This window comes from Vidua chalybeata, chromosome 7 (genome assembly GCF_026979565.1).
Source record: "Vidua chalybeata isolate OUT-0048 chromosome 7, bVidCha1 merged haplotype, whole genome shotgun sequence".
In the NCBI taxonomy this organism is placed as follows: domain Eukaryota; kingdom Metazoa; phylum Chordata; class Aves; order Passeriformes; family Viduidae; genus Vidua; species Vidua chalybeata.
The window spans coordinates 15,123,955-15,268,133 of record NC_071536.1 but is presented as its reverse complement, the minus strand read 5'-3'; the positions used below and the strand labels follow the sequence as shown (position 1 = coordinate 15,268,133).

Sequence of the window (144,179 nt, the reverse complement as noted above, 5' to 3'; positions counted from 1 at the left end):
GGCACACAGCCATTTGAGGCAAGTTGCCAAGTCTGTAGCTTCAATTAACCTTCATCTATCCCCCCAAACTTGGAACACTATCAGAAAGCTATTATGTTCAAGCCTTACTCATGTGGTGAGCACTTAGACACTGAAGTTGAAATCAATAGCACTGGTGGATACATGACTGCTCATGTATTCAGGTTTGCACAAGCAGACTTGACTTTGTAGCAATCTCATCCAGTCTGAAGCAGGGAGACCCAGAAAATTACAAATACATGGCTGTTTCGGGATTTTGGCACAGAGACCAAGTCCATTGTCCCTCATGTAGCATCTGTCCTTTACTGACCTATTTAGTCTCAGATAGGAGCCACCAAAGGTGGGTAAAGGGAAAGGAGCACAGCAAGATTTGGATATCCCATTAAATCTTTGAAGTAACCACTGATTCCTGTAATAGCTCTATGTTCACCAGACATACTGTGCAAATGGGTTGCTCTCCCTGGAGATTGGAACAGAGACTCTATGCATCCCAGATGTTCCTAAGCAGTTTACTTACCCTCCCCTGTGTGTATTTAATTCTCAAGATGGATGGAGATAGAGCAGAAATGGGAAATGAAATAAAAAGTCAGTTTTGGCTCTAAAGTGAAAATGTTACTTATGCTCACATGGAAAATGTAAAGCTTCAATAAAAGCAGATAAACACAGTTTTTATGTGGGGGCAGACAAAGGGCTAAATGCCCAGCTGGTACAAACTGGCATAGCTTCACACTGAAGTTGATTAAGCATAGTGCAGCTTGTGCCAGCTGAAGATCTGGCTTACAGTTACTGCTCAGTATCCCTATTGTGTGTGTGAAATCTGATCTGTTTAGGACAGAATATGGCAACCAGTGATGGACATATCCTGTGCAAAGGCTACAAGAACCTCGTAAGATTTAGCCTGATAGCTTACACAATTTTTAAACCTCATGAATGCCATTAGAAATTTCTATAAATTGAGAGAAAGTACTACTACACAGAGCCTGAAGTCTGGGGGAGGGGGGGTGGGTGTGTGAAGAGCTTCCTACCAATAGAAAAAAGGGAAATCAAATTTAATAGATGTACATGTTTCTATATAGAGTGAAAAATATTTAATCTGTGGCACTTTTACTCAAATATTTTACATCTGTGGTCTACAGGATCTATACTCTGAAGCAAATCAGACCTTTCAGCTGAGACAAGCAGCAATTCACACAGCCTTTATGTTTGTGCACCTACCCTAATGAGGGGGTAGCACCTCAGGCTGCTCCTGGGGCATGCCAGGACCCAGATGCCAAGCTTGGGAAGACTCTAGCAGCAACATCTGGCTTTGTGGAGAGGTCTAAAGGCAGTTGTGCTAACAGATCTGGAATAGCCTCTGGGTCTGGGCTCACTCATGCTCTCCTAGGACACATTTTCCTTCTGCTTACCTTTGTTTTGTCAAATGTGTGGGGTTCTCATTTATTACACATTAGAGTAATATGAATCTGCTTTCTATCTGATCAGCAAGGATGTTTCCTGTGCAGTACTTCTTATTTTCCCACAAATCCTTGCCTCAATAACTGCTGCCTATGTAAAACTCTTGCCACTTGATTTTTGCCTCTTTCATTTTATCAAAAAATACTTTGCAAGATCTAATTGCTGACTGAAAACTTGTAACATGAATTTTTCATCTCATTTTTAAACAAAAAAAATGTATTTTGACAAATCAGTTTGCTAAAGTTGAAAAACAGCAGGGTTACTAGTATCTTTCAATTACACTTATATATTCTGCACACATAGAGGTAGAATTAAGCAATACTGATGGTGTACTAGAATTTGCTCAAATTGCTCCTGTTACTACCAAAATACCAACAAAAGGACATTAGGCTATGAAAGCTGCTACTATAGTATTGCTACTACATTACATTAGAGGTAAATCCTTTCATGCTAATCTTATGCCTTTAAGACTTTGCTGTGCATTTTATATGCTATACAAAGCTTATGAAAAGACAGATCCTCACATCATAATTATAGAATGAAAAAGTTAAGGACTTCTGAATTCATGGTTAACATTGTTCCTATAATTGCTTAACAGGTACGTATATGACCCACGGAAAAAAAATATTCCAAGGGCAGGAAGTCTGTTGCATATATACTTGTGTGCTTCCAAAAATTGTGAGTTTTCTTTGTATCCTTTAATTTACAACAAAAATTTAATGAAAACAGCAAAACATTTTAAAATTATGTCAATTAGGCTTAAATGGATCATGGCTTAGGAACTAACTAGGTAAGCTAAATAATATCTTGCAAATAGGGCACTAGCTTTTGGCCCTGAGCTAGCAAGAAATATGTCATCGCACATCTAACATTCACTAATATTTAATAAATTAATGTTTACAGTATGCAATTTTTTCCACAGGCAGAGTACAAAAAGAGATATCATGGGATGGCATATGTTAGGTGTAACGTTCTGTGCACTGCTAAAGGTATTCAACAAATTTTAATGCAAGCTGAAATTTGCTTTTATAAACCTCTACAAAGCAAACAAAGAAATATACCATAGAAAAATAATGCTACAAGCATTGTAGGTGTCTAATGGCAAAAAATTATTTTCCCTTTTTCTTGTGGAAATTAAATAACTGTGATAGTTATAATTATGTGGAACTAAGGAGACCTTATTCTTCATGGATTAAAAAAAAAATTCAAGAAAGCATAAATCCAGAAAACATAATCCAAGGGAATCAAAAAGGACATGTGGATTAATATGGAGAAGAATTAATTGGAGCATTAAATGTTAAAGAAACCATGAAATGGATAAACAAGAGATCTCTAACTTAACATCTTTTTTAGGGATTTATGTGCAGCTCTGCTTAGCTACAGGCCAATTCTTGGGCTCAGGCTCAGTTTGTCTTGAATTTAGAGTGAATCTTACGGTAAATTTAAGTACCCATACTAGGGTTATATCACATGTGAAGTGTCAGAGAGCCAGAGCTGGGGATAGAGATGGTGCAGTGACAGCCATTGCCATGATATTGTGCTGTATTTGAAACTGTCTCATGGAAACTGAGTTGACCGTGACAACCTCATTTATCCAGGTTTGTGATTGAGCTAATTAATAATCTGGGGTTATCACTAAAAATAAGTCAGAAAAGAATGAGAAAGAGTTGCTGTTAGTCTGGAGGCCATATTTACACACACAAATAGGAAACTTGGGAAGATATTTACTAATAACCTAATTAGTACAAACCCTCAGCTATTGTTTCCTTCTATCTCAAGGAGGAATGCAGTCTGCTGTTCACCATCTCCTAGTACATCATATACTAAGCTTTTCTGCTTTTTGCATGCATCTGTAGGTGGGTAGATGACTGAGAGCAGCCATTCCTTCTAGATGGAGCTAACTTCATAGGGAAATGAAATGCAGAAAAGAATTTTGGTACCAAAAAAAATTGTAAGTATGTCTAACTGATTTTTCTTTAATGTCCAAACACAGCTGAATTATACCAGGATGAGTGATTAACTATGGTTAAGAGGTGATGTCACAAAATTTTAGCACATAGGAAAAACTACACTTACTCGATGAGAAGGAATTTATAACTGACTGTTACAGTCTTGCCTGTCCTTTGCTACACAAAAAGCACCAAAATAACTCCAAAAGAGTAAGAATAATGATCAAAGCTTCACCCTGAAGGAGATTTCACACCAGTTTCCCTTGACAAGGGATAGCTTATCCTCATAAGAAAAAACCTTGCCTCTCTTCCAGGAAAAACAATGAAAGCCATTAATTTAATTCCCCTTCTGTGACATATTGAAGAAGCATGGCACTAACCCCAGAGGGTGTGGGGGGCCACCCCTAGGGAGATAAGAAGAGACAGCCACACGACCTTATGGATCAGCTAAGATAGTTAAATCTGCTTCTTGTCATAAGTGTCGACATCTAGGTGATATTACACAGAGCTTTATGAAATAAAATCACCTCACTCACTGTTCTCCATATTGTTTTTCTTAAATAATGTGCTCCAGTGACAGAAATTTGTCCAAATCTCTTCACAGAGTGGTGCCTTTGTGCTTTGCCACAAGCCCTGACAAAGCAAGTAGCAATGTTTTCTTTATAGCAAATCCAGATACAAACACACGTACATTATCTGGTCCACAGCTACTCTTCTCCTTCTTCAGAGATCATGTACCTAGCTCTATCATAAGTGGTGAGGGTACGTAGGGAATCCAGAAAATCCTTAGTGATAATAAGTGTCTCACATTTTTGAGAGACTCACATTTTTCAGTGGACTCTGAATTTTTTCATAGGGCACACAACGAAGTCATACTTCAATTTTCAGTACATCTGTATTGTTTAATTTCACTTCAAGAACAGCAAAGGTCATAGTAATGTATATTCTAATCCTTGTCTATAGTTATTCTGCTCATCTCATTCCTCTGATATTCCTCCAAAGAGCAGAATGTAGCCTGTTCTTTTTAAATTAAAGGAGTCTCACAAGACTATTGAAGACATGAGCAAAGCCTGTCCACCTTTGCAAATATATCCAACATTTTCATCTTAGGTACAGCTCCAATTTACATGACTGGAGCTAGCAGCGAGGCATTCATGACTACAAAATGACTGCTCAGGGCATCAAAATCCAGGCGATTTGGAGAAATTTTCACAGAATCTTTCTTTTTTCCTGGGCACACATTTTCCTGAAGGTTTATAGAGGTTTCAGATTTTATAATTTCTACTCTTCCATCAAATAAAATAGTTGAGTTTGTTCTATAATATTTAGAGTAGAACTTTCTTTTTTAATCAATGCATACTACAAATTAACTTAGTCCATTGACAGACATACAGCATTTGATAACAAATCCCTTATTTACAGTGCTACATCTGTTAACAAGTGTGGTCTCATTGATGCATCCAGCTCTTTAGGACTGTTTTGTTACATAAATACTCTCCAAACTGAAAAGTATTATGAAATGTTGTATCATGCTCATCTTTTCTAAATTAACATTCTTCAGTATGCCTCTTTGGTTAATGCAAAGAAGGCACGGATTATAGTCTTTTCCATTGGGCATAACAAGGGGAATAATCTGTCATAAGATACTAGTTTGGAATGTATCTGGCAGATTTATGGCTATGACTTTGGAAAATGCTGGGTTCGAGAAGTAATTTCGAGCATTCTTTTCAATTAAAGCAACTTGGCTGCTCTGGGGAATTTCCTCTTGTTGGCACCAATATTGACTGTATAAAGTACAGGGAGCTTGGAGCAAATACTTGGATGTGCAAAAATGAGCTTTCACAAAGGCCATATAAAATAAGCCCCTGTCACTTTATAAGTAACAGCATCTGATCTGCTATTTATTAAATATGCTAGATCCAGGGGAACTTTACTTAAAACATCCTTGTAGAAGGGTAAGAGCTGTTGCATGGCTCTGCTCTGCCATAACCATGAGGTTGATTTACACAGCCTCTGTCCCTGCCACAATTTATTCTAACTTGATGGCCAAGAAGATTAGTACTGAGACAGCAATAACAGAGCTATCATTGCTGAATGCTTTTTCCCTTGGGCATTCCAGGCTGAGTAGTTGAGGAAACTTGAAGTGAAAAGCTGACTTCATAACTTTCTAATTTCTTTGATCCGGGTCAAGAAGGGAATCAGAGTAAGAACAACAGAAAGAGTATATCAGACAGTGATCCTCTTAAACAGAAACAATCTTTTAAGCCCACCCTGGGGCTGGCCTGCAGAACCAAAAGAAGCTAAACATGCTGGAATACTTAAGAAAATGACTCAATTTTAAAATGTGTGATTGATACCTGAAATTGTTGGTGAATTATACAAAGAAAACTATTTCATAGCTCTAACTCTACTGGAAAGGAAAACCTTCCTCTGTTGGGAATTATCTAAATTAACCTTGTTGTTTCTTTAAATACTTTCATATCATTTATAGAGACTTGACTGTCATAATAGGTTACTCTAAGGTTTGTGGACAATAGACAGATGCTTACCACTGTAGTTCTCTCTGAGGTTAACAGGACTCTGCATGGTTAAATATCACTCATTGCCTTGACAGTACATAATACCCTTAATTCTTTACACACAGATCAAATGTTAGTATTGGAGAACATCTGTTTCTGCTCATATATTATAGAAAAAAACCCCAAAGATTAAAAACTGGTAGCAGAGTTGAGAAATTTTCTATCAGAACTAAGCAATCATAATGTTAGCAATCCCTTCTTTCCTGGGTTGCCTGGGCTTTATATTTTTTTAGTATTCCATTACTGATTTATTCGTTTATTCTAACTTTAAATTAAGCAGCAACAGATACTCTTGTTAATACTGAATAAATATATTTTCCAGTTGAACTGTTTGAAACTGGAACAGGAAAAAAAGATATTTGAAGGTCCATCCATTCAGTTCAATTTAGGAGTGTCAGGCTATTTCATTCTATCATGGGCATTAAGAAAACAGCAGCAATAAGAAGAGAACCACATCACTCAGTGGCACAAAAGCTCCCATGTGTCTACTAAGTAAAATGGCTATAGCAGGTACATGGTGATTTCTGTTCCAAGACTTCTGTTCCACGTCACACCCTTTGCAGCCACACATTTGACAAGGGCTTGCCTCACGATTCAAAGGAGCACAATGCTCCAACAACCAACACACCCACATCCACCCAGACTTCAAGGTATGGTATTCCAGCCTCTGGCTCTGCACAGGCTTGGAGTTTGAGGAGGTGTGCCCAGGCAAACTATTTTTCCATGATTTACTGATTTCTAAGCTGGATGGTCAGGAAAAGCCACCAATGGCCTTATTAAACCACTTATTAAACCCCCTAGCATGGTCATTAAAGGGGACAGGTGGGAATCTCTGGAGCCAGAGCCTAAGGATGAGGTGACCCCATTAAGTGGGCCTTTGGCTGTCCCTGCAGGTCACCCAGCTCTGTGGGCTTCCAGCCTTCCCACTCTGAAAGGCAGCAGCTCTGCAGTGGCCAAAGTCCCCAGGGCAAAGGGGGATGAGCCTCTCTCTGGCTTTGCTACATGACCAGGCAAGGGTTCACAAATCCAAGGAAATCACAAATCCTTTTTTATTTCCCCTGTGAAAATTGTAATGAATATTAAAAATTTCAGTCCATTTGACCAAACTAAAATTGCATGTCTCAACAGAAAAGGATTCTCATGGGAAATTTCTGCCCAGATACAGTAACTTCTGCTCATGACTGAGAGAGATTTTCTTTCTAGCTTTTTCATGTATCAAGCTTTTTTCAACATATATATCACCGATACTGATTTACTAAATAAAGGTTTTTTTGACAGTAGCCTAGACTTTTTTAAATTCAATGGGAAAAACTCTAGGGTCTTGTCTCTACCATTTATCTGGATTTTTTTTAACAGTTTAAAATCACATAATTACATTATATGCATTCTATTTGTCACAAATGGTGGCAATTTAATACAGTAGCTCTGCAGTTTGCATATTTTTATAAATACTTAACAAGTAACTTTACAAAAATGTTCATGGTTGTTTCTTCTCTTTAATGCTTCCTTGTTGCAACATTGTTCAGTAATATAATAAAATTGTTTTTATAGCAAGCAAGACATTAAACATTTTATAAGAGGTTTTATTTGGTGAGTTAGCCAGGTATGACCTCCTAGATAAAAATTCATCTGCAGATGAAATACCTTCCTTTATGTCCTTCATTCCTTTTTCCAACTACTGCTACTGAACCACCATATTATACTGATGTTAAGAAAAGAATTCTAGAGATAATGGAGAAATTACTGTATCAGCCTCAACGTTTTCTCTTCTTCTTTTTCTGTATCTGCTTCCTATTCAGAACAGGAGTCATGCTTAGAGCAGACATCATCTGGACCTTTCTCATGTAGAGTTCATGAAGGTTATCATGTAGATAACTCCAATTACTGTAATAATGCCTCAAATTTTTGCTTAGAAAATGTCTTATCTTCAGAGAGAAAATAAACCAGTGTAGGAAACAGGGAATAAATAAGCTGTGTTCTTTTCTTCTAGTTCAAAACCAAAGTGGTTTGCACAGTTTCAGATTTATTCCACATATTCATGAAAGCTGTTGCCTCCCTATATTTTAGAGAGAGCTGGTGGTACTGAAGCTTTTATCTTAAACTACTTCCACCTGGCTTCATTTCTAACCCATGGGTACATGACTTGATCAAACCTTTGGGTTAGAAACTTGTTCCTGTGCTTTCAGCCCATTCAACTTCATTTTAATTTCTGTTGATAGCAACCAATATCTAACAACAATGCTGACACAACCTCCATCTGAATACACCAAAAAATACTATGTACCAGCAATCCTGAACTTCTTCCTTTGCCCCATTCTCCCACCCATTTTGTTGTGTCCTTCAGAAATCAGCCCACTTTACCACTTAAATAAAATAATCTCTTTGATCTTCACTTGAAATCAGATATAACTTTGATATATAAGCATTGCTTCTGCTCAGTAGTCTTTAAAGAATTTTAAGTCTTCTTTATTGTCAGTTGTAACTAAAGTCTCTCAGTTATATCCAAGCCCCTTCACAAAATTTTATCCATTGCCAAAGTATATAGGGATGAAAATGCTCAGTCTTCCAAATCCCAGGCCTTATGGAAAAGTGGCCTGGAATGGCTTTTCCCTCAATCTTTTCAAAAAGCACTCAGCTATGAACTCTGTAGGGCAGCAGAGTTTAGATTCTCTCAGGGGATAGTTTAGGCAAGTCAGAAGACAGTAGGAACAAAAAGCCACTAATGGGAAATAGGAAGAATTGGTAAAAATTAATCTGAAAAAAAAGACATTCCATCCCTTCTACTCCATTCCCTTAAAAAATGTCACCAAAGCTGGAAATAGAATTCTCTTAATTTGTTTGAATTGTAAGTTTGTAAAGAAGAGGGAAATTATGTTTTATTGTTTGAAAACAGCAAATTCTGTTGCATGAATATTGCTGTATTGAAATGGGAGTTTTAAGTTTGAGTGCTTCACAACTTTCCCAGCTTTGTACAGGCTGAGCTGCTGGTTTGCTTGTACCTTCCTTAATGCTTTTTATACTATTTAGTATAAGGCCTTTGCAAGACAGAAGCCTTTTTTCTTGAACATCCCTGGAAACATAAGCTAGCTAGTATCTGTGCTTATTTGAGCATACAGATGAAGTCAAACTACATGTTTGAAGCAGACCAAATAGAAATAGTTTATTTTAGCTGCTGTGCCACGCCATTGCCCTCTGAGATGGTTAAAGTACTTGGCAAACTCATGTTACAAAAATTCTAGTTAATAAGAAATTAGCTCAAGAATCTAAAATCCTAGCAGTGAGCAAGCTTTATTTTTCCATAAGCCCCACAGCAAAATTGCTCTTGCTTTAATCACTTTCAGAAAGACCAAAAGAAACATGAATATTTTGACATTATATCCTCCTGATGGACCTGGTTTTGCTGAAGTTTAGAAATCAATTCAGTAAATGCCTAGCTTTGGTTGCTTCAAATATACTCTGCATAATAAGAGATAAGAAAAGTGTTTTATTGTACAAACAGAAGATAGAGATAAGAGACTAAGCTTAGATACAGAGTTAAGATACTGAGTCTTTTCATGTTTCCTGTATGCATGCTATTTATTGTAGTTGATAAAACAATCCAAAATGCCTTGCCTTCCTGGTGTTGCTGTTTTATGCTACATTCTATGAGAATGAGTAAATTACAACATTTTTCAGTTAGTAAAGAAAACCATAAAATTGCAGTGAAGAGAAAAATATGCATCATAGAACATAATAAAGAGGAAATCCGCTTTGTTTTCTATTTTATGCTTTACTTTCAGCTCAAGAACATCCTAATCTGCACTGAAAGACCACAAAACTGAGGACTGTTTTAGTACAGATGAATGCCTTAATAAAAATACCATTTAAAGCAGAAATGGTGCTTTTTCTTTCAGAGGAATCTTCCCAGATTCATTCTGCTTAAAAAGTGCATGAAATTTACACTAGGGTAGAAAAATCAGTAAACCCCCACCATATGCTATCCTGATAACTGAGATGCAGCAGTGTATGACAGCTCTCATTTGCAAGAAGATAGGAGAAACACCATTTCTGTGAGGTTGCAGTTGAGACTTCTAGTGTTGAAAGCTGTACCTCTATGAAGAAAACTGATTCTACATGAATATCAGAGCATGCTTAACCTTGGATGGTCACCTGGGAACAGGGTCCACAAAAGCAGCATCTAAGTAACCCATCCAGCCACTATTTCTCTAACACAAGATGATCAAAATGATTAAGCAAAGGTTTGTCATGGAAGCACTCTTTAAGCCAAGGATGGCTGTAGAAGATCTGAGTGTGATTCAAAATGTGAACGAGCAAACTTGTGTAATATGGAAAAAAGGACAAACAGCATCACTAGCTGTTGGCTGAAGGCTGGATTCAGTACCCATAATAATTAAAGCATGTTAACAAATAATTTATGCTACCCTACGTCTCTCAGATCCTATGATTTTCATTCTGAATTTCTGAAACTTCACACTTAAAAGATGTCAGATAATTTGAACAGCTCTCCAGTGTACCTTGGCTCCTGAAAACAAAAACCTGTAGGAGACAAAAACTGGAACATGAAACTCACAAGAAAAGCACACATGAAAATATTATACATCTGGCATTTTTGGATTAACACCGTCACCAAAGAATGTTTTATTGTACACACATCTAGAGTTGCTCATGTTGTCAGAAGCACATTCTTGACTTCCTATCTATGACTTATTTGCAATACAGAAATGAATGGCTGAAAATGAGAATTGAAACCTTGTCATCTTTTCCCTTCTAGCAGAATTAGATGAACATTCAAAAATAACCCTGTTTACTACATGTCATTTTTCCTGTTAGAACTGAACAACAAACCAACAATGATTTTACAAAATTTGCTATTCATCACTGCTCACTGACACTTGTCCAAACAAATTACTGCCTATGGATTATCTGAAATTTAAGGCTATTATTTGCACATAATTATATGTGATAGATCACTCAAATCACATGTTATTTAGCTGTTAATTAGTTGATCTCTGTTCCATAAAAGTGAGTGTACCTGAAAATTTACCTTTAGAAAATTTACCTTTAGAATCCCTAAGTCATCCAATTCCTGGGGCTGGGGTTGGAGTTTGTGTTTTTTGGGGTTTTTTTTTTGTTTGTTTGGTTTGGTTTGGTTTTTTTTTTGTTTGGTTTGGTTTGTTTTGGGTTTTTGTTTTTTGGGTTTTTTTTTTTTTTTGGTTGAGTTTTTTGGTTTTGGTTTTGTTGGTTTTTTTTTTTTCTTTGTTTGTTTGTTTTTATTTTGTGCTGAGGGTATAATCTGACTAACTAGAGACATCTTTCCTGGTAATTTATGGAGACATCAGATTTGAAAGCTCATTCTGGTCTGAGTAAGCTGCCTAACAAATTTTTCATTTCCTTTTTCCTTGACATACAAGTCTCATGTAATAGGAGAGACATGCTTGATGTCATTCATATAGACTGTTCACAGATCCTGCTCTCACTTTGATTACCTATATGTGCACACTTGTCTCACTCTATCCCTCCTCAATGGCACACCATTTCAGACACCTGTTTCATCCTTGCCTTGAAACATTTGCCCTTTGTATTATCTTGAAGAGTCATACCTAATTTTGCTCTTAGTTTGCTCACTTTAGAACTCATTATATACCTGTCCTGAACCAGAAAACCTACATGTTGTGATTACCAGTTCAGTGGGTGTAGCCCAGTGGTGGTTACTTTACTAGTGGCTACCAGTTCCAAAGGCTGTAGCCCAGAGTCCTGCTGGAACCCTGGGAATCCCAAACAACATCCATACTCCTCTCCTCCTGCCAATGAAAACTTGGACAGGAGACAGGAAACCTAGACAAATGTTAGCTTCATGATTCCTTTTGCAACAAAGATCTCCAAACATAATTTTACTGATGAGTGGTTGCAACTTTTTCAGTACCTATTTATGTTTTCTTTTCACGACCTAATTATTTTTTCTTTTCAGCAATTATCTCGAGGATGAATTTTAGCTTCAGATCTACTGCATGGATCTGAAAGAGTTATACATGATTTGTACTTGGAGTTCCTCACAGTTGTCGGACATTATATTTATGTTAAAGTTACTATAAGCAGTCTGTTTCATCTGGCATTTCATCCTGGTCTCTGACTTTCTATTCAGGCAAAACATTCACTTCAGTCAATGATACTTTTGTGGAAGAACTAAAAGTGTGAGCCCAAGACTTCCTTCCACCATGTTACAATGGTGTATCTATATTTCAGACAGAAACTAAACACAGTTTTCTTTCTTTCTGATATGAAGAAAATAGAAGAAAGTTTGTAGTTTCCTTAATGTGAAATTGTGCAGACCAAATACTAGTAATACTTTAAGAAAATATGTGATTTATATCTTTTATATGGGGGGGTCAGTATGATATTGCAAGTATTTCTAATAAGATTTAAGTTAAAACTGTCCTGACACAAAGATTTCAATGTATTTCCTTAACTAAGCATTTTCTTTAGCATTCTCTATCTCCAATAGTTCTTCTTTGTTAAAGAAAAGATTCAGTGGCTACATGCTGTGGACAGTTGTTCTGATTTTTTGAAGTAGTTTCTAATGCTTTATGATTATTACATTTGTATGGGACAGTGATTATAGCACAAGAGATTACTGAAATACAAGTATTTTTAGACATTGGGGAGCTGTACATAGTTCCTGACTGCATCTGTTAAGATCCTGTAAAAACCGAGCCAGATGCTGCGTGGTATGCAAACACTCTGAGTTGCAGAGATCATGTGTGCAAAGACTACAAAAATACTCTCTAAAAAGTAACTGTGATTATGATCAACATGACAGGCAGCTAAGACTGAATTCTGTCCATTTAAATTGCATAATCCACACAAGTTTATTGGAAAACTTCAGCTGTCACTGAAACTGGTCCTACTTGTGGCAAAATTGCTCTCAAACACTTCATGTCAGCAATGACTGCTAACAGAGGCAAGTGGAGGGAAATATTTTAGAAACATAAAAATAAATACCTGCTGCTCAAGGAGTGATTGAAAATAATACACCATACCAGATTCTCAGCAGGTGTAAATCAGTTTAACTCCAGTGTACCTCTCTCAGGCACACACCATTTAGCTTTGAGACATGGAATAAAAGTCTGCAGTCTCCCTAACAAACGGCATTGCTGCATGTTACAGCTTTTAATATATGATCTGCATAATTTACTATGGTGTATTTCTCTACAAGTCACGGCTCACTGTAAGCTCAGCTGGCTGTTACAGCCTTAGATGGCAAACACTCACTCCTACACATGCATCTATTGAAGTCAGACCCTGTGCTCAACTGATTGGATCCAGAGCTGCAATTCTGATCTAAATACCAGAACTATACATGACACTTCCTTTGTGTTTATAGACCTGCTTCAGATATCACCCCAGACTTAAACTAACCTTTCTCTACTTGTAAGTAGCACAGTGCATGCTGCATTCTCTCTTTACAGCTACAACAGCCCTTGTTGAAATACAGTTTGCCATGTTTAAAATGTAATTTTAAAAGATGCATCGGCATAAGTTTTAACCCTTTTAAAAGATAGTGATTTTCCCTTTCATAGGTGTATGTGTGTGTATACAACTGTATCTATAGCTACATCTGTATCTACATTCTACATCTTCCTGTATTTAAAGTGGAGGCCACCAAGGATAAATATTGAGCACATTACTCTTTAATATTTTCATAAATTATCTGGGTGATGGGATCAAGTGTACCCTGATGAAATTTTCTGATACCAAACTGATGAGGGAAGTAGACATTTCAGAAGAGAGAGTCATGCTGCAGGAAGGCCAGAATAGGCTGGAAGGGTGGGCTAAAAATAACCGTAAAGGTCTTGAACCTGGTAAAGCATAATGCAGGAGCACAGCACAGGCTGGGATCTCCCTGGGGGGCAGCTCTGTGAAAGGGACCTGAGGATCCTGGTGGACAAGCAGGTCAGTGGGAGTGAACAGTGCTGCTGCTGCAGCAAAGAAAGCCAGCAGGAAGGACACTGGGCTGCATCAAAAAGGACATCACCAGCAGAGAGAAAGAAGTCATTATCCCACTCAGTATCCCAGCATTATCTTCCACCTGAAGGTGCTACTTCCTGGTCACACTTGGAATACTGAGTTCAGTTTTGGTCCCTGACACACCAAAAAGAAGAAAAAAAAAAACCAAAAACCATCAACAGGCTGAAGAGGATGCAGAGAAGGGTCACAGAGATGATCCAAGGACTGGGAAGCCTGCTATATGAGGAAGTACCACAAGAGCTGAGCTTGTTCAGCTTTGGAGAAAGCTGAGAAAGGGGAGACCTTATCACCGTGTTCCCATATTTAAAGGATGGATGGATGGATGGATGGATGGATGGATGGATGGATGGATGGATGGATACAAAGATGAAAATTCCCCTATCACAAGGACTCATATGGAAAAGACAAGTAGTAATGCTTACAAGTTGATCCTGGAGAGATTCCAATTGGACACGAGGAAAATTTTTCACAGTGAGAACAACCAGCCATTGGAATAGTCTCGCCAGTGAAGTGATGGATTCCCAAACACTGCACAGTTTTAAGATTCAGCTGCACAGGGTGCTGAGCCATCTTGTCTAGACTGTGCTTTTGCCAAGAATGGTTGGGCCAGATGATCCTTGAAGTCCCTTCAAATCTGGTATTCTAAGATTCTATGAATCTTTGACTCATTACAGTTATAGACTCCAAACAATTAATGATTGCAAATGTAACATTTTTGTTTCCAGATTACTTTTTTCCTCTGAAATTTGAATGCCAATATTTCTTTTTGCTTTACCTTTTGTAGAAATTAATATGCAAAATAAGGAAAAGCAAAATCCCTCGTGAAAAATTACCTATTGCTTATACTTAACAGCTAGCAGACATGAACCATGATTAAGAGAAGAAAATTACAATAAATCAAACTTCAGGGAACATTAACATTTGCACTGAGATTTCCATCAGTCAACTTGTTCCATTTAAACACGAAGACATTTGAAAAGCTACAGTTCTCTTCTTTTGAGGAAAGCAAGCCCCTACTACCATTAACTTTTGGAATTGGTCTACCCTTCTCTGAAGAATAAACCTGAAATCCAGCAGTCATTGCAGCTGCTAATGGTTTAAAAAGCACTTTCTATAGAAACTTTAAAAAATACTTAACATGTTATGGCTACATCAAGCTGAGTGACTGTGAACACTGGACCCCAGTATCTGTTTTGGGGCAGAATTGTACTACTGACTGACACATGTGACTAAACAGAGCTATTTGATTTCACAGTCCGCACAAACTGTGTCTAATAGCATTTTCAAGAGCTAAACCATGAAAGGAGAAGAAGCAGCCAACACAAGATGAATACTCAAAAAGCTTCTAAAAATGAGATGACACAAATCTGTGTTTAATTTCAAAACAAGTAGACATTTCTGGCCTTGAAAAGCAAAGATAAATAAAAGAAAGGATCTAGACAAGAAGAAAGAAAAGCATTGCACGTGACTCAGTTGGTTCAGAAGGTTATTAGTGTAATCACTAAGAGATATGCCCAAGTCAAGCTTTCCAAAATATAAAAGTTTGGTTGATTTTTAGGTTTGCTCATGTATTATTCACTGTCTCAAGCAATAACTTTGAAAATTACTAAGTGGTAAAATGGTCAAAATTATCTGAAACAGATTTCTTTTTAAACTGATGGCTGCCTTTTTAACTCTATATTTTCATAAGTTTTATGTTTGTAAAGACCTTTAAACTCGACTTTGAAAGATTTACAATCACTGGGACATGAGGAAGGCTGTTCATTGACTTGTGCTCATAGTATCTGCAATAGCAGAAACAAAATTTGTTCAGAAAGAGATGTACAATATTCTACTTCCTTCTACTTCTGAAGAAAAAGCATCTTTTCACAAAACAGAAGGTTTATAACACTGATACTACGCAATAAAGACAATATAACACACTGAATCATTTCAAAATACAAATATTTTGGGAAAATTCATCTAACTAGAGAACCCATTTTTCATACATTGTATCAAGTATTTACATAATCCTATTTTAAATAAATATGCCAGAATTTTTGTAAGGGTTTTAATTAGAAGATTAATTTTCATTAGCCAGAAAACCTAAAAAACAATAAAAAAAATCACACTGCAAAGCACATTAATCTGATTTTATCTAATGATCATACTTTAGTGTTCACGCAGTCCCAGATGAATACACAGATTGTGGCCTGGTTGAAAACAATGGAAAAAACTCCATTAGCTATTAAAAGAGTTAGAATTTCAAACCCAGTCTAAGCTTGAATAGTGAATAGTAGGGAAAAAACCTTCATTAAGTGAAATGCCAAACAGCTGTAACAGCTACTGAAGGTCACAGAGACATGGCCCATTGCTGAAGATGTTCAGCTTCTGGTAGCTCTAGATCTGAGTGTTTCTCTGTGAAACACACAATTCTGTCTTAGCTACACAAAGTACATATTCAGCATCTTATTTTTATCCATCTGTGATGACACTTAAATTCTGGTTTATTTTTCTCCAAACTGCCTTCTGTGATCTCAGTAAGCAGAATTTTATTTTTAGATCAGTAACACTCTTTTTTCAAAACAGATATTATGTCTTATTACCACACAGGCGTGTCTGTGGTACAAACTGTATGCTCATTTATGGTCAGTTTTGCACATGAAATAATCCTGACTTAGAGAATAAAGAGAGAACAGTGATTCAGATATGTCACAAGAAAGAAGAAGGCTAAGTTATTTTTGCTGTTTTCTTATGTGGTAGGTTAATACCAACATAATTTTTCATATAAAAATAAAAGTGCTATCACATAGGATTTATAATGATGTTTAAATATAGGTATGGGGTTTTATAAGTAATCCTTTCACTTGCTCTAAAATCATGACCATAAAAAGATAACTGTACTCTGCCTAAAAGAAGAAAACTTTTTGTTCTTAAAATTATGGTGCATTTTCATATCTCTGAGCATTATGTCATAAATACAGTGCTGTAGATTCTCCACTCACCTTATCTCAAACTGATAAAATTCACACATAGAAGACAAGATCCTCACTTGTTTTTAAATTCTGCAACCCTCTGTACAGTCCCAGGAAGGACTGTCATGGGGAAAACGTAGTAGGAAAGGGCTACCAGAGGTGAGATCACAAGATATAATACTGAGATTGTAGCAGCTGTAAACCCCAGTGAGATATTTGTATAACCAAGAGCTGGAACCTTTGCTTATACCTTGATTAAGTCTTCGTTTCTCATGACTCTCATGGAACACTGCAAAAAAAAAGCATTTTTTTAAAAAAGCACTAAATCATGTTTTATGTAAAAGAGCTAAATAGAGAATATAGTTGTGATATGATATAAATTAATTTAAATATACCTTGAAAATTGTCCTGAATATTGGTTATACCTCAAAATTTATAGCTCCAGTCTATTTACCTTGAAAGCAATTATTGTGTAATTGGAAAAGGCCTGGAACTTTGTGTTGGGTTGCCTTTGTCTGGCTGCCAGAGAGCCACTTAGCTTCTCTCACTGTCCCACTCAAAGAGGATAAGAGCAGGAAGTATGATGAAAAAGCTTTTGGGTCAAGGTAAAGCCAGGGAAATCACAAGTCACTGGCATCAGGAAAAGATTGATCAAGTTGTGGGAAAATAATTTCATGCCAGTTTTAATAGATTTGGAGCCAAATTAAAACACCACCTTCCCCAACACCAACACTTCTGTCACCCACTCAATTTCACTCTTTCATTCTGAGGTCCCCTATATCCCCCAGCCATGTCCAAGAGGTGCAGAGGGGATGGGGAGTGTGAGGTTACTATGAGTACATGACAGTCCCTTCCTGCCTCTCCCTCCTTCTCACATTTTTTCCCAGCTCCAGTGTAGATCCTGTCCACAGGCTGCAAGCTCCTGTCCATGGGTTGGAGTTCCTCTCCATGGGTCTCAGTTCTTATCAGGAGAAGCTGCTGCAGTGTAGCCTCCTCAGGGCCACAGTGGCTGTCATGAGAACCTGCTCCAGCCTGGGTGCAATTCCCATCACTTGCTACAATGTGTGCTCTACGGGGCCATGGCTCCTGTCAGGGGAACCAGCTCCAGCATGGGCTGTCCATGGCCACAGTTCTTGTCAGGAAAACTCTGCACCAGTCTGCTCTCCAGGGCCACAGCTGCTTTCAGGAAAGCTTGCTACAGAATGGGCTCTCCACAGTCAGTAGCTCCTCCAGGCCATATCCACATATTCACTGGACAAGGATGAGGTCCCGGAGGAGCCACGGCCTGGGTACCTTTAATGGCGTCTCGTCTTTGCAGGCCACAGGAGTCTCTGCTCTGGCACCTGTGGTGCCTTTCCCACTCCTGCCCTACCCCTGGTGCTTGCAGGGTTGTCCCTCACTCTTTTCCTGTCACACCTCACCACCTGAGCAGCACTTTGTCCTTTGTCAGGGACTGCCAGAGGCGTCCTCAGCATGGCTGCCTGGCGCAGCCCTCAGGAGCTACTGAGGGAACCGGCTGGAACCGGCCGGAACCGGCTGGAACCGGCTGGAACCGGCCAGAACCAGCCTCTCCCACAGGGTGCCTGCAGCTGCCCTGGTGCCCGCGGCCTGCCAGGGACGCCCTAAGAGACCTGCCAGCAATCCCTCAAGGCTCAAGGCACAACACCTTCCCTGCCAGGCGTCATGGATTCGGCCGAGCCTCTTCGGCCTTGGGACAAGATGGGGAAGAACACAGGGAACGTGTGGCGGACATGGCCAAGCCCTGACGTGCCCGGCGCAGCAGCTGAGGGAAAAGAAATACAGCTGTGGACCAGCTCCCAGATAGAGCTGGAAACTGGTACAACTTCAGGCACTGAGTCTCTAACAAAGAGCTCATGTATGAGCTGAACTTTCAGTTCACTAAAATTCAGAGCCATGCTACAGCTGAGCACACACCTGCATGGTCCTCCAGGACATGAGTGATTGTCTCACTGGAGTTATCAAACAGCCAGTTTCACCGTGCTTTCCACTCCTTTATAAATGTGTATGCAGAGAGTAACTGCTCCGTGTGTCTGTACAGATCTCCCCACAAAGACATAGACCAGCAAGCGTAGTTGGATGCAAATTACCACTTTTGTGCAAGACACACACATGGCCTTTCTTTGACTTTTGGAAGTACGGCTTCATTAAAAGGAAATAAAATTATAGATCTTATTCCTTCCTTAGGAAATCAATGGCATCTTTGAATTGTAATATGTTGTTTTTATGGGAAGACTCCTGTACTGAAATTTGTTAAGGTATCTTATTTATTGTGTTGCTGTAACACACAATTGTTTTGGGATTGGTGTATTTTAGCCACAAGAGCTGAATATCAATATTCTTTGAAGAAAAAATGCACTCAGGGTATTCTCTTCTCAGACCAGATATACTGTGGTGCACTTGCTCAGTTATAATAAGCACTTACTGAAAATGTTTTTCAGACATGATCCCAATGCATCTAGAATGTGTAAATTTTTAGAATAATGGAAAGGAAAAGCATGAGTATACTATGAATTCTCAGGTTTATTTTGCAACAGAAGACATAGCCCATAGAATATAATATTAAAATACAAATGTACATGGTTTATACATGAATACTGGGCAATAAGTCTATAGATTTTACAAGTGCACAAAAGGCCATATACATTTCAAATACATCCAGCTATAATTAAAACATTTCAGAAATAAACTGAGAATTAGGACATGTGAAAATCTAACCTAAAAAAGAAAATATTAAAGCTACTACATGCAGTATTCTAAAACAGAGCAAGGACAACTCAGAGAAACTTTGTCAAGTAGAACAGCATCTCATTGGTTCATTTCATTACAAGTTTTCTAGCAACAACATGTAACATGGTTTATAGTGTCCATTATATATACAGAGAAAAAAAACCAGCCAAACAAACAGGCAAATAGACACAGCCTACTCTGTCAAAATAACAGGAACAACTAAGGTTACCTGTAAGTGGATGAACTCTTGGTAGTATATCCTCTACATACTTTGTTGTCTGCCTAGTCTCAATGCTACTACATTTTCCTTTAATGCAAGTGTAACTTGAAAAAAAGTTCTCTTTCAAATTTCATGACAATGATACAGATTAAGTTTTGCTCCTCCAAGCCAACAAAAATTCTTAATGCTTAAATTGTCAGGGTCTAAACTTGTATTGGACCTGATAACTATGAAATCACAGATACACAACTGGCAAATGACTACTTACGAATGTAATGCCAGTACCAAGGGCATTTTAAGTTGACATTTTAACAACCAGAGCTCTGATAGCTTTCCAGATAATTTTTGCTTTCCCTAATTTTTAAAAAGGTTAATAAATTCATGAAGACACAGTATGGAGAATGGATGGGGTTTGGGTTTTGAACTCATACTAAGAGTATCCATGAAAGGAGTACAAGAAAAATATTAATATACATACATGAGAAACATAACAATCTAGAAAAATCTTTTATTTTCATCTCTTCTGAAGAATTCCAAAAGTGTCATGTTGTTCATACGACTATAAAAAATCACTCAGTTTTCACTGCCTTCTACCATAATTCCTTCTTATCATATTGCTGTACTGGATCATATACAGGACTTCATGCTAGCATCAAAGAAATGAAAATTGAAATATTTTTAATATACTCTCTCAGGAAGCAGAATCAGACATAATAATTACCATCCTTCATAAAGGTGACCTGGAGTCCATATTCAGAGTTATGATCTCATTGTGATGTTGTGTGATGAAGCACAGTATCACATCTTGAAAAATGTATGTTATGGTATACTGAAGAAAAGACTGAAATTGGAATGGCATTTCCTCCAGATGTTTCCTTTCAACAGTTCTCTTCCAACAACTGTTTCAGTTTGGGTTTTTGGTGGATTATTTTCAAGAAATAAGGAGGTCTTGTGAGGTATTTTTCCTATCTGAAATATTAGCTGTTGTCACTGCTGGAAGAATATGGTCTACACACATCCACCCTTTCTAATTTGAGGGCTGTTTTCATAGTGCTTAGTTTTTCTATGGAGCCAAAGGCTTTCGGCCTCAGCATCATTTGACTCAGTTTCTAAACTCTTAATTGCCCAATTTGCACCAATCATTGACCATGCACATTTTTTGTTAGAAATTATTTTTTAAAAATTTAAAAATAAATGAGAGAGACAACAAAGAACCTTACATTCCTCTCAAAATATTAATTAAAGTGTTCTTATGGAAACCTTTGTAAAATAAAAACAATTCAGGCAGTCCTGTGCAACATAACACAGTCATTGTATTGATACATGCACATACTTAAACACTGATGCAAATTGAAACTAACATTAATGGTAAGCGCTCCATAAATTCATACCTGAGTACAGAACTGATCCTTCTTTTCAGCAAAACTAATATCTACTTGTCTAAATAACCAAGCTTGTGCTTTTACTTTGTGCTCCAGTTTATCTTGCTTAGCAGATGTAACAGACCAATGTCTAACTTAAAATTGCTTTGCAGCTAAGAAATAAATCTACGCAAAGTTTTTTCAGATTCTGTTCCATTTCCATTGCATCCAATCTCATCAGCAGACATGTGGAACCTATGGAAACACAATATCAGTAAGTGGTCGGAATTTTTTCAGTGTAGAGATAAATGTGTTGAAATGTTGATTAATTATGGAAAATTAATCATGAAAAAGTGTTCATTTAAATAAATTATTAATTTTGAAAAAATAAAATTACTTTTTATGTTGAAATTCTCTGAACATACATATTTCCTTTTTATCTCAAAGAAATCAGATCTAACTAAAATATTTGTTTTTAAAAGTGATAATAATGAAAAAAAATGCTACAACTGTGCTGAACCAGACTTTTACAAAGAAAGACACAGAAATGGTGCATGAAAACACTCTTTGTTTGAATTGCAGATGGGAAAGTTTCAAAAGTTCAGCAATTCCTTTGGGATGGGAAAAGAAGTTACTGCCCAATTCTGCTCAGAACCAGTTATTTTGTTGTGTCTGATCTTGCAACTCAAGAATCGGACAAAATTTTAAGAAATAAAAAAGGATATGCAATGCATCAATCACACATATACATATAATGATTAATTTCCAGTCCTACCTATCTGTAAATCAAAATGCAGCTATTAGTTAAACTGTTATTAACTATAATTATCTTTTGTTTGCTTCTTCTAGTCAGGTTGCCATAGTCATTTTCTGTATGACACTATTATATGTTTAAATACCGGAAAGCTCTTTTGGCAGATCAGTCTTTACTTCAGCAGCGCAATTTTTCAAGGGAAGAAAAAACTTCTTTAAAGTATTTCCTAAAAGGACATCATATGAGTGTAAATATATTATAAGCTGATTAAATTAAAAGATTGTTTCTCTTTAACTGATTCTAAATGAAATTCAGATCTCTAAAGAGAACATAAGCAAAATTATACAATTAAGAACCTTGCTAACATTTGCTTCTTTTTGGTGCCTCAGACATCTGTGCTTAATTATATTTGTCACTGGACAATGCAACCTCTTCATGAGAGCTCACATGTATCTTACAGCAGAGGGAAGATGAAGTTTCTTGAAAACAGCCTTAGAGGTAAGAGTGTATTTGCCTTCTATAATTTCTCAGATGACAGCATATGAATAATAGATTCTGTGGCCCACTGCCATTGTTGGGGGGTGGTGGAGGAGAAACTTACATAAAAAGAAGATGTAGTTATGGTCTGACCAAAACCCTAGATTTTCCATGTTTCAGTAAATCAGAAATGTTTAGAAACTTCAAATTTGAAATAACACTATTTAAGTACTTAGATAATTTAAAAATTAAACTTTCATGTCTTTCTAATTAGGAACAGGATCTCAACCACTGATTGTTTTTATTTCTAATTCAGAGTAGATTTGGAGACACTCTTCCATAAGCAGCAGTAGGCTTACATGGCACACAGGAGACCAGGGACAGACACAGCTGAAAGCAGCCATATCCATGAAGATTTTTAGCAACATGTGCTTTCATGTATTTATAACACAGCAAAAGCAGTCATGTGATCAGTTACCCAACACCAGCCTATACACAGGACTTAATTTAATACAAATGCCTTCCAGCTTAGGGAATCAAAAAGTATGTGTTCCAAAGAAAGCTGACAGACATTCAAAATCAGTATGTTCTTCCTTCAGTAATTTTCTTACCCTTCTTCTCACCAGCACCGGTGAAAAGAAAGGAAAGAAACTGCTTCATTTTAAGTTAGATGTGTAGGTTTGAACTTTGTTGCTACTTCTAGAAAGCTAAGGCTGTTACCTGAGAAAGCTCCTAAAGCTGCAGCATCAGTACAAACCATCCTATACATACAACCAATACAACTGGCCAGCTACAAATGTGATCTAGGTTTGGGGGTTTTTGCTGAGTTATTTTTAACTCAGATCACTTCTCTGATGTGTTTCACTGCTCAGACACTGAACAGTATCAGTGTAAAAGGGGTACTGTATGATTCCAGAACAAGCAGCAAGAGATGAGGACAGTCAGATGAAATGCACACATCTGCTGTAAAAAATGTTGCCAAACTGCAGACTAATACAATTAACAAATCATCCCACTGGCTCCTCTGAAATTGCCTTAGATGGTAAACCAAATTCAAGCACAAGAGCAAGTCACTGTGATATTTTGCTTCTATTGTTATTAACCCACAGAGGACTGTGGGAGATGTGCTGTTACGAATGAATAGCAGCAAGATGTTTTGGGGAGAACTTTTTTTATTATTTCAGGATATAAACTGATACATAACTGATATTTAAATACAGGTACTTGGCTTCCAGTGTTGGTTCCACCTTTTCTGCAAATTCTCTTAATCCCTAATAAAACTCAAGTTCTCTCTCCATTACTCCATATTATCAGTTGCATTTATTCTGATCTCTGCCTAGTATCTGAATGGTACTGAAACCTACAAATATTTCTCAAAATATGGATTTCTGACTCTCCAGCAATTTATATTCCACTGATTTCATTGATGCCTGAGGGATCATGATCACATCCACTCTAGCAGAGTCTAGGAGACAACACACACATTTCTTTCTGACAGGTGATGTAGAGCTCTCAATTTCATATCATAGCTGATAAGCAGCTATGTATGCAGTAATTGAATCCCACAACTTTACAATCTACCTTTTCCTGTCAGCTAGGAACACAGCCACCATCTCAACATGGTTCCTGCATCGTGGTGCTACAACCATGTTACAATTTTTCACCAATTAAACCACAATTTAGCATTTCAGTTTTGAATCATGTTTGTTTTGCTGCTTTGAAAATGAGGATGAAAACTTCTTGAGTAGTAGAAATGCAGATTCACAGCTGCTGTTGATTGTTTTAACTCCTTTGATGTCAGTAATTGGAAGGAAGATAAATAGCAGCTGAGGAGCTGTTTGCCTCCTTTGCACGAAACAACCACTGCTCCATATCAGTGTCATCCAGAGAAGCCCTCTGATGGCTCTAGAGATGAGGAATCAAAAGAAGATACACTGCTGACTGGCTGTCAGATCTTCCACTGTGCTGATCTCATTCCAGAAACTACACATCTGTATGTGGTCAGGATGACAAGATGTTTCACTCTGCATTGCCTCAGTGCCCCTAGTTGCTCAGCATTTTGCAGAAATGTGAAACTTTCCACATTTCCACTAACTTAGTGGAAATGAAAGGGGGGTATTTTCCCAAGCTTAAAATCCATGTTCTAAATTTCCATTACGGAAATCTCACGTTATTTCTAATGTGTATAATATTCAATAGTTGCAATCATACTGGATTTTATTCCAGATGCAGTAGGTAATCTTTGTAACTAAAACTTTCTTTTAGAAGTTCTTCTATTCTTGTTTTTCAGATTCAAAATACCATTATACATAGGTTATCCATATACAGGAATTATTATAGCAACACGGAAGCCCTGGTATTCAAAGGATTTCAGTAAGGCAAGGTCTGCAGATAGAAATAAAAGCCTTGATTTCAGGATGAACACAACTCAGTATGAGCTAAATCAAGAGTCAGCAACTGATTGCTGACACACAGAAAAGCTCCTCACTAAGATCAAGGGAGCCCTTACAAAGTCTGCCAAATACCAGATCTCTTGCATAATGCTCAGTTTCCTTTGTTCCTTTGCTGAGGAGGCATGGCTGCTAACTTTGTCAGCAACTTAAGAAATGAACAGGAATGTGAAAAAGTTACTCTAAAATGTAAAAGAAGCGATGGGGGGTTGTTTTGACTACATCACACGTGAAAGGAAGGCGCCATCAACAGTGAGCAGTCTTGTGCAACATGGCTAGGCCAGGCTCACTGTGCTCTGCTTCTGCGGCACTGGTTTCAGGAACCAAACACCCTCCCACTGGGGGACAGCAGGCAAGACTCCCTCAGCACAGCGGCTGTGGGAAGGACTTTCAACACAGGGGTACTGGGTTTCTTCTTAAATCTAAAAGGAAAACTCAAATCTTCCCCACACTTCCTTTCTCGGAACACGGTCCTGCGCTTGAGCTGCCCGCCCGCTGCTCGGCGGGAGATTTTAGGATAAGTTTCCAGTATCTCCTTCCCCCTTTGCCGGCCCGGCCGGGCAAGTGTGTCGAGGCGAAGAGAGGGGGACGCGGCTCTCTCTGCTCCGCCGGTGTCGGGATGGCCGCGTCCCACGGGGGCACTGCCCGGGGACACTGGGGCCATGTCCCTTCCGCAGCGTCCCCAGGGGCGCGGACGGGGCGGGGAGAAACCCGACCCCCGCCGCCTGGGCAGGGAGAGGGGCTGCGGCCGCGCGGGAGGAGGTGGCGGCGTGGCCGTGTGAGTCCCCCGTTCGCGGGGACACCCCCAGCCAGGGCTGCGGGGAGGGTGACCCAGAGCGGGGCAGGGCGGGGCGGGGCGGGGCGCGGCCCTGCCCTCTCGCTGAGCGGAGAGGCGGGAAGCCGGCGTCGCTGCGCTCCCGGTCGGCCGGAGGCATGCGGAGCTGCGGGAGGGCGCGGGGCGCTGCGGGCTGGGCCGCCCCGCTGCTCCTGCTTTGGCAGTGCCTGCCGACGGCGCGGCCCTACAACCTGGACACGCAGCACGCGCTGCTCTTCAGCGGGAGCAACGGGACCTTCTTCGGGTACTCGGTTCTCCTGCACCGCCACGGCGAGGAGCGATGGTGAGTCCCCGGCCCGGCCGCCCCCGCGGGGGCCCGTCGCGCCTTGTCCTGGACACGGCTCCTCACGCTGCCGTCTCTGCCCCGCAGGCTGGTGGTGGGCGCGCCCCGGGCCAGCTGGCCCGCCAACGAGTCCGTGGTCAACCCCGGGGCCATATTCCGGTGCCGGATCGGGGAGAGCTCCAGCGGAGGGTGCGAGCAGCTCCAGCTGGGTGAGTCGGCGGCGGGACGTGGGCGGGGAAACCCCTGGCGCGGGGCGGCGGCCGCGGACGGACGGTCGGTGCCCTCCGCCGTGCGCGCACCGCGGCTCCGCTCCGCTGCCTTGCGGGATGTGCTGGGCCCTTCCGGCTCAAACTGCAGAGTGCTCCGCTTCTCGCCAAAGGGCGAGATCAGCGCTATTGCCCAAGGACTGTAGCGGCGGCATCAAGAGAGATAACACGCACCAAAACTTGATTTCGGGAAGTTAGGTGTGACAGATGTCGTTCCCGCAGCCGTTTCGCACGTTTCAGCCTCCGAGTCAAAAGCCCCATGAGAGTTTCGGTCTGAGCCTACTCTGTGGAGAAGAGCTGGTGCAGCTTTCAGGACAGTGGGTGAATGTAATAAGCTCAGGGATGGGAGGGTGGAAGTATGTGCCTAAATCATGTATTCTCCTGCAAAGCCTTCTCTTTGTAGAAGCCACCCTGAAGTAACTCTGAACCACAGCTGTCTTGCTGATGGATTCTCCCTGCTTGCAGATTTATTGGAGTTGCAGGGAAACAGTTATTTTTTGACTGAATCAGTTTTTATGGATCCTGCATTTAACTTCTCTCTATCTTCACAGTCTCCATACTTGGGAGATGTAACTGGCTGAACTTAACTTTCAAGCGTTTGATACTTGTTAAAAAGGGGAAGGCTTTGCACTGGGCTGCCATGAACATGTGTGAATTGCTTTGGGTTCTCTTCCTGTCCCACTTGCATACAGTACTGTTCATGCTATTCATATGCTATGGAGAGAATCCTCCTCAACTTGTACTCTGCCACCCTCTGACCAAGAGTATCCCATCCGTTATGAGCACGCCGCCCAGTAAGAAGCAGCGCGGGAAAAGGGCTATCAAAATATTTGAAAGCAATAGTGCACCATGAACTGGTGGCTGTCAGGGTGGAGCTCAGCATTCTGTGACCAAAAAAAATACTAAAACAATTATTTCTCTAAATGTCTGTGCATAAAACTTAGAACTGACAGGTTCTATCCTTTTTTTTTTTTTTTTTTTGCTACAAATCAGTATAAGGGTTTCATTTTGTAACTGGTATACAAAAACCTGAGGTACTTCAGTGGTGTTTTACATGTAGTCCTATAAGAAAAAGACAAGCAGTTGCTGCTAGAAAGAATGGAAATTAAATTTATATCAGCCCAAGTAGCTTTTTGGGGTTTTGTTGATTAATTTCATTCCAGTACTATATCTGTTAAAAAGTTATATATAACAAAGAGCTTTTTTTTTTTTTTGGACTGCCTGTTTCTTGTGAGGAGGCTTGCAAAAAGTCTTAAGAGGTCAACTAAAGTGGTGAAGTAACATATGCTAAGAGTCAATAAATCCCTGTTCCTGGATTGGTGGTAAAAATAGTCCTTTACTGTGTGAGGGAAGAAAAGGAAGGATTGAAATTTTCAGGTTCTTTGAAACCTACAAACATCTGCAGTGCCTCTCAGTTTGCTCATTTAGCCAATGGCGAAACAAAATCTCTAAAGAAATATTATGATGGGTTTTTCTTCAATAGCTTAAGGGATTCTAAGTGAAATGAGGCAACAGGTATATGAAAAAGTTTATGTGGTTCCAAAGGCTTAGCTTAACATGGCCTCTATTCCCAGGATTAAAGGCTGCAGGTTACACAACATACTTTTTAAAACAATAGTTATACCATATGAGATTTTTGCAAGCTAGGTTTCCATTACTGCTAGATGACATCTTTGCATCACTAAGGTTTGTCTGTAGTATTTCTGAAGTTAAACAGAAGCTGAAAAGAAGTGCTGTATTGAAAAACAGGTCATTGAGGTCAGCGAAGAAGCCAAAGGCAGCTGTGATACATGGGATGTGAATGAAGTGGCATAGTATCTGAGGTCAGAGAAATATGCAGGGGAACTTGGAATTACAAAGCTGAACTTAATTATCTCTCGTCTAACTCATTCAAGTTTGGGTTCTGATCTCATAGAATAGGGAATTTCCTTAGAAAAATGTGCGGCAGTATATTGCATTGCTGAACAGGCACAATGAGAAATAAGTGTTTCTATCTTGTTCTTAAATAGTTGAATTCACATTTTCTTCTGGTAAAAACAGCTTTGAGGTGGTAAGTTTCCAATTATAAGTCATAATATAAGAAAAAGTAGAGGTGCTATCAGGCAATAGAAATGGCTTTCCAAATGTTGGGGTTCTGTATTAAATGGGTGTGAATTACTTAGAGATACAAATATGTTAAAATAGTTTATCGCTCCTTTTCACTAAAGTAGCCTTGAAACTGCCATAACTAATTAATGAAGGATTCATGAACAATTAGGAAGCCTCTGATCACACAAAACTGCTGTTGTGTTTTTATGTGTCACAAGCTCCTATCTGCTTCCTCAGTAGTAAAAGAGCTGCTGGGAGCAGTCTTATGCTGCAGTCATCACAGTATCTGGGATAACTCATCCAGACATACTTTAAAGAATGTTAATGTTCTTCAAGATGTTGCAGGCCCTGGGCTGGTTTAAGAGCTGAAAAGAGCAATGAGATACACTAGCAGGTCTTTGTTTTCCTAGCCCCTCATTGGCACTTTTAAATCTCTCTCTGATAGATGAATAGAAGAGTTTTCAGTCTCTTTTTGAATTCTAGTACTTCTGTTTAAGGTGTCAAGTGCTCTAGACTGCAGATTTATTTGTATTTGGAGTATTTTTAAATAATGGCTTATGTTAGATGCAGAGGCTTGTAATCAATCTTCAGGCACAAGTACAAAATACAGTGCTTCAGGTTGAAGCACTAAGTGTCCATCTTCTAGTCTTGAGTTTCAAATCCTTGCTCACATCAGTTTGGGGTACTCAAGGATTAATGCAGAGGAATTTACACTAAGTTCTTTATATGTTTTGACCTACTGAATTTTGGACATATAAAATGTTACAGAAATTCTTCAGTAGCACTGCTGTTGGATTTGAAACTGATTGACTGGTTAAGGTATATAGGAAATAATTTGTGCAATTTGCCATCCAGTCTAAAGAAAAAATTAGTTTTAGCTACAAATGAATGCAATAAATTCAGTGCGTACTGTTTAACATAAGGCCAGAAAACTCTGCCTGCAGTTTCAGTCTTGCTCCCTTCCTTTAAGTCTCTGCTACAATTAACCTGTGAACAAATTGCCCTCTAGCTCCCCCAGCTGAATCATTACAATGGAAAAGTGAACAGTTAATGGTTTTCCCCAAAGGCAAAGCTGTGTCTGTTCAACTTTGATTTCAGTAACTTTGAGTTTTGGTAGTGTGGCTTTTTAATATTGCTTGCATTGCTCACACCTTGCAAGTGACCTCTTTCAAATAGCCATACTATTCCAAGGAACATGGGATCTTCTGGACATAGGTCTGTTACAGAAGGATGGAAACAGGTATCATTTAAAATGTTTGGGGTTGAACTCATTTGAGATAGGAATAAAACCTATCACATCTGTGAAAACAGAAAATACTTCCTGGGTGAGTAAAAATAGACTCTGAGGCCCTGACACCTAGGAGCAGGATGTCAGAAGGCTTATTGCGTTTGCAGCAGACTTCATCATTTTCATCAGTTAGCAACAGGACCAGAGGAGTTATGGGAGGATAAAATGGGTGATGAGAGGCTGTTGGGGATGGAAAACACTGGAGGAAGTTATATAAAAATGGTTTCTCAGATGACATTTCAAACATCTGTATTATGATCCTTAAGGACAAAACCAGAAGTGGCTTTATAAGTTATGACCGTATTTGTCTGCAGTTGCATTGTTTCTGTGGATGTGTTCAGAGGGGATTATAGCAGAAGTGGATCTTCCAGCTGTGTAATATACACAGGCATGGGCAATTACTTATTTCTCAGTGACTTTATGATAGCACGTGCTCCTTTTCCCTGAGGCAACCAAGCTGCCATGTCCTCTTGAGCTTATGCAGTGCTGCTCTGTTGCTTGTGTAGAATACTGCATTTTGTCATTTGATAAAGCTTTTATAATGTCATACCCTGTCAGGGACTCATCAGGGTGTCTGGGATGTCAAGTTCTTGCTTCTCTCTCCCAAAAAAGTCTGTACTTTTAAGGTGGTTGAATACTTGCCAGTCAGAGAAAAAGAGGAAACATAAGGCAGCATGTCAGCAGAGGGCCAGAATAATCCTGAATCAATAGGTACTGGAGCAAAGGAAAAGGGGAATGCAGTCCAGTGAGTGTTGAGGAGTGGTGGTGCTTTTTCTTGTTACAAACCTCTGAAAGAGGCACAGGAAGGAAACACTGGGACAGGCTGAACTTACTTATCTCTCACATCATCATTGTCTGGTTTTATTTGATTTACTGATAAAAAGTCTCAGTCTCTTGGGGTCTAAATTTATTGCCCTGGTCTTCTCTACTTCTTCCATTTTCTGCAAATCCACATAAAAGCAAGTCCCAGGTAAGTCACTGTTAGAAGAGGATGGAACACATTGCTAGAAGGGATTTACCAGAAGTGCCTTGTGCGATTTAAAGGAGGACTAATTTTTACACATGGGAGTGTAATGGAGTTTTCTTTTCTGAGGAGATTTCAATCAGATTAATGTGCTCTATAATTCATGTAAACCATGGAAATGTTTCCCTTAGGAAGTGAGAAGTTTTCCATTACATAACTCCAAAATTCAGGTCTGAATCTAAATTCCACACTTGTTTCTGAAAAGCAGTATATATTCAGTACTTGGAAGTTCACTTCTCTGACATTGGCCAATAGGATAATCTATGTATTCATTTAAACTCTCTAATGCATTGGACAGTAATAAATGCCAGTTCTGCCCTCAGCACAGGTGTTTTTTTTTGGTGAGTTAATTTTTGCAGGGTTTTTGGTGTGGCGAGGGGTGAGAAGATGTGGGGTGTGATTTACGGGGCTTTTTTGCATGCAAACAGTATCCCATCAGCATTAGTACTCTGTGGTCTGTACTGACATCCTCTTCTGGGTAACTAAACTAACCCTTAAACCTCAAACATTTTGTGCTCACCTGTAGCTGTATTCAATCTAAGAAAGTTTTTTAAATTATGCAAAAGAGTTTCTTCAAATGACCTAATGTGCTTCCTTATTTTATAAGACCTTTTTTTCATAAACTATCATGCTGATGCATAGAAAATACCATTTAAACAATTTGATTAATGCTTATTCATACAAACATCTTAAAAATTAAAAACTTCCTTTATATAACTTAGAATAAATGGGTAGCTTCTTCTTACTGTGGGGATCACTGCTGCTTTCCAGAAGAAAGAAAATGTTTGCTAACTTGGCAATACTGTAGCTTTCTGGGCTGTGGGGCAGAGTTAGAAGACATTTCAGTGTGTTTTCTCAAGGTTTTAAAAAAGAACTCTACTTAAGAACTAACACTAAGAGCTGCTAATGAATAATTGCAACAGTAAAAGAAGCATGCAGGACATGCATAGGTAATCCCCAGTAGAGGTGGCAGTTATACAACCTTTATTTGATATCCATTTGCAGTAGAGATTGTTTTAGGATCTGCTACCAATAGACACATAGTTGGAGAGATGTTTGCTTTTGCTAGACTTTAGGTGGCACTCACAGGTATTAGTTGTGTTTCTTACGAACATTTACACTGAAAAGCATTTACAGGGACAGCCCTTCACCAGAATTGAGTAATGATGGAGAAGCCCATCCTCACTGCTGGCCTATCACACTCAGAGCCAGTATATTCCCTTTGGCTACCCACAAGCATACCTTTGCTCAAGAAGGAAGTAAAAAGTCTACATGACCTGTGTGAGACAGAGGTCAGATCCACCACACCCAAATTGCTGCATATTCCCCCCAGAGTTCTTGGGTGCTCCTCTTGCCCACCACATTGTTCTTCACCTTGTCCCTCTGTTCAGAGCATTGGTCTTTGTCTCCTAGGCCATCCCAGTGGCGAGCGCTGTGGGAAGACGTGTTTGGAAGAGCGGGATAATCAGTGGCTGGGTGTCAGCTTGTCAAGGCAACCAAAGGAGGGCGGATCTATTGTTGTATGTATTAACCACTGCACCTGTGTGTCAGACTGCAGCCAGTTTTCTTAGGCTTCCATGTCAAATGCTGTGTTTGCTTTATATCCATAGGCTTGTGGACATAGATGGAAAAATGTGTTTTACGCCAAAAATGAGCACAAACTGCCACATGGTATTTGTTTTGCCATCCCTCCTGATTTTCGAACTGAGCTGAGCAGAAGAATATGCCCATGCTATATAGGTAAGCAAAAGGCTTGAGTCCTTTTGTAGGGAAGGGTGAGCTACAAAATTGAATGGTGCAGAGTTTGTGAAAAGCCTGTGATGTTCTGCGTAGGTGTTCTGCAGCCAAAGGTTTGGAGGCTGAGTGCTGATATGAGCCCAGTTTGTGATGCAAAGATCTTTCACTTCAAAGAAAACCTGCTTTCAAAAGGCAAAAAATATAATTGGAACAGGGCATCAGAGTAGTTTTTTCTCAGACTGCATTGCTGAAAGATATGTGCTCCTCAAAACCAGGCCAGTAGAGGACATCCTTCCTTCCTTTACTGTTGTCACTGCTCTCAAGAGTCTCACAGCAGCCGAAATACCTGCAAGTGATTGTTGCCATCTGCTCCTTAGCCTTTGATACAAAGGTAATACAGTGCATGTCCTTGTCCCTTACTTGCCTTCTGCCAAGGCTGCTCTGTGGCATGAGACCTTCAGGGGTTCTTCCTCAGAGAACTTCAGGAGCAGAATAAGAGTCAAGACCTGAATCTATCAAATGATTCCATTCACGCTTTGCCATTCTTATCTGCCACCCAGGAGAATGATCCCATGTCCCTGTGCCTTGCCAATGCAAGGATCAGCTGACAATCTGATCTTTCTGGGCAGACAGAATAATGCTATCAAATGTCCCACTGCTGGCTTTGGAGACTGTTACAAGGGGTGGTGGAATCATGGTTTTTATCTTTGGAGACTTTAAGTGTACAAATCTATGTATGGAATGAAGGGAGCCCTGATGGCAGGCAGTCAGCAAAGAACTGCAGGAAAACACAGCTGGGACTGTGTTGGATTGCGAGGATGAAAGCAATATGTCTAAGACTGCTATAACACAAACCCTTCATGGCACCAGTGGAGCACAGGGCAAGTTCAATCAAGATACATTAAGCCTGTCAGAGTATGCCTGAAGGATAGAGTGGAAGAGTATCCAGATGTGGTGCTCAAACTATTTGGCTGTTTCATTCATGGAACAATTTTGAAAGTATAGCCTTTAAAGTCACAATATTTCTAAGGCAGGTGTGATCAAGTGATACATAGTATTTTGAGTTTGTTACAATACTGTATTGCACCTAAGGGCTATATAGTCGAAAACAGTGTTTTTAGTTTTCTTACAGAACTGAAAACCAACTTTTTGGGGGAGGTGTTTTTTGGTTTTTTTGGATTTTTTTTCCTAAGTTGTCTCAGCTTCTGTTGAAAGCCTGATGACAAAACTCTGGAACTACATGCTTCTCATCCTTTTTAATATTTCTTGCCCATTCTCAGATCATGCACGAAAGTTTGGAGAAAGCCATGGGTCATGTCAGGCTGGAATGTCTAGTTTTTACATTAAGGTGTGTATTAAAAATACCAAAAGTCAGTCTGTTTATATACTTACTTTTATGTATAATATCTAAAAGTGGCTATGTAAATGCAAACATCAACACTGTATTTTATTGTGGGAGGGAAAAATCACTTTTTAATTTATTTTTAATTTAATCTTGCTATGACTTGCATGAAAATTCCCAAGTAAGACTTTAATTTTTATTCCCAAGAATACTTTTACTTCTTACTAAATCCAAAGTTATTTTTCATCTGGAAAAAGGGCATGGATATAGCAGAGGATGAAATTTTATTATTCTCTTTAATCTGTTTGATGTAACATTTATATTGCTTACCTTTTTGCTTTACAGAGTAATATTCTATATTATTTAATCTCCTTTCCACCCTCAGATTGTAATTTCTAAAAAACTCTTTTGAGAAGAGAATATCCTAATTCTTGCTGTATTTTGTTGGGACAGTTCAAAGCTTTTAATAATGGTATTTTTATGAAGTCTGGAGAATATTGTCTGTAATTTAGTGGTAAAACCCAGTGCTGAGCCAGATGCATTTCCAGTAGCATTTCATACAATTCACGGGAGATCTAAAGAAGAGCATTTTACTTGTTTTGCTTATTTTTGTGAATATTTCAATGTGAATAACATAGCCGTGTTTTACTTTTCTTTTAGGACTTAATTATAATGGGAGCCCCTGGATCATTCTATTGGACTGGTTCTGTTTTTGTGTACAATACAACTGCAAATACAATCCACTATTACACAGATGAAAAAAAAAACCTAGTGAGATCCGGCAGTTATCTAGGTATTTATAAAGTATTTAACACTTTACTAAAATATAAGCTAAATTGCTGGTCTTGGGGGGAATGCACAGTGTTTTTCATTGTTTTCACTATTAACCCCAGAAGCAGCAGTTCTAAAGATGCGTTCTGATTATTCAATTACGGGGCTTCCTCTCTATTCTTTTTATGAGGAAACTTCTCGACAGTGGATTTCTATTCTTATCATCTCACCACTGACTTTTAACCATTTCTTGATTTAGAAGGTAGGGATCATTCTGATTAGCAATGGTTTTCATTTCACTCAAGTCTGAAATGCTGCCAAGAGCTTTCATGGAAAAAGACAGTGGTTTTGCATATAACAGAAATACGAAAAGATTTTTACAGTGAATGCTGCAAGCAAGCAATTCTTAACTGTATTGTCAATAAGGGGAAGTATGCTATGACCTTTAGAAACAAACTTTCCTCCAATGGTTTTTTTTTTTTTCTTTTTTATTCCAAACATATCTTAGTCTGGATATATGAGAAGGCAAACGTCATGTATGAATGTCTGTAACCAAGGCCATGAAGTTCTACTCATGTACCTATATCCAAGTAACTAGCTGAATTTACTGCTACAGTTTGGAAAGGTTTATGCCAAAAAAACAACAGCAGCTTCAGTGTTCTCACTACACTGAGAACAGCTCATCTGTCCTTTCTGAACTCCTAAACAAGAATATTTTTGCTTGTGACCATTGGTTTTTGCATTTTCCCATTCAACGTTCCGGTTCACGTGGATAAACATTTCCTGTTTCTGATTCCACTCCTCTGACAATAGGAAGTTGGCATATGTTATGAAATAGCTATTGTGAAACACACTGAACTGAGACTTCAGAATTGAGTTCTGGGCCTGCAAAGGCCACAGTGACTCTGTGGGAAAGTCAAGCAGAAGAGAGACTGGCTGGTAGAAGGGGATCAGACACCAAGATCCCTAGGGTCAACCAGCAGAACTTCTAACCTTTCACGGGACAAAATAAGAGCTTCAGAGAATGGAAAGCTCCAGCTCTCCAATAGTAATCAGCAGAAAAAGTACTGCACCTGTCTAGGGGAAAAAAGTTCATTCCAGATTTCTGCTTCTACAAGTATAAGAATGAGAATTTCTGTAATGAATGAGTCAAATCATTGAGAGCCAGAAGCCATATCCAGGCAAATGGGTAAAAACCTTCATAAGGACTGTGTTGGGGAGAGGTTAGGGAAGGCCTTTCCACACATATGTGGTCTTTCTTAGTTGCCTTGGCCATCCAGGAGCTGAAATCAGCTGGAGTTGGCTTAACTCTAGTGATCTGGTGCATGTTGGCTCAGCAGAGCCACGTGTCTTCTAAACTTGCCCTTCTACAGGAAAGTGAAGAAGGGCACCATTAACTCATCTGTATGTCTTTACAGTAGTAGCTGTGATAAACCTGGAATTTTGCAATTTCATGCTACTTTAACCTCTGCTCCTTTCCCTCATAATGTGGTTGAAACCCCAAAGTATGGTTGAAAAGATTTTAAAGTATCTTCCTTCTCTCCCTCAGCATCTGTCCCATCTTTGTAATTATTGAAGACAAAAATCTGTTCATGGTTAATTCTACTACCAAATTATTTTTTGAGAAGTCTGAGCTTGTTGCTCCCTTAAGTAATGAATAAAATTATCCCTACCAAGTGGTGGAAGTATATTGTGACCAGAGTGTAATTCAAGCATGTGAATGCTTGAATACTCTCTTCTTCCAGTGGTAGGGAGCAAGACATTGGCATCTTTATTTATGTTTTTCATTAAACTTCTAAAGAATAATAATGAAGAAACTAGAGACTACAGGAAGTGCAGTAGTATTGTAGCATTTTCCATAAGTTAGAAGAAACAAAGGTGTTAATGTACCAGACAACTGAAAGAAAGAAGAAAATTGGATATTTGTAATACATAACAGTAGGTAATATTTTCTTGACTACTTCAGAGTCTCTTGGAGAGTAATAACTGACTTCTATAAAAGGAATTTTCAAAGTTATTCAGTCTTTCAAATCAGCTGGCCCTGATGGAAAAAGTAACCGTAGTCACTTAAACTGCCTTTAAGAAATCATAAAATAGAAGACAGTTCCTTTTAGAAATCTGAGGAAGGCAAGTAACATTTCAGAAAATGAAAAACTGTAGTGATGGTAAAAAGGAGAAAACTGTGGAGTTGGAAATAAAATTTCATTTCTCTATGCCTTTAAATTTAAAGGGTCAATTATGTGATTTCCCCTTCCCCTGCCAAATATTTTAATACCATTAAAGAAAAATGAGGATTTTATGTGATTGCTAATTCTTAAGGACTTCTAAAAAAAAAGTCAAGCATACACAAAAATTACAGTAAAGTTTACACTTTAGTAAAAATTAACTAGAAAGTAAATGTCAGAGGAGGTAAATTAAGGTTCATCCTTAATTTTTTGTTGAGTAAACAAAAACTAGGTGTTGACCTTCAAGTGATAAATTGCTCTGTTCATCTCTTTTAGCTTAAAATATGAAAAGAAAAAGGTGGCTTAGTGAGAACTTGAATTCTAGGTAGTTACCTTCACAGACAAAAGAGTCAAAGCTTGTTCTCATCTATCCAAGATGCTTTTTCTATTTTCTCTGCATGCTGTGAACATCGGCAGTCATTCAGCAAATGCAAGAGTAGTGGAATATGTTCTCTGTCTTCCCTGTTTCAAGTGAGCTGTAATGTATTCTGGAAAGAGTAAGGATGACTTGTGCAGCTACAGGTTAAGGTTTAGCCTTTGTTTTGCAATTCTGTGTCTGGATGTCTGCATCAAAATATGGTCCTGTTTATGATCTCTCTCCACATACAGAAATGCTTTGTGATGTAGATTTATTTACAAAAGCTGATGTAATGTTTTCTTGTTTCATAATAAGGCTTTTGCAACTTGTTCCTGACATTTTCATGTGTGTGTCCATGGTGCTCTGTGTATGTATGTGCACATAGAAGTAGCACTACATTTAATTTTTCTTCAATCCAGTTATAATAGTCGAAGAGTAACAATTGAATCAATTATTTCCACATTCCAGTGCATGTACTTGGATAATTTTCAGTTGTATTAATAGTATGGACTCACTGAACAATTGCAGAATATGCATTAATGGAAGGTGTTTGCAATTTATTTTACTGTCTTTTGAAGTATGGCAGATAATTGAGTTCTTGGGAAGAAATGAGTGTTTCTGACACTTTTTCCTGCCTGATGGAACTTACTGTCTGTAGTAAGTTTTTATTCTGTTTTCACTGCTAACTTGCATGAGGTCTGAATGTCAGACTCATGATAATTTATGGTGTTGACTGTTTTTATAATGTGTGCTCCCATTCTTTCTTTGTTACATAGCATTTCCAGTATTGAATAGTGCATTTCTGATTTGCAGGATATTCTGTTGGAGCTGGACATTTTCTGACACCATCCAGTACAGAAGTAATTGGAGGGGCTCCCCAACAGGAGCAGACTGGTAAAGTAAGGAATTGTCTAGAATACTGACTTAAAGACTATAATCTCACAAAAACACATGATCTTCCAATTTAGATTAATATATTAAAGACAAGTATCAGATATGATTTCTCATGGGGGAAAAGTTGAATAAGGAATTAGAGTAGGCACTCTGGATAATATTGATGTGAACTATGATGTTCAAGAAAGGTGCAGGTAGGTGCAGGAGATAGCTGTACTTTGTGATGTTGTGCATTGTTTTGCTGATTCTTCAGCACATGCTGTAGAGAAAGCACTGGAAAGTGTTTCAGATTACAGTTTGCTGAACTCTGCTTGTATTTTCCTTTTAGGCATATATTTTTAGCAATGAGGCGCAACTAAATATTCTATTTGAACTAAGAGGTAAAAAGGTAAATCTATCATATTACTTTTCTGCACCTTATAACTCCTAGCACATCTTCATCAAAATTCAAAAAGAATGATGATTTCTTGTCTGCACACAGCTTGGTTCTTACTTTGGAGCTGCAGTTTGTGCTGTGGACCTGAATTCAGATGGCTTCTCAGACTTACTAGTTGGTGCTCCAATGCAAAGTACCATCAGAGAAGAGGGAAGAGTTTATGTCTATATTAATTCAGGTTCTGTAAGTATTTTCTCTTAAAAACACACGGCAACACAGCCGTTCTGGTTTAACAGGCTAAGAAGAAGAGTTTTCCTCTCTTCTTATCCCATGTTTCCAGATATGGAAAAAGCAGCAGTAGAGCTGTGATGACTGCCCCAGCAGGAGTGCACAGCACACCCCCAAAGGCTGTGGAGTTGGCTGTAGCACAGTTACTCCCACCAGTGTTGGAACTGAAGAGACAGGGTTCATCTCCTAGGAGCCGTAGGTGGTGACAGTCTGCCACTGCAGCCCCTTTCCAAGCTCTTCTCCACTACTGTGCTTTCCACTGAACTGCCATCTGAAGAGCAACTTAGCAAGCCCTTCAGAAACGAACGAGGAATGAAAAATTTGCATGCAGTTACTGGTACCAGTCAGGAAAGAGACTGGTACTCCTCAGTTTTGCAAATGACGTGACTGGGCAGATTCATGCATTAGAATAGCTTCTTTTTATTCTTTCTAAGGTTCAGAAGTGAAAGGGTAATCACTTTACTATTCTTACGCTAAATATCCTAAAATGTATTTGAAAATGCTTGCTTGTACAAGAAGTTTGGTGGGGTTATATATTGGTATCCAAGGCAGTTTGAACATTTTGAGTGATATTCCATTAACGTGCCATTGACTGTTTTCCTTCAGGAAGCAAAGATGGTAGAGCTGAACGTAGAGCTCAGTGGGAGCGACTCGTATGCAGCAAGGTTTGGAGAGTCCATAGCCAATCTAGGAGACATAGATAATGATGGCTTTGAAGGTAAGAATACAAAGAAAATCTGTTTGGTTTAATTCTCTCTGATCAGTGGAATGTCATGATAAACAGGAGGATTATGGAAGTCTGAGAATTCTTTTGGTTTTTATTTTCTGACTTCAAATACAGCTGCTTCACAGTCATTGACAGTCATTGACATTTAATACCAAGGGACTAGGTTCTGTCTAATAAAGAGCATGAGCATAAATGATAGCATAATCTGTAACTTTTGGTCCTGGACCTCAAATGGAATAATTAATCCTGTGTTAAATATCTGAGATGAAGGTTGGGGAACAATTTGGCAATTTTGTAACAATCATAAACAAAAAAAAAATTGAGTCAAAATCTGCTTCTTTGTTACCAGTAAATACTAAATACATGGGGATTTTGAAAACAACCTTCATGTTGGGAGACTGCTGTGGTAATATTGAAATAAAAAGTGGATGTAATATGGAGAGTGGCAGTAGGAAAAAAAATGTAAGAAAAAGGCTGGAAGCAAAATATAAAGAGAAATTGGGTAATACAAAGCATTTTTCTGTAGTAATTAAAAAGCAGAGCAGAGCCAACTTCTTCAATGATCTAAACCATCAGTATCAGCCCTGTAAAGATAATGGTGTGTGTGTTGGTGTAGAATCTGACCTCAAGAACGTGTGTGTAATTTTAATGGGCACAACTTGACTGTCCCATTTCATCTCACCAGTAGAGAGATGTATAATGAGCTTTATGTGGTTTAGTCACCACAGTATGGATTGAGTCAATGTGAATTCAATCAAGAGAATTGCTCTGTAAAACCAAAGAGTCAAAGGCTTTGTGTTTCTTGTGATTTTGACCAGTGCAGCATAAAGTATTTCTGATTTGCAGATAATTCAGTTTTTGCTTATTTGTAAATGCAAGTTCCCAGTTACTAATAGTGACTGTCAAGATGGTGTAAATAATCTCCCCATCCCTCCCTTCACTGTTTGGTTAACAGCCTCTGGCTATTTGGGAGTTTTTTGTAAGGGCTGTTGAGGGTGGATTGGTGAGTAGGTACATTAATTCAGTTTGTTAGGAGTTGCCACACCCCTCTGGGATTAGGTCATCTAGGCATGAAACATATCCCTTTGTACCAACCAGCTACTTTCATTTCCTTGTTAAATGCCTTTCCAAGCATATTATTAACTGTTATGGACGTTTAATAGAAAAATAAATGGTTCATTTTGAGCACTGTAACAAGAGTATTTGTGTTTCAGTGATTTAATCCATGTGGGAAGAGCAGGAAAATCACCACTGTTTGACAAATATAAGGCTTGTTTCTTCCTCATTTTTTAAAGACCATGATAATTTTGCCTTCTTTCATGGTAACCTTTTAACCTCTTAAGAGTCGAAATTAGCATTGCTAGAAATAGACTTTGTCTTTAACAAAATGGCAGTGTTTGACTTGCTTTTCACACATAGTAATTAAGGTAGAATCAGATTACTGAGCTGGTCTGTATTGTTTCATTTGCTTTATATCTGTGTTCAACACTGCCTTTGAATTCAGGCAAGTAAATCTGGTCTGGCATTGCATGCACCAAGATTTGCATTTCTTCAGCTGTTCAGTGGTCATATTTCCTAGTCAACGATCATTGCTGAATTGTTTTTCCACAGATGTGGCAATTGGAGCTCCGCACGAAGATAATCTAAAAGGGGCTATTTATATATACAATGGCAGGAAAGATGGAATAACACCATCATTTTCACAGGTATGCTTTTTCAGTACAAAATACCCAATCCAGAAAAACCCCAAGTTTAAATCTGAGAGGGTTTTCCCTTCATTTAACAGTCTGACCATCTGAAGTACATTAAAAGACTTCAGAAAATTTTTACATGGTCTGTGATTTCCAGTCATAATATAACCTATAAGAGAGAAAAAAATTGTTTTGGGAGCTTTAAAATGGTTTATGGGATTTTAATTCAGCAGCAGGATTGTTCTGCTAACATTTTTCATTGGAAATTGTAACTCAGACATTAGCTTTGCAAGAATAATTTTCTCTTTTACATTTTTCTCCTCAGAGGATACAAGGACAAGAAGTCAGTAATTCTTTAAGCATGTTTGGACAATCCATATCAAGTGGCATTGATGTAGATGACAATGGTTATCAAGGTAAATTAAGCAATTTTGTTTATTTTTAATTTTTAAAGGAACAGAAATTCATAGGAAACAACCGTACTGTGCTGCTTGATACTTTTAACAGAAGCAGAATCTGTTATTGAGATGACATGTCACATCTCATATTTTGGGAAGAAAAAAGAAGAGGTAAAGCTGAGGCCAGGCAGTCAGTTTTCACGGTCATCTAACTATTATTTAAGAACTGAGAACAATGTAATAGTGAGATCATAGTGCACAAGGGGAAGAGAAATGTGATTTATATTTTTAAAGCAGATGTCTCATCTACAAATGTCACAATGAGCTGCTTTGGGCACTGGAAGCATGTTTGTTGTCCAGGCTAGTATGCTCATCTAAATATATTGCTGGCCTTCCCAGAGTCTGGATTTTTGACACAAGTCATGGGCTCCTTGACTCTCAATCTGAGTGAACAATACTTTAACCTCATTTAGGGCTCGTGGCACTGAGCTAAGACCATTGTGGAGTTCTTGTGGCCATGACCAAGCAGTGCTAACTTGGTGCCAAGTATATATTAATTGCTTTATACATACCATCAAAGCATTTTGACATTTTGCAGATAAGTCTTAGGTCAGGTATGTCTGTCCTGCTCTTGGGGATTCAAAAGTACAAAGTTGCCATGTTGTGTGTTCTGGCTGCTCTGTCCAGGATATGTTATCCAGGTTAATTTGTAATGCTGGCCTAAAAGGTAGGTTACAAGTAGTCTGCTCACAGGTCAGCTGTTGCTTAATAATCTGGCAGTCACATTCTCAGGCCCTTATATCATTTAGTCATCTTACAATTCACTTTTGCTACCTCATTGGAGAGGTATATATACTGTCTGTATTTCTTCCCTTCTTGCATGAATAGATTTCATTTCATTTGGAATAAAGGAAATACTTTTCTCTGTCTATGTATAATTTCATACATATAATAGACATAAGCAAATCAGTTATCTATATAAAAAACAGTATGTATGTGCATGTATAGCAATAGTGAATATCTGGATGAAGAAGCAGGCAAGTATCACCCAATTAGCTGAGTTGTCCTTCAGTATCAACCACTTAAATACAGAACGGAAATCAAATCATCACATTATCAATATCTGGAAGTCCAACAAATTAGCATGCAGCATTTATGGACAGTGCACAAGTATTTGAGGAACTGTCTTTGAATACTAATATATTCTTTCTATTAAATAAAGGACAAATGGTGTCTTAGTAGTCACCAGAAGGTGAATATGCTATAAAATGTTTGTACCTAGGAAGTAATTCCTGTTGACAAATTATGCTTATTGATACATTCTTTTTGTACAGATGTAGCAGTTGGTGCATTTTTCTCTGATTCTGCTGTGGTGCTCAGGTGAGATTGCCATGTTTCAGTACTTTTGAAGACTATTCAATTTAACTCTATTTTTTAGTGGAATTTATTAAAACTCAGCAGTTTAATTTAACCTCGTTATACTCTCGATATCTTCAGCTTCAGTCTAGAAGGCTTTACAAATTAAACATTTAAGTAAACATGTTGAAAAAATGAAAATATAATTTTGTAACTTTTTGACGTAAAAAAGCATGTGCATACAACTATTTGAAACTATCTGAAAAATGCAGATAACTTTAAAATTATAATTCTAAAACATAAAAATAGATTGTCAGGGATGGTTAGTTTTTGCAGATTCTGTAAGCTTTATCTGGACATTATTTGTGTTACTCTTTTCTATTCTTAGAACAAAACCAGTGATAATTGTTGAAGCCTCTTTAAAACATTCTAATTCAATAAATACAACTAATTTGGACTGCATGGAAAATGAGCAGCCTGCCACCTGTATGAATTTGAAGTTATGCTTTACCTATAGAGGACGAGAGGTACCTGGTTATATTGGTAAGCTACTGGAAAAATAATCCACTATATGTATTCATTTCAAATGCAGCTATTTACAGAATAATGCTACTGGTATTTAATGGACCATTAATCTGACTTCAGTATAAAATGAAAAGCTGAAAACATGGATATCTTTTTTATATCATTATTACCCTATAACATCAAGCCATTACACTTCTGTTCAATTTGGAATTACAGCACATCCCTGCTAGAACTGCTGGAGTTACTTGGAGAGACAGCAGCATTAAAAGGGTGATATTTAGATGTCTTCTAACAGCAGTCTTCTCAGGCATGGACCAAACCACATGGGACTGCTGGAGGATGCTGCCTTCCACTGAGCAATAGAGAGAAAACATTCCTTCACAAACCAGCTCAAGCAGCTGCTCATACCATTGTGGGGCATTCTGTGAAAGAGAGGGAGACCCACCAAAGTTAATGAAAAATAAATCTTGTACTGTATTTTATATAATGCATATTTTGGTTTTTGCAAAAAACTGGTATTGCTAGAAGTGTTATCTGTCAGAGGGAATATCATGGTGAATTAATTTAACATATCTTATTGTCTAAATTTGATTGTATTGCCTGAGTGCTTTTAACCTACTTGTCATGTGCTATTTGTAAACTACAAACAGCCCTGCAAATACATGGTATATAAAATTAAATAGCTCAACTCTTCTGTGTGAGAACAGACAATAACCTTTGGGAGCATGTTACAGAGAACACATGCAGTGATGAACTGTAAAGTTATAAGTCTTTTGATCTTTATCAAATCTTTTGAAACTCATATTCATTTTGAAAGATGAGCAGTCAGACTGGGTCACCCTTGCTGGACTTGTACATAAGACTTTTTAATTTAAAAAAAGTACTAGTAGAAATTGTAGATAACCTAACCCTTGGCAAAAATTTAGAAATAATAGATCTGTAATGCTCTGAAACTTGCTCACAACTTGTTATCATAGCAATTCATGCTTACTTAAATAGAAAAAAACTGAAGTTAAACGATATTTGTCAGTGTTAATTGACTTAAGTGTTTGTTCTAAGTTACTGTCAGCCCTCTAGCTGAAGTGGGTTTTCTATAAATAGATTTTTGGTAGAAAATATAAACACAACCTGAAAAACTAGCCCTGATATAAATGCATGTATCAGGGAACAGCCATGAAGCAATCAATTTTCAGGGTACTGGAAGTTTTTCTTAGTATGGATTTATGTCAGAGTTTTTAAGCAGAGCATTTTAAAATGGATGTTACTGAATATACTTATGGAAGTGACTCAGAAATTGTAATTTCTACCATAAATTCATTAAGATTGCAACACTTAAAGATTTTATAACCTTTATTTTCCCTGGGTTTTATTTTGTAGTGTTGCTTTATAATCTGAGTGTTGATGTGAACAGAAAAGAGGATACACAAGCAAGATTTTATTTTTCCTCCAATGGAACATATGACACAATCTCAGGAAAAGTAAAGATTTACAGCAATATTACTGCCTGCAAAGATCATCCAGCATTTATGAGGGTAATGTAGTTTTCAGTATGTATTGTTTTGTAAATCCTTTGTTCTCCTTTGAAAAGTAGACCTACTACAAAAGAACCTGTTCTGTTTACAATTGCATCACATAATTTTGGAAGTAAAATCTTTGTATTCAGAACTAATATATTTTAATTCTGATGCTTTCTCAGCTTTCTCTGAGGAAGTCAGTAGGTCTGCCATCTCTTATATTGGTGAGATGTATAATAATAATAATAACCACAGTGATTAAGTTGGACCTTGAGCATTCTTGAAACTTCCGCATCATTTTTATGGATGACAGATCATATATAGATTGAGATTGGTTTGGAGCAACCATGAAGATATAACATTCATATTCTGCTGAACATTTCTGATGGAACTTTCTTATGTACTCCTTAATGCAAAGTCTTAAAACGTGTAACTTTTATGTTTTGTCATCTGTAACTATTTCAAAGAACAGTGTATGGTCTTGGTCCTGTTTTTATTGTGAGTACATAAGGTAGACTCAGCTAAAAAGGAAAGAACCCATTCCTGATTCATAGGAAGTGAAATGAAGACGATTGCTGGAAAAGTCTGTAGTTCAAGGTTTATAGTGTGATGTGCTTTGTGAATTTGCTGCAAGGAGCCAAAGGCTAGCAGGGTGTGAAGAAGAGCATTGCTTGGGCTTGCTTGATTTTTTCCCTTCAAGGAATGCAGCACTCACCCATAATTTGAAGGTGGAAATGGGGTAGGAAAAGTACTCATTAGAGTTCCATTAATGAGTTCAGAGCTGAACAATATTAAGAATGTGCACTGTGCTGAAGAAGGGATCTCTGTGCTTACAAAGGTGAAGCCTGTGCGGATATGTCTTTCTCCTGGACCAGATTAGTGTGAATGTGGTCACATTCTCCCTCTGTGATGGTGCAGAGACAATTTTGCTGTAGCTAAATCTGCTGACAGAAGTGCTTCAGAGGAGAAGCCACTGAGGCAGAAGTTGTGCCAGGGCAATGGACACAGCAGGAGGCTGTTGGAGACCTGCAGGGTGTCGGCCAGGGAGCCTGTACCAACACCAGGAATAGATGGCACCAGCTGCTGGGTTGGCTGCTGGTTTCTGCAGAAGTAGAGTTTGATCCAACAGCCACCATCCTTTGAAACTGAGCATGGTACTGACCCAGAAGTAAGTTAGTAAGAATCTATCAGTAAGATCTTAACTACAAAAGTAGTCTCAAAGTGGTCTTGCCCTGGAGGAATGGAATGTCGTATTCATGTGTGACAATCCCTCTGAAAGATGAATGTCTTGAAAGTGGAATAAAACCTGTAATCAGGACAAGGGTATATTATTTTTAAGGCCATTCAATTAACAAGAAAAAATTAATCACTTTTATTCTATCAAACATCTTAGAAGCTTGTCGTCCAAAACAAAAATTTTGTAAAAACTTGGAAGTCCTAAACCACAACAAACAATATAAATCAGTGGACACAAAGGAACCACATTTTATTAAACTCACAAAAAATAGACTTTTCTCCTGTTAGAGCTTTTCTAGGAAGGAAGAGACGTAGTATTTAGATGTAAGGGGAAATAAGGGCAATAAAATAGTGGACTAGTTTGCCTAGTGTTTTCTTTGAAATCCTCAAGGCAGCAATTCTGTGACCTTTTGAAACAAATATCTATCAAGGTGACTGATGCAGTCGATCCTGCACAAAGGCTGGAAAATAAATTTTATTTTCTACAGCTACAAAAAAATCCTGCAGGGAAATATTCTTCAATGTATTTTTCTTCTTCCTTGGTTTCCCTTACTTTTTGTGTGTGACATGATTAGAAGCCAATTCTTCATCATAAAGCTTCAGGGTAGAAAGGAAAGCTTATGTTACCTACTGGAAAATTTCCCAGATGCATCTCAACTGATAGTTGCACCTAAGTGAGTGTTGCTTACAGGAGCAATGGCAAATTGCCACTTACTTTCTAATAATTTTGTAAACTAACGGAGATGTGATTGACAGCTGACCTTGTACAGATTGCTGTACCAGCATTAGCAGATATTTGTGTAGGAGGAAGGAATTGATTTGCCTCATCACTTCCTATAGTCCATCATTAGGGTTATTTTTCCTCCATCGAATTAAATTTTCTTTTCAATTCTTAATTAGTAGTATTATAAGCATCTCCTTCCACCCACTGAGGTTTTTGTACTTCTATGAAGTTCCTGAAGTTAAGTGTGAATGTCTGTCAAGTACAGTCTTTGCAAGAGACAATATAAATTTTATATTTTGAGTAAAGGCTAATTAATAGCTAATTAGTATAATGGAAGTTATATAAAGCAGATGCAGAGAAGACCTTGTGGAAAATTATTACAAATTAGATAATATGTGATTTGGCCAACACAAGCTTGCAGATAAGAATTAAAATAGTGGCCATGTGGAAGGACAATCAGCGTCTGTCTATCCCCTACACTTAGGGAGTAATTTAATCAGGTTTGTTACTGTTGATGCTTCAAGCTGTTTAGTTTTCAAAGAAGGTAGTTTGGGCTATGATCTGAACATTCCTACGCAGATAAGGCTTCATGTACAAAATAGTCATTTATTGAGGAGTTCAATCTTTTTAATGCAGAATGGGAAATAAAGGGACAGAAAAATAAAATGCAGTCACGACTTGATTTAGTTGTACTGTGGGAGAACTCCTTTTGATTTCATATGTAACTACCCATTGGGTTTGTCTGGCCTCATCCCACTGGTTAACTTTCTTCATTTTAGCCAACTTTGCCTATTTTTCTACTTGGGCAGTGCAGCCTTTCCTAGGTGTGTGAGGCAGGATTATGGACAGATGTAAGCTCACTATTCAGTGAGATTTCTCCTCATAGAAGAATCATCCATTCTGAAATGGCTGATGCTGTCATTGAGCATATTATGCCTTTATGCATTTCTGATTGCCTCCTTCAGCAACAAAGATATCTGGAATTAGTTTACATGTGAAAAATAAATTTTTCTGGTTTAGTGAGTTCTGGGCAACCGTGTAACTTTAAAACATAAGCATACATGTTTTGTCTTATATGATTAACTCATTAGGTTTCCAATTTTCATAGAAAGATGTAAGGGATATCTTGACTCCTGTACATGTTGAAGCAAGTTATCATCTGGGGCATCATATTCTACAGAAAAGAAATGTTCAAGAATTTCCACCACTTCAGCCTGTTCTTCAGCGCAGGAAAGAAAAAGATGTTATAAAAAGCAAGGTTAGTGTATGAGTTCTCTTTTTTCCCAATGCAGTGAGTAAATATTCATGTTTTAATCTCCAGCTAAAAAGCTTCACTGATTCATAGTGTGTGAAAGAATGCATTTTCCAGACCTACACCTAGGGATTGTGTCTTGATATTAATTAATAAACCAGAATGCTAAAAAAATGCCTTGGTTTTTACTAAAAAAAATTTTTTACAGAACTTTTATACAATCTGTATTATGATATAAAAATTAAAAAGGTATGTGCGGAGAACTTGCCAGCATAAATAGTACTATGTATCTCAGAACCCATACATGAAAATCACTGTTTGAAATATCCATTCAACTACACTATGAAAGTGTATGAGTCACTTTCCAATATCAAATTGTACTTTAAAAATAATTCTGTGTTAAATACATAATATCATGTTGGTACTAATCTTGAAGTGTTGATATTGCTGAAATATTAGTTCCGTAAAGGTACTGCAGGTTTTCAAATACAAAGTCTGTGAGGGGAAAGAAAGAGTATATTTATCCTTTAGTAACTATGAAATTTACCTTTTTTCCAAAAGAATCCCAACTTGTTAAGAGACTTTGACTTGAGTGAAAGTCAGAATGTGCTGAATTTTTAACTTTTCACAATGGTAAGCTCCCCAGAAAAGTGGTCAGAGCATCAAGCCTGAGTTCCAGAAGTGTTTGGACAATGCTCTCAGGCACAGGCTGTGACTCTTGGGGATGTCCTGTGCAGGGCCAGGAGCTGGACTCGGTGATCCTGATGGGTCCCTTCCAACTCAGCTTTCTCTGTGGTTTGTGTAGCTGAGGTACAGTTGGCCATCAGAACTCCTGAGATATGTAAAAGCTTTATTTTAAATGGCATGCTTTGACTTCTCATTTTCATTCCAAATTTTGTTTCAGAAACCTCAGAGTTATAGAGAAAGAAAGAGGGTGATGTTGAATACAGTGACATAAATGTGCTCTGTAACATACTGATAACTAAGGCACAGACACCTGCAAATCATGGTGTCTCTGCTCTCATCAAACCTATCTAACAGTAGGCTAAGGGCTGTTTAATTAAACTCTTGCAAAAATTAATGTGCTGTATTACAGGAGAGACTGTACAGACATCAGTTCTGGATCTTCTAAAACATTCTGCACTCCTGATGTACTGCTGTAAAAATTGTCTGAACATACACCCACAGGTTTTACTGTGACAGACTGAGTCTGGAAAGCCTCTTCACTGTTACTCTGGATGCAGAAAATGTGTTTGGAAAATGGAAAATCGTAGCCTGATAGCTCTTACTGCTACCATACAATTCTATTAGACACTTCCTGGTGCTTAGTTACTAGGCGATGGGTTTCTTTCTCTGGAAATACTGTTACTCACTATTGGAAGCATAAGATACTGAAGTGCCTTTTCCTTTTATTTGGCTTTTACAGTTTATTTTTGCAAGATTTTGCTCCCAAGAAAATTGTTCAGCTGACTTGAGAGTTTCTGGAAAAGTTGTTTTTCCAAAGTAAGTAGAATGTAGCTTTCAATTTTTTTTTACAAGATTTAGTAAGATTTTATTTAAATTATTTCTTAATCTTTTGTTTATAAATAACAGTAATTTGCAAATTCTCAGGACTCCCTGAGAAAAAAATAAGAAGTAAGGCTGTGCTTAATTGAAGACTATTTATAAATCATAAATCTTCCATGAAATGTAACAGAAATCTATATGATTGAAGAACTGTTATTGCATAATTAGAAGATTTTACAGCTCATAAAATACATCTTAAAAAAACCATAGATTTGTGTTCTACCCTTCATATATAACTGGGATAAGATAACACTCCACAATGCATACTCAATATGCAGACATCATAACTAAAATTGTAAAATTGACAAGCTATTGTTTTTCCCTGCTGCTCTTTATGGATATAATTTACTTGCACTGTATGAAGTCTCAATTAGCAGTATAAAACTGAAGATATAATATTCTTAAATAGAAGAGCCACTTAACTGTTTTAAGTTGTATTTTATCAACACAACCTTTTTCTTTATTGACTATTATATTTCAAAGCAAGAAATACAGGTGAAAAAGAGGACATGTACCTATTTTGAATCTCAGCTATTTAGATATTTTACATGAAACTTGGATTTTCTTGTGTCATTCGTCACTTTTAAAGTTGATTCTACTTAAATCAAAATACTAGGTTGAAGAACCTAAAATGTCATCAAAAGATGATGACAGTCATGTAATGCAGATTAATCACACCTGTGTGATCCTGAGCAGAAACTTTGTCATCTTCATAGATTTCAGAGTAAGATGAATATCTTTTTGCCACTTTGACATGTGGCCTGTAGCATGAGTCTTAAGCCCTTTCATTTTCTTAGGCTGGATGGTTATTTTATTTAAAGACTCATAAACTTTTCAGAAAGAATGGTTGTGCAGCATTTTCATTTGTGACATTAGAAATGCAGTTTTGTAAGCACTTCCAAGCTCTAAGAAAGAAAAACAGATTACAACATACATGACATTTACACTGCAAATCTGCTACTGGTGCCTATGACATTAGGCACCAGTAGCAGATTTGCAGTGTAAATAAATAGTCTAAATATCTTGATAAAGTGTGAAGTATCACCTTAAATTACCTTGTGCCCCTAGAATCTCGATTAAAAACTAGATAGCTGTGAAGTGATAATTTATTTTGTCTTGACAGAATGCATTCATTATCCTTGAAGAGCAAAACAAACACCTTTGGTTTTAAAAGAATGAAATCAAATAGGGATGGCAATGTAATGCTTTATTTACTGAGTAACAAGTCTTCATGTATACACTATCATGTTTTGTTTAAATTGCTTAGATTTTGGCCTGCTCTGTAAGTTTCTAGTCTGCATCATGCATTTTTTAATGAAGAATGAAATAAGATTACCAGGGAAAAGCTCTAGTTCAGCTCTGTTGTTGTCCCAGATGTGCACCTGGTGCTTTTGTGTACTTGTGTGTTAAGCTGGGAGGCATCTTTGTGACAGCATATTGTTAATGAGCTTGGCTTTAACATGGGTAAGAGGAGTGAGTGGTGGGTATATAAGTGCTAAAACAACGCTCCAATTTAACCTAAACTTGACAAGCTACCAAAATGTTAACATTGTGTTTTTCTTTAATTTGCTTTTGTCTTGGAACCTATCTGCTTATGCAGTGCTTTTGCCTTCTGTTGCTTTTGTAAGTGCCAGCTTCTTTCCCAAAGGTGTTCAGTGACTAATGCTTTGGTTTCAAGCCAGAATTTCTGATAAATGTCTATTTCTAGGCACCCTTTCTACAAGACTTAATTAAACTTTAATGTCAAGCTGAAGTTTACTTTTATCCCCCGACAGGGTGTCTGTACTTGTAACATGATTATAGAACATTACGTAGATCATAAGAGAGGTGTGTTCACTATGCCCCTCTTCAATTCCACATCTTGAGTGCAAAGAGTGAATGTTGAAGTAATGTCTGAAAGTACTGTAGCAGTGATACATTGCCATTTTGGCCTGTAAAGGAAAGGACTGGTCTTGTAAAGGCCAGAAGCACAACTGGACTGATGACAATTTCCTTGCTCTCTCATTAACCATATCAGGCTTTAAGGGGTGACCATCACATAACTGGTCTCGTACCTTTGTTACAGAACTGAGTAAAACCTTCCCTTACATCTCCAGCTGAGCTTTATCAGAACCAACTGAAACTACCTCAAAGAGCAGCTTTGCCTACAGGCTGTTTCTAAAATTACTTTCCATTTACATTATGATCATTATTTTTATAGGCCTCATGATAAGAAAACGTACCTTGGTGTTGGAAGTACGAAGACTTTATTGTTGAACATTTCTCTGCTTAATGTTGGAGATGATGCATATGAAACTCTCCTCCATGTTCACATCCCTAAAGGTCTTTATTACATTCGAGTTTTAGAACTGGTAAGGAAAAAAAAATTATCTCAAACAGTAATCCTTTGATATTTTTCTTTTTCTGGTGTTTTTCAAATTATGTTTATGAATTGTTGAGTTTCTTTAGAGACTGAACCTATGCCCCTTCATCAAAAGCTGCCAAAACATCAATTTTTAAATTCTTAGACTTCTAAATCTAAAATTCTTAGCTACCTAAATCAAGTGCAATTTAATCAATACAAATTACTTATATAATTTCAGTAACAACTGAAATAAATTTTAAAAAATATTTTCAGGATGTTACAGCTGTTTTTTTGGCTGATGATCATGTTTTCATTGATCACAAAGGTCTCATTGAATCTTTTTCCCAAATACACAAGCTTATAAAAATATTATAATTGTGCTCTTTCTGCTTTTTAAAATTACTGTTCTCCATGTAGAATCCCCCAGATCCACCTTTGTGAGTTGATTTTTAACGAAGGTGGGTTTGGATCTGGTGCATATGCCTTAGCTTCAGTAAAAGCAAGAAGCGGATGAAGTAACTGATAAAATAATCAATATAATCTGTTATTTAAAGTGATCATGGGCATCCTGGATATTGGCATCAGTAAATAAGAAACACCTGGTTCAGGAAAATATAAAGCACCCAGTTTTAGTGTGTGCATGTTATTTGAAATGTCTGAAAAAAACCACCTTTTTTATTTTAAACATTAGTAACTTGTCCTTTATTTTAGGAAGAAAAACAGATACATTGTGCAGTATTAGATAAAGAAATTAATGCAGTGACACTTGAGTGCAGTGTTGGCTATTTATATGTGGATCACAACTCAAAGGTAAGCTGTAAATGAAATTCCTAGCTTTAGAAACACCCTAAATATGTTACGAAGATTTTCATAGGCGGGGGGGGAAATCTTTGTATATCTTCTTCATTCCCAACTAACATCTCTTAACATGTTGCTGTCTGTATGTCTCTTGCTACTTTTAAATGAATTACTTAAACACTCCCTGGAATAATTCATTAAGGGACAACAATGTTTGTATTGTGCATCGACTGATGTTCTTGGCTTCTGGACAAGTGAGCTGACTAATGCCATGGACATATGTATTAGGTCAATAGAAAGGGAGTAGAAGACACAAAAAGCGAATATTTCTTTAGTTCTGAATTTTTTAGGGCAGGAAATTCTAAACGAGCTTAACAAAATATTTGCATTGAAACTGTGTCAAGATATACTATCACTTAATATAAGGAAATTTTTTTTTTTGTTCTACAGCTGGATTATAGTTTCCTCTTGGATGCAAGCTCATTAACCAGAGCAGAAGAGGACCTCAACATCATCATTAATGCTACCTGGTAAAGTCTAATAAAAATTGCTCAATGAAAAATACTACTAGCTTTGGAAAACAGATTAACTGGAAAGGCTTAGCAAAGAAGGATTGCAAGGGAGTAAATTGGCTGCAAATCAAATAGAGAAACTATCGAAAAATAAGTAATAGATATTTAAATAATAAGTAGGTTTTTGCCTGTAAAAAATGTGGGTGGCATTAATACCTGGCATGTTCTTACCAATTAAGTATTTTTATTTTAATAAGCTGAAAGGTCTGCTTAGTATTTTTTACAGAAATAGTGTATAGCTTGTGATAGTGCCTTCAATACAGATTTTTCTCTCTTTGCATTTTTGTAGTAAAAATGAAGATGGAAACATGTTGCTGGATAACATGCTAACATTATCTATACCTCTAAAATATGAGATCGAGTTAAATACTCATGGGTGAGTCACCTGTTGGTATTACCTGCACATCCACAGAACTGTTGTCTTGTTACTATTCTAAATTCACAAAGTTTTTAAGCAGAAGTGTGACATAGCTAAAAAATCCTGGGACTGAGTTAGCACAGCTGTCCTGGGCTCTTAGACCCTTGCAAGAGTTTTTTTCCACTACTGTGAGATGAGACCATTGGTATCTCTGGTGCTTCAAACTTGTCTCTGAACAGACTAACATGTTTTAGAAAGTGGAATATTTTTTACAGAAAGAGGTGTTTAATAAGAGCATAGCAGATCCTCAGACTCCTTGCTTAACATGAGTCATGCTCTGGGTTTGTTGTGGGGTATTCATGGAGCATAGCTTTGGGTGAGGATTTATGACTTTTTATGGTTGATCTGCCTTTTTCAGAGGAAAGAGTACAAATGTAAAGGGTTTCTATTCCAAAGGCAGATGATTTCTACTCTATGTTCCTAGATTTACTTAAAAGCAAACTTGGGTATTTTCTTACAACCAGTCTTACTGGAGGTAGTGTGAAGCAGAAATTATGCTAATGATATATAGGAATTCTGTTTATTAACAATTTCTAAACCATTGTAGGTTTGTGTCACCAACCTCATTTGTTTATGGAGCAGAAGAGAAAGATTCACCAATGACATGTATGAAGGAAAATATCAACTTCACTTTCCATGTAAGAGTTTTCCTTTGTAAACCCTGTCATCCTTGTTTTGAAGGTTAATGTTTAGTGCATCTAATGACAGTCTAGACAGTCAGTGAGGAAACTTTTAAGAGTACAAGGGCACCATGAGTAATTTTTGTGCATTAGTGATGGGAAGTTGCTGTTAATCCCTATTAGAACACTTTTTGTTTGGCCTGGCAAATCTTCCACTGAATGATCAAAGAAAAATTTCCTAACACAAGCAGGATTGAAAGTGGTAGAGCAGTTCTGACTGGCCACTTCTTCCTTTCAGAAACACTTCAAAAGGAATTATAGTAAGAAAAAGGAGTTAGGAGCTTCTTGTAAGAGCATCAAATAGCATCAAATTTGTCTGCAGTGGACTAAAAGCAGGAGTTTGGACATAAATCTCTCCTAGTTCCTTTTGCATACTCTCCTGGCAGGCAGTCTGCATGACCTCAGGTACTCATCACAGATTAGCACTACTTACTCATCAGCTTTGGAAGAGGGAAGGGTTCAGTAAGCCCACAGAATGAATGAACAAGATGTTAACACTCCTAGCACAATCCACTTTTGTGACAGCATACAGAGCAGCTGCCAACCCATTCTGTGCAGTTTTATGTATTTATATATGTATGGTTTTGTTTCTTGAATAGCTACCCTTGAAGTTTTAACTGTTGAACTCTTCACCTCTTCCCCACAAGGTTATCAGTGCAGGACCAAGCATGTCTCCAAACACCAGCTTAGAGATAATGATACCAAATGCTTTTCCACCCAGGGACTCCAAATTATTCAACCCATTGGATATCAAGGTAAGCAAAGGCTACATTGGTAGCTGTATGAATTCTATGAAAAAGAAAAGCAGAACAAAGTTAGCTAGGTACTCAGTCTGTTTGATTTGCTAGCCATGGTGAAGCAGAGTGAACTAGAACAGGATAATCTTCAGCCCCACATGCTTCAGAATTCTGGAAATAAAATTTATACTTTTAATAATGATGTTATATTTTTTTTCAGACAACAGCTGGACACTGCTCCTATAATAAATATCCCAGAGACTGTACTGCAGCAGACAAAAATGAAAACATATTAAAGGATGTCATCACTTTCTTTTCAAAGCCTACAAAGAGGCACATGGTAAGGCCTGTCTTTTGGCATCAGTGGGAAATGACTGTATGAATAAGCCTTAAGAAAAGAGTGTATCTTATATAATGAAGTCACAGAGTCATCTTCCAAGGATGTGTGGTGGGATCTGTGATAAGTGCAGGGTAGTCATAAGTGACTTTAGTGAAAGGGGTGAGAATTGACTGGAGAAAGTTGATTAATGACACATTGCTGAAGTCAGGGTGGATGACAGGTACTTACAAAAAAACTGCCAAAGGGGTATGGAACTGAATGAGTGGGCAAGCAGAATGGCAGAGGAAATTCAGTAACAAACAGAAAATGATACATCAGGGAAAAACAGGCTTTATTTTAATTATATGCAGTAAGCAGATCAACTGTTGTCTTTTTCTCATCAAAACAGTGCCATCAAACATAACTAAGAGGAACTAGGTAAAAAAAAAACTGAATTCCAAGGAAGACTATACAAGCTAATGGAAGTCAAGAATTACAAAATATGTAGAGATCATATTTGGCTGGGAAGCTATTAAAAAATATTTGGGAGGCTGGTAGAGTGCCATACATGCATGGCCTGTTCCAGCTCATCCCTCTGTTCCTGCTCACAGACCCTGCTGGAGATCAGACACTCCACTACACAGTCCAAACTACAACTGCATTGCTGAGGCTTTGTCCTCATAGAAATCTGTTTCCTGCACCTTGTCTTTGATAAAGTACAACATTATTTGATCTGTCATCTTAAAAAATAACAAAAACAAACAAAAAAAACCTACCTATTTTTTAAGAACTGTTAATTTGGGACTTTTAAGTAAACACATTACAGGAAGTGTCAGTCAATGATTGAGATACAGCCTGCACTAGAATATCCAACCAGTATTCAGCATGGTAGTCTTGGATAAAGAATAATGTTAAAAATATAATAAATATAATCATGTACAGCCTTGTGTTTTTGTCTTCTCCAAAGCTGTGTGAAGTGGTGCTAGTTGTCAGTGTACAAATATAAGGATCAACCAATTACACTGTTTGCACTGGATAACATAGAGTTATTGTCATTCATCATTACTGATAAAAGCTAATTTGAAATAACAGTGTAAAAATAAATCATAAATATATAAACTAATTATGACAATTGTTCTTTTTCAGTCTTAAAATAATTGAATTTTTAATAAAAATGACATGTGTTTTGTATAACAGTTAGGTTGGTCTCTTGTTACTGTACATTTAGCACCTCTGGAATGACAGTGATGGATGACAACCTCAAGTTATACCCTGAGTTTTCAAGAATAAACATGAATCCTTTTGTTTTAGTCAGTTCCTATTTGTCTTTAATGCTAAGATTATATAGTTGATAAAGTTAAGTTTGAATCTTTCCTTCCCCTGTACAGTACTGCATGAAAAATGACAGCCTTTGTTTACAAATACATTGCAAGCTGGGAAACATGGAAAGTGGAAAAGAAGCAACTGTTCACTTGCATCTGGAGGCTACTCCTTTACTTTTACAAATGGTAACATATGAATTTTTCGTACTTGAGGGGAATATTTCAAGGCATATTTGCAGTATTCCCTGCATATAAATTCAAGGTATTAGTATTTGTTTTCTAACAGTGAAACATGATTCAAACATGATTAAATCTTAATATTTTAGGTTTTAACCTATTTTAGCTTGCCAGTGCTAAGGCTCAAGATGATGTATGAAAAACAAAAATATGTATTTTAGCTTGTCACTTTATGGTATGTATTGCTTTGCCTATTCTGGCTGGGTTATGTAGGATGGGGATTTAATTTCAACTCATAATTGTATTTTTCTAAGAAAAGCAGCATGGATGTGGACTTAAGTAAAATCCAACCTGGCTTCATTCCAGCTTCCTGGTACTAATTTGTTTTGTGCTCAGAAAAAGACATCATTGTGTGTTTGTGTGGGATTCTGGTTATGTCAGCAGCTGTGTTATAATTTTTTGCTGGGCAGGAATCAGTGTGTTAAAGTTATTTTTTAAAAGATAGATTTTTTTTTTTTTTTAATCAGGATGATGCATCAGTATTGAAGTTTGAAGTAAGAGCAACGGTCTGGCCAGAAAAAAATGCAAAAGTTATTGAACTACATAAGGACAAGCAAGTTGCATATGTAAGAATTCTCTTACAGATTTGTGATGAACATGTTAAAGTAGAAAAACTAACAGCAATTGATATTGTACAATTCTATACATACTTATACACCAGCAATGAATATAGTGTTAATTATTTTAAAAATTAATTCATTTTCCCAGGTTTTTTAGTATCATTAGGGAAGAAAACCCAACAGTTAGCACTAAGCTTATTTTCTGTTTTTCAGGTCTATTTGGAAGGAGTGCACCACCAAAAGCCAAAATACCATGTTACTGTGCTAATTATTTCCCTTGGGTTAATAGTTGGTGTTACCTTGTTATTGGTCCTTTCATTTATATTATGGAAGGTAGGTTTTCAGTATTCCTTAGTTGCTTCAAGTCAGGAATTCATGCTGTTGAAGGATTTTTGGATCTGGGTTAAAGAATAAATAACATTTTATTATGATCTCTCCTTTCTAAAGAAAGATAATTGCTCCTGTAACTTGGGGTTCTTCAAAAGTATTTCTCCATTTTTTCATTTCATTTAATCTTCTGCATGTTCTACATTTTCTGTTGCTCAACATCACAAATCCCTTTACAATGTTTTGTATGGCATCTCATCTTTGCAAATGATTTATGTATTTTAATTATATCAAATGGATCACTTTTGTGCGATGGTGCTCCACATTTAATATCACTTGTCACATGATGACTGATAGTTTAAAACACGTTTTCATACCAATATAAAATGTTTAAGGTTTCAAATTGCAACATAAATACTAAGAAAATTCTGTGCCTAAGTAAAAGAGAGAACTAATAAGGATGCAGATCCTCTGACAAGTGATTAAGAGATTGTTAACTTCTTTACCTATAACAAGACTTTCTCCATCCATCATTTTTGCATGGACATGTAGAAATGAAACAAATTTAACCGGAAAATTTTGTTACCATATTTTTAAAAACACTGGATTCTGTGGACTGTTAACATTCACAAGCCCAAGTCTTTACTCCATACAGGAGAGCATTAGCCTCCCAAAAATTAAAAGAAGAAAAAGCAAACCTACTTTTTGGATTGATGAGTAACACTTGATTACTTGGTATGACAAAGCACTGGCAAATACCAGACTTCATAAAGGCCATACATAGGCATTTTTATTTTAATTAATCTTTTATGGTTTAGATTTGGTGACAAAGATTTGCTGACAACAGATTCCAAATTATGTATTTCAGATTGGCTTCTTCAAAAGGAAATACAAACTGGTCCCTCAAGACACGAACAGAAGAGACAGCTGGAGTTTTAAAAGTGGGAACAAAAATGACTAAGATGGCAAATAAACATTTGATTTTAAAATGAAGAAATTAAAATTCAGTTTAATTCACAGGAGAAACATCAGCAACAAGAAGCCTAAGCCTTGAGCTTATTTGCTCTTACAAAACATCCTTTATTTCCTTGAACTGTATAGAGGATACACCTTACAGTACTGTTCTAATATGAAAATGGTACACCAGTTTGTTCTGAAGTCTCCCAGTAATATTTGAAGTGCCACATATATATATATATATATATATATATATATACATATACATACATATACATATATATATATATATATATATATATATATATGGTTTCAAGCAGACAGAAGAACACTAAAGATAAAGAGGAGAAGAAGAATTACTTACCAAAAGGAAGTATTTGCAGAAAGTAATAATTTTTGGCCAATCCTGGAAAGTAAGATCTCAAACACATTAGCATGAGTTATTATATTAAAGTTTCAATAATATTTTGATCAGGCATTCAAGAAGAAATCCTCTCTCACCTTTGACTGGCATTTTACCAAGGGTAAATTAGCTCAAACCCATAGGACTGTAAGTAGAACACACAGATGTAGAAAACAACTCTCAGAAGCTCTGGGTTTCTGCAGGTGACCTTTGGCTTCGCAGGCACACCACATCACTGAAGGTACTTGGACACCCAGGCAAGCCAGAACCAGGAAGGCCAAAGGTGAATTCAGAGCAGAGAATTGTGTGGGGTAGCCTGGAACTGCAGCTGTAGAAAGATTAAAGTATTGGAGATTATTATTTGTAGCCATCTATAACATGGTACTTGCAAGCATGATAGAATTACTTGTTTCATCCTTTCCTCAGACAGTGCTGCCATAAGGTTTTGGGCTTCTCCAATGAATTATTTCTATGTGGGTTTTTTTAAAGCAAGTATTTATTTTTATTTATTTGAAGATTTTTCTATAGTACTTATTATAGGATTTAGTGCTGGCATTCTTCCAGAACCTGAAAAAAAGACAGGCTTCAACTGACAAAACAGAGACACATATACCCAAAAGACTCCAACTGCCAACCATAATGGGCCAAATCTTATCTTTAGATTAAGTACTTTAGAAAGTACTTAATAAGGAAGTCACTTAGAGAGCCAGCTTCGGTTCTTGGAAGGTGTCAGATAAATACCATCCAAACAGGCACCCTCAGCAGCCACTTGGCAGAAAGGCAAAGGACTGAACAGAAACATGGATCAAACCACTGCTCTGCTACTCCAGGAAGTTTCTTCAGCTAGCTAAGTTTGCACTGCCACCTAGCTTTGGTGAAACAGCACAAGCCACAAGGAAAAAAACCTTCTGCTCCCCAGAACCGCTGGAGAACATTCAACTTCTTCAGTAACTGAATTTATTGCACCAGAAGGACAGAGTAAGCCATGAGGCTGGGCCTTGGATGTCTTTCTGAACTGCACCGAGAATGGAATGTCACCTGTACAAATGCTTCAAAGCTGCACCATCCTATGGGAACTAGCCTGAAACTCAAACCCACAGCAAGTGCCTTCAGCAAGCACTTCTGCTACTAGAGTGCTTGGTGCCATAAAAGCCGTGTTGCCCACAGATTCCAAAGGTATTTGGGACCATTTTGTAACTTCCTTTCCTTCATTTGATGCCAAAGATGTGGATCACTCCAAAGTATGTTTTCCTCTAATACCTACAGTGCAAGGACAAATGAATGTGCATATATTTTTTTTAAAAGTCAAAATGAAGTACATCAAGAATTAAATACTTTCTTGCAAATCTGTGTGAAAACTATACCAAAAAATGCTTACCTTCCAAATGGCTTTCGTGAATTTTTGCACTTTAAGCAAAAAAACCTTTGAACAGAAATAGTTTGACATTACAGCATACTGTGAAAAATATACCTCAAATACTGGAAGAAGCATTCATCTTCTTTTGAATACAAACAATGCAAGGAAGTGAAACCAAAGTATTTTATTTATCTTTGAAATAGTTTACATAACTCAGTACATGTGATAATGATGCCTTGGAAATTTTACACTTTTTATTCAGGTTTGATTGTTAACATGTATATGTTGGCTCCCTTTTCTTAGGATATGAAGCAAAATTATGAAGCTTTTATAAACCAGGTTGACAAAAAATGAATGTACAATGTCCTGATGGTGGCAAGATTATAAAGTATTAATCAGTTGCATTTTATTAAAAAAAACCCAAACAAGTTAAACAGATGAATGCTGTTTGTTCTGCAAATTCAATTCTTTTGTTAAATTTCATTTAATAAATAAGTTAAATCTACTAAATGTTGCTGGAATACCTTTTTAAACAACTTAAGCTTAATTTGAATTACCTTAGCATGTTAAAAATACTTGATGGGATAGAATATGAATTTTAAGTGGAAACTGCTCCCTGTAATTTGGACAACAGGCAACTGCTTGGGTTTAGGAGCCAAATCCTCATCTGCAATTTTTTGGGTGCAGTACTCAGACCTGTGTATTTATTACAGATAAGAATTTTTACAGCTAGTTAAAATCATGGTAGCTATAGATCTCTTGCAAAGGCTTAAAGCCCTTGATTTAGCAACATCATACAAAGACTGGATTTCACATTACACTCAACTGCTTCCTGAAGAAAGCACCTAAAACAACTCACTCTTGCCCTGACACAATGCAGCTTTCATTTGTGCGCTGCCTCCTGAATGACTCCCAGAGGAGTGACCAGGAAAACATTCGTTATCGATGGTCCTGCAAACAGAAAAACATGGTTGCTACTTTTCATCTCAAAGGAAGCTAGTTCCCAGAAAAAAGAGTCTTAATTTGCTGTCCTCTGAAATAATTGTCTTCAATATTAAGTAAATTACCAAAAAAACACAAACACTCAAACATTATGTTTTACAAGGAAATTATAAAAATTTAAGTCAACTCTTATTTATCACAACTTTAGTCTCAGCAACAACAAAAACTATGCTGAATAATGTTTCAGTTCTAAGACAGAGAAAATACTAATTTTATACAAAGAGCAGTTTTTAAAATACATTTTAACAAAGGAAAACCAAACAGCACATCAACATATTCTTTTATATTATTTGACTAGAAACATTTTGAGAGCAAATATATTAAGGCAACATTAAAAATCATAACTAGAAATAGAAGTACTTTATTAAAAAAATAAATGCATACATTTTTATTTTGCCATTTTTATATTTTTTATTCTTCAACTAGAGCTGGTGAGTAGAGGTATGGTTCTTCCCTGATAACATATATAATTTAATAACAATTTAAACCTAAAATTAGAACAAACCCTAACCCTTACCAATTAAACTTCTGCTAAACTGACATCAGTACAAGTCTAGACCTTGGAAAGCTGTGCATAGGGGTGAGAACAGGATTCTGTATTACAGAATTTCCAGTGTGTCCCTTCTATATGCAGTTGCACGTCACTTGGGAACTCTCCAGTTCATCAGTGTTCACTCCATAAAGATCAATAAGTTGAGGATGCACCCTGTGAAGCAAGGAAGTCAAACTTTATCACATCAACTCTTGCAATGGGTGTGCTGCTTCTTGAGGTTGGTGAGGAGAATTAATATCTACAAGCTTTTATATGGAAATAAATCAGGGTGAATTACATTTTGACAATTCCAATAGGATCATCTTTAGGAGAATATATTATATATCCTACAACATGATCTGCCTTTTATTTTACATACCAGACTTACCCTGAGCTGTGTGCCTTCAACTAATCCTGTGTGCATTGCAGAAAAATGAGCCACTGCCCACTTAATTCCACTGATAATCCTCCCATTTCCTATGTATTTGTAGTCTCATTCTTAGATGCTGGATATGGAGACTATTCTCAAGCAGCATTAAGTTTTCCACAGTTGAAGAACTACATATTTTTCTTAGCCTTACACATGCTGCTTCCCAAGTAGGAATCCTTGTCCCAAAAGGAGCTCCTCATGGAGACACATTATATACATCTGTTCTCTAAGAAATGGAAGGGTAAAGTAGCAGGAAAGAAACAAGAAGTAGTAAAGTAACAAAAAATAAGAGAACTGGAGTGGAAGCTGATGAAGCACCAGGATGGAAAGGCCATGTGAGTTATAACAAACCTTTCCAAAGGTGAGCACAAGGCAACTAAGGCAGAGGCCCAAATGATGGTGGAAGAGCCAGACCCTGCAGTGCAAGCAGTTCAATGTAGGAGCATTTAGAACACCTAACTCTGGTACCAACTGTGCTCTATAGTGTGCAATCTCACATCTGAGATTGCTGCACTAGTCTGTTATGGGTATATGGTCCCTACATGGGCTATTGAACCTTACCGAACATGAACTTCTGATGCTTCCCTCATTAAGTCTCCATCTATATTCCAAGGGTAGTTTCCTTCTGCATTCAGACACATACTTTCCTTGGAATCAGGTCCACTTTTAAGCCTTGGTTGTACTTTTACTTCTCGAACTGTGTAGGTCTCCACAAAGGGAAAATTGAACTAAACCAAGCACAGATAGACAGCAAATGAAGATGAAAGATACAGGTGGTAGCTTAAAACAAAATGGGTTACTTGAAATCAAAAAGCTGGCAATTTTTTTGTCCTAAGTGAGAACATTTAACTCAAGCTTTGACCACATGAGCATGAGCCAGCTAGTTTTATAGATTAACCTTTTACCCTAAATAGTGCCTCAGAAAAAAATAGTAGTGTTCCATTTGTATTCCCATATAAGACTCCATCAACCTGCAGGTAAGGGGGTATAATTTGCACATACCAAATACTTTCAGAATATGTGAAAGTCCAAGCAGATTGTTTCCTGTGGTCTGTTCATCATTACCAATCACTTTGTCCTAAACCAGGCTAGTTAGAATTCTAGTAAATGGTTGTCTTAAGCTTAAAGAAGGGCCCACATCTCCTTGTCTGATTTGTAACCAGAAAGAGAGAAAAGCAAGGCCTTCCTCAAAAAGCATAACTGGAAAGCTTAAGCTATTTCCTCAATTCAGCCATTGGTGCTGTCACCTAGAATTTTCACCTATCTCTTCCCCAAACTCCCTGGCTGTAGATGAATTCAAACCCAAACCTTCCTGTTACAGTGATTTCACATAATCCCAGAACATTTGAATGAGAACCAGTGTGCTTGGGCCATGCAGTGGGGCTTTAGACAGTAATAAGATCTGTGTTTGAATGCTTCATTTTTCTCTTCCATGACAGAATTATGACTACAATCTTGAAATACAGTTCTGCAAGCATCGTAACTAGATGGGATGCATACCTGCTAAAAATCAATGCTCACCACCTACTGCTACCAGCACAGCATGCCATGACCTGCTGAAATTACCAACTTTACCAATTTCTGACAGAGTTGTGGGATGTCCCTGCAGTTCTGCATTCTTCATCTCTGTACTACACAAAATTCAGACACGGCATGCATTTCCTTATTGTGGTGGAAGGGCTTTACACCCATAAAACTATGGTACAACACAAACACAATTTAAACCACAACAGATGGACTGAAATAGGCTAATCTGTATTAGTCTAGTGATTTAAAAAAAGAAAAAAAAATCAGATAAAAAGGGGCTAATGTATTCTGACAGGAAGCTAAGTCTCCTTACGAGGATGCTAACATTAACTCTTGCAGCTTGTCTACTTTCACGATTAACTGTTCTTTTTATAATCACCAGAAAGAAATTAATGGTACCTGATTTTTTGCACTGCTGTATCTCTTCAGATGCTTTATAAACTCTGTTCGAGAAGTATTTTGTACAACAATAAGAGCCATGCTTCCATTGTTCAACCTGAAAAGCAGACCAAAAAGATAATTCATTAATTTGCAAAAAGATAATTCATTAATTTGGAAGTACAGAAGGCTCTTCAATAGCCTAGATTGGAAAGGAAAATTTTTAAAAGCCTACAGAGTAAATTAATAGGATAAGTCTCAATAGTTTTTCAAATCTTTTTGCTGACCCCCACCCCATAGATCAATATAAATTAAGCACTGAATTTATTCAGCATTCTTACATTGTAATAATAACTTCTAGTCCTTTAGCAATAGCCATTTCTTGAATACAATAGATATAATCTAAGAAAAGCCTGCTTTTCTACTTAACAGATTGTTTTTAAACATCAGGGATCACAAACTTCTCTTTTTATTTTTCTCTCCAGTGACAAATAACAGTTACCATAAGTGCTGTGAGGCAGAGCTGTACCCAGAAAACAGTGCCATGGTGCATGGAAGCCCCCCCAGCACAGACCCAGTGCAGATGGGTTCCCCCACCCCCTCCACCAACACCCATGCTGCCCTAACAAAGGCTACCATCTCCAACTCACACTCTCATAGCAGTTCTTAGTACAGTTCTATTTATACATTTCACAAGAAAAAAAAAAAGTTGAGGACTAAGAATTTTGTATGAGATAAAACAGTCATGTACTAGAGATTAAACAAGAAGAGCCCCCACAGTGCAGATGCTCAGTGGCTCTCAGTATCCAGTCTCCATGGGTATTTTAGCATCTTTGAGAACTGGGGTCAGACTGTGAGCCAGTGTCAGTTCCCCATTCCTTAATCAAATGTACCTGGACACAGAAACTAACTGGAATATCCATGCAACCATGCCTAAGTCCCATTTAAGTTATGGAGACAGTGTTCAGAAGAGTTCAGCAACCCCTGCTGAGACTGCCTTCTGGAGAGAGATGGTGTGTTTCCTATCTTCTGCACATATATGCATATATTTATTTATTTATTTATTTATTCAGCATCTATGTTTGGAAAATATCTTAGGAGTTGTTAAAAAAATTACTTCCAGGCTACCAGCACTGAAAGGGATAGTTCAGATAGCTACTGCACAGCTGCATTGGGAATGTTCTCAGACTATGGTAACAGCACTATCTGAGAGGGTAATTGTTACATAAACATTAAGTAAGTCACCTGGCACAGCAGTACTTTGCTGATTCAGGAAAGAGTAATGATGACATTTAAAAAGTTGCCTCCTTATCATATTTGCTTCAATAAAAGGGCAGAGCAGACTACTGGGCATTCAGCACTAGGGCCTTTCATCTTTAGAAATTACTAAGAATTCTCATTAATTCCTTAAAAAGCCCCATCTGGAGTGAAGCACAACACCTATGCTGTGAAAAACACATCCCACAGGGCTCCCACAGCACAGACGGTTAAATGTATCCTGACACATTTCTGCAAATTTAGACCAATGTAACTGGTGTTACAGGCAGCAGCCAAAGCTTGCACCCCACTTCAAATGTCTTCACATGGCAGAAACCACTTGGGGAAAAAAGGAGAGAAGAAGCCTATATGAGTTCCTTCCATAGTGGGTCTCGAGTCTCTAACAATCAGTGCCAGGTTTTTGTTTCCCATATTGAAAATACTTACAGTCAATACGTTAATCACTATGACAAAGGAAGCTCCTTTGAGTTAGAGTCTAGCTTTCCTACTCTACTAGCTGAGCACACTTTAAGATCATTTTTTAAAAGAGATGAAAGAACAACCGGTATTCTTACACAAAAAGAAATAGGGAGATCCACTGAGCAGCTACACTGGGAGAGAAACTGGCTCGTTCAAACCTGCAATAATTGCATGGAGTTGTCACGAAATTCCCTGTCACTGAGAAATGGAGAAGAACAGATAGAAAGAGAAAGCAAAGCTAAAATTCTCATCAGAATTTTCCAACTAACTGGAATATAAAAAGACTAAATGCAGAACACAGTCCCTAAGATGGGACAGCATCAGAGCACTATCTTGAGGACTGTGAGATTAGCAGGACTATGGGAGCAAAGAAAACTTCTCATTAAGAGTTTAATCATAAATAATTTGGTTCTATATTGTTTCCAAGAAGTCAAATTCTGCTAAATAAGCCAGCAATTTTGAAGAAAAACACCTCATCAATTCTTCTCCAATTTCACCTAGTGACAATCTAATGAAAGAAAAGAGACTCATTCCATAAACTTTCCTGAGTGTTGGGGTGTTTTTGGTACACATTCATGCACACACACGAGTCTCTGCATTCTTTTTTTGAGGGAGCATTTTGTACTTTGCATAGAACTACAAAGTTTGGACTTGCTATTCTGCTCAATTGCCGACTGGATACAACAGGTACAAATATTTACCACCTAAGAACTGCTTTGGTCACCACAAAGCAGGCTCTCAACAAGGAGCTAAAGCCAAAATGAGTCAATGTCAACAACCAGGTTACATACTCCTTTGTTTCCCCAAACCCTGCATGTAGAAGCTTCATTTCTCAAATTCTGAGGGAAACCAAACAAAAAATAATAATAAGAAAAAGACAAGTGTGAACTTTAGTCTTTAATAGAGAAAGACTCATATTTCATTTTTGCTGGCTGTAGAGCAGAAGACGAGGGCCACTTTTATATTTGAAAAAATAAAATTAAATCTAAGGGTGAAGTTTCCCCATAAAGCCAAATCCTATGACAGATGACTGCTCCATGACTACTACTTAAGTCAGACTTGCCAACTAATTTAATCACAGCAATTATCCACTCATAATTCTAGTTAGACTGCTTGACCTTATTTGCCTGATCCAAAAACTGATTACAATTCCTGGGATTATCGAGTCTGCTGCAGTCTACGCTCCCTCCCCCAGTCCAGAGGGACTAGACTACCTAAACATAGGCTCATATTCTCGGAATAGCCAAGGTCTTAAGGTAAGATGTCAGAATTTATAGACATGACTAAGTCTCTAAACCCATACTGACCTTGTATTAGGTGCCAAGCCTCTTGGTGCCATTGAACACAGACAAGGGATTGCCATAATGCTCACATTCAGGAAGTGACCCTGAATTTTCTGCCATTGATCCTTGCTACCTAAATATAACAGAGTAATTCTGTATTACTCCAGTTAATCAGCCATGGTTCACTTTTAAAAAATCCTAAAAGCAGAAACTCACCTTTTTCCGCTCTCTCTTTCTTCTTTCTAAAAGGGTAGAAACATGTAAATAAAAAAAATTAAAGTCAGTTGCACATTTAAGCAACATATACTTTATTAAAAAATGTAACATATTAGTTATGTTACATTAAAATATAAATATACATTAAAATATAAATATACATTATAATATAAAATATTAGTGGAACTGAAAAAAATCAATAATACTGAGTAGAAGACTGCCTTGTAACAAGATCCTCTATAGGATTCTCTACAGGAAACACTTTACAATATGTACAAGTTTGCAGTTGTCAAAATAAACATCTCTTAAGATTATTTCACTTGTTGATTAAATTTGAACAAAGTAAAGAATCTGTACAATTTTATTCTTCAAAGACACATTTCTGTAGCTTTGGAATTGCTTGAGTCAGTTTTACTTACCTGTCCTTCTCATGAGTGTCCTCCTGCAGAATTTGTAGAGGGAGAAATGATAATTCACATTCCTCTGGCCTAGAAAAGTATTGGCATTTACTATGATGTGTACCAGCATTCTGACTGTTAGACACACTTATCAAAGTTAAGGTGATTTTCAGGAGATTCTGAATGTACAGAATTTATCTCCTCTTTAACTTGTAAGAGGGATATACATCACATCTGAGTTAAATCTGTCTGCAATTAAGATAAACTACTGCTCTGTCTTTGAGATTTATTATTTCACTTTCCTCAAGGAAATGAGAAATACTAGAAAAACATAACATCTCTTGGCATACTTGAGATCTGCCAGGGTTTTGATGAAAGCAAAATCCTTCCTCTGGCTGGAGGGCATCCAGCGGTGCTTCTCTGCCAAAGCCAGCGTCCTCGCCCCAAACCCAAACATGGCTGAGAACCCAAAGCGCAGCAGCTTGCTTGGAGTGCTGAAAGTACACACATCTACTGCTTGAATGTGTCCTAAAATTTCATAAATAGAGAAAAAAAAAATCTATATTTCAAATGACACACAACTTACAATTTATTTTTCGTCTATTTTAGCTGGGGGAGAAACCCCTCCAGACTCCTCTCTCTCTAGGAAATGAATTTTACTAATCAAATCTAGAATCAATCTAGATAAAATTAAGACTCTATCAAAGTAGTAATTTCAGATACTTGAAAATGTTAAAGCTGTGGTAGAACATTTGGCTACTTCATAAGGCTGCAAAGGGTCTGACTCAATTCTGTGCACATTTTCAACAACAAGAATCAAGGAAAATGTAATATCGCTCATATTTGCAAAAATCTCTGCAACTGTTTCACCAAAAATATGTAATGACAGCACATTGTACTGGAGGGAACTCAAACACAGGTTTTTAATGTATTCATGTTTACAGTTATAAACATATAATTCTGTTCAAAATAGGATATATACTTTTTTATACTTTTTTTAATAGACCCTGGGCATCTTCCACTGCATTCAGTGTCTCTGATTTTTAAAGAAAGACAGGTTTAGATTTTGCCTGTAAAGGGTTTTGTATTACGACTTGAGAAATAGAGCAAAGGCTCTTCCACTGCAAACTGCAAGACCAAGAGAAGAGATACTCAAGAGGGACCTTAATCTTTTTCCTCTTTATTTAATTTAAAAAGAAGTTCTAAAGACTGCTTTGAGAGTAAAATTAACATTTTCTGATGAAGTATTTGCTTTTCCAAGACCTAAAAATAAGGTCTGCACTAGCAACCTACTTTTCCCTTTTAGCATAATTACATTTTCACATTCAAAACCCATTTATTGTTCAGACCCAGCGGCAAATGATACACTTTCTTCTATGAATGAAGCTTTCTTATAGAAACTGTTAGTAATTAAAATAAATGCACCTGGAGCTAAAACCAGGATAGAATAATTTGGGTTTAAAAGCCTTAAAATATAGATTACAGTGACACAGCAAAATGCTATGCCTTTACTGAGCCACTGTTTATTACAAACTTCTACACACTGCTTTATTATTTATAATCTGGTAATGAATGTAAAAATATTTACCCATTACAATGTGCAATGTCGCTGTCACTGTGTGTTTAATACCATAGAGTGTATGGGCCAAAATATTTGTAGTACCTGTAACAGTGAAAAGAAAAACTGCTGTAAAAAACCATGAGAGATACAGAATAACCAGAACAAATATACACAGCATTTTTAATGACTGCATTTTCAAAGAAATAAAGCCTGCCCATGAATTGTCTTCTTAACAGCAGAAATGCTGAATAGTATTAAATTTAAACCTTTAAAACTTCCAAAGGTTTATAAAATCTTCTCTGCATATTCATTCATAAGTGTCATAAAAACAAAGCAGTGGGAGAAACAAGCTTTTCAAAGTATTGCCTGCTTGGATTTTTTTTAAACCATCTCCTTAATCATCACCTCTTATGTACCCAAGCGCTGTACTAAGGAACTAGAAGGCAGATTACTAATAAGATGCATTTGGGGAATACTTTTAGGTTGGTAAAATAACACCCAGACAGTGTAAAACTGTACATTTTTCAAGCCAAATGATATTTAATCTAGTCAAAGATAGCTGCTGTACTTTTTGCAGGCTACATTTTAGATTCCTAGGAATTGTGAATAAAATTAACTACTGCACATCAGCTTCACAAGAAACAGCTCAATGACTGAAAAGCAGGGAAGGCAGAATGTGACATCTTACAAAGAAAGAGGTGACTTGCAATCAGTGCACCAAAACTGATCCATCTCACTTTTATTTGCGCTGCCTGGACACTGGCAGCCAGTTGTTCTACCAGCCACCAGAGAGAAGAGAAGAGAAGAACAGATTTTGAAACAAGGGAGTGAGTAAATCAGGTGGCAAATAGAAGAAAAAGTCAAAACCCAGCAATGTCAGCACAGAGTTGAAAGAGAGAGTGGAAAATCAGCTGTCAGTCTGCAAAAGAAAGAAGCAGAGTCCTGAAGGCCCACGAGTGCTGGTGATTGATATGTCAAGGCACTTTACCTGGGTAAGAACCATGGAGAGATATATATGTAAATTTTGCCCTTCTGCTTTAATGCCTAGGACATAAAATACTGTGCATCAGCTGACTTTTGAATATAAATTTATTTTTAAAATCATGAAGAAGGAGCATTTGTGTCTTTACTAAATTCCTGTCATTTAAAAAAAAAAATTCATCTTGATTTTTCTCATTTCTGGCATTACTTAGCCAATCAGCAAAAGAATTCACCTCTGGAAAAATAAAGGCCTGCCACCAAACAGGCAGAATATTGACTTCTTCATATCACTGATTAAGGGATGAGTAATTCAATACAAGTTTAATTAAAAGAACAAAAATTACATAAGAACAGTTTAGAACCTAACTTCCCATATAAAAATGAGCTCACATAGATTTTCAAATAATTTTCTTGTTTCAGTTATTTAATATTCTACAGCAGCAACAGACAATTCTGGATGTTAAATTTGCCCTAAGTTTTATGGAAGAATAACTTGTCTTTCTAAAGTAGGGGAAAGAAGGGAAGAAAGGAAAAGACTACCACATGTCAAGCAACAGGCACTCAATATTTAAAAAGCACTTTTAAAGCATAATGTACCAGATTGAAAAATTTTGTTTATCCCCAAATTCTGCTTTTATGTCATGCAGTGTATAGAAAAAAATACTGAATTTGCAATGACTGATGTACATAATTACAAAGCTCTAAAGGTGTCATGACATTCTTATTCAGGAATATATCTTTAATTTTTTCCAATAATTTATCTAAATAAAAAAATTTTGTATAATTGGGAATCTCACAGATCACCTGTTAACTTCTTAGAGCACCTTAGCCCCTGAAAGTAATTTAGAACTTCATGGAAAGCTGCCATAATATCAGAGAGAGGAGCTCTGAGTTCCTGCTATATGAAGGAAGTGAGGTACATCTTTTAAGGTAACAGATTCCCAAAACCTACAAAAACCCCTACATTTGACCTAAAAAGCACTTCTTCCCAGAATCCTACAAGTATATGCTCAATACTATTTCATGTTTGAATGACTTCGGGGATTTAACTTCCAGATCCAACTAGTTCTGCTTTGTCAGTGAAGGCAGCTAAAGATGTAACTGAAAAATACTCAAATATTTCCTTCAATCACTATTACACAGCTCTTATCAACTGTTATGAGTATGTCTCCAAAAAAAGGAAATCACACATACAAGCAGCAGATTGTTACAAGTCAGGCAAACCATGCTTACTTCCTGTGTGTCAAGACAGGGCAGTTGTTATTCTAAAAAAAGTGTTTCACTTCTCACTGAAATCAAGCTAATTAACGAGCACAAGGTGGAATACAGTTTGGAAGATCAAGCTTGGTATGAGTTTAAGCTGCAATCCTGATTTAAGAGTAATTTATCAATGCAGATAGCAGCAAGATACCAAACAACCACAGCTGAAGTCAGTACCAATCTTCAAACTGACTTTAATGAGACTTAAATCTTATTCCTACTAAACTGGATAGGCACAAGTAATTGCATCCTTCTCTTAAATCTTTGGAGCTCATTAACATTTGCAGAAGTAAGCAAGGCAAAATCCCACCCTTTCAGGACTCCGAGGAAGATAAAACAAGTTCTGTGTTCAAAAACAAAAGCACCACATCCACCCTTCCACAAGTTGAAGAACTGGATCAAGCACAGTTTTGTGGGAGCAAGCACCATCATATTCTCTAAAAACTCCAGTTAATACATGCCTCCCAGCAGTTTTGATCCCAATAATGACTGAATAATGTGCCTTATTAACTAAGTCCTATACAAGCGGGATGCCAGAGAAAATAATCCAAACCAAAATAAACAAGCAAACCCAAAACATGCAGCCTATAAACAAAGTAGAAACTGTAAAAGTTATACAAAAATAATGATACAAGCCTTTCTGATTTAAATGGAAATTCAATAATGGTTTTAATGCCATTATTCATACTCCCAAGTAATCTCTTTTCCCCTATGCAAGCTCAAGATATTATTTACCAATAACAACTGTTCCCCTGAATGCTATCATATTGCTTCAGAGATTAAAACCTTTGATGCCCATGACTTGCACTGCTCGCACATTAGCAAGTCACATTTTTACTTCTCACTTCAGCTACTCAATTTAATGTGAAAAGGTTTTATCCATACAATTCCAGTATCTCTATTTAATAACCAGCATCAGCATTTTTTACAAAAACAAAGAAGATTTTATTACTCCAAAATGCAATTCTGCTCAAAATATCAACTGATTTTCCCGACATTACAAACAACTTCCTACCACCTCCTTCCCACCAAAAGTGCAAAAGCATCTCAGCAAGAACAGAGTATCTGCAGGTCATGTAAAGCATGACTGATGAAGATACCAAACAGAAATTGTAGAGAAAAAAATTGTCCTTGGAAGTGCAAGCACTTCTGCAGTACAATTAACTTAATTAACCAGACGACATGAATATTCATAAGGCTGTTAATGTCTCCCCCATCCAAACAGATAAATGTGATGTAATGACTTCCTAGTCAAGCATAGCTAAATTCTGATGAAAACTGCACCAACATTTTGGTTCTTTGCCTGAAATATCACAGAAATTAACAGTCCCTCAGTAATATTTTATTTTCTGAATTAATTGGGTATCATGAATTTATTTACATGAACCACTTTGGATTAAAACGTTTACAGGCATCAGATATAGACTGTCTCTTGTTCTGTAACAATTGGATGCTTTTTTAATGTCCTTCCACGGTTCCCCCTCCCCTTTCTCCGTTTCCCCCTCCATACAGTTTCTTAGCAGTAGTTCCCATAGCAACAAACACTCTTGCTAATGGCCAGCAGTACAACTGCAGGCTTCCCCATATCTCATCCATTTGATTTGGACCACAGTAAGGCAGCTCAGTAGAGTATTTCAGTAAACACATACTCCCCTCTGGACCTCTCTCTTCAGGAGGTAAATTGTTTCAAAAGCATCTTCTTCCCATCAAGATGAATGAAAGTTCAAAACGCTGTCTCAAGTACTTATTATAGAGGCTAAAACCAGATTTTAAGCCACCCACATAATATGATCCTGTAATTCAGTTGCTGTTTCTACTTGGCTGGAAAATCCTAATAATTTTGTACAATGGATTTCTGGGAGGAAAAAAAAGTTAACTGACCAGAGTTGCATGCTCATGAGAACAAGTATCATAATTACCTGATTCCCAACTGAGTACTTCACGGAATATCAGGAATATAGAGATCAAACAAACAACAGATTATTTTTAAGAACCTATTAGGAGTTTCTCACACTATCATTTTATAAACTATTCTGATCCTCTTTCACAAAATCTATGCCATTCTCTGTAAGAAACCCTATGGGGTTTTTTGTGGTTTACAAGTCCTTTCTGATCACAACATATTTGTCTTAAACTGAGGAGAAAAAGCACCAATGACAGGCACAGTGACCTACACACTACATGGAGTCAGGGGCTGCAGAGATTCTGTCTCAGCACCATCGAGATACTCACAGTAACTGAGCTGGTAAGTGATGGCCCAACTTCTGTACTCAAATTCATTACCTTCATGTCCTTGAGACTGCTGTCTCTTTTAGCAAGGGTTTTTTAACATGAGAGAAAGCTAATGTAATCTTGCTCCTTTACAAGCAACTAACAAGCTCCTCTTATACATGCAAACCAAATCAATGCATTTAAAAATCTGTTTGCTCAGCTCAAAGTGACATGCTCCTTTTTTCTGTAAAAAACTCAAAACAGTGATTTGCTGTTTTACTGGCTGTAGGAATGTTTTCCTTACCAGTTAAAAACATCTGAGAAACTATGTCAAGTAGTCTTAGCAAACATCCACACCAGAGAGTAGTGTTCATGCAAAAATAACTCTGTTCTTTTCAAGAGAAGTGATTCCTATAGTAGCCCAGAATCAACCCTGACTGTACTGATTTCTGCTGGTTTTGGCTAGGGTAGTTTATTTTCTTCCCAGTGGCTAATATGGGGCTGTGTTTTGGATTTGTGCTGAACACAAGGTTGATAATATGGAGATGTTTTTGTTATTGCTGAGCAGAGCTTACACAGAGCCAAGGCCTTTTCTGCTTTTCGTACTGCCATGCTGGTGAGGAACTTGGGGGTGCATCAAAAGGTGGGAGGAGAGACAGCCAGGACAGGTGAGCCCAACTGACCAAAGGGATATTCCAGACCATATGACACCATGCTCAGTATATAAAATGGGGGAAGGGTGGGACATTTGAAGTGATGGCATTTGTCTTCCCAAGCCACTGTTGCATGTGATGGGGGCCCTGCTCTCCTGGAGATGGCTGAACGCCTGTCTGCCCATGTGAAGCAGGAAATTAATTCCTTGTTTTGCATTGCTGGTGCATGCAGCTTTTGCCTTTCCTATTAAACTGTCTTCATCTCAACCCAAGAGTTTTTCAGCTTTCACCCTTCTGATTCTCTCCCTGATCCCACAGGTGGGGCAGTGATCAAACAGCTGTGTGGGGCTGGGCTGCTGGCTGGGCTTAAACCACAACAGCTCTTGCTAAAGCCTTCCTGCTAGGCACAGCTACACTCCAAAGAGGGCAAATACAAACACTGGCGAGAAGGGACACACAAACCCCCCAGCACAAACAAAACCACACCACCAGATACATGTTAATAAAAGAGCAAGATGACTTTTTAAGAGAGGCAGATTTTCATGTCTGTAAAACTAAAGAAGAAAGTCGTTTTTTGTACACAATTTTTTTTTTAATATAATCCACACAATGTATTTCTGGGACACCATTTTAAAACAGACCCTAAGCATGAATCCAACTGAGAATTCTGCCAAGAAAACTGGAGCTGCAAAAAGGAAAATCTAGAAAATAAAGTTTTCATTTGGTATAATTTCTGTCAGGAAATAAGAGTGAAACTCGATCTTGTATGGATCAGCTGAGAATTATTTTATTTTTATTCTTTCTCAGCTTCTTCCTTCAGGCAAAGAGCTCATCTGTGCCATTACTATAAATTATCACTACAGTTTAAAATCAAGTCATTTGTAATCAACACAAATCACTAATTTAGGACATTTATTCAATAGCTCCCTTACATAACTGAAGCTTTAGCATCAAGAACTGCCTTTAGTAGCCAAAACTGTAAAACATACCATAGGGACTAAAAAGAGATGACTAACAAAATGTAACAGTACCTTTCATTCTCACCTGCTGGTATTACTCCAAGAGGAACCGGTGCTCTGACAGGCTTGGATACATATTCTGTGTCTTTCCCAGCATCTATCTGGGCTCTAAGCAGTAGCCCATGAGCAACTTCACTGACAGATCCATCTCCACCAACACAAACTACCCTAGTAGAACACAAAAATGCCAAACAGTTCAAAACAAACTCTTTCATAGCTGAACAAACAAGTGGAAGGCAGCTACCCCACACCATATACATAATGATATTTCAAAAAGCTAGAAAACATTCTTTTTTTAACAACAAGCTTGGGCTTCACTGTCAGATCAGTAAATGTTACCTGAATGCTCCTTAAGCATTCTTGTTTCTGCTTTCTGTCTGAGTAGGAGTAAATATACTCAAAAACTTACGAAGTTTTTCTTACCTTACCACACATCATGCACATAAACTGATCAGATGGAAGAACCAAACACATGCTTGAGTGCCTCAGTGGAAAAGCTCTTTACATCTTTCAATGCTGACCCATACAAACATTCCAATGCCTTTTAATTGCCCTTACAATAACAACTCACCAAATATTGCAATAAAATAAAAAAAAACCACTTGAAAACAGCTATTTTCATACACTATGCAGGCAGTTGAGGGATTTAGCAAAGTATAAAATCCTAGTGCCAGCAATCCTTTGCACAAAGGTACTTAATCACTGCTTCTGGAGCACGTAATTAAACTCCCACCTGCTGTGGCTATAGAGAGGAATGCATTTGTCTGTAAAAGCTCTGTTACAGCAAACCTTTTTTTTCCTTGTTTTTGTTTATTTAAGTACACATTACAGTGATTCTCCAAATTAGTAAACATATTTTAATGATAAGAATAGTAATAATACATTCCAAGCATTTATGACAGAAGCATCATAGTTACTTTTGGAGGAATTCACCTAAATTATATTCTTTTCACATATCTGTATGAATGCAGTTGTGAAACTATGTCCAGTCATTCAACCAGGTAAAACTGGTCAGATCTTTGTAAGAAAACACTCATTATGTTATTAATGTTATCAGATGTTTAAATTCAATTACCTCATCCCCTTTAATATTTGTCTTCAGTTTCTATTATTTCCAAGCTGATTTTTAATCTCTAATTTTTAGGAATGTTTCCTCTATATAGCTAAACATTGCTATATTAAATAAAAAAATACAATATATAGTTTGAAGAATATAAGTTTGAAGCACATTTTCTTCCTGCTTGCAATCAGGAGTCATTGCCTTTCTTTTGACTCACTTTTTGTTTATTCGCAAGTTTAAAATTCTCTGTCAGAGTAGAAAAACCAGTTAATCTTTGAAGTCTGAAAAATTGTATACCCAGAAGGACTTGTGTGGATTGTCTTCTGGCTATTAAAACTTATGAAAACAGGTATATTTTCCTCTGATTTTGGAGTGCTGTGTAGATAGAGTCCAAGGAATAACATGAAAATGCTGCTAATTTTGATTTTTACTATTTTAGCATTAATCATCAAGAGTTGCCTCTTTGGCTGGAAACAGAGATACCATCAGGCACCTGGGATTCCAATGCTAATCAGTGAGAGCTTGCTATGCATAAGGAGTAGAAAGTCTTGAGCAAACAAATTTTACTTAGACTTTGAAGAAGAAAGAGAGAAAGAAACATCTTTCTGAGAAAAAGAAACATCTATTTAACCATCAGATGCAATTTTCTTAATCAACTATTCACTAAGGACTGACTAACCCAGGCTACTCCAAATATCCTTGATACTTCAGGCTCCTGACTAGGGAAGAAATATATGCATGGGCATTGTCTATTTCTTTGTCTGTACAGATAGGAAAACCCAGCTGAGATAGCAGCTTCACAAATGCAGTCTATTTGTCACCAAAGCTCAGCCACAAGTCAGGGGTAAAATGCCAAACTGACAAAGTGCCTCAATTTTCAGTGTCCCTAAAAAAAAAGTGGATAGCAAAAAATGTTGAGTGTATAAGACATCTGCCTGTGGTCTTTCAAAATAGAATAGTGACTGGGGAAATCAGAGAAATTATAAAAACAAACAAACAGCTTTGACAAAGAATTAACACATAGGAGTGTCACTTTCAGAAAGTACTGAGATATAAACTTCCAGTTTATCACTGCAAATCATAAGCTTCAGTTTACTTCATATTCTGTTAACATGGAAGGAACCATAACTCTCCTAGAGAGAAAATCAAGCCCAGAAATGGCATGTTGCTATCTTGTTTACATACTGCAATGAATAAAAAAACCATGTTGTCTTGCCATTTCTACATTTCTGTGTCTCTAAAAAAAATTGGATAGGAAAAAAGGTAGAGTATATAAGACACATGCCTATGGTCTTTCAAAAGGGTTCTATTCTTCCAGCTTGGATCTCGCTACTGGAGAAAGCCTTACAGGGGAAGTTCTAAGTTTCTACCCAAAGACTAAAGATGAAACTATTCAAATATGACTCACTGTAGAAGATATTTGTGAAAGAAGATACAATCCAGGTGTTTTCTCCTTTATCTTTGTATTCTTACAAATACAGAGACTGCAACCCTCATAAAGCGTATTTCAGAGAGCGTTATATTTATTTACCATTATTTATGAATCCAAGATACATTTCTATTGTAAGTAATTAATAAATATCAAAGTATTTAATGAGAACGGAATTTCTCAGGTTTCATATATATGAGAAACAGTGTAACTCATTAAATACTCTCTAACATAATTTTGATTGGAATACAAATAAAAAATAACATGATGAGGTTTACTAACCTCCATAGCCACTAACCAACTTACCCATCAAATGCCTGCAGTTCACATTCTTTAAGCACTGAGAGAGCATGTCCTTCATATTCAGTTACTGTGGAAAACATCAATTAGCAGCAGATTAGATAATTTTAAATTATTCTCTCCATCCAACAGAAGGAAAACAGAGTAATTCAATTCATATTATTTTTAAGTCATTAATGCTTTAAAAGTATGAGAAGTTACATTTTACAGTTATCCTAGCTGAAAGGTCAAACATTTAATTTCAGCTGCTAACAGATATATGGCTATTTCATGCATTTAAATTCAGATAATTCAAGAAGATGTTTGTCACATCAAAATGCAAGTTCTAGGACTGACACAGTTGGTAAACTTCAGGAAAATAAGCATATACTCAGTTAAGATTGAATTACTTCAGGATCAATCAAAGTTAATTGCCTTTGTGTTAGGATATGCAAATTGCTAAATCAAAAATAAGAGGAGTTAAACAGAGAAGTATGAAATCAAGCCAAATACCAGTGACAACAGCATATAACACACAGAGGAAGGTGGCACAAGTATACACCAGAGTTCATAGCCTCTGGAGGAAATGAATCTGTCACTCCACATTGATGTCTCTGTGTTTGCTGATACCCTATATAGTACTGTAAATGCCAGTGAAGACAGGATAAACTGGCATACTACAGATGGCACGAAGCATCATAACTACATTTAGCATTTTCTAGGGCAGCTTTGCCAGAAGAGACAGCCCAGCTGCAGCCACCCATCAAAGATTTTTGCTGACTGACATGACACTTGCAGATGGATTTTTTGTGTAAGAATGTGCATCATTATATGCAAAATTACATTAATCTTTCATGCTTGTCTGTCCCTGGTGTTCACATAGTTCAAGGCTTTTCTCCAGTGTTCCTAAACAGTGCTAAAATTATTAGTCTTTATGTCTAAAACAATCATTCCATAGCTGTACCTGTTCCAATAGTATTTCTACAGACTATTCAAAGGCTACTTACAAGAACTGAAAACACCCCTATCTCTTCCTATTTAAACAAACACACAAGTATGTGTGTGGACATAGTAAGTGTATATATCTTTTCTCCTAAAAAATAAGAAGGAAAACAAAATCAAAACAAAAGTGATACCATTTTTAAACTTCACACTAAAAATTTTTTTATATTGCCTATAACATCAAAATCCCCTATTCAGAACCAGCAAAGTTCTAATGGGTGGTATTTTGAAAATTCTTCATTAAAAAATTAAAGTTGTTTTGATTATATGGAAGGCAGAGATTTATCATTTTGCTGCAGAAACACCTATCACTGTAATAACTTTTGTGAATTATTTACAGAATTTACTTCCATGCAGGGCCTCTCTGGAATATCAAAACACATTATACAGACTACCATATTCAGCCTTGCATTGCCAATGGGAACAATGCTTTTATCAATATCTGTAGGCTGTGTGAAAAGTGACCAATAAAAGTGTGCATCATGCAAAAATGCAGAAAGGTTCAAATATCTTACCATTGCTTAGCTGTGAAAGAAACTCTTCCCATGAAAATAGAGTTGGTTACCAGGTTACATGCCTTTTTAAATGAACATGATGACATTTAGAAAGTTATGAGTACAGTCTAATTAAAATGGAACAGTAAATAAGATTTATTTTGTAACAGAAAACATGCTCAGTGCTTTCCTAAAGTAATGTAAGTTATGCTGCTTACTGTTACAGAATTAATTCACTCAAAGAACAAGGACATGAAAATAAAGAGGGCTCATGTCTACAGAGAAATCAATGAAGACAGTAAAAATGACTAATGTTAGCCAGATTGAGAGCAAATCCGTCCTCTTTGCATCTAATAGCTTAAGTTGGAAATTATGTAGAAGAACTGCCCAAGGCTTAAGACTGGGGAATTACAAGAAATTTAAAATTTGATGGCAGAATGACAGAGGATCTATTTTGACACATCATGGCGAAAAGGCACTGAAAAAAATGAGGTTTTCAGGAAAAACTTTGTGAGAACATACAGAGAATAATTCAAGTAGAAAAAGAACCTAGAAAAATCCAACACAGACATAAAAAGACCATGTCTAGAAAGTTTTCTCCAGGCTTGACAGCCTCCAGAAGGGCATGTATAAATCATTCTGATAGCTGGAAAAAAAAAACTAAGTGTTCGAATATTTGGCATTGCTCCAATTTGGGGGGAAAAACAAACAAACAAAAAAAACCTACTCAATGTATTTTGGTAATAGGAAGAAAGCTTCTTTCATTGTTTGAGAAGGATCCAGATCTCATATTTGTCAAAATCATTATCATAAGAATATTATTTAATTATTTTTTACCATTTCTAATGCATAATTTAGAAATATTTTCTTTTTCAATATATTTTTGTTCTTAAGTGTCAGATAACAGCATTCTGAAGGAAGGACACCAAAGGTGCACCTCATTTGAACAGAATCACACATACTCCAAAAATACTTTAACATCCCCTTCACACAGCAAACAAGAACCAAGGGCTTGGCCTCTACACATAGAAAAAGAAATATAAAATTAGTTCAACACTTTGAAACAGGGGATGTTTTCACGTGACACCTAAACACACTGGCACTCCTGTCACAGACTAAAATCAATGGGATTAACTGTTACTGATAACAGCTCTTTCTCATCCAACATCAACACCAGTTATCTGTTGGTATTTACCATATGGTAAGTTAAAACCAATGCAATTTATCCAACTCCCAAACATTCCTTTCTACTGTGGTTCTGCCATAAAAATAGGAGTTTGGGAAGGTTGTTATTTTTGTCTAAAAGACCAGGCTGTAAGTGTACATAAATGGAAGCAAAAAAGTCAAAACTAGGAAGAGAAGTGAGACAAGCCAGGATTCTGTCAGGGTTTCCTTTGTTTATTTTTATTTAATTTTTTTATAAATATGTGTAACATTTTGCAAGATACTAATGTATTTCTAAAATACTAGCTCCAATTATCACAATTTGCCAGTACTTGCAGGCATCTCAACAGTGGACTGAGACTTTGTAGAACTCAATTTTTGGAAGAGTCACTGTTCTTATCCTAGGAGCCCCATCCCAGCTGCAGCACAAAAAATTGCCCAATTCTTAAAAGAGGCCAGATTTTAACTATTTTTTCACCTTAGCCACAGATAAAAGTACTGCTTCAGTTTAAATTTGCTAATTCACACTTTCTAGAGCTCTAAGCACTTTTTTACTTACTTCAAAAGATTTGCTTACTGCATGTGACAAAAATAACCCAAAAACCCAGCAAAACACAATCCATTCCATAACACCTTTGGCTATTTTTACTGAAATTATTAAAGTGTAGCACACAAAGCCATCTGGGGGAGAAAAAAAACAGAAAACTCTACAAAATTCTGAAATAATAAGAAAAAAGTAAATGTTACTTCATCACTCATTTACATACATGTCTTTAGATTGCCATGTGTCCTTGAGTAGGAGAAAATATTTCTAAACACATCAGAAGTTTATTCCGAGAGAAGCTATAATGAAGAATAAGATCTGGAAACCCTGATCAGAGAGGAAGCAACAGCTACCAATGCACAAGACTGGCTGAGTAGAGCTCTGTCTTCCAGCACTATACTGTCAATCTTTAATGTTCTGAAGTGTTTTTAGTAACCTGCAAATTTTTTATTTTATATGAACTCGAAGCCACTTCAGAGGTTCGAATTTGCTATAAAATTTTTGTGCTCAACAAATTTTAACTTGGCATTCGATGAATTTTATAGATATGTATGTGGAAAAGTCTAAATGTAAACTATCTTCAGTGCAAAAATTGTACAAAAGCCTTCACAGTTTCAGTACCTAATACACCTTTGTACACCACCAGTTTTGTAAATATTGGCCAGGTTCCAAAACAGCAGGAACAGCAAGATGCACACTCCAACTTCATAAAATCCAAAACAATTATGGGAGGAAAAAGCCCAGTTCAATTTACTTGAAATAAAGCACTTGGTTTTATTAGAGTGGACAGGACTTTTACTCAGCACCCACCACCACCTCTATTTAAAAAAAAAAAAAAAAAAAAAACATAATTCTTAAATATTTAGTTCTCTACCAGCATTGAAAACTGCAATGTAGTTTTCTCATTTTGCCTGTAGGAGGAGTGTTAGGCAGCTAATAAGCACAGGAGTATTTCAACATTGCCAAAATAACCTCAATTGAAGGACAGGCCATTAAACATTTTTCTGGCTCAACCCAGAAGCTTCCTATTAAGATTTCGAAAACAAATAATTAAAAAATAAACTTAAAACTGCTTTTATTCCACTAGTAAAAATGTGTTTGAAACCTCTACAAATTATATTCACAACTCATATTAAAACTTTTTTTTAAAATTGTGACCGAACAAGGCTAAGTCAATTTCTATTATGACAGTATTATTAGTCTGTTCACACTATGATCCATGCCCTCCAGGTGGAAAAATATGTCTGTGAGAATTAAAATTTATATAAAGCTGCTGGCATTTCCTCTCAGTTCAGGGTATTTAAGAAATTATTGCTACAGAATTCTAATACAGACAATCTTTTTCACATTTCTTCTAATGTGTCTTTAATCTTTAATTGGTTTTATTTTAAATTGTGGGCTAAGTAAAAAAATACATGGATAAAGGGAATAAAATTAGCAAGATAATTTTCATCTACCATTATTGCACAAGTATATTCTCATGGCTAAATCGGATTTTATCAAAATAATTTTTGGCCTGCAACCTGAACTAGTCATCATTTCATAAGAAATTTAAGGAACAACTGCAAGGTGAGACCTTTTATAATTTGTTTAAGCTGAGACTGATAATTTTTCAAGTCAGTTACAACAGACATAGGAAAAAAGACTAGATTACTAGTATTGATTGCTATACGTGAAAAATACTGAATCAATAAGAGAATTATTAATTTTGACAAAATACAAATATATTTTTGACAAAAAATATATTTTGTTGTATTAACTAGAGTTCAAAATGCAATACTTGCAGACAAAGGCAATAAGGATAAGCAGTAAATTCAAATAGTCTTGCATGCTTAACTATTAGTTTCACAAAGGATTATATTATACCTCTGAAGCAACTGACCTGTGACATCAGTTTTTATGCCAGCAAGTTTAAAAAGAGGTGCAACTTTTTCATAATAAATGTTAGTAGCTTCTCTTTTGTGGCTGCTTGGATTAACAAACACTTTCAAGGATTTAGGTCTGGTTTGAAAACCTAAAAAGAAAACAAAACATTCAAGATTACACACAACCCGACTACTTTTACAGCTTAAATGTTGGGGGTTTTTTAATCAGAACCATTACAATACTTTGACAGGATAAGTAAATTACAGTCTAAAAAAAGTCTCAATTTCTTCTTGCATGTGTACTACTGATCTTTAAATTACAGTATTTATTAATTTTGTGTATACAGCTAATAAACAGTTGTAGGAACCAGAAAAAATGCCTATGTCACAGCCTAGCTAAACCCTAATTCAGGAGCAGGGTGAGTGTGAAGTTTGGGCACCAAAAAAGATAAAAACCCAAACACAAAAATGTATCCTTGTTGGAATTTAATGACTCACTCCCAGCAGGCATACAAAAGTAACACTCAACAAAACTGATGAAACAATCCAACACTTTTCTGGGAGTGCAAATCAAACAGTCCAAAGGAAATTTTCTCATTGTAAAGGAGGTCCAAAAATATAAAGAAATAGAAAATTCGCTGTACCATTTGGAAATATGAGAATTATTGTTCATTTAGGCCTTTGGAGTAACAAACTCCAAGGAAGTAACACTGAGAAATACTGCTATGCAAAGCTGAACCTTGTCTTGCACATTGATCCCATGAAGTAATTTTATTATTTGAAACATGGCATTTTGTTGAAGAGTAAATAACTCATATTAAACTTTTCAAATTCACTTTCCTAGAATTCCTACAATTGCCATGGTCCAGTGAGGCTGCTTTGCTACAAGAAGCAAGCAGTAGTGCACAATATTGTTCTTTTGGTGTTTATTTAAAATACTTGATTTTAATAATTCTGAACTTTGTTTCAGTATCAGGGTAGACTATCACTTTCTTAGCCAAATAAAAGCTAGAATATTTAGCAAATGTACTGCTTTGAACATTCAAGAACAAAATTAGTAGTAGCCCACAACTCCAAAGGGAGCCAAGAATGAAATCACATATTCCTGCCCCATGAAGAATATTACTTCAACTTTTGCAGCCACATGTACCCTCAGAGTGTCAGCAGCTCATTCCACTTACCGTACCTCAACTACTGACCAGAAACAATTACACAAAGAAATTATAGCTAAACACTATTTCAACATTAAAGAGGAAAGTATGCCTTAAGATCAAAATATAATTATAGAAGTCACAGAGATAATTTTTCCATTTATTTTCATCACATCAAAGAATCTTGAAAACAAAACTAGCTCTTTATCCAGTTTGTGTCAGAAAATTTAGAAGAGTTCTTAAAGATACTCTAGGAAATCATTGAATCAGTTTGCTGCTATAACCTCAAAATCATACACCAAAAAATGTATAACCATGTTTATGTCAAAATGTTGCACAAAGTGCCAAGTCATTGCACAGCAAATTAATCCTGGAGAATCCTGAATGCCTGCAGGAACAAGCACCTATGTTCAAAAGCAGCTCTTTCAAAAAGGAGAAAAAAGAAAATAGGCAACTTGGTGAGGACTGCGGATGTGTTGGAGGGTAGGCTGTTGTTCATGAGGACCCTGATCAGCTACAAGAAAGGTCTGAGAAAAGCCTGACGATGTCCAATAAGACAAACCCAAAGCCCAGCACCTGAGCCAGCCAAACCCTGCGAGGGTGGGATGGGGCCGGGCCCAGCGGGCAGCGCCTCTCAGAGCACCGGCAGCTCCGGCAGGGAGCACCTCAGAGAGCACCTCAGAGAGCACTGACAGCTCAGGCTGGGAGCACCTCAGAGAGCACCTCAGAGAGCACTCACAGCTCAGGCTGGGAGCACCTCAGAGAGCACCTCAGAGAGCACTCACAGCTCAGGCTGGGAGCACCTCAGAGAGCACCTCAGAGAGCACTGACAGCTCAGGCTGGGAGCACCTCAGAGAGCACCCACAGCTCAGGCTGGGAGCACCTCAGAGAGCACTCACAGCTCAGGCTGGGAGCACCTCAGAGAGCACCTCAGAGAGCACTGACAGCTCAGGCTGGGAGCACCTCAGAGAGCACTGACAGCTCAGGCTGGGAGCACCTCAGAGAGCACCGGCAGCTCAGGCTGGGAGCACCTGAGAGCGCGCTGGCAGCTCCCTGAGTAGAGCTGCCCGAGGGACCGGAGCCAACACGAGTGAACAGTGCCAGGACAGCCCGGAAGGGCAGGGGCTCGCTGGGCTGCAGGAACAGGACAGCCGGCAGTCCAGAGCATATCACCACAGCCTTGTTCTCAGCATCTCCTGAGCCTGACGCTGAAGAACTGCCCCCGCGTTCAGGCCTCCCAGCACAAGAGAGATGAAGTGCAGCAGGTCCAACACAGCTGGACACAGAGCTGCCACTACAGCAAGGGGCCGGAGCAGGCTGCAGGGAGTCAGCGGCAGCCGGCCTGGCCAGCCTCAGGGCCAAAATCTACCGAAATCTTTCCTTGAGCATCTCCTGTGGCAGTCACAGGCCACCAAGCCAGGCTTCCTGCAGGTGCAGGGACAAAGAGGCAATGGACACAAGTGGCACAAGGTTTATTCTGGTGTGAAATAAAGAAAAACATCCTTCACAATGAGGGCAGTTAAGCCATGGATGACACTGCCCATCCTTAGAGATTTTCAAAACTTATCTGGACATGGCTCTTAGCAACCTGATCCTTATTAGAAGCTCACCTGCCCTGAGCAGGAAGCTAGACTAGATCATCTCCAGAGGTCCATTCCAACCTAAAATCTTCTTGAGTCTCTAGAAACCGAAAGAAGCACTGCAGGTATGTACTGCAGTGAACTGTCTTTTTACAGGAATTACAAAACAAACAAGGAAGTCTAAACAAAAGCTCCCAAAGACTATTAATTCATATAAATAACTATCATAAAGACATTATAACAATGTCTTAATTGAAATCAACTGACTGGTATTGTTGCAGTCTTTTAGAAGTTATAAAAATACTAAGACAAAAAAAAAAAATTTCTGTGACTTGATCATTTGCCTAAAACATCAGTCAAAATTAAATGGATAACTTACAAGAACAAGGACTCCAGCTTCAAAAGAGAAAAGATTAACCAAATTCATAAATGTGCTGTCATGTTTCTTACCTTATTTACAAGAAACTGTCATCAGCTGGTCCTAACACTCAACCTCCCACCAACACCCAGAGCTAAAAATCTGTAAAAATGGACTTCAGTCATAGATATCTGAGTATACCTTTAAAGTTACAAAAAACAAACCAAAAACACACCCCCAAACATACAAATACAAGAGTACAATGGACAAAGCAGGGGGAAAGAATAGGAAAGTACAGTTTGTAGAAGTAGAGAAAACAGATAAAGTGTCAAAAATTCTGTTACCCAGACAGTGCGAGTTACAGTTCTGCGAAACAGACATCAGGAGAAAACTGAAGGGAGAAAAGCAAACATCACTATCTCACTTAAAGTTTTTGCATATGAGATGTAAAAATTTAACCCTAGGTAGCAATATAAAGTTTCAAAAGAAATCCTATGGAGGCAAAAGAAAATAGACTTTTCAGTTGGTGGGGGAAAAAATCCTAGATTTTTGAGGAAATGGTTGAATTTAATTTTTTAAGAAAAATTAATTCATTAAACCATTCTAAACCAGAAACTGTATTTATGATGACGTATATTTGACTATTGCTGAAAAGCATATCAGAGTTAATACATAAATCCTAGCAAGATTTTCAAGAACCAAATTAATTCACAGGACCAAAGTATTAAAATATTCTCTTTATGACTATTTGAATATCAATTTACCTTTTTAGAGAGATAAAATATTTCATTGATGGAAACAGTTTTCACAAACAAGGCATTTGAGCAGAAATGGTATATTACTGAAATGATTTTATTTGTGCCAAATAATTGCCAACTGACGTGAAAGGATGATCACGACAAAATTTATTACTTTATCATTCCTGGTGTGCACTGGACACGTTAGAACACACCAAACAACTGAGTTTAATGAAAGCACATCCTGTAACAGCCAAAGATTAAACTTTCACACAGTATTATTGTGAAGCTTCTTTAAAGTGTTTTTGAATAATAATCTTTTAATTGTCTTTAAACAACATCTATATGAATGAATCAATGTCATTGACTACTGTGTGCAACTGATCCCAGTCTGCCAGCCTTTTGGGGCTCCCCTAACTGGTATTCTGTTATTGTTTTCCCTGGCTGCTCCATTTGAAACGAGCCAGCAGCCTAAAGCAGGAAGGCCAACTGTTCCCCTAGTACTAACAAATGTGCTAATATGCACTAGTTTAAACTTGATCTATCAAGTGAATCAGTGAACCATGAAGGGTGGTGGGTCAATCAGGGTGTTCTGAAAACAAAGGCTCCTAGGGCAGCAGAGACGCTGTGCTCAGACATACATCTGTGCTGCTTTCAGGCCCCAGCCTTAGGAAAATGGGTTTATGTTACAAAAGTTAAGAGCCTGGAATCATGTCATTACCACCTACATTTATAAATACTTTATAGAACATTAGGAAAATTATACATGAGAAAAACTAACAATATGAGACAGAGTCGTTGATGTAACTATGGAGACACCACTGTTAATATTAACTAAGCTAAGTTAATGTTTAACATTAATGGTTTAATTAAAACTTCATGCATGAAGTTTCAGGCTTTCATATCAAATACCCGTGTGATAGATATTATAGAACAGCAGACAAAAATAAAATGCACTTTGTGCTTATTTTGCTACCTTATCATTTATTCTTAACCACATTTACTGTCTTTTGTTAGTTTACAAAGTTTTTAAGTAAAGCTTTTTCAAATCAGTTCTAAGTCTTATCTTGTTAAAAAAATGGATGAGCATTGACAACTGTACATTTTCTCTTATTTCTGAGCCTGCTTCAACCCTTTCAGAACCACTGTGTATTTGCAGGTGCAGAGGATTTCAGATAAAACAGTGAATTCTACTGACACAGTGAGTCCCCACATGCTATGCCTGTAAATCCTGTATAAAAAGATGTGATGTATAAATGGAGATCACAGAGTGGGGTGTGCACCAGGGCTGACACAAGGTAACAGCACACTAGACTCTGTCTGAGCTGCCCTTTGGGGCCTTACAGGAACCAGACCAGAGCCAAGGCTCCAGAGGTGCATGAAGATGGCAGTGGTTATCTTACAGCAGTTTAACACACATGTGATGTACAGATCAGATTTCAGGAACACTCTATCACTGAGCAAGCTCTTCATATCTAGCTGGCATGCACTGGACAGCAGCCACAGCAGGCAGAAAATAAGAACTTACTTAAATATGGGAGGATGGTGGTACATATATTTTATTACCCTGTCACACACACACAGGAAGAACCATAATAGCAGTCACTGTAACTAAATTCTAAACACTTATATCTGTGTGTGCTCACTCACATGATAACAGGCTTCATAAAAAATTATAGCTCAGTTAAACTTTAAATTGAAGTACTCTGAACAAAGTCAAAGCAACGGAGGACACTCACTGTGAAGATAACAAAAATGAACAGGGAAAAACCATGTATGAAACATTCATGCCAGACACAGATCACACTGTAAAAAGGAAACTGTGTACATGAAACTTATAAAATATAAAATATATTATAAAATAATTTTTTTAAATCTTCATTAGAAATCTCCAGATAAACTTTGGCTCATATTATCACCAATAAACTTGCTATTGTTGTTCCCTAATTAATGTATATGCATAAAAATCTAAAAACTTGTCAAAAAGTAAGGTAAACAAGTATAAATTGCATTTACCTGCAGAGGAAACACACCTGTCAGTAACATGTATTCCCATTTGTCAGAATATCTAAACATTCTTGACCAAATATATTTTTTCCTACTTTGATAAATCACCTGCTTTTAATTTGATCCATCCCAGAAACAATGAAAAAATCCTTCAAATAAATAATGCAGCAGTTAATGAAAAATTACTTTGTGATCAGACAGGCTGGAGGAGGAGGGAGGGTAGGGAAGTAATATTTACTGTTTCAGAAGGATAAAACCAGAAGCAGCCAATTCAAGTTCATTAACAAGAATTACTCCAGCACTATTAAAAAAAAAAAAAAAAGAAAAAGAAAAAACCTGCAGCAAAAACTATGAAGATCCTTTACTGTTTCACACAGAAATATCAGCTACCAAGAAATCAACAGAACTCAGCTGCATTGTATACTTTTAGTTCAGACTTAGAAGAATATAGACATTAGCAACTGGTGATATGATGAGGGTTTCATTTGGTTACATTTATCTCTCTGAGTCCTGTTTATTCCTGAAGTAGAAGGCAAGGAGAAAAAAAATGTACTGATCAGAGATCCAAAAAACATCTGTACAAGGTCTGAGCTTCTGGAGAAAGACTGAAGCAAGAACTAGAAAAAGCACTGCACAGAACACTTCTTTTTCAGGTTCAGGTGGCTTCCAATTACAAAGCTATAAAACAGAGGCTGCACCTCGAGGTCAAGGCAACCTGAGCTGGAGATACTGCAGCAATTTTTTCTGTGACCATATGGTATCACTGCTCCTGATAGATGGAGAGTAATCTAGGAACAAAACAGACATTTGCTCCTTATGCAAATGTCCTTGCCTTTATGGGTAGCTGGAGATCTACAGGAATCCTGGCACTTCTGCAGACTGAGATACTTCATGATAAAGTCTTTCAAAAGGGGAAAAGGAAAGGCACTTTTTAATACACATTTTCATTGGGAAAATCCAAAGCATACTGTAAACAAACAATGCAAGAATGCACCATTAATAACTTATGTTGTTTCTTTAATATCTGCTTGTGAAACTTTAGTAGAAGCACACCATCAATTCTTATTCAAAGTGTTGTTACAAACACTACAGATGTACAAGATTTGAATTACATAGTCTGGCTCAGTTTTAACAACTCAGCTGGGGTTCTAATAGTGTGTCACAAGATAGACTGCTTTTCTTCTGTAATGAACAAACTCATTTGCTAGAATCTGTAAACAGAGACACTTTTTGGAGTTAAATCAGAGTTCGGTATTGGGGAAAGGATATAGTTTTGGTTATCTAAATCAACAGTGTGCACATTCTGTGCCTTTCAAATATAAACTACAGTGAAAGGCTTGGACTTCTTGTGGGGCTCTTTTCCCTATATGGTGAATATTTTTTCTTAATTTTGGTAGAGTTTCCATAAAATAAAAAAACTCCAACCAACCAACCCTACAATTGGTTAAACAAAGTATCCTGAAATTGGCATTAGCCTAGGCAAACACAGAAAGATACTTTTAAAGTAAAGAATTGCATCCCATCACTATTGTCAATAAATTGAATCAAAGAATTGCATCAAATAATGCAACAAGAGTCCTACAGAACCTTAAAAGCACTGTCACATGTGAATTTATGAAGATGAGGAAAGTCTCTCCCATTAGGCTCCTAAAGAATATGGAGGTCTCGAGTGGGATTTCCTAAACCATCACCAGAAAGTTCCTGAAGAGTTCCCAGAAGTGCAACTACTGTAGTACCATCAGGTGTGATACAATTTCAAGTGAAAATATCAACTAAATACGTTATTTCTTTCAGAAGCAGATTTCCCAGAAGACTCTTCAGTCAGAGTAAAGAAAACCACTTATTTTCAGTAGCTTCTAAAACTCTTCCAAAAATAACATCAATTTGTTCCATTTTTACAGACATATTAGACAATTATTGTCACTTTCCTAGATTTACACTTGACCACGTATTCAGTAGTAAATATTCGCCAGAAATAAGATTCCTATCTATGTCTTAATTTCCACAGGCAAGATGTTTCTGAGCTTCAGTCAGCCTCATGTATTGCCAACAGAAATAAATATGACATCAACCTCAATTAAATGCTTACCATTTAAAATCTCCTTCAGATGTCTAAACCATGACTGACAATGATCTTCACTTAAGTTATTTAAATGGATAGCACAGTCTGTAAGCTTATTCTCTTCTTTATTCAAGCATTTAAAAATTGTAATACCCAACAAAGTACCACCTTTCTTCTGCCCTGCAAAACGACGACGTTTCAGTTTTACTGAAAATACATCTTTCATTTCAATAATCTCCTCCTGAGCCTGTAAAGCCACACTGGAATCACCTGTAAGGGGAAAAAAAAAACAAAAAGAAAAGCATTACTACAGTGATTGGGAGTAACAACCAAAAGTATTGTTAGGGCTTCATCTCTAGGTTCACTTCTTCCATCTGTTCATGCTTGCATTGAAACTTACGGCGTATCATTTCCCTCAATCACTGGTCTTTTGTTTTACCAACTTTGTTATGTACCCAGCTGTACAAACAAAACAATTTCAAAGAGGTTATTTACTCAGCTTTCTGGCGTTCAAAAAAATTAATAAAATTTCACACACTAAGAAAGAATTTTTTTGAATTCACATTCAAAAAGCAAATTCTTTATTCTGTTCACCTAAATCACAGCAATCATAGCAGTCATACTTGTAAATCATAGTGTGCTATGACCCAAGCTGACTATATGCTCACTGTATTTTTTTGTTTGATACAACCATTACCTTTTGTGTTTACAGCAGAAACGTGTCAGAAAACAGTTAAGCAAAAATAGACAAATAAGCCAAAACTGTGTTACCCATTTTTGCTTTCATTTTTGATTTATGAATTCAGTTTAGAAGACAAGAAAAACAGTTTCAAAAAAGTTCTTGTGACAGTTCGAGATCCTCATCCCAGGGGAGATTTGTGTTAGGCTAAAGGAAGTTTTTTTTTTATTGGGGCTTTTATTTACATGGATGCTGTGGCTGCAGATGCTACCACTTCATTTCCAAGTGCCTTTTGGAGATGCATCAACTGAGGCACTATGGTAGAGTCTGCTTCTTTTTCTGCTCTCTTGAGCTGCATTCAGATTCCTCAAAACCAAAGTCAAATACACAAACTGAAGGAAAAATATCGGCATTCCTGTAGGTATCAGATTCTTTGGACACAGAATCTGAAAATTTTCCCTGCTTTCTTCATAATTACAGCAGATCTGATACAGCACATCAATAAAGGTCCCTTTTCAGCCCAAGGCAAGAAATGCTAGAAACCAGAAAACTTCCCCAAATCTAGCAACAACTCTGATTTCTCAATAGCAAAAACTGTAGCAGATTCTGTTTGATGAACAGTTGATACATGCTGTAGTGGAGTGTTGTCAATTTTAATTGTCACCCAGGGAAAGATGGACAGCACCACCTACTTCATTACACCACATGAAGCTGAGGGTTTCAGAGTCATATACTTTTTCTGGGTAGGAAAAAGATGACTTTGTCAATTCTTGAAACAGTTTGATACTGGCATTTCTCAACATCATTTCTGGAAGAAGGCTATGCAGCGATCATTTCTCTGTCCAGGAATCCTGGATGGCTTCTCCTCAGCCATGCTAACACAGCTAAAGCTCAAGTCAGTATGACTTCTCCTCACAATTCTCAACAAATTCATTTTTCCCTGTTCGGTACCAAATTACCTGCAACAAACAGAAGCATGACCTTATTATACTTCCCACATATTTTTCCCAACTTGTTAGACTTTATCATCCTAGTATCTCCAAAAATCAGCTACTAAGGTGTAAAACTGGACTGAAATCATTCCACTCTTAGCAGGAATACTGTGACAAGTAAATGTTGGTGTGCATTGAGATAGTACACAGGAAATTGTCTGTAGTGCATATTTTCAGAAGTACACAGCAAATAAACAGGAGAAAACTCACCTAAATAATTTTTTTAAAACCCCCAACATAAATCCTGAAGTACTGTACACAACTGCTGAAAAAGTATTTTCAGTCACTGAGGGAACTGAGGGGGAAAAATACTGTATGATTTGAACCATTTGAACTATGATTTTACACAAACTCAAAGTGAACATTGTACAAAAAAACTTGGTACTAACATTACTAAACCCAAGATCTTCATTTCTGTCAAAATTTGTACTGCTCTTCTAAAAAATTTCAGGGTAAATAGTCTTTGTAGGCCTGAAATGAAAAACTGACTGGTGATGCCCCAAATTACCTAAAACTACATAGTTTAATATCTACGTTAAAGACTTGTTTTAATTTTTAAAACAGAACTTTTGAGGGGGTCTGCTTAGATTTTTCCACAAAGTCTGTCAGACATACAGTACACTGAAAATGCCAGCATACAACCTCAATGCTTTAGGAGAAAGAAAATATAACCACAACCATTCTGTAGGAATAACTGAGCTGCAACTTTCATTTCCCCAGACCAATACAAATATTCTAAGTGGGTTTGCTTTTAAAATACTTTTAAATAATTAATTTAAAATAAACAAATCTTTAAAATAAATAATATTTTGGACTTAATTCAGTTTTGCTGAGGGTATCATAAACTCTGTGATGCCAATGTGCACCGCATAGAAGTTACAAACATTAATCTATTTATCCTGCACAAGTCAAGGAAAATGAAAGCCTGATAAAACATTTTTATTTCTCACTAGCTTTCATAAAATGATATTTAGTCTTAAGCCAGGTACGGTCTGCATTTTCTTTTCATGACTATTTCAGCCAGTTATTTACTTGCTTGTGCATCTTCCTCTTTCTCTGTATTTATCAAATTCTTATGTTGCTCAGATGCATATCAAAATTGTTTATATTTAAAATAAAACTCACTAGGCAGCACTAGACTTTCAAAACCACTATCTGACTTTGTTGGTTTTACAGGAATACATTTGCATATGCATCCTGGAAAAGGAATGCTGAATTGTAAAAAACCATCATCTTCAAGTTTTTCTAGAGAAAATGCTGAATTAGCTAGTAGGATTAGGACAGCCCATTTTCTCCTAAAATTGTAAAGAAATATGCATAAAATCTCAGGCATATTCCATAATTTTCATTGTCTCTGCTTACTGAAAATAAGACCATCACAAATGCAGCACAATTTTATAAAACAACCCACATAAAGAAAATTTAAGTCATGAGCTGTATTTATAAAATATTTCTAGAATGAGCTAACAACCAAGCTTACTTTTGCAATAAAGTATATACTGTATTACACACTTTTTAAACTTTGAAAACCGTATTGGCTCGTTAGTATCGTATTGGTTATTGCGAGCAGTTTCAGGACATTAACTGTCCTCTCACATTACTCAGAAAGATATTGGGTACCATCTGTTCTTGCAAGAGATTTAAGTGTACATCTATTAGATATCATGCTATTTATTTAATTCAGTACCCACTTCCCATTGTTGTATCTTCTGAAAAAAAAAAAGTCAATTTAATTACAAGGAATAAAGATAATCTCTTCTACCAGGCTGCCCTGTCATCATGAAAGCAGAGAAGGAACCTGCAAAAAGTAGGTTACAGGCGTTAGGGAAGAGCAAAACTAACAGCACTTAACATTTAACAAAGATCTAACAAAACCAGAATATATGGCACTTAAAAAAAAAGTTACTATAAGCCAAGGGCTTGTCTGAATCAATCTCAGCACATCTGTCTGATGTAGAGCGTAAACAGGATTAGAGTTGGATTTATCTGCTTGACGCTAATTGTACTCACAGTTTCTGCACATGTCCACTTTTTTTTTTTCCAAATACAGCATAAAAAAAAAGAAAAACCTGCCTGGATAGATGAATTTCTAGGAAGTTTTATGCCCCTATTTATCATCTCATAATTTCAAGCAATGACACTATCCTACCTTTTTCCTATTTATGGTAGTCAAATCTCTTATTTAACAAAAAAATTATGTCTGAATCAACCATACTGAGCTAAATCAAAAGATGAGGAATTAATACACTCAGAGTTTAATTGTAAATAGTAAACCAAATTTTAATTTGTTAAGAGTGTTAACTACCTCATGTTTACAGCAAAATTGATGAAAATATACACAAAAAAAAAAACAGTACTACTGAAAAATAAAACTGTTTTAAAGAAAATGTGGTATTTAAGTATAAACACCAACACTTCAACAAGGAACCACTTTTTGGACTGTTACCTTACCACAGAAGCCCAACATCTAGATGTGGTACTTAAGGACTTGATTTCCATAACAAATATCTGGAGTACATGGAAAATACCAGAAAACACACATGAAATATGACTATAATAAAAGTACAAGAATTGGACACAAAGCAAAGAGTGTTATACTCCCTTGGTCACAAATGCTTCCTATGACCTTTGGCAAGTTACCTAGCCCTCCTGACTATAATGATTAAATAAATCTTTTACACATTTTAGGCTCTCTGCCCCACTACGTTCTCAAAGTTTAGTTCCTTAATAGTTGATTGATATAGCTGAGTGCAGTGGAACTTAACAGAAATAATTAGAAATTTTAAAAAATCACCAAGACCATACTAAAGAAAATACACTGATCAGTACTTATTAAAGAAGTGGTTTATTTTAAAGCATTTATTATGAAATTTATTACAGACCATCCTATACCGTATGAACACTACTTTCAAAATAACCACTCGCGACCTAAAATAAAACATAACTATATTAATATAAACCTAAAAATAAAATAAATAGAATTAAAAATTAAATTATTTTTGACAGTATGTGTATAAATCTATGTTTAGGAATATTTAATATAATGTCTCTTGCATATAAACCTGCATCTATTAGCCCACCAGTTACTAAGCCCACTTTTCCCTCACTGTAAATCAGCAAAGCACAGAAAGCAGCATGCAGCTGATTCATAAAACCTCTACAGTTTTCAGCTACTTATTGATTAAGAAGGGCTGGCAGTGAGAAAAGCAGATATGATCATTCTTGCAAGAAAAGCCAAGAAAAACTGTAAAGCTTTTCTGGCTATTTAGCACTTATTTAACTACTCTAAACATGAGACAGAAAAGCTATTTCAAAACACATGAATTTTGAATGATTTCTTATTTCAAAAAGATAGGTCATGCAACACTTCTGGCAAAATTTGATGCTATGCCTCTTACTCTCTTCTGCAAGCAGAGAAAGCAAAATTCCAGTTTCTGCTTGCCAAAAGTATCAAACAGTAAGCTGAGGAGAAGGTGGTACAGCCAGGGCCTGGTTTTCGTTTGAAGATTAGTTTTACATTACTCTAGTCCTTTAAAAAGGTGTTACAGGAGAAGTTTAACACAAGCAAGGCCCTAATCCAGAAATACATTTCTCAGACTGTATGCAATGACCTGCTTGGGAGCAGCAAGGAGCTCAGAAAGTATTACAAGGGACTGCATCTCACTTTCTGCAGAGCTGGAGAGAAAAAGCAGGGTGCAGCTACTCACTTCACCTTTTAATGGCAGCTATTCACTTGCAGCAGCAGCTGTATTCCTTCAGGGCAGAAAACTGAGCTTAAAAACATCTGACAGGAATACAACCCATTTTCTTTCTCCTTCTCTAGAGAACCTTAGGGAGAAGTGATGTATTTTGCCAAGCAAATGCAATTCCTCCCTGCTAATCCCTCTCTCAATACAGACACCTACCCTCGACTCCCCTGCCATGACTGTGCAGTCCAGCCCTTTCCCTGAAGTCTGGCTCTGGGCAGAACCCAGCTGAGTCAAATCAACTCCTAAAGTAACAGAGCTTGCCCGCTTTTCTGTTCCCCTGGCTTAGTCTTCTGACACATGGTTTAGTACAATCAGTTCAACACAAGTCCTACAAAACTAGAGATGCTACAAAGTGCTACGAAAATTCACAGCAGGGAAGAAGGAAAAACTGGGACTGTTTCCTTTCATCAGCAGGAAGTCAACATGGCCTGAGCCAATCTGCTGTGCATTTTCACTTCCAATTGCTAACTCCCCAAAGATCACACAGATCAACAAGAAGTTGGAAAATATGCACAATGGCTTCTCTTAATTCTTTCGAGCTCTAGTGACATCTTATACATTAAAAAATAAATTATAAGTCTCAGAATAAAATTCCACTTTACAAAACAATAATGATACATTCAATTATGTTTCACTGGACAAGGAGCTATTCACTATTCTAGCTTAAAGAAGTCATCTTATTTTAAACTACTATCACAGATACCTACCTCTAAAAAGAATATTTTTATGAAGAATAATGGGCATATTTTAAAAATAAAATTCCAAAACATATTTGTACTTCAGGTTTCAATTTTTCAACACAATACTAGCCAAAAAAACCAAGTAATTTTCCTTTGCAAATCTCAGTCATGGGATAGAGGCTTACATTACATAACAGAATAATTTCATTGTTTCTAAACAATTTTACTATATTCACAGCATGGGTAAATCCATGTAAAACTGTAACCTCCTACCTTTCATCTTCCCCTCTTGTCCCTCACCACTTTTCAAATGGTTCTTTCCCCAAGACACCACAACCAGCTGATTCCAGCCCCTGTTCTCCACCATATCTGTTAAAAACAAATCCTCAAGCTTCTGAACATCCCTACCAAACCATAGGGCTGTTGCACATACAGCCCCTGTGCACAGCATCCTATCACAGCAACTGAAAGAAGGGCAGCTTTAGGGGACATTTGGTGTAGTCCTTGAAGTCTTGATCTGGATCAGATTCAAGCAATTAAAATTTGGCTGAGTTTCAGTATAGCTTTAAAAGATGGCAATAGGCAAACTTCTGAAAAGAACAACCATCACCAAACTACTTAGCTGTGGCTGAACCAAAAGAAAAGAGGATCCCATACTGTAAGAGCATAGTTGAGTACAGCTCAGAGGCTGGCTTTGCTGGAGCTGAGGCCTTGTGAGGAAAGGCCAGGCCTGGGGACTTCCCCTCTGAGCATGACCACATCTCAGAGTGATGCTCATACACTGCATCCTGGTCAGCAGGCCATGGAAAAGGCCCTTCCTCTTGTAATGAGGCTCATCAGACATCTATCCATCAAGCTTTCATTAGTGTCTTGACTCAGCTCTCACACAGAGCAGTGAAGCACGCTGCTTATTAACTACAGGCTAATGGCAGAATTTCATTAGAAAAACATACTGACACTGGCAGTTTGAAAAGAAGTCAGATAGCTTATTGAGTAAATACCTCTGCAAAAAAAAAAGTGTGATTGAAGCTTTAGCAGAAGGCCTAATGCTGTTCCAGAGAAAAAGCTTCAGCTTAAGGAAGAGTTTCCCCTTCATTCGACAAATACATTTGAGGGAGATGATGAATTTAAAAATAGCATAAAGATCTATTGGGAATAATGCTAGAACAAGGTAAGCTGAAAGGAAGCAAGGCAGACAAGGACTGATTCCCATCCTGAAGCATTTGAAAGGATGCATAAAGCAAAAACTTTGCTTTTAATAAGTACACTTTCTTATTAACACCAGAGCAAGAAAGAGGTCACTGGAAATGTACTATAGAAAGCTCTACATTTTATATTAAGAATATGGCCCACATAATGCCTGATTTCATAATATGATTTGACAAGTAGCTGCAAACCTTTTGTTTAGTGGCTTAAACTTTGAGGCTTTTCATTTAGTAAGAGGACTTATGGTACAAACATCAGAGTAACAACATGGTAAATAGTATCACTGATTTCCATCATTTCCCAAAACCTCTGCAAACATATGTATCAGATTAAATGACTGGTCTTACACAGACCAACCATACACCCACCATAAAATGGAAATTATTTTGCGAGAGATTTCTGAAAGAAAGAGAAGACTGGTATCTAGTAGCCTACATGATTTAATAGGATGGGCTAGCAGAGCTGAAATATACTAAAGAATCCCCAAAGAGGAAACATGAGCCTAATTTTACATTTCCTTGAAAGCATCTCGCATATACACAGTGTTTTGTACCTACTAATTTATGCTACAATCACGGCAACTACTTCTGTCATTTCAGAAAATAAGGGGAAGTGGGGAAACAAATGACCTCTTATGGCCACGTAACATTACTGAGTTTGATTAATACAAGTTAACAATTACTTTTACTTGGAGTCTTACTTGCATTAGATCTGCCTCAGCCTCAAATACAGATTTAGAAACCATCCATATTGCTAAATATCAGTGTTCAGGGAATTCATTATGTCTCAAATATCTGAATTTCAGTCTCTTCTGGAAAAGGTTTTCAAGAAATATTTTCTTCAGGAAAAAAGAACAAGCAGCCCATTCTAAAGACAAGTCAATTTCCTTCTGTAAACTGTTGATAATTCATGTACCCTAGCAAGTGATGCTTTTAGTTATCAAAGCATAGCTATCAGCTGCTAGATGAGCTCATCCATGAACTTCTATATGTTTGGCTTTATCCTCATTGATCTCTGGTCTATTTCTTTTTTTACAGAGATTTATGAAGGAAACTCTGTGATCCTTTGTATCATTGTATCTGCATCTCCTGCACTAGCCCAAGGGCAAGAGATGGCAATAGCACCACCAGAACCCTCTGACAAGCATAAAACCCTTCCCTCACCCCAACGCTCAGTTGCCACTTAGGAACAGGAAGAATGCAGGCTACACCACTTTGCCTGCAGGGATGAATGAATCCTGTTTTGTTCATGTATACCACACTAGTAACAAACTTAAAAGAAAAGCACCAAAAAACCTCCAGAATTGTATTAGATTATCTTTATAATATAGATTTTTTTCCCCCTTTCTCCTTATGGACATGTTACATCCATATTTCTCTAACTTTATAAAATATTTTGTCATATCAAAAATATCATTTATATTACACGATAGATGCACAATACAAAAATTACTTGGAATGCAACACCAAATTTAAGATATTCTCAGTCAGTTGTGCAGTATACAAATTAGCACTTCATATAAAGAGAAGGCTTACAAAATGCAACACTCCAGAAGCTTTCTGGTATTACAATTATTTTTATTATATAGAATTGACTTTATTTGCAATGATGCATAATTCTTTGACTGAGGAAATTACATTCTCTGTCATCAATTTTAATTTTTTTTTTTTTGTAGCTTAACACTATGACATAGCTCTCACAAAAGATTTGATACCAATATGATGTGACACAACTGAACCAAACCTTAATTTAACTCACAGTGAGAAATCACAGGATTAAGTAACACTGTGCAGTCTTTTAGAAAAGTTTATTGCTTCCAGATGGATGCAAGTTTCCTTTCAGCACTGATTTTATCTTCTGTACACAGGGTGCCAATGTTACTATAAATATAGTCAAAAGCAGTTATAAAGATAAATTATTAAAATATTGACATAAACAAGCTCATACAATAGCTCCTCTCTGCACAAAGTAAGGACAACTACATTAGAGTGCTGTCTGTCTCCCAAATGTTCGATAGAACAACACGCGCACCCTTTTTAGAAATTACAACCCGTACATGAACAAGCACAAATGTCCAAGGTATCCATAAAATGATTTCGAATTCCAACTGCGTGCTCTTTGCCCCATGTTGTGTAGTGCCATGTGTTTCCCTGCATGGTGCCACCAGGACACCCACCTGTGCCCGTGGATCTGCACCGAGCTCAGGGCACGCTCACTGCATCGAGCAGCAGACACGCTGCATACACACTGCAGCACACCCGTGTCAAGCAAAAACTGATAAGAAATATCTTTGAGCTAGCTTAAATTTTGGTCCACTGCATCAGACACTTATAAAGTCTATCAACAGGCCTACAAAATGTTTACCAGAAAAAATAATTCTAGGGAATATCTGATTAGTCTATAAAAATTTATATATAATGCTATTTTGAAAATTTAAATACACTCAAAATTATCAGGTGAAGCCCTTAGAGTTGTTTTAATATTTTATGTTGTTATACCATTCAGAAATTACATTAATAAATGGTAATGAGCCATTTAAAATATTGTTTGAAATTTTCATGAGAGTCTCAAAAATCTGGAGATCTCCATTTTGAATTGTGACATAACCAGTGCATAAAGTAGAGTAAGTTAATGCATTTTAGAGAACATGCAGAATTCATAAAATGCTTTATGAATAAAACATCACCATTGAGTACCATGAAATTCAAAATTAAGTACAGAGGTAACTTTCACTTTTATATCAAACTACTATATTAGTATACTAAGTACATATACAGAAACCTACCTATTTTCTGACTGCTTTAAAACAGAGCCACTCATCAAAAAAACCCTCCAAAAAAACCCACCCCCAAAACGCTCCACAATGTCTGCTTTGCATCCTGGCATGCACCAACAACTTCAAACAAATCTCTCCAATGTACTTTAAGCAAGTTCTTTGGCACCTACCACCAACTCCTCTTGTCTCCAGTACGGTAACTGCATGTGCAGTTCACATTTACATATCCATTCCTAATCCTGGTACTAAGTACTAAAACCAAACAGAGAGATTACTGATTGACATATAAAAAACAAACAAACAAGCAGATCAGTTTCTGATCCGTCTTCACTGTTGAATAAATACATCAGATGACAAAGATGCACTTAAAATCTCCCATAATATACAAAAAGTTTTACTTCCTCAAACTTTTAAATGCTAGCATTACACCAATATGCACGGGGATTACCACTATGAGGATGAAGTAAGTATTTTACTCGCAGATCCTATGAATTTTACTCACAGCATCACAATCCTGCATATGGTTGCAGAGTCAGGGAGCAATTCCCATTCAGAGCACCCAAACAGCAAGATGCATCTTCAGACTCTTCAGCACGCACTTGCACAGTGTGTTATTGTTACTATTCCATGCATATTTTACTTTATCACAATATTAAACCTATTTTTCCTCATTTAAAAGTAAATTTAAGAAATATTCGTTTTTACACATATCCAGCAGCACATTACACATCATACAATAATCTCTGATTTAGCCATAAAGTGAATTAGTGCAAGAAAATTATCACCACCTGTGTTCAAGAAATAATCAGTATTGATATCTTGGCACACATCTTTAAGTGGCTGACATAACAAATGGGAATGGATGTTTTATATTAAGGGTTTTCTTCTGTGAACATCAGAAATCTTCTCAAATATATTTGTGTATAAATAAATATAAATTTTCCCATAAATAATTATTTAAATAAATATATTTTTTTCCATAAATATATTTATGGAAAAATACCATCAAAGCATATTGAAGTTACACTTTTTCCCTATCTGAAGCTGATCAAACTAAACCAATTGCAATTGTTTCAGACTCTTATCCTATACAAGAGACTCTTTCAGACTCTTATCCTATCCTATCCTATGTCTTTGGAATTTACCTTCCTTTCTCCACAACAAAAATAAATCTATTAAAAAACCCCAATACTATAATAATTGGAAGCAGTCATATGAACAATATTTTCAAGGGAATTATGGGTAAGAAATTCAAGTTTCCTATACAGTCTGCTCCTGCACTGTAATTCTTAACCAACATTTAATAAAATTAATCCCTTGGTATTTTGTTAGGCAAAGAACATACTTTCTTTAAATGGTACTGTTCCACCAATAAAAAGAAGTACCTTGCAAATGGAAGACTAGGCATGCTGCAGTTCAAATTTTATCATCAAATCTTGCTTGGCACTGCAGACACTGGTGGAATTGCAGACTAGTGATGTGTGTGCTTTCACTCAAAATATCATTTAAATATAATTCAAATGGTTTCTGGTATGTAAGAGCAGCAATACCAGGACAGAGCAAACATCCATCTGTCCCAGTATCTTATATCAAACCATAGCCATAAGCAGATGCTAAGAGAAGAGAAGGAATAAAGGAAGCATTTATTCTGTTTCCCATTAGTACTTTTCCATTCCCCACCTGTTTTCATTTGGGACACCCTGAACTGACTGTGGTTTCTACACATTTAAGAGTAGTAAAATGAGGCCTTCTATCTTCATCTGAATCCACGAAATCTTTTAGCATTAACAATCTTTTGGCAGTAAGTTTTACAGTTCTCTTATCTATTCATTTGGTTTTCAGCCTGGTTCTGCTCAGCCTTATTAGAAGCAACTTATTTCTTATGCTGCAAAACTGCCACCTACTTGGTCCAGACTCCATCTCAAGTACTTTCCTTTCAGACCAAAAAGTGCCAGCCTGGTCTGTCACTCTCATCCAGAAGCCATTATGTACCTTTAGCATTGTCACCCCTTGAACCTTCTCCAGTCCCACATCGCCTTTGCTGAGGACACCAGAACTGCACACAATATCCAAGATGTGGTTAAATAACTGCTGGTTTATAGAGCATACAAACATCTGCTTTAGTCTCTACTTACATTCGAATTATCCTAAACATAATAATCCTAACAACTGTTTAAGTGACAGATGACATTTTCCACATGATAAACCTATAATCATGCACATTAGGAACGGTATAGCTACAGCTCCTGATCTTTATTCCAAGCTGATGGCATTCAAGTAAGAGATTGATACACTAATAATTACACTATGTGTAATTATTCCCACTCTTGGACTCACTGTCCTGTTGTCTAGTCAAATCTGTAAAACTGCCATGCCTTTGAAGTTGTGCTGTAGGAAAGAACTTACTTTATTGCTCTGCTCTCGCATAAAATCAATATTGCTAAATGCTAATGAAAAAAAACCAGCATCTGCTTTAAGCAAGACAAACATTTCTGTCTATATAAATCATGATACATTCAGTACTGAATTTCTGTGTGTACCTTCCCCAAACGGTTTCCATAAAACAAGTGAGACCTAGGGACAAAATTTCAAAAGCACCATCATATTTTAAAATAATTAACTACAAAAAATCTCTTATTTAATTTTAACTTGTACTACAGTTAAAAAAAGAAACAAACATTGATCAGGTACTCATTTCTCTGCTAAGCATTGTTTTCCAAACCAACTCCAGTTACTATTAGCCCTGTTTAATGAGTGTGCTGCAGTCAAGTGACCAAGAAACATTACATTTGACATTAAATACTCATAGTATTCTTTTTCCTTAAATAAAAACAATATAAAATTAAAAACAGACATCTATATACAATCTTTTCCCAATCATGGTAACATACAATACACTTAGATTTACCAGAGAATGTCAGCTGCAGAATCCACGGAATGAAACCACAAATCTGTTCGAAGTTTGAAGTTGACATGAGTTACCACCACATACAGCCATCAAACTGTTAGAGTATTATTCACTGGCACCACGATAATTTTGATCCCTAGCTAATCACCTCACTCCAAGTGAAATTACATAGATATGACAGAGCAGGCCTTTGGGAAACCCAAAACCATCCAAGTGTGAAATCTTTCAGTACCTTTCTTGACAGAGCATTTTGACAAGTCTCCAAAAGGCCATGCAACAAACAGGAGAGCACAGAGAGGACTTGGACAGGAGCAATCTCATTTTGAACCATCTTCAGAACAGTCAACAGATCAGCCAGGCAAATATGTGCTATTTTCACATAGAAACCCAGCAAATCACCTTGATTTTTTTCCTATTTACTGTTAGCAACCTATTTACAAGAATTTTCACTCCTTAGAATTACATAGGGCTTTCTTCAAAAGCCATTTTCATATGTTATTTTTAAGTGAGAATATTTGTTTTATTTCTACTATGCTGTACTAAAACAACGCAGAAAAATGTAACTACAAGATAATTTTTTAACTTTTGTCAAATGACAGGAGGGTGATATAACAATGAGTACTTAACTACCCAAACTCAGATCAGTATGTGCAAAACAGCATTATACTTAGTCGTAAGGATTTATTGCTGTTACCTTTAACTTGATCATTCACGTGTCAAATTCTGTTTTTCCAAGACTGTCTGCTCTGTGTAAAGATCTGTTTCCAGGATACCTATAATTGTGCAGTACATAACATCTGTTGCTTTGCATTTTGAGAGCCTCACAAAGAATACTTTCCTATATTCACTTGAGTGTATATAGGCAGAACAGATATATATTGTCACAGTTCAAATAAACTGACAACTACAGCAACTATTCAGTACTGAAAAGCATCCAACTACCATCTGACATTGCTCAAACAGGCAAAAGCCAGGAAATTCAGAGTTCAGCACTGAATTCTGTTAATGAACTGACCATTTGTTTAAACTTGCAACACACAGGTGAGAAATAGCCACACGCTGGACTAGAGACCTGTGAGTTACACCAAGCCATTGAAAAATTTGTTGTCAGTGATTTAACATATTCCTATGACAACTAAGTGAGAAACTGGGGAAGAAGGAAGTTGCACCAGATCTTAAACGTAAGTGAATTGTGTTTCATCAAATCCCTTACAGGCAGGCTACCAGACATCAAGTCTCCCACAAAAATTCAGGCTTAAAATTTCCTTTTTTTTTTTTTTATAACATCTGGGTTCACTGTTCAAATCTGCTCTTCAACTAAAGAGGGAAGGGTTCCTAAATCACAGGACAAGAGTTCCAAAATTACTTCCCTAGAGAAATAGTTTGAGATGTACCATCTACACCTTTAGTCCACAGACACCAGCATCTTTGAAACAACCTGAACAATTGAAAGGAAGGCATTCCAGTCACTTACTTCAAGCCGGCAGTTTAAAAAGTTAAAAAAAAAATTACAACCCAAAAAATTGACAGTTAATGTCTATGAGACAGGAATCAATTTAGAAAATGATATAGAAACACAATTCTATAGCAGTCACAGCACTAAATGGCAAAAAGGTCAAATTTTGAAAGGAAACAGCAGATACCAACACAAAACTAGCAGATGTTCCTAAAGGATCATCTGTACAAAAACATAAGCATATGTGAGAGAAATCCAACACTATCACAAAATCAGTTGGTGTCTAACATAATAGCAGTTCCTTATGGCAATATGGTAATACATGTATCAGATACTCAACACATTATGGTTTTTTGTCTGCACATACTGTTACAACATAAGTCATAAAAACCAGGACCACTGATTTCCTCAAAAGGAAAACATTCATTCCACAACCCACAAATGTTAAGGTACACAGATTATTCTGTTCTTCAGGTTATGTTCTCAGATTTTCAACCACTTAAGCTTTCTAATAAATTGTCTTAGTAGGATAAAAATACCTTTGGAGTACTGCATGTGCTAAATAAAAACTTCCTTCTAAAGGCAGTGCATAATATAGCCAGATATACCTAAATGAAACAGCAAACAAAAAGGGATTTCTTCTATCCAATATCTATTTGTTTGGGTTTTACATAATTGAAACAGTATCTATTATTTACTTGCTGCTTCTGTGATATACGTAGTTAACAAGACATTTACAAGGAGAGAAAAATTGTTTCTCTAAGTTTAATTTTATTGATTCCAACAAAAGCAGGTGACACACTTCCCTGCTTTTATTTCTATTTTGCAACTGCAGAAAAAAATGCATTTTCATGCATTTTCCAATTAATTACACTTAAAAGTTAAGATAAGCAGGCAACATAGAAAAAGACAAAGGTGCATAATAGAGGGGTACAGATTCAGGGATGATATGATAAAATGACAATCAAAGAAAGAATACAACAGCATCTAGGATCTGAAAGAAGGGCGAAAAAAGTTAGTGTTTCTGTAGGGCCAAAAACCAGGATAATTAAGAAACTGAGATAAGAGACTTCTACTTAGTTAAGGGATTTGACTGCATATTCTTCAATAATTTAAAAATAACCCTAATTTACACTGAGAAAGAGACTCAGTGTTACAGCACTATTGGGGATATGAAAATATCCCTAGCATGGGTATCAAAGATTGGTTAGCATATGAACTTTTTTCTTAATATACACCTTTGGATTCTCTTCATCATGTTACATAAGAAGGACCATCAATTGACTGTTGCACACCTTTGCCCAAAAGGCAGAGTCAAGAGTTGTCAACTACTCTGTGAACAAGAAAATTATGGAACCTTGTTACCTTTTTTTGAAATAAATTCACATTTTACTCCTCATTACCTTATTATGTCTCCTCTAACTCCTCAGTGATTCCCCCACCCTGTAGCACACACCCTCACACCACAGCATCACCCTGCATGTCTCCCTGTCTGACCAGCAACAGCTCCAGCGTCCCCTCCGTTCCCTCCCTCTCTGCACAGTACCCACAAATGCCTCCCACAGCCACAGGGCACTGCCCCAAAGCCCCTACACTCCCATAAAACATCAGCTCACCCCCATACAGCGCTCCTGGCTGCCCCCTGATCCCCACCTATCTTCCTTCAATCCTCCTGCTCAGCAGCCAAAGCCCAGCACCAGCCACGCCTGGCTTGTTCCTGGTGTGCCAACTGCCTGATGATGCACGATGTGCCAAGCACCCAGCCAGGCACCAGCCTCGCTCCCCAGGCAGGAAGAGGAGAGGAATAAAGCAAAGCACAGCCTTATCTATAATAACAGAACATGGCAAAGCCCTAATTATTACACAGTGCTACAGGAGAAACAAAGGAGAAAAACCCAACCACAAAAGCAAAGCCCATCACCTTAATCCAAGCCTAAAACTCCAGAGGATGTTAGCCATTTTCAATGTAAGCAAAGAGGTGCATAAATGTGTCAAATACAAGAAAGAACAGAAACAAACAACATAAATTGTACCACAAACATGTGAACTGATCTTCTGATAAAGGAAAAAAAACCCACATGGACAATCAAGATAGTATGTTCAAAAGTCCCCTGAAATAAAGAACAAATTTTAAGACTCCTTTAATTAGTGTATCCTATTTCCATAAATATTTTTTAATTTCCACAATAAATTGTAGATTAGTAAATTACTTTGCAGCTTCATGCAGCATTTTTCTAAAATACATTAATTTTACAGACTTCCTGGGAAAATATTTGAGTGTCTTATAAGTTCAGACACCATGGGATTGTTTAAAACTGCATGCTTTAATCCATGTATTAATGTGGCACATGCATACCTCACTTTCAGTTACGCTTGATATTTTTTACGTCCCTTCCTTAAAAATAGTTCTTCTGTTTGGATAGTAGATAAGCCACTTAGAGAAAATATGTTCTCTACGTGTCAGAAGTAGAACCAAAAGCTTTGAATTCGGTCCTCTTGTAACTTCAGTAATTCACTTTTTGTAACAGCCAGTTTCCATTGCCATTATTCCTGACTGACCGATAGACTGACAGATGTCTTACTTTAGAGATCCCAAACAGACTATTGGTATCTATTTCAGCCACATCTGTTCCTAAATAGCCTTGGCAACAGGCCACTATGCACTCGGAATTAATTTTAAGTCCTTTATTGCTGACTCTTTCACTGTTGAAATACACCAGTGATTCTTTTTCCCTATTGCTGCACTTACATAGAATATCTGTAAATCTATATTTTAGATTAATATCAACAAGAACTATAGCATACTATAGATAAGAATAGTATACTTAAACAATATATTGATTAGTTTTAATTCATTATAAAGTATATATTTTTTATTTTTATCTTATTCATTGTGAAATATATATTCAACAGTACATTAACTGCTGGACTGCTCCAAGATTTTATTTTCGCGTTCATTAATTAATTTAGAAATTATGTTCAATTACTTATACTTAAAAAGCAAGTTTTATCCAGATTATTACTATTATTATCCTGACTATTTAGTCAGCCCCACCTGCAAGCTGTCAGTCGGAGAATAACTTCATATACCATTCAGTTTAGTACATTAAACACACAAGAAATTCACTTAAAAAGTTTTTCAGGATGATCAAAATCCTCCAGGCTTCACATACTGGTAAAGCACTGGACAATTGCCAGTTTTGTTATACTTCCTGACAGAAATCTGCCGAAAAACTGCAATTATTGTTAATTGAGAAACTCTGTAGCAAACTTTAAAAGCATGCTAGAGGCTTTAAAAATTATCAGAATTAAAGACTTTATTTAGCAACAAAAAAAAAAAAAATCATATGCAAAAAGAGGATACAAATGATCTTCCAGGAACTTAGAAAAATCACATATAATATTCAAATCTGTACTTAAGATAGTTTTCTCTGCTATAGTTTTGAAGTACTCAAAATGAGAACCTCCACAGTTCACGGCTGGAATATTAATAGAGAAGTCTTGCCTTTTTCTTAATTTCCATGATTATAGCATAGGAATGCCACATTGAAAGAAGTTAGAGAAAAAAACTACCAACTACTGACTGTGAGCTCTGCTTCTCCTTGGGGCACCCAGGGCACTGTTAAAAGCAAGCAACCAGCTATGGGTCGGAGGGATTGTGCCTCCAGGGAGGAGAACATGCTCAGCTGAGCTGCACACCCAGGCTGGAGCTGCAGCCTTTCCAAGGGGGCAGCTGAGACGTGCCTCACACTTGTCCACGTTCCCACCTGACACATTCACTCCCTCAGGCACATTCACACCTGCCCAAGACTCACTTCTGCCATAAGCTTTGTTATGAGAATAACACACAAAATTCATAATGGGTCCTGCTTATTTCAGAGGTAGGAACTTTGCTGTAGAGTGAACAACGAAGGAAGCCATCAAAAATCATCAGCAAGCATGGGTAGCCAAAAACCTCCGGGAGATGGAAGCTGCGGAACTCCAGGACGGAGTAAAGAAGGAAGTCCTCCTGATAATCAGGCTGCCTAGAGCCCCCCAGGAACAGCACAGTGGAGCAGAACTACACATACATCACTGTGACATGACTGGGCCCAGGCACAGCAGATGTTCCCTGCTTGGGAACTTTGAGCTGCAGCTTTGAGCTCTGGTAGAATCTGGAGGAGCCAAGGCTGCACAAACTACCACGTGTAAGAACAAACAATTGGAACCGCAGAGCTGCAGATGACAAATGACAACTTCAGCAAGACAGGAATTCATCTAGAGAACTATGGGGGATGGGAGATTAGGAAAAAGGGAACAAAGCAACTACCTTATAGTTCTCTGATTTTGACAGACTATAGCAATTGCCATAGAAGACCTTTCCCTCAAATAGGAAGAATTACTAAATATGAGTCCAAGCAAGAGACATCCAGCAGCACCTGCAAAGTGTGAAGACCTGGCTTGACCTCCTAGAGCCTCAGGCAAACTACATTAGGAAGCTTTGGGTTGGAGAGAACATGCATAAGCCAAATCCCAGTGGAAAGACTTGCCCAGAGAGCCACTAGCCATCTCTGAACACTCCACTGCTGTACTTATCTATGAATGAGACCCTACCACAGATGGCTCCTCCCAGCACCAGTACAGAACACCCCAGGGTAAGTGCTACTGGGAGGCAAGAATGAGAGAAAAAACATTCAAGCTCCAGAATCTGCTTTTGACTGCTGCAACTGCAGCCTCTCAAAAATGAAACTATTCAGCAGCTCAATGCCACACAGTATAAAACCAAATTGTCAGAGAAAGAAGTATCAGCATATATTTAATACATGTGCAGCAAAAGCCCAAATTCTGGTAAAATTGGCAGCAGCTTTTCAGTGCTGCTTTCCATAGGACTCCTGAAGTCCTGTCATCTGCTATAGGTCTGGCTGTAGGCACTGCATACTTCATTACCTTTCAGGAGCTATGAAAAGTTTCTGATGTCTGTATGAAAGTAGCAACTGAGATGGATGAATTTTTCCTAGGAAAACAAACAAACCAAATCAGCTAAACAAAATAAAAAAAGCCAAAAACACACAAATCCCAAACCACAGAATATACTCCCCATCTCTGGAAGCATGGAGCAATATACACCAGAACTTATTCTTCCTGTCTGAGCCTTAATATCCTTCAATGATGACAATTACAAGACATTTACAAGTACAGACCCTAGTTCCTGATATATGGCAATTCAGCTTACATTAAAGGACGTAGAACATAAAGTGACACTCAGAGCTCTACACACAGAAGTAAATAATTAATAAATCACATTACAGATCACATACACAGAGACCTGTAGATAGTCCCAAATGAGAAGGAAGAGAGCCTTCAGCATTAAGTAACAGCATTACTTGAGGCACCCAGACTGGCTCCCCAAGAGGAAGGACTGTGTCCCCACACCGGCTGCAGGGCAGCGGTCTGGCTGAAAAGCAGCTATTTAAGTGTGAGGGCAGCACTGCATTAACGCGGTTACACTATGCAGAGGAGAGGAGTCAACAGCAGGGCATGACTGTGTATTTGTTCAATTTCGGTAGCTCTGGTATCCCAACATGCTTACATTAAATGAACCATAATGACTTCATCTGCGAGCATCTGAACTTCTTTACTTCTCTAAATGCTGACTCTATGGCTATGAGATCTTACCTAGAGGAACTTTTAAGTTCTGTCCAATACGCTTCTAAAATAAACGTGGTATTTTAAGCCCGGACAACCTAACCATGCCATCCCGGAAGGCAAACACGCTGCCTGGAAACTGCATTCCTGAATACAACTTTGACTCCTCTTTCATGCAAACACTGGAAGGTCACTGAAATAAACAAGCACGTTTAGGAGTGTGTATGCAGTTTTACAACTACGTATATGTTTTCACAGTTTCTAGGAGAAAAATATCTATTTGGATACATTCAAGCAGCATTTCTTTGCTTCTTAAACTTTTGTACATAATTTATTTCACTTGATCAAATTCTGTAACCACTTTCTCAGCGTGTCGCCGTGTGAACATCACAAAGCAACGACGTGGCAAGAGAAGCCTCATCACAAAACTCAGGCACATCCCGCAAAACCATACTCTCCTCTCTGCGCTCTAGTTTATGTACCTGCCAAAGAGTATAAGCCGGGAAAAGTTGATGCCGCAGAAACAAAATCAAATCCTCTTACTGCTCTGCCTGGGGCTAAGAGGCCATAAAAACATGCTCTCTATCTTCTGTCCCTTTCGTATGACCCACCAGGAAGACAAGACTCTTGCCACAGAGAGCTGCTTCAGGTACAAGACACTGAAAGCGTTATGAACAATTTCTTTTTTTTTTCAGTCAGCAAAGTAACTTCGAAGGGAAAAGAGGCGCCCGACAGCACTGCCTTTAAGCACTTTAGTGCAATCCCGGTTTAGGGTGACTGCCCCGCGCTGCCCGGAGAGCCCCGGCCGCCTCTCCCCGCTCGGCGCGGGGAGCCCAGCTCGCCCCGGGCCACGCCGCACGCCCCGGCCCGGGGCGGACGCCCCTGCCCCGCCCTGCCCCGTCCCACCTGTGGGGCTCTCGGGCAGGATGGGGCTCCAGCGGAGCCGCCGGGCACTCAGAACCACGTCGCAGCTCCTCTTGCCGATCTCGAAGATGCCCCTGAGCAGTGGCTCGTCCCCGTCCCGGGCCGGCGGGGCCGCGGCCAGCGGGGCCACCCTCCGCCGCCGCTCCTGGGGCGCGGCCCGGGCGCGGCCCTGCGGGAGGGGGAGCGGGGCGGCGGCGTCCGGCATGGCGGCGGCGACACCCCCCGCTCCGCTCCGGCCCCGCCGCACCGCCCGCGGCCCGCCGGGCCGAGCAGCGCCCGCCCCGCCCCGCAGGCGGGGCCGGACCGCCCGGGGGCCGGCGGGAGGGCGCCCGGCCCGGGCCGGAGTCGAGGCCGCGTCCTCGGCCGGCACCGGGGCAGTTCCCGTGCGTTGCCGGCAGCGGCGGGACAGGGGGCTCGGCTGCCGGGACCTGGCAGAGCGCAGGGCGGCACCGGCCGGACCCGCGTCTGGTGCGCTGCCCACGGGGAGCAGCGGCCCGAAGGCACTCGGGCATCTCAGCGCTGTTCTCTCCTCAGTTACTTCTCCAAGGAAGGAACGCTCCCACTACAGAAATTCATTTTCCTTGTCAGAGTCACATGTCTTCCACTTTTCTGTTATCATTAACAATATTGCTATTACTTAGCTTCAGAAAACTACGACGTGAAGTTCTAATAGCCCTTCCATACTAAAAAGGCTGAGTCTTTCACAAGTTGTGACTCTGACAGAGCCTTAATGTAAATACCATGTTGGCATTCCTGCTGCAAAACAGATTATTTATTGCCATAAACCCGTGTGGAGGCATCACCCAGCTATACCCTTCATTCGTAATGACCGACCAAAACAGTGACTCGAAGTCTGATACTGACTCATACTAGAACAGATCCGCTATCAAGTGGGCCGGTGAAGAAAGAATACCCAGAGGGGTTGCATAGTCATCCCTCATCCTCAAAGCTTGAATGCAGGGGAGGAAGACCACTTTACTCTTGCTCTGTAAATTATAGACTTTACTGCTTGGAAGTACAACAGCTTTACTCACAGCTGCTGTAAGATTCACTGATGACAATCACGTTAGAGTGCAGAGCCAACTCTCTGAGCCTGTAAGGGCTAAATTTGTACATTTATAAAGGTTTATAATGTCATGGTGGCTTGCTAGGCCGTAAAAGGATGTTCTCAAACAAGAAGTTCAGTAATTCTATTTTTAATGTTTGTAACAATACAAATGTAATTGTCCTTCTGAGAAATAAAGCAATACATTGAAAACATTGCCCTTTGGATGGATACAAGATACAGTTTAAGCCACATGTTAGAGTATCCTGTGATGTTTAGCCTTGTAGAAGAGAAATGTTGGTTGCAGTCAAACCAGCCAAGAGCTCACGAGATGATGCATGTTCTCAAGGCATGTTGCCTTCTTTCATAATTCCATAAAAAAACAGTACCAAGCTACTTATTATGTAGCTGAGAAGACAGGTTTAAGACACATTTTAAAAGTTATCATGGTACAACTTTTTGATACTTATTTCCGTCTATTACTTTGCCATGTTTAAAGTATATTCTGAATATTTGTTAAATATGCAATCCATTTTCAATTTGCATCAAGCCATTAATACAGCTTTTGCTGAAATGCAGGTATCACCAATTTGGATTTCTCAATCACATGACCACATAAGGTTTATGTTTGCTTAAAGCTTTTAGTAATTATGTCAGTTTTTGTTTTGTCCCTTAGGTCTTCTTTGTTGGGATATAAATATCTCAACTGCAAAGTAATTAGATAGAATAAGGTATAAATAATTGAAATTATGTGTGGAGTGTAGAAGTTTTGTGCAAAACATCTTTAAGCAAAAGAAATGAGTGATGAGGCAGGAAAAACTGTGAGCCAAACAAGCTTGCCTTGACATTTATCATTCTGATACAGCAGTAGATGAACCAGTTCATCTGTTACTGTTATTTGGTGCTAGTGATCTTTATGTGTTTGCCCTGATGTCATTCAAGAGGAAAGTTAAATCATTAACTGGCAGATAAAGCATAATATGAAGCTGTAGTCAAATCTCTTTTGAGGCCGTATGCCCTGTATGATTCCCTGCAGTCATTTGTATTTGTTTCTGGGACAATTTATTAGCCTATACCACTTAGTGTATGTTATATATTATGACCAGATAATTTATCTTAAGGTAGAGGAAAGGATAAACTCATAACTGGCTTAGAACCCTAAAATAATAGTGTTTTCAGCACCACCAGTGGGAAACTACTGCAGTTCCTAAGAGACTTGTAATATCCTTCAACCGATGTAATTAAAACTTCTAACACCTTCTTATAGTCATTACTTGAAAAGTCTATTAAAACAGTAACAGTTAAGGTACTAAATATATTAGATAAAAACATAAAATAGTAAGAGAACTCTACATAGTAACAAAAACAATAAAATTCTGTTCATTGTGTTTTGCTGATGTTCACAAATCCTCAATGCCCACAATTCTTTGTAAATCTGAGACAGACACTTTTTTCCTGGGGGAAAGGTTCCAAACAAGTCTATTCTAACAGACTTTTATTTTTAGTTATCACAAATTTCAGATTTGCACACTGAATTTAGAAATGCATGGAATAGTCCAGCAATAAAATTTTATCAGTTTTTCTAGGCTATGTCTGGAACTCTCACACATAAAACTCCCTTTAACTTTCTTGTAAGAAATGGTTGTGTGTATTGATGATCTAATGTAGTATCTTCTGTGATTTTCTTGTATCAGAGAAAGATGCAAGACAATCAGTAGGAATTGTATAGTAGGTATTCAAGAGCATGGAGCACTGAGCCTACATGCAATGGTACCTGAGCAAGGAAGTCTGGGGAGGGTGTTAGAATCCATCAAAGATCCAAATCATCAGCCAAGTTTATAATGATGAGGCAGGTCTGGATCAGCAGGGTCCAGAGCCAGATCAGGACTGTGGCTGAGCTGCAGACCAGCATCACACAGCATCTGTAATTGAAAAAGTTGTAGTCCCAGACTGAACTTGAATAGAGCTCCAAGCTCATGTGTAAGGTCGGTGAGGGGGTTATAGGTGTGGATATTCAAGGTTTTTAAGGCTCAGTAGTAACCTCATGGGCCTTGCAGCCAGAAGCACAAGAGGAAAAATTCTGAGGAACAGTAGGAGCAGGCTGCTTCATAAAGGAAATGGGGTTTAGAGTGATTACAAGTCAGGTAGGATCCCATATACCTGACCAAAGCAAACAGAACTGTGTGTAGCTAAATTCAACAAGAGCCCAGATAGCCAGACAAACCCCTTGTGTCAAGGTAGGTCCAGCATTAAGCTGAAAAGCAGAGTCATCAGGTGAGGTCAGGTGACAGTAGCCACGTACTAGCCCAGCAACCACCAGGGAAGCTTGTGTTATCAAGGCAGGTCCAAAGTCAGACAAGAATATCAAGTTTGTGGGTCAGGACCTGGATATGGCACAGACATGGCTGCAATAAGATGAAGGCAGACACCACCCTTAAGAGCCTCTTCTAAGTCACAGATCTTGCATGAGGGAGGGGACATCTCCCTTGTGGTTTCTTAGAGTTTGTTCTCAGCAGTCTGGACCCAGGGGAGGTTTTGTCCCAGGTCAGGGTGCTGGCCTTGAGCACAACCAGATGGCCTAGGAGAGGGAAGCATCCTCCGGACCAAGAGGTTGTAGGAAACAAGGAGAGGAGCTAAGCTCTCCTTAACTAACAATGTCTCTTTCTGGAAATCATCCCTTGCTCTCTAGATGCTAAGAAGTAATGAGAGCCTCAGAACTCTTTTCCAGAAGAACCTTGTGAAGTGAAGAAAGAGGCAGGACAACCTGTGACAGAAATAGTGAGTGAGGGAAGTACAGCTAGTGTTAACTGAAGGACAGCAAGCAGGTAAAGCTTGCTATTGGAGAATATGTCCTCCCACCTCAAAAAAAGTGTCTGTAAAAATGCAATGAGGTAAGTAGGCCAGTTTTGGATTCATAAGAAATGTGATGTTTAAGTTAAGGAACAGGAATTTAGACATTTCAGAGCTTTTGACTGAACATTTCTGAATGTTCAAATTGACTGAACATTTGACTGAACAAGCTGACTTGTTTTCTGTAGCTAATGGATATTTCCTTCTGGAGAAACCTGAATTTTGAAGTTGGCAGCATACCCTTGGCTTGTATGTTTTTCTGGCTACAGTATGTATTTATACAATGAGAGTTTAGTGTATAGTCAGTTATACTTCAGCTGTTCATTCACAGATATTAGCTCTCCTAAGTATGCTCCTTTCTTACATTTCTACTTTAGAAAATAATCTTTTGTACCTCTTAATATTAATTCAGCTCTGAATTGATTTACCATGAAGAAGTGACATTAAGCAGAACACCAAAATTTTTGCATGATAAGCAAAGCCATAAATTATTCTGAAGGAAAATGGTATAAATGGTCTGTAGAAGAGAGCATTACTATTGCTAAACATCTTCAAATTTTCAAAAGAAGGAAAGCCTTAAAGAACAGAGAAAGAAAAGTAGGTAAGGAAATGGACAAACCTTTGCAAAGAGAACAAAGACAAGTGAAATTATTATGCAGGTATAAGAAGCTGCAGAAATGCAGTCTGAAGTTGCAGCCATTCCTGGATATTCCCTGATACAATGAACTGAAATTATTCTTAATCAGAACAATAGAGAAAAATGTGGTGTTAGGAAAAATATGAAATGAGAATGTATTGATCAGAGTATATAGTCTTTTCTTTGCATTAAGGTTGGTATTCTATCTTTTTAAGGTAATTTTTTCCCTCTGAATCTTATTTTCTATTGCTCTGTCACAGTGTTGGTACACATGTGAATATTAGTTGCTTGTATTTCATGCAAAATGCAGTTAAGTCTACAAACTACTACAAACTAGGGAACTGAAAACTAGGGCTGATATTCTATGTTTTACATACCCTGTAGGCAACCTAAATACTTAAGAGAATGCTTTGAGAGTATTGTCAGTTTTAATTTTGTGTTGCATAGCTTCTCACAGTTTGTTAAACACATATATGAATTATTTAAAAAACACTTATGTAGATATTAGTGTATTTGTAGATCTTCAGCTCACTGTTTCAGTACATATTTATGTACTATGTTTTTCAAGAATTTTTTATAATATGGGATTTTCAGCTAAGGAAAGAGTGTAAACGATTTATAATTTCTGAAATAATTACCATAGAACCCATCTTGGTCAATAAAAACAAAGACCAATTTCTGCATATTTTCCCTGATACAGCACCAGGCAGAACTCCAAGTTTCATTTCTGTTCTTCCTCAATAGAAATGAGTGAGAAATGAGTGGGTTTTGTTTGATTTTTTTAATCTTAAGATATCTTTTATATATATAAAAGAGAATTAAATGTAACTCTGTAGTTTTTAAAACTATTTGAAAGGATGGTTCTCTGACCAGAAGTATTGTATTTTTTAAAAAAAGAGACTCATGTTTTTAATATGTCAAAAGCAATTGATAAGGTCATGGTGGATCTAGTTTTAATCAGTTACAATATTGAAATAATTGCAAGATTTCTTTACTGTAACAGAAGATAGAAAAGAATTGTTTTATTTGCTCTCAGTACTTAGTTAAGAATTATTTCTATTAATCCTTATTACCTCTGGAATTGCGTGTTGCTTTTCCATGTGAGTTTATTAAAATTCTGTAACAGTATCTTTTGGAGAAAGTGGCTCTCTGTTTTCTTCTGGTGAATTCAGGAATCTTGGTTTTCCTCAATCTGCTTCCCTTCACCTGGAGAGTCCTTCTGAGTGCACTGGACCAAGGTCTGATGTTGTTCAGGCACATTTTTCATTTGGGCTAGGTAAAACCAGAGGGTTCAGTCTCCCAGGCATCTTGTGGATGTATCCTGGAATTCCACCATTTCAGACTCCTCAGCTGTGTCTGTTGCAGCCAACAATGGGTCCGCAACCTCCACGGATCCTCTTCTGTTGTTCCAGAACACCAAGAAGGGAACAGCTGCAAGTCGTGACTGTTTCTTGTATACCGTACCTGCCCAGTTAACCTCAAGCATGCACTGGTGGCAGAGCAATTTCTGCTGTCAGAAGTTTGTCATAAAGAAGAAGGGAAAGGCCATTGGTCACAACCAGCCCTAGAAATAGAGTTTTAGGCCTGTGCTGGCTGACCCAGTGTGTGTGTGGGTACAAATCAACCCCAGAGTTTTCTCTGCATGCGGAAGTTGGATAATCCCACTATAGCCTTAGTTAATTAGCGATATGTTCATAGGACAGGAACAGTGTGAGTAATTCTTTCCATTAAAAGAGACCTTGATAGATCTTCCTGTGGGAGTCAGGAGCAGAAATTTCAACATTTGGCTTGATGTTAATAGTATGAAAGAAATACCATGGAGACATTAGAAGCATCAGCAAAGTGGGGGAGGGGGGAAGGTCTCCAGTATTTTATAAGGGTGGTAGTGGGGAAAAAACCACCCAAAACTAATTGAAATAAGAAAACTCGCAAGTGAATTGTAAAATAGAGCCTCTAGTTATGAAAATGCCTAATTAATTTTCCCTATTAGATTGCTCATAACATTAAAATACTACTTTCTCTGAAGTATCACAGTAGCAAATACTGAGATAGCCTAGGTAGATCTTTTAAGTAGGTTGCGTTGGCTGGAGGAGTTGAATTTTGTTATCAACAGTGGAAAAAGAAAAGGTAATCGAAAAGGTTTCTTGTGCTTTGGAAATGCCTTCCAAATATTCATTAAACATTTAAGCAACTAAATTTGCAGAATATGTTCCTGACATTGGCACTGGTTCTGTGGTATTTCTCTCATCAGATGGAAGTACTGTGTGTTATGCAGAGTGCATTCATGCATAAACAATATCATTTTCATAAATTAAAACCTCCCCTGCAGAAGGAACATCTGTGCCTGCCTTTGAATAAAAGATGGTGGCATGTGAGTTGCCCCTTGACTGACTAGAAGAATCCTTGTATTTAGGAAGAAGGCACATAACCAAAAGGCAAGCAAGCCTGGGTCAGTTTTTTTCAATTTTATCTGAAAAATCATCATTCATTTATCCCCCTCGGGTTATCTGAGGTACTCTTACCTGTATCGCCACTGATTGTGAAAGGTTAATGGGTGCTTGAAAAGTTGCCTTTTGTGTTCTTTCATTTCAGATTCAGCAACAGTTTTCTAGTGTGGAGCTGTAGGCTCTGACAAAATGCAGAGAGATGCTGCAAAATGCATCAGTCGGCATCATAATTAAATTTTAGCATGTTTTTAACGGGGAAGCCTGGCAGCGGGGGCTGCTGAACTGCTAAGACAGGTTTGCCATGCTTACACGTTGGATTTCCATAGGTACAAACACCTTTAAAATAGACGCCAGAAGCTTGATTTCTCCTGGGGGAAAGAAAATGCCCTCATCCATGGGAAAGCTTGTTTACTTTCTGCTGGGTTTAGCTGAAATATTTATGAAATACCTCCGCTTTGTGACAGGCTTCATATAAAGTATTTCAGGTAACGTCTTAAATCTGTTTCTGACGGTCGGAGGCAAAGACCTGTTGATAATTGTTCCTGGTCATTAGGGGAATTGCTCTCCCGCAGGTTGTATCTCCGGGTATCTTAAGCCTCAGAATAATCAGTGAAGATTAAAGGAATACATTTCCCGTCTGGGAAGAGGAGGGGACGATGAATCGATAGCGCGGGTTCAGGTCTGCCTTGCCGGGGGGAAGGCGCACCTGCTGCCGCCACGCCGGGACCGAGGCGCCCGCTCGCGGTGTGCGGGTCCCGGCCGGGGCCGGCTGCGGACATCCCGCGGCCGGGAGGGGAGAGCCGCGGGCCGGGGCCGGCTGCGGACATCCCGCGGCCGGGAGGGGAGAGCCGCGGGCGGCAGGGCCGGGCTGAGCTGCCCGGGCGAGTGCGGGACCTGGCAGCCGCAGCTCCCAGGCGAACTGCGCTGTTGCCCCGTTCCCCTCATTCAACAAATCAGCATTGCAAATAGCCGGGTTCGCTGTAAACAAACGAACACCCCCGCCCCCCCCCCCCCCCACTTCGAGTTTTCTCAAGGTAAGCAAAGAATGCGTGTCCTTTTTTTAGTCCAATTTTATTCTACAAATAATAAGTGTTGCACCTTTCATGAGCTATCCGAATAAAACAATAATCCCATAGGAATTACTTACACTAAGAAAAAAAAAAATCACATTTAAGGAAAAATGCAACATTCGACCAAATGTTCAATACTATGTTGTTGCCAAAGGATGGATGTTTTTTTCTAAAATCCCAGTGTGCATTACACCATAATATACAGGATTACAAACAAAATTACAGTACAGATTGATTCCAGTTGAACCAGCGTTACATTTCAAACAGCACTTATTCTGGACTGCATTGTACATGCAATAGCTATTGTTCTAATTACGGATTAAATGGTTTGAATTTGTTTCAAGCTACCGTACTAATCGACTACAATAGGTATATAGCCCGACTTTAACAACCTGATTAGATTTCGGTTCAGATTTATAAAATGAGCATATGACAACCACGGATTGTGTGAACATGTATAAAATCATGCATTTATAGCGCCTGGAAACATTAACATCTTCCAGTTATCTTAAAAAAAAAGAAAAACCAAAACAAACAAAAAATCCAATAAACCAAAAACACGGAATGCCAAGGGGTTCAAAGACTAAAAGAAACAGTGCAAATTGTATGTGATAGTCAAGCAGCTTTCGATTTAAAAAGGGTGTTGGCATTTGCTTATAATCTTTATATACAAGTTTGTGCAAGTAATGTGTTGAAATGATATGTTTTAATAGAAAATAAGTCTATCGTTCTTATATCTTCTCAAGACCTAGGGGATCTGGTTCTTATTGTACGGGGTAAAGGAAAAAGAAATAAAGAAAAAGAAAAAAAATGGAAAAAGAGATTTGGATGGGAAAGAAATTGCCCGGATTGTGCATTTTTTTCTTCTTCTTCATCTATTTGAAAAGGAAAGAAGTGCTAAGGCAACATAACTTCTCTAAGCACTTTTCTGCTGGTTTAAATTAGTTAAATCATTTTGTATAAATTAGATATAATTCTACCTTTCCAATATGTATAAAAATTGATGAAGCTGCATGGTTTAAAATAGGAAATTCACGTTATAAAAAGTCATTAAAAATTCTGTACAAAATCACAACAAAATAATTCAGCATGGGAAAGGTAACAAGTAGTAAAACGTTGGTTGAAAAATATAGATTTCATATATATTTTGTAATTGGCCCATCGCTAGTTTAAAAATTGCATAGATCCTAATTATTGCTTGTGATTTTGTTATCCCGATCAGGTAATTGACGCGATCCCAATGCCCCTACCCCAATTTACAGCGTCGCTCCGAGGAGCGGAAGCAAAGACAGCGGGTGAGCGGGGCCGCGGCGGCCCCGAGGCGGCGGCGGGACCCGCCGGGCCGCCCGCTGTAAACAAGGCGGTGGCGGGCGGCGGGGCGCGGCTCCCCCGGCCCTCCCTGCGGCGCGGGGAGGCTCAGTCGTGGAAGATGGCGTTGAGCTGGGCGCTGAGGACGCGCTCGTGGTGCGGGTGGCCGTCGTACGGCGCCAGCCCGTCCACCGGGATCTCGCAGCGGGAGGCGGCGGGCGGGAAGATGGCGGCGTGGGCGGGCGCGGCGGCCAGCGCGGCGGCGGCGGCGGCGGGGTAGTGCATGGAGAAGGCGTAGCTCTTGTCGAAGTCGGCGGCCGGCTCGTGCTTGAAGGAGAAGTTGCCGTTCACGCTGAGGGGCGGGCTGAGCGGCCCGTCGAAGGCGGGGCTGGCGCCCTCCGCCAGCCCGCTCTCGAAGAAGGGCTCCAGCGCGGCGCCGTAGGCGTGCGGCGGCTTGAGGTGGAAGAGGTGGGAGCTGTCCATGGTGCCGTAGGGCGGGCTGGGCAAGCCCGGCGACTGGTAGGGGTAGGGATGCGCCGGGAAGGGCGCGCCCGCCGCCGCCGCCGCCACGTGCGGCGGCACCTCCTGGCTCTGCTCGGGGAGGAAAGTCCGCGGGTTGAGCTGCAGACAGCCGGCCACCAAGTTGGTGGTGGGCTGCGACAGGCCCTTGCAGAGGGTCTGCACGAAGGACACCAGGTCCGGGCTCTTGCCCGAGCGGAGGATCTCGGAGAGGGCCCAGATGTAGTTCTTGGCCAGGCGCAGGGTCTCGATCTTGGAGAGCTTCTGCGTCTTGGAGTAGCAGGGCACCACCTTGCGCAGGTTGTCCAGGGCCGCGTTCAGCCCGTGCATGCGGTTGCGCTCCCGGGCGTTGGCCTTCATGCGCCGCAGCTTGAACCGCTCCATGCGCGCCTTCGTCATCTTCTTCTTCTTGGGGCCCCGTCTCTTGGGCTTCTGGTCGTCGTCTTCCTCCTCCTCCTCTTCCTCCTCCTCTTCGTCCAAGTCGTCTTCTTCGTCCTCCTCCTCTCCGTTCCGCAGGGAGTCCTCCTCGGCCTCGGCGTGCAGACCCTCCAGGTCCTCCTCCTTCTTGTCCAGCTCGTGCTCCTCGTCTTGGGAGCTGAGGCACTCGTCCGTCCAGCTCGGGGGGCCCTGCGGCTGGGGCTCGCCCATCAGCCCGCTCTCGCTGTACGACTTGGTCATGGTGAGCCTCTGCATGGCGGAGGAGACAGGAAAGAGACGTGTCAGCACCCGGAGCAGCGGCCGTGGCCCCGTGCGACCACCCGCGGGGAGAAGTTACCCGCGCTTCGCTCCCCGGTCCCGCCGTCCCCTCCCAAGGGAAGCCCTGGATTCCCCACCAGTTTGCCAGGGCAAACTTTTAATTGTCTCCGCATTTCTGCCTTGTAATTAAGTTGACATATGTTCAAATACCATTATGTAACTCGCCGATATTAGCGGGGAATATAAGCAGATTATGCGTGCGGGAGCCAACTCGGGCGGCACGACGCAAGTGGACCAAGCGTGGGTTGTTTTGTTTTGTTTTGCTTAAAAAAAAAATCTTCAGATATTTTTACCGAATAGGGGAAGGGGGACACACGCACGCACAGGGCACCTGCAGGGACGGATGGCGCCTGTGACGCCTGTCCCCGCCGCTCTCCGCGGCTGCCCCTTGCCTCCTCCTTGCGTGGGGCTTGTGCCGCCCCAGCGGGCGCCGAGCACCTGCTCCCCGGTCCCGCTTTCGTCCACAGGACTGTCACTGGGTGCCGCAGCGGGGCTGCGCGGCCCCTGCCCGTGGTAACAGGTGCGGGACTGGCCCCGGCTTCCCGTCTCCGTCGTCCCCTCTGTTGCAAACGGGCATCGGTTCCCCCGCTTCCCGTGTGGGGTTGCGACCGCCCCCCGTTAGCGTCGGGCGCACCGGGAAGAAACAATGCCGCACGGCCGCCGAGGCACCGCCTGCGCCGGGACCGTGCCGATCGCGCTCCGCGGAGGAAAGAGAGCCGAAAGTTCGGAGGCGCATCGGTGGAAGCACATTAACGTATGCAATATGCCACAGATACACATTTATATGTGTGTATGGACGCACATACACATTTACATTTATATATATATATATATGTATACACACACGTACGTGTGCGGATATGGATGGATACAGGTGTGCCCGCACACACCAGCAGGAACGACCGCAAGTGACAATAAAACCTGAAGCCGTTCCGGCAGAGGCATATCCCGTCCGCCCCGACGTCGCAGGATCCTCTCCCACCCCGGCAGCCGCCGCGAACCCTTGTCCCGCGGGGGTAAAACACGGTTTCCCGTTACCTCCGTTGCTCAGCCTCTCCTGCGCGGTGACGGTCTCATAACCCCGGCACAGCTCTCCGTGCGGGGGCGCCGCGCCTGTGTGCGTGTGGTGTTTTTTTTTTTCCCGAGGTTGCCCAGCGCCGGGTTCCCCCCGTTATATAGCGGGACGGAGGATGCGCGGCGGGGGGCCGGCACCGGGACCCGGCCACCGCGCGGCCGCCGCGCCCCGCGCGCCTGCGCCCCGCCCCGCCCCGCGCCCCGCCCCGCCCGGTGGCACGCGCCATATGGCCGCCCACGTCAGGCGCGCGGCGCCCCCCCCCCCCCACGTGACGCCCCTTATTTGTATGCGGCCGCGCGCCCGCCCGCGGAGCCGCCACGCCCGCGCTGACCCGCGGGCCGCGCCATCTGTCACCGCGCCCGCCGCCGGCCCTGCCACCGCGCCGCTCCGCTCCGCTCCGCTCCGCGCTCGCCACCGCCGAGCCGCTGGCCCGCGGAGCCGCATTGTTCCCATTGTTCTGGGGTGCGGCCACCGGGGGTCCCCGCAGCCCCCCCTTGCATCTAACGGGCGCCTCCGACCCCCCGAGACTCCCTGTCCCAGTCCTCTTCGCCCTCTCGCCGCCACAGGCCCCCTCCTCTTTCCCCGGTTTTCGCCGGTGCTGGGGAAAACGGACGTCCCGGGGCTGTTGTGACACACGCACACACACACACACACACACACCTGCCGGTTCGCTTTTCCCGGGTTTTCGGTGGGAATACTGTCGGTTAACGGAAAGTTTGGAAGAAAGACGCCGGGTAGGGTGGCTTTAGAGCCTTTAAACGCCTCGGCGGAGTTTGCAAACGCCGCCAAACCTTAGGGATGCGCTTTAAGGAGAGAGATAGCCCCCTCGCATTATAGCTGTGCTACCGGCTCGCAGTATCCGGATATTTATTCAATAAAAATAAAATTATTTTCACCTCTTGAGGCTTTAAATGCGAAACAAATCATTCCACCCTGAGGAGATGGATTTGGAAGATAACTTTCCAGGTCGGGTTATTTCTAAAATGTTTCTCTCCTGCTGGTGACCTACATAGCCCGGGGCCGGCGGGGCAGCAGGAGGGGACTCCGGGGATGTTCGCCTTCCCGGTAATCAAATACAGAGGGCAGCCGGCTACGTTTTGTTATGTCAAAGCCGGCCAGTACTCCGTGGGAAGCGAGGGCCAGCAGCGCGGTGTGTGCCACCAGGTCCGGCGGGTGGGGCTGGAGCGGGGCACCCTCGGGTCACCGGCGGCTGCGGCCCTTCCCTGGGGCACAGAGGGGAGGGAAGCGCCGGCGCCGACCCATCGGTGGATAGTCCCTGCCCGTGGCGAGCCTTCTCTGGCCATAGAGGCGCCCCCGGGCCAGGGTCCGGGAGCATGCTCGTACCCTGGGCGGCTGGGCCGGGCCTCCTGCAGGGCCGGCAATCCCCGAGAGAGCGCGACCCCATTAACGGGAGCTGCTGGGGCAGCCCCGCTGCTGGAACGGACGCGTTTTGGAGGCAGCGAGGTTCGAGCAAGTTTGGAGAGCGCAGGAGAGAGATGGGTCTGGTCCGTCCCTGTCTCGGTTGCTGGAAAATGTCCCTTTGAAAGGGTCTGTCTGGGAATACACCTGGGAATGTGGGGCGCTGGGGAAACACTAGGCAAAAATATTGGGAGGAGGGCACCGGCACAAAACTGGATCTCGGGGAGCGGTGAGCACTTTGGGGTGCTCGTGTGCTTCTAAGTGTGATGAACACAGTCATCTTTCCTGGGAGCAAAATAAAATCAACACGTTGTCGATTGGCAGATAACTAGAGAGACAAACGAAGAAGCAGGCAGTCGGACAGAGGGGCTTAAGCCCGTCAAGCCCAGCTCGTTCCGTCCCAGTCGGTGATTGGCGAGGGTACCCTCGTGGCCGTGGAGGAGCCGGGCCGACAGGTACGAGGCGCTGCTCCGTGCCGCCCGTCGGGGCCAGGGACGAGCGCTGCGCCGGGGCTCCCTGCCGCTCCGCCTTCATCATTCCCGCTCTTCCCGCTGCTTCGGCGCTGCTTCTTCTCCCGGTCTCGCAGGCAGCCGGCTCTGCCTCCCCTAACTCGAGCCGTCCCCTGGCTCAACGGCTCCAGTTTCCCACCTTCCCTGTTTCTCCTCTTCCCCCAGCCGCTTGGTTTCATCGCTCCAAGCGTGCCTATTTTTTCTCCCTGACCTACAGACTCCTCCTTCTCCATCTGGCTTATAATTCGGCTTCTGTTTATTTTTCCTCCCGAATCCTTTGATTTTATTTTATCTCTCTATTTTTTTGAAGATTTTTTTTTCCTTTTGTCTTTTCCTTTTCCTTTTCCTTTCTTTTTCTTTTCTTTTTCTTTTTTTTTTTTTTTTTCTTTTTCTTTTTCTTTTTCTTTTTCTTTTCTTTTTCTTTTTTTTTCTTTTTCTTTTTCTTTTTCTTTTTCTTTTTCTTTTTCTTTATTTTCTTTCTTCTTTTTTTTTTTTTTTTATTTTCCTTCCCTTTTCTTTTTCTTTTTCCTTTCTGCCCTTCCTCCCTCCCTAGCTCGCTTCCCGCCCCCCTCCCCTCCTCCCGCGGCGCGGCACGCGAACCGCACGCGTCCCAACAAAGCTCCGTCCGGCCCGGCCGCCCCCCGCTCCCGCCTCAGCTGCTGCCTCCCGGCCGTGGCAGGAGGCGGTCCCGGGGCCGCCTGGGGCCCGCTGCGGCGGCGGCGACCGCGGCCCCTCCGCGGGTCGCCGCTGGGGCCGAGCCCTGTCCCAGCCGGGCGGGCAGGGGGGTTTGTTGCGGGGGAAGCAGCGCTGTGGAAACGCCTTACAGTTGTCCGGAGCGCGAAATCCGCTCCCGATGAAATCTCTCGGGTTTGCGGCATTATCTTAATTAAGATAATTGATTCATATTGCACCTGCGAGAGTGCGGGGGAAAGATGCCTCCCCAAATAGCTTGGAGCTATTGGAGAGAGGAAGCCGCGCTTATAATTGAGCGAGTGATTTACTGCCCGGGTAGCCCGCGCTGCTCGGGCTCTCTCCTTTCGCTGCCAGGTTTCCCGTTCTCTCCAGAGAGTCACGCACACAAAACACGAAGGTTATCCTGAATAAAAAAAGAGAAGGGAAAATGTCTCTCCCCGCTGTCCCTGTCCCCCTGTCCCACCCCACCGCATCGCACCGCGGGGCTGGAGCCGCCGCCGGCGAGGGGATCGGGCTCGGGAAGGGCCGGCTTGGGTTTGCCCGCGGTGTTCCCCCGCTCGCCCGTTTCCAAACGCTGCGGCGAGAGGAGTGGACGGAAGAAGAGGACAGCTCCATCGCCCAGATCACCCCGAGCTGTGGCCAGCCTGCTCCGGCTGCCGTGGCTCGGGAGTCACCGCGGGAGAACAGCTCTTTGAAGGGCCGCTCCGGTACCGGTTCGGTAGGGGGTGAGACCGCTTCGTAGCGTCTCTCTAGGATACAATGTACATCTGGGGTCCAAAACTGGTACGGCTGATTAAGGTGCTTTTTCTGCTCTTTTCCCCCTTAAACCTCAGTGTATTAATTTTATTGAGCCTTTCCCTGCTAGATAAATGCTGTTGTTATTTTAATTCTATAAATGTAAACTTCTATTTAGTTAATGGAAAATACATCACCACCAAGGTTTAATTATCAGCTTTTTAAATTACTCTTTTAGTCAAATGCACACAATTATGAAATCACAATAGATTTAAAATATAATTCAAATTGATTAAAAAAAAACAAATCAGAGAAGTACGTACCATTAAAGCAAATGTCTAAATTGTTTTGGTAGGCCAGCTACCTCCTGAGCTACAGTCTAAATAGCGTCAGCACTCTTTGCTATTGGTGTCAAACCACCTCTGTTATTAGGAAAAAGGATCCTTATCAGAAGGGATTTAGATGCTGTTGTAACTGCAAAACCTAATTATTTTTGATCCAGGCATTTACCCCCGGAGTCCCACCTTGTTTAAATAAAGTGTTTTCTTTCCCCTTGAACAAATGCATTTCCATTTGAATTAAATATTGATAATTTGACCTTTTAGTTCCTTTAACTAATCAAAAGAAAAAAAAAAAATCCAAATGTAGATCCTAGTGCCTTGCCCTAGTGGGTCTTTCCGCTTGAATAGACACTGAGATTAAATGAGTCAAACTTCCTCTTTCATTGCACTCTCTTTGCACTAATTGCTTATGCAAAAATGCAGATTTGTATTAATTAGTAACTCCACTGATTAGTTCGGTGGTATTTTCACGTAATAAATCATGCTGCAGACACGATTTTTGGCACATCCCCAGTAGTGGCTCAGGATGCAATAAGTTTTCCATATTAAATAAAATCTTAGCCTAAATCTACCTTTTCGTTGCAGGTACACTGTGTACCACCTGCTGTACGCACCTGCTACGGGAAATTACCTTCTGTCCCTGGCAAGCCTCTTTCCTTGGTAATGCACTCCTCTTCACAGGGTGTAGACTTTAAAATGGGACACATGAATCACAGAATCAAAGAAAGGGAGAAATATGATGTTATTTTTAAGCCTTTCAACTGAATAGTGCTCATTTTTAAGGGGATGAAAGATACATGTATCTATGTAAGATATATCAATGTAGAATTTTTTTCTTTTCTTTCCTATGCCTGGCCATATTATCTCCTTTTACAGCATCATTTGCTGTGTGCCCAGATTATCAAACCCAAGCCCATTTTTATTTTGTACATTTCTTCTCTTTCCTTGAGCTGCAGAGGCTGAATTTGTACAAACATCACACTTGTTAACTGGAGCTCACATCTCAGTTGGATGCAGAGGCCTCAGCAGCAACAAGACTCCACAGCATCTCTAATGGTATCTACACAGTACCAAACACATCCCCGCTTACTTGTATCATGAAACCTCTACAAAAATCTCTCTAGATCACACGCAGGCTGATGCACAGCCTCCAGCAGCTGAGATCTACATGTGAAAAACCTTTCCCAATTCTTTCTAAAATCATTCTAGATATTACCTTTCTCCTGATTTCCTCAGACTGAGTGGTCTATAGTTCACACTGTGTCCTCAAGCAAGGTAGCACAAGGCATTGATATGATATTTACCACAACAAATAATGTCAGTTGGTGTAGTGCTTGTTAAAAAGAATATGAGACTCCAAAGAAATATAAAAGATGATGACACTGGTGTCATTTCCTAACAGGTGATACTTCCAAGGGCAGATTGCCCAGTCTTTGTCTCTCTTCTGCTAAAACTCTCCCTCACATAAGCAGGACTGTTGCCACAAACACACTTGCAGGATCTGGCCTTTGGCCTCAGTCTAAGCAGTGCAATGGGGTGGAAGAGCATCAAACACAGGTGCCAGCAGATTATCCAAAGCTTTGCTGAGATTAAAATCTCGTCTCAATATGAGTTATTGCATATTCTCTAAATAGAAATCTCCTTAGTGGTGGCTTTAAAAGGTTTGCTTTTGTTTTCTTCTGAGAGAAAATAGCAGTTGAACCCCAGGATGTGCACATAAAAGCTTATGTGTTTGTCCCCTATGGCCATCCAATCGGAACATCTTTGCCAACATTTTGCACTTCCTAGCAAAGCTATTGCTTCTGTTAGTGCTCCTTTACAGAAGAAAGTTAAAGCCAAAACACTCTTAAAGGGTTATACACAAAAATGGTCCCGATTAATCTCAGAACATGGTTATTTGTTTAAGCAATATCCTGAGAACAAAACAAGAAAGGTTAAATCAATGATCCACAGGGATGGAAAAAGAGATTCAAATAATCATTAAATCTTATTACGTAATGCGGCTTTGTTTTTACCTCTTGGAGTGAGTTCACACCTGGATCTGTGCTTTAAGTGCTCCACAGTGAGCTGGGCACAATGAAGAATCATTTCCCATCACAGTACAGTGTAACTTCCACAGCTGAAACTCTTGCTAAGCACTTTAAGTGTGTATGAGGATATTCTTAGTTACGCACATCATCACATTTTAAGAGATTTCCTTCCTCTGCCATTCCTGTTACCGCTCCCTTTTTACCCCCATGACTGTCACTGTTAGCTCACAACATTGGGTCAAATAAGAGTGTGTATGTGACTGCTTTTTGGAGATGCTCCTGGGACATTAACTATCCCAGCTATGAGTGTGATTATCCCAAAACTACACTGACATGATGTGCTTCTTCTCTGTTTCTTGAGGAGGTATTCCTGCAGAGTGTGATTTTATTGCCCTCCATTGTCTGGGGGCAATCTTAAAATTCACCTGCAGGAGGTAGGCATATATCAAGGCCCTAGGGCTGAAACCAAGCACAACCTAGGCATAAATAAACTTTAACCATGTTCCAAGGACTTTCAAAGGCAAATGTCCATGAGGTTCAAAAATATATCCAAACCCCAAAATATTTTATTGTAAGTTCTTGTACAAAATTAACTTTCTGTGATCTTTCAGCTGGGAAGATGCAAGCCTTGTTGAGGTGCTCTGTGTCAGAGAACTGATGGCTGTGACTCTAAGTGACTGTGGGAGAGGTGTGGACAAGCTTGAAAAAAGCAGTAGATGAGGAATGGTCTCCACACTGTAGCCTGTCAGACACCCTTTGGAGAAAGGCTGGCTGTAGTGGAGTTCTGGCATGAGCAGACAGTGATGCAACAGTTAAGGATGTTCTGGCTGGAGTAATCTTGCAGAGAGACATCCTTAATGCTGAGCTTTAGCCCAAAGCTCTGGGTGGGACTATTTCTGAGGTGCTGGGACTGAAGTTGTGTGTCACAATGCACACTCACTTCTCTCATGTACCAGGTAGATCTTTCCTGTTAATTTGTGATGAGTCTTGCCCAGGAAAACATTTCTCTTTGCAAATTATCACCTGAGCCCAGAGAAAAGCATGTCCTAAAAACCTGTAGCTCTCTCATCTGGTTTTTTCCTTCTGTTAGAGTTTTTTCCTCAATGCTGAACGTTTGCTTGGTTTATGTGGATTCCCAAGGGAGGAGGCATGTTTGTAAATCACTGTTTTCTCTACAAGTGAGCTCCAGTTACATGCCACTATGAGAATATAAATATTTACCCATTTTGTCTCTCTTCACCCTTGCAAGTGGATAATAGCATCTGGCCCTTTGTTAGTAGTCTATTGTCAGTTTGCTAGAGCATCTTGTTGTTTATGTTCACTTGAACAAGAGCAAATAAATAACCCTGTTCTCCACTGCTTTGCAGAGTGGGGTCACTGTTGAAAGCGGGTGTTAAACCTCTCCTTCCAACAGGAGTGGAGAATTCTTACCTGGTCACTCTTCAGGTGGCTTGCAGATCTGTAGTCAACAATTTCACATGTGAAGCAGTGAAGAAGAAATCTATGATTTTTGTATTTCTGTATATTTATCCTCAGACTTCATGTTGTGGAATATACAGAACCTTTTTGACAACACAAAAAACACCTCAAAACTAATGACAAGACAATGAAGAATGAGATCTAGCATTTTTAAAACTTACTTTTTAAAAGCGTTGGTGGAAGCAGAAATATGTAGTATAACATTAAGATGTATTTTTCAAAGATGTATTTCAAGCTATCATATATAGTTCTTCTGTGTCCATGTTATCTCTAGGTAGACTGATGCTCTGTAAAACTATCAGTAAAGAGAATGACTGCATATTCTTTCCAAAATTAATTTAAAGGTTACAGTTGTCCAGGATTGAAAAGCAACTGTCAGCAGGTTGCTTGTTTTTATTTGATTTTCTTTTAAACTGGGGGGTCAAGGTTCACATCATCTCTACCTCTGATAGATTTGTACTTCTAAAATGATTTATTATTGAAAAGAGTTGGCAATTTCAGTTGGTGTCAGGCATTTACTCTATCTCAAGTAATTTATAGTCCATTTCTTCCATTATAGATCCACAAGTACTTATAAGTTTCTTGGGTCACCTTGATTTCAAATTTTCCGTTGAAAGTTTGGCACAGCTCATTCAGTAGGTGCTGTGAACAGACGTGTGGGAGCTGTGAACAGGAAGGAGCAGTAGTGAGGAGTCAGCCCGGCCAGTGGTTGGTAGCACTGCTGTATTCCCACCCTTGGATTAAGGACTGAGGAAATGAGCCCGAGTGTGACAGCGTAGGTGCACGTGGCACGTGAGGGCTCAATGAAAGCCATGTGATTTCTGCAGGGCAGTATGTCACCGTGTGCAGTTGGGGAAATGTAACAGCTTGATGCTGCTCAGGGTGGCAAGGCTCACTCCCTCTGCCTACTTTTCTATTTCTCCCTTTCCTTTGCTCTTGTTGGTGTTATCTGCTGCATCCTCTGATACAGATCTGGTGTCTGTGACATCCAGTTGAGAAAACTCTTTTGTCACTTAACTGGCTACATTGGCTCATAGAAGACCTGACAAACACCTTCACACATGCAGGATAAGAAGCAGAAGCACACAGCCAGGAGAGAATAAGGACAGGGAGAGTGGAGGAAAAGGAATAGAGGGAGACCCTCACTTTTTCTGCTGCAATGTGGTTCTGCATTGAGCCATCAGGACTCGTGGCACTGCATTGCTTTCTGCTCCTTGTTAAACTAGCTGGGATGGACTTGCTGAAAACATCATTACCAGGCTAGATGAACCTTTGATCTGGCCCAGTATGGGATCGCATTACGTTTACAGTATTTTGTCCTTTTCCTCATTATTAGCTTTGTAGGATTGGCAGAAGGGAAGTCCTGCCTATCCTAGTTTGGGTCTCTGAAAAAATTATCCCTGAGAGGTTTTCAGTGAAGCTGAAGTCTCCCTGGATGGCTTAAAGCCATGTCATCCTACCCATTGCATTGTCTATCTGCAACATGTTTCATTCTCACTCCAAGTTAACGCCAATGTGTCACCTGTGCTCATCACTCTGAGGAACAGACACACAATCCTGCTTAGATCTACATTTTCAGTTTGAAGAGATGGCAGCTTTCATTTATCTGGACAATAGAATTGTTTTAGTCAGCAACAAAACTAGCAAGAAAATAGCCAGCCAAATACTGATGTTCTCTAAGACCACGTTGGAGGGAATTCTGTAAAAGGATTCGCAGCAATATTTGGGAAGAAACAGACAAGAGTCCACATCAGACTCAGAGAAGGAGGCATTCAGTGTCCATCACTAGTGGCACAGGACTTCATGCATCAACCAATCAGAAGCTGGCTTCTAACAACCTTAAGGCTAACATTTATTTGATAAAAAGATTTAGTGTTTTCTATGAATTCTTTTTACAAAGAACTGAAATTGTTAAATAGACTTTATGCTAAAGGCAACTTAAGCAAGGCTTTGCTCTGTTTTGTTTCCAGTTAAGTGCAAGAGAACATATTTTCATTTATTTTCATTGAGATGCAAATTAGAGATAATATTATTTACCATTATGGTGAGGTAGTTTATAAGAGACTGAAACAAGCCTTTAGTGACATACAGACATTAGAATATTAAAGGGAGCAAAAAATAATTGATCAGATATTTTGCTTCCTACAGACAACAGAGAAGAAATGGAGCACCTGCACAAAGTTCATTTGTGTGTATTACTGCTGTGATGGAGAGATGGATGGTGATGGGGGCAGTGCTGTGCAGATGAGTGGGAGGAGTGGGGGAGGACGTGAAACAAGGTAACTTAGAGCCATTTCTGTGCTCATTTGCCTCCTGCATTCCCAATCAACTTCCAAAATAAATTAGAGAAGATGAAGAATGTCTCCAACTTACACCAGCTGCCAGTTGCCTTGCACAATTAAAATGTGCAGAGAGGTACTGCTGTGCTCCACGATCTGCAGGGGCCATGGAAGCTCACAGCATTGCTGCTGTATCCTCAACAGGCCCCTCTGCCTGTCATCCAGGACAATGCCATGCTCACACAGCAGCAGGATTCTGTCTGTGGGTGCTCCGTCCTGCTCTGGAATCGCAGTAATGTCTGAGCACAAATTTCTTTTTCTCCACCTCTGTCCTCAGTCCAGCTCAGCACACATATGGCAGAGAGGGGTTGCTGTAAAGTCAGCAATAAAGTGATGATAATGACAGCGACCCTCTTCTCCTTTGCAAAAATTGCCTGGTTTTTGAGGCAGAGAAGATGGGGATGTCCTTTTATTGTGTACTTAATAGAGCAAATATTTATTAGATGATGAAAATAAAAAGCTAACGCAAAAAAAAAAAAAAAGCCAACAACAACAAAAACAAAAAAAAAAACACCAAAAAAAAACCACACCCCAAAATCAACAAAAACCTCCCCATCTTTACATTTGCATTTATTTGAAAAAAAAAAAATCTTTCTCACATATTCTAGACATGAAGCAGTAATGCTCTGTGTGCTCCATTTATTTCCATAAGTCATTTCCTATATATGTATATATGTATGTACTGTAGGATTACAAAGCTTGGTACAAATTATACAATTCATATGCAAAAAAAATATTATCTGCCGCTAGATTGTGTCATTCTGTTTAATAAGTTGGCAGAAATAAGTATCTATATTGACATTTCGTCTTCTCAGCCCTGGATGAGGTTCGGCGCCACAGTCGGTCTTCCCTGCGGATCGCGCCCACCAGGAGATGGCACTGAAGAACTTGTCCTACGGACAGACCCGAGAAGGCAAAAACGCAGATTCACAAACCGGGGCTGTGTTTGTGAATACGAAATAATTCGAAAGGTATCTCTCCTCGGTAGTACTTGCTTTTAGGAAGGACTCAGGGCTTTGGTTTTTTTTTCATTTTGTTCTCAAACATGGTGAAGAAGAGGCTAAAAGGAAACCAACTTCAGTACCAAGTGAGTGCCATCTGGGTTTGCCTAGTGAAGCACATTGTAGTTTTCTCAAGTAAGTCCGACAACACTGATAAGCTTCAAAAACAAGATCTTATGAGCACAAAGGGGTTTTCCTCATATAATTATTATTTATAACACCTGTTTTCTATTTTGAATGGAACTATAATTGTAACTGAAAAAAGGCATTTTAGCAACTTCATGTGGAAACTTCTTTCAAACTTTAATAAAAAATGAAAAGGATTTTCTAGTGACATGAACATTTCCACCTTTTAAACACTTCTCTGGTATACACTAAATCTTTCTTTGGCTTCTTGAAGAATTGCAGTAAATTAATACTCTTGTCTTAAAATGCAGAATGATGCATTCAGATAGGATCCTATTATTGAATGACAGCTGAAGGGATGTAAATCTTTCAGATATAGCAGCAGAGACATGAGAAGAAATTAGCCATATATAATATTTTTGGGGAAAAGTCTAGTTACTTAAGAAAATGTAGAGATTACAAGATGGGAACTTGCTCACATTTCTTTCTCCCCAATAGCTATTAGTTCTCATGAAGATTGATGAAAATGTCTTCAACATGATCTAAATGGCACTTATGCCTCAGGGTTCACTTCACGTCTTTTGCTGCGTCCCTGATCAGGCTTTGTTTAGGGAGGTGTGATGGTATAGGACCATTAACCGTTACCAGTAAGTGCTAATGTTAATTACATTAAGCACAATCCTCCAGTTGGTCCATCTGTTACTCATTTTTTATGTGCTACCTATTATTGTTTGGGGTTTTCTCTGTGCTCCGGGAAGATATCTTCTAGTTTTCTTATTGGCTTTATTTAAAAAACGTTAATTTATGTATGCCTCGATAACACATTTCAAATTCAGCTTTCATTTTCTAGGGATTTTTTTATATATTGTTTTTGCTTGTGGTTTTAGTATTTAGTTATGGTGTTGCACCTGAATGTATAGCTTAGTAAACTACTTCAGCATCTTGTATTTCATATAGTGTGCATCTTGAAAATGATCAGTGTCATATTTTTAGATGAATTTGGGCTGTTTTCCTCACATTTCAACATCACAATTTGTTTCTTTGCTATCATTGTGTGCAAATTGCATAGGTTTTCGTTTTCCTCGCTGTATTTCCCTTTATTTTCCTGGTAATTCTAGACTGAAATTTGTATTTTCGGTATTATTCATCTGCTGCTTTACTTCTGGTCGCACTCAGCTGTGCCACTGGCTGAAGGCGCAGAGACAGGGACAGGCTGCTGATCTCTAACTCTTGGCCCGCAGCGCTTCGTGCACCACAGCTAATTACTGCAGAGTCATAGACCGACACAAAGCGGTCAGATTAGGATTTAGATAATTGCAGTGTGTTTAAACTGGGGCTCCTCGCTGGTGCAGCCGCCTCCCGGGAGCGATGCGGGGCCGGCGGGCGCGAAGCCGGGACAGGAGAGGGAGAGGGAGAGGGAGAGGGAGAGGGAGAGGGAGAGGGAGAGGAACGGGAGAGGAACGGGAGAGGAACGGGCGAGGAGCCGGGGCAGGAACGGGCCCCCAGCCGGGGCAGGAACGGGCGCGGAGCCGGGGCAGCAGCGGACGCTCAGCTCCCTCTCCCGGGCAGGGGGGACTCGCCGCCCCGGGGGAGCCTCCTCCGGGCCGGCCCCTCCGCCTTTGGGTCTCTCGGCCCTTCCCTGTCTGCCAGGTCACTGCCTGGCGGCTGGACAACGTTACAGAAAATCCGAATAACTGTGTTTGGGACGGGTTTAACCTGTAAATCTGAGCACGGAGAGAATGGGAAAGCTTAAGTTTGGACTTTTCCCTCCCACGTTCAGCAACTTTCTCGGAATTAAGCAGGAAACTGGCCCTGAGAATCAATTTATTAGTAACATTTGAAGTTTCATTGAACAAAAGGAGGGTTTGAGGTTAAGATTCAGTTTAGGATCTGGGAAAACAAGTTTTGCAGCAGCAGGATTTCTGCTGAATTTCCAAAGCCATGGGATTAATATAGCTCTGTGTTAATATCTTGTCAAACTTGGAGCAGCCAAACGTGTTTGGGCACCCATAGGCTGACAGTTATCACTCAGTTTAGGTTTTGGAAAATGTATTTTGGAGACATGTAAATTAAGGCTGCCTAGGTAAGGGGAAAATAGGTCTGGAAACATATAGTGGTCTCATTCAAACCACCTGAGCAACAGGGCAGTTCAGGACAAGTTCTGGAAAATCAGATATCAGCAGCCATTTCCGTGGTGATTTGAGATGCCCTCCCAAACAGTCACGTAGGAAAATAATTCAATACCTTTATTCTTAATTTCCACCTAAGTCTTGTAAGCCCTGTTATGGGCTTACACTTACAGATAGAATTAAGGGGACATGAAATACTGACAAGCACAATTCTCTCTCCAATCTGTAGGATACTCTGAGGCAACTTCAAGGCTGGGTTTGAATGTTGTATTTCTATTTTGCAGGACTTGTAGGCGATCTTGAGCTTTCTAGAAGTCCAAGAGTAAGTGTAGCACAAGGAGTTAGGACAGTAGAGTTCACAGATGGATCTCTTCTGCAATATTTGGCAAAGTTGCATGGGATCATTGGGGACTGGCCCGTGAATCTGGTGCCTTATTCTTAATTTTCAGATAGGAGTGGTGTTACTCTGCTTTTGTGAAGGCTTTAGGGGAATATGAGACAACTAGGACTGGAGGATCAGGCTTACGTGTTCTTGCAAGGTCTCTTCAGAGAGGAGAAAGTGTGGTACAAAATGAAGGTTTCACCTGAAATTTTGGATAGCTCTCTTGGAAGTTAGGGTCAATAAATACCAAGCTGAAGGTAGGAGAAGCTAATGTGATATTTTATATTTTGGAGTCACTTTAGCAACAGTTTATCTTATCTATTTAAGGACTCTAGATACAGAGTAGAGAGCAGCACTATGCATTTCAAAGTGCACACAGGGGTAGTACTGACAGATGTGATAAACTTCAAAGTAGCCATGAGATTCTGGGGTTTGATAAGGGCTAGTGTTAAAGTTTGAAATTCTGCAGAAGCAAGTTAAGATTTGCAGGTTAGTTCAGACTATTAGATGACGCCTGTTAGCTTGGAATCTGTAATGATGGATTTAAAGAGTTGAATTTTTTGGGCAGCAGGTGGTGCCTGGTCTCCACGATCCCGCAGTCGCCGCGAGGCGTTGGGCGGCTCGCTGTGACCCCGCGCTCCGGGCGCGGCTGCACGCTGCCCGCTTCTCACCGCGGGCTCTCCAGGTGCTTGTCCTTGTGCAAATCACCAAGAAAACTGGCATTTGTTGGAGGAGGGAAGGTGAATGTGGTTGCATTTGAAGCAAATCACGATGATTATAATAAGGAGTATCAGAAGTCAAATGAGAGAGAACTCTCCCCCTGCCTCACGCAGCCACGACGCTGCAGACACATCCACGCCTGAACCCGTCTCTGAAAAACAGGACGGGGAATCCACATCCAGAAAGCACACTCACACACAAAGGTGGTGATTTCCAGGCTCCTGTGGACATCCAGAGGGTGGACACCCCAAGAAAAGTGCTGAGTACAGTGGTTTCCAGCTCATCTTGCTTGGCCACAGCATTTTGAGATGGGAGTTTGCCCTCAATGCTCTCCTGTCCGTTGCCACGAGCTACGATAATGTTTCCAGACTTGCACAAGTGACTTGGGAGATTATGTCCCGTTTCAGAAGGTGACAAAATTAATCAGAAGGACAGGGATGTCCTCCTGTGGCAGCCAGAGCAATCCCCAGCCCAGCACTGGCTGGGAAGCCGTGGTAACATGATGCTCTGCCTTCTCCCACTCTGCCAAGTAAGAGATGCTCAGCAGGGGAGTGTGCAGTACTGGCACTGGCATGAACAGCAGTGTGAAGCTGCAGCCAGGCAAGACAAATTAGGAAATGAAAATCATGAAACAATAGACAATGCTTTGCTGTCAAAATGTGCCATGGAAAGAGATGGACTGTGAGAGTTTCTTTGTTTTAGCATGTCTCTTCATTCCTGCTGAAGATTTTAATTTAGGATCAGAAAAACAAGCTCAAAGGAGTAGAAGGATACTTCTTTGGTTTGTTTGGGAAGTCTGTAAAGGCACCTTAGACAAATGCTAGCAGTAAGGGACTGAGAATCTAACAATGCTTGGAAACAAAAAAAGGCATCAGTCATATTTTTGCTTACTATACCCTGAAAAATAAAAGCAGTGGTGTCACCGATATGCAGCCCCTGACAGTTGTTGACACGGCAGAGGCAGGTACCTCTCCTCTGGAGCCACTGGCCGTGCTCCAGCTCCTGTGATCCAGAGCCCTGAGGGAACACCCCGGCATGTCAGCGTGTGGCCAGAGGATGTGACGCCCGACTAGCAGGTGCATTTGAGTTCTCTCATACAGAGAAGGGAGTCACATTTACAAGCTGTATCTCTGACACATCCATAATAACATAGTGCTCTCAGAAAAGAGATTTTCTCTGAAGTAGCCTCCATTGGCAGTTGCCATGTGCTGCGTCTGTCCCTGTAACACAAAGCAGATTCCCCCCCGTGCTGAAGGCAGTGACTCCTGCACCCCTTGCAGCATATGAGAACAGCTGAGTACTTGGGGGTTTGCTTGTGCGTGTATAGTTAACAAACACAAACCCATTTAAATTGTTGAGAAGTTTTAAATCTAAATTTCTATTTAAATTATCCCCTTGTTAATTAGAAATATATTTTATTTTCTGAAAATACTGATATTACCTTGGCAGAACATAATGGATCTGGGCTCTTGGAAAAAGCCTTACAGGTTTCTTTGACACTGACAATTTTCAAAATTAATTTTGAAAAATTTTCAAAATTAAACTGTTTTCATTTAAATGCCAACAAGCTGGTTAAAAATATTTGCCCCTGCAATTCCTGTAGAAATTGGGTATTTTCCCGATATGTGGTGTTTTCAGTGCTGACACTTGGTGGTGCTGCAGCTAACAGGTTCATATTTTTCTGCTGCTGTTTCTCTGCTGTGACTTGTTTACTCCTCTCCTCCATTTGCCGATATGCTTGGGCCGTCGTCGAGGTCCCAGAGAAAAAACTTTATTCACATTCCTGAGGAACTACGAACCATTTTCCAGCAGTTCTTAAGTTAATAATAAGAACTGGAATAACAGCATCACAACTGTATTTATGGAGCAGTTTCCTTTCAAAATGCATAAGCATCATTCAAGTGAAGGAGTGCAAACACAGCCAAGGTCCTGTAATTATAAGCATCAGCACAGAAGGGAAGCTCCAAAAATGACCTCGAGAGATCATGGAGTCCATCCTCTTCATGAAGGAGTGAGGATAGCTGGACATCTGCCCAACTTCCTATGGTATACCAGTGTAGGCTTTATGGGAAAACCTCAAATGCTTTGGTGTGTTTCCCATGCACGTCGCCCACGTGGGATCCTCGCCTGAGTAAGGGCAGAGGCGAGGCACGTGGCATTTGGGTGCTTCAGCCTGAGAGGCCAGAAATAGTTGTGTATGCCAGTGCAACTGAGATTTTGGCTTGTTCCAGCATTTCTGTGGGGTTCACCTGTAAGCCTGTGGGTGCCAGAGGAGCTGCAGGACACAATAGGAGCTGCACTCCATTGCTTTACTCTGAGACTCTCCAGGTTTTTCTCCTGACACTCCAGAAGCTTGGCATGCCCACTGCCCTTCCCCCCCCCCAGGAGTCCTCACAGGTGTTCATGGCATTAAGGAGGACACTGCAGGTGATCCTGGCATGATCCCAGCAAGGCTTTTCTTTTGGGAAGGAGGTGCATTCCTGCATGGCTGTGATGAAAAGCTGTCTCTGCTCCCACTGCCACAGGCTCAGCTCACCACCTTTGCACAGCTCCAGACTCTGTTTCAAGCAGGAAATAACCCGTAGGGACAAATGACCTTAATTATTAGGACAAAGATTACTTGTTTAAGTGCAGAATCTTAGTATTAATACAAGAAATAATCAAGTAATTAAATTGAATTGTTCTTTCCTCCCTGAAGATTTCCCTCTCAATCGAATTTATTATTTCGTTGGTTAATCATTAAAGACCCAAAGCAATGGTGGTCCACACATGATAAGCATGACCTAGAGCCTGACTGCTATTACAGGCTTCCTGGGAAGTGCTCAGGTTTCAGGCTCCAAAAAACCAATTCTGTAGCTGACAAACTGCAGTGAACACACATGTGTGGAAGAAATAAGGTTCAGGAACACAATGAATGTGCTCCTGCTGAAACAACAGAGACACTAAGCTGATGTGGAAAAATTGTCTGTCTAGGCAGGAAAATACGTTCTTACTTGGTGGTTCTGTGTGATGAAAGCCTCAAAACATATGGGATCAGTTTTGGACACATTTTAATGTTTTTTAACATGCGAGCTTCATACATCATTGGTCTTGATAGTAAAAGTGAGCTGCTTGACACAATCTGCTGCTTCACAAAGGCTCATTTTACGTGCTGACTTTGGATTTGGGGCAGAAAGAGGGAATTATGTGCCAAAAGGAAAAAAAAAAAAGAGATGCCATTGTCAAATTATGAATAGGAGTAATCGGAACATATACCATACACCACCATATACTATATACCACCATATACCATATACCACCATATACCATATACTCAAGCTCTCAAAAAAAAAAAAAAAAAAAAAAAAAAAAAAAAAAAAAAAAAAAAGAAAAAAATAGTCTGGAAATTCCCTTCATAATTTGAACAGAATTTTAGTTTTTTTTTTTTCCCAGAAGAAAAATATGTTTGTACCTTTATTTGTTTTCTTGGTTTATTTTTATTGTAGCTGTTATTCCCTATTTCTCTTAATATTTGAAGACGGGATATGTTTACTAAGAGAAAAAAATTTGTTTAATCTTCACTTGGGGAATAAAGTTTGTTTTCCTTTGCACTATGTTGTCTGTCCTTTTTACCTAACAATTATATTACATCTGATTTTTCCTGGAAAATATAAAGAAATCCTCACTCTTCTGGGGATGGAGAGAGTAAAATGTAGTCTGTCTGACATATTGAAATGGTTTTGCTGAATTCTTCTTCAGAACTGTGCCCCATTTTATTTTAAATCTGCTTTAAAAACAACATCAAATATTGCCTGAGCTCTTATTTCAGTCCACAATGTACCTAGTAAATTGTAGGTCATTAATTTACAGATGCATATTTACAGATGCACTTGTATATCCTGTTACTCCTGCTGAAACTCCCTTACCATACCATGGGAAAACTCTAGGAGCATTTGACCACTATTCTCTAAGAATACATTTTTAGAATTAATTCCAATACTTTTCTCAGGAAGAAGTGTTTGGGTTTTTTTTTCTTAATTTGCTTTCTACTTTTATTCACAGAGAGCTATATACCTGTTAGGCACAGGTACATATTTCTTTCTTCTTTCAGGGTTGCCTTATTTAGCCTTCCTAGTGGGTGTGATATAGACATTCCCTGTTCTTGGAGTGGTTTTTCTCTCACAGAGTTGGATGCAAGCTGGACCTTGCAAAGGAAATAAAAGCCACAAATATCACGAAGAAAAGCAAGCAATAGTTATTTGTACACCATGTACCCTGTGCATACCTTTCTTATCCCAAATCAAGCAACTCAGCGGACAACAAAAGCGGATGTTGCCAGGATCTTGCTCAGCAAGAGCCCTGAGATGGCCAAGATTCTTCTGCATTTTCCTGGTGCTGTTACTCTCTGTCTTGGCTGGGGATGCTCTGACAGCTAGCACCTCCACCTGGGTTTAGGTGCAGGCAGATTGTGTATTTACATTGTTTTGTACACACTGCTACTCATATCACTGAATTAATTATTAAAAATACTGGGGAAGAAAGTAATCTTTGGGAAAGATTGCATGCTTTTAGATTTGAGAAGGTGAAAAACATATTAAAATATATCTTTATTGGAGAATAAAGATTTGACATAGCAAAACCTAAATGATTCAACCCATTTTGAATGAGACCTGTATATCAAAAGGTATGATTCATTGTGAATGAAGAAAAACTTGCCTTAAACCACCACTTAGTAGTTACTGAATATAAAATGTATGCATTCAGATTTAAATAAAGATGACCAAGAAAGAGTCTGAGAAGGACCTCAGCATGAACTTCATGGTAATATTCTATATAAAAATAATTTTATTATTATTATTATGGTGCAAGCCTTTCTTCAGAATTAAAATAATACTGGGTGTTAGCACCCAGCTAACTCACAAGCAGAAACTGACAGTGAAGAACTAAATCTTCTTCCATGTCAGATGTTCTAATATATAGACTGTATTGAGGAGACAGTGGGAATTGGATAATCCCATTCTGAGCCAAAATGAACATTCCCTGAGGAAGCTTTGTTGGCTGGCAGATAATGGATACAGTGGCATGATCCTTCCAGGAAGCACAGCTATATCCAAATCCTCTTTTCTACACTTTTTGCATACCTGGGTACTGTGACCCAAAAACATCTCTCTAGGTTGTGATCCCCCTGCCAAAGTACAACATTTAAGATTCCACTTCATTCCAAGCTTTCCATGAAAGATGTAAGAAAATGCTGTAGAGGTCCTGTGCCTGGATGGGTGAGATACCCTCAGCTGTTGGAGCAACTCTGGCAGCTGCTGACTGACAGACCCTCACTGTGATTAGGTCTAGTCTCTTACTCCTGCAAAATGAATACCTGTGGGATATAAGGTCTTTTTTCATGTTACTGGTTGTTACTGGGGTTTTTTTCCTTAAAGGTAATTTCTGACCTAGCTCCACAGCTCATACTGTGGTTAACAACCTCAGCACATATCGATGGCTGAACTGATTTGAATAAACTACTCCATATAAATAGGAGAAATGTGGTGTTAAAATATCTTGCTCCTCAAGACTTCACTCTTATTGCTTCATACAGAATACCATGCTCCTAACCAGAGCTGGAAGTAAAGCAATTGACTAAAGTACATATGGCTCAGATTACAGTGTTTGCCTCCTCCACACCGTGCCAAGGCAGATGGGAATCTACAGAGGATTACTCTATTAACTGCAGGACCATTATTTTCCCATTTTACCTTTAAAAAAAACCCTTCTTTTGTCTTATCTGTGTACCTATAACCTGACTTCCTGAGGTAGGTGATATTACAGCTTCAGTGAGTGGAGCCCATGAGACACAGAGCACAATCTGAGTGCTGCTGATGAACTGCCAGAAGTT

At 39.0% G+C, this 144,179-nt stretch overlaps 3 protein-coding genes across 7 annotated transcripts; 1 reads left to right on the top strand and 2 right to left on the bottom strand.

The window, feature by feature from the left end:
* The first annotated feature begins 25,923 nt into the window (after window positions 1-25,923).
* ITGA4 (integrin subunit alpha 4) lies at window positions 25,924-61,009 on the top strand. Its single transcript, XM_053947699.1, has 28 exons — window positions 25,924-26,108; window positions 26,196-26,317; window positions 32,188-32,294; window positions 32,385-32,514; window positions 33,792-33,859; window positions 34,514-34,646; window positions 38,021-38,106; window positions 38,430-38,489; window positions 38,583-38,720; window positions 39,372-39,483; window positions 41,104-41,198; window positions 41,509-41,599; window positions 42,916-42,961; window positions 43,326-43,480; window positions 44,840-44,994; window positions 48,045-48,194; window positions 49,615-49,691; window positions 51,955-52,105; window positions 52,810-52,908; window positions 53,347-53,426; window positions 53,758-53,844; window positions 54,434-54,524; window positions 55,214-55,321; window positions 55,524-55,643; window positions 57,011-57,130; window positions 57,649-57,747; window positions 57,955-58,074; window positions 58,937-61,009. The coding sequence occupies exons 1-28, from the start codon at window positions 25,924-25,926 to the stop codon at window positions 59,027-59,029; spliced, it is 3,078 nt and encodes a 1,025-aa protein (XP_053803674.1). The 3' UTR covers window positions 59,030-61,009.
* On the bottom strand, window positions 60,955-112,905 carry CERKL (ceramide kinase like). Of its 4 annotated transcripts, XR_008431826.1 has the most exons (14): window positions 112,683-112,905; window positions 91,733-91,975; window positions 83,828-83,959; window positions 78,769-78,832; window positions 75,999-76,141; window positions 69,877-69,951; window positions 68,639-68,816; window positions 68,310-68,378; window positions 67,891-67,916; window positions 67,699-67,807; window positions 64,676-64,772; window positions 63,311-63,477; window positions 62,305-62,493; window positions 60,955-61,736 (listed from the first exon to the last, which is right to left on the bottom strand). XR_008431826.1 is itself a non-coding variant. In XM_053947700.1 (13 exons), the coding sequence occupies exons 1-13, from the start codon at window positions 112,903-112,905 to the stop codon at window positions 62,412-62,414; spliced, it is 1,608 nt and encodes a 535-aa protein (XP_053803675.1). In that variant the 3' UTR covers window positions 60,955-62,411. The 4 variants fall into 4 exon arrangements, 3 of the variants coding, with proteins under 3 accessions (XP_053803675.1, XP_053803677.1, XP_053803676.1); XM_053947700.1 differs by having other exon boundaries at window positions 60,955-62,493; XM_053947702.1 differs by having other exon boundaries at window positions 60,955-62,493; window positions 91,874-91,975; window positions 112,683-112,761.
* Window positions 112,906-122,069: 9,164 nt separating this feature from the next.
* On the bottom strand, window positions 122,070-124,530 carry NEUROD1 (neuronal differentiation 1). 2 transcript variants are annotated; one of them, XM_053947649.1, is made up of 2 exons: window positions 124,371-124,530; window positions 122,070-123,263 (listed from the first exon to the last, which is right to left on the bottom strand). In XM_053947649.1, the coding sequence occupies exon 2, from the start codon at window positions 123,252-123,254 to the stop codon at window positions 122,166-122,168; it is 1,089 nt and encodes a 362-aa protein (XP_053803624.1). In that variant the 5' UTR covers window positions 123,255-123,263; window positions 124,371-124,530; the 3' UTR covers window positions 122,070-122,165. The 2 variants fall into 2 exon arrangements, with proteins under 2 accessions (XP_053803624.1, XP_053803623.1); XM_053947648.1 differs by lacking the exon at window positions 124,371-124,530 and having other exon boundaries at window positions 122,070-123,269.
* Window positions 124,531-144,179: the final 19,649 nt, after the last annotated feature.

What these genes read in the sequence shown, in the direction of transcription:
- CERKL (XM_053947700.1), bottom strand. Translation starts at nt 112,905, where the DNA reads ATGCCGGACGCCGCCGCCCCGCTCCCCCTCCCGCAGGGCCGCGCCCGG. An exon ending in AAAACCCTGGCAGATCTCAA is followed by an intron (nt 68,379 to 68,638) that starts GTATGCCAAGAG and finishes ATACTTTTCTAG; the next exon opens with GCCAGAGGAATGTGAATTAT. An exon ending in GGCTTGGCACCTAATACAAG is followed by an intron (nt 64,773 to 67,698) that starts GTCAGTATGGGT and finishes TCTGCTTTTCAG; the next exon opens with GTTGAACAATGGAAGCATGG.
- NEUROD1 (XM_053947648.1), bottom strand. Translation starts at nt 123,269, where the DNA reads ATGCAGAGGCTCACCATGACCAAGTCGTACAGCGAGAGCGGGCTGATG.
- ITGA4 (XM_053947699.1), top strand. Translation starts at nt 25,924, where the DNA reads ATGCGGAGCTGCGGGAGGGCGCGGGGCGCTGCGGGCTGGGCCGCCCCG. An exon ending in AACAGGAGCAGACTGGTAAA is followed by an intron (nt 38,107 to 38,429) that starts GTAAGGAATTGT and finishes TTTTCCTTTTAG; the next exon opens with GCATATATTTTTAGCAATGA. An exon ending in CTCCTTTACTTTTACAAATG is followed by an intron (nt 57,131 to 57,648) that starts GTAACATATGAA and finishes TTTTTTAATCAG; the next exon opens with GATGATGCATCAGTATTGAA.